The following is a 121896-nucleotide window of genomic DNA, read 5'->3' on the forward strand; positions in this document are numbered from 1 at the left end:
GTTTTTATTCTGTATTTTCTTTCCAGTGTTCAGATTCTGCAGTACATCATCTATGGCATTGCTTCTTTCTTCTTCCTGTACGGCATCATCCTGCTGGCTGAGGGCTTTTACACAACCAGCGCAGTCAAGGAGATGCACAGCGAGTTCAAGACCACTGTGTGTGGCCGCTGCATCAGTGCCATGGTGAGAATTGGGCACACACACATGCTTGTACACATACACACACACACACACACACACAAAACATCATACATTCTGTGCACATGCAGGTCAGGGACAACCCTGGAGCACCTGTAAAGCATGGTTTGTGCTTTATAGTATAGTTTTCCTATAGTATAACACTGATATTTAAAGCCTTCTAGGTATGTGAATATGAGTTTACATGTGCAGTAGCTCTAATCCCCATGGATCAGGCTTAACTAGGTCAGCATATTATTACATTGACTCCTGTATCTCTGGTTATGCCAAAATGACCTACTTCATGTTTCATGAAAATTATTTTGAACCCATATACTTGCCTCACAACATCAGTGAACAATGAAATTGAGGGTTTGTGTTTATTTAAAATACTACTGATCATATTACTGATATTTGAGGGAATGTTATGTACTGGCAATTTAAAAATCACCTTTACAATTTTATTGCTGTGAATAAAAATAGAAGTGAACATCAGAGTTAAGACAGAAAAATAGGATTATGATCTGTTATTAATTACTCATGTACTGGTGTATAATTGGCTCCTGAGATATACCTAAGAATTTACCCTGTAACTTCAAATGTTCATACATAAACAAAATGTATGGACTTATATATAAAGGTTTTTGCTAAAGAGCAGTTTTAGCTCCTGGTAGTTTAGCCACGCTTTATGAATATGACCTAAGGATGTAAAAGAGTCTCACATTCAGTGTATATCATACAAATGTAATTCAATTAAATGTTTTTAGCTTAAACATTCATTATGAATATTTTTCATTATGTTGTGCTACACTGTTATTATATGAAATTCATACAGATAGTGTCATTATGTTACACCTATACTATGCTCACACTAATATATGGCTTTATTCTATGTATTAAAATTACAAATACACTGTTTTACCTGCAGTTTGTGTTCCTGACCTACATCTTGGGCTTGGCTTGGCTGGGCATCTTTGGTTTCTCCGCTGTGCCAGTCTTCCTCTTCTACAACATGTGGACCACATGCGCTGCCATGAAGTCTCCCATTGCCAACCTCACCTCTATCGACAACATCTGTGTGGATGTGAGGCAGTACGGTGAGTAAAAGGATAAGAGGTGGAATGAAACAGAATGCAGCCGTACTGCTTTGTGCAATCTAATTTGAATTGATCAGCCATAAAGAGCCTGGCTTGTTGCCTGTTATAGAGAAAAAAGACAGGTACAATAAAGGTTTATCTCTGTTCCCTAAGGAACAGTTGGTATAAATGTGCCCTCAGGAATTCAGAATGTGATTATAAATAGTATTTTGTATGTAATATGTGGTCGGTCAGATTTAAGAAAAAGAATATAACATATTGTGTACATAAAAACATGATGTCTCTGATAAAACTGTTGTGTTCTGTTGTATCTTCAGGAGTCATTCCCTGGAATGCAGATCCTGGGAAAGCATGTGGACAAACCTTGGCTGACATTTGCAACACCAGCGAGGTAAAGTTCAACCCACTCTTCAAAATGTTCACGTGAGAGAACCCTATTAAAACTTTGAAAGTGAAACAAAGGCATTACAATTTTTAGAATTACCTAAAGTGACTTATACCACAATGAAACATATTGCCATATATTTGGTTTATATTCTCTAATAACCATGATTACATTACTTAAATAACAAGATGATAAAATCTTTTGGACTTAACAATACTAATGGAAAAAAAGTGCTTAGCTTGTTGTACTTAACTGAGAATATGGAAAGCTGTAATGGATATACAGTATAAGAAGAGATGCACTTGGTCAATGAGGCTAACATTACAATGTAATGAATAAAAAATTGTGTTAAAAGTGTTGTTTTATTTATACTTATATGAACAAACAGTATCTGTGAGTGAATTATTCTCACATATCTTTCCTTTCACTGCAGTTCTATTTGTCCTACCATCTCTACATTGTTGCGTGTGCTGGAGCTGGAGCCACTGTGATTGCACTGGTAATATATATAAAAACCGTATTATTTTTCCACATGTTCAACAAATGGCATGTATTTACATCTTACCATAACTTTTTTGCACCACCCAAGGAAACAAGTGAAGACTGTTGTCATGGTGATTCATGAATTTATTCATTGTAGCTATGGACTTCTAAATATTCATGTTTTGTTTATGACATATATGGAGGCTAGACATATCTTTAGATTTAGCATTAAAAATGACAGGATTTGTGATTTTACAACCCATGCAGAGAAGTGTGTGCTCTCTCACTCCCACAGATTCTAGGTTCACTTGGACCACTCCCATCCACTCCCACGAACATTCCAACCACTCCTACCTTGAAACTCTGACCAGTCCCACCCAATCCCACAGATACTCTGTCCTCTCCCACCTACAGTACTTCTTTAGGAACTAAAGAAGATCATTTCTACTTAATCCATCAGATATTCTGACCACTCCTACCCTCTCCAATAGATACTCTGACCACTGTCTCAAACTCCCACAGACACACTGACATTCCCACTGACATTCCCACACTCTGAACAATTCCAACACACTCTGAATTGATACTCTGACCACTCTTATCCAATCACACAGATACTTTTACCACTCCCACTACTCCCACAGATACTCTGACTTAAATTTAAAATTCATGCTCAGTCAATTTTAGCGCAAAAACAACACGAGGGTTAACCTCCAAATGCCAAAGTTTCATTGTCTAATGCTCAGTGTGCTTGTGCAAATGTGATTCCCATTTATAAAGGATTGAGGTCCACATCACCCACTTGCTCTCTTCTCCTCTGCTCTCTTCCTCCTAGCTCATCTACATGATGGCCACCACGTATAACTATGCCGTGCTGAAGTTTAAGAGCCACGACCACAGCCACACCACTAAGTTCTAAAACTTGCACTTTCGAGAGGGCAGGCACAAAGTGTAGACAATGTTTTGACAGAAAAGAAGAGGTAGAAGAGGGTTGAGGGATGTAGAAAGGGAGATAGAGCAAAGCAAGTGTGCTACTGACACTATGGACTATGCTGTAGCTTACTGAGGATTATATTGATCATCAAGAACATGTAGTGCAGTAAATTGTGTCTTGTTGTAGTCAAAAGATTTGGTCTGGTTTCTAGAGAATGTTTACTCAGTTCATCCATGTCAATGACAAGTTAGTCTTAAATCCATTGACGTCCATAAAACCTGTCATATTAACGTTAACCTAAGTCCACTAGAAACATCTCCAGTCATGTGTGTGCTATAGAATCTAATGAGTAAGAAGTCTCAGGCCCAGGATCAGTATTAATGGACTTGTTCTGTCCATTACTTTGTACCATAAATGCCCTGAGGCACCAGTCGTCAAAGCCACGGCAGTTCAAATACTACAGCCTGAAAGAGTTTATTTAGTGGATTAATGCAGTGAAGGAAAGGTCACTAGTAACATTTGGTGCAATGTTTGATCCCAATTCAACTCTGACATTCACTTTTCATCAATTGTACCTGTGAAGGGCATGAATTGTACTTTTACAGATCCTGAGAGTTTTCCGGCTTTGAGCTATGTAATGTTTCTTGTGGATTTTACTGACTTTTGGCCATCTTTGTACTTTTTATTCACTGTCAAGTTTGGTTATATAGAATTGCTTCCAAGTAGAGGCTCTTTTCTAAATCTTAATTGGAAATAAACAATTATTATACAGAACAAGTGCTCTCTGTCTTTTTACTTAGTGAAACAATGTTAGGTGTAGGTGCCTGCTGCTATCTAACAGAGAACATTATTACGAAGTTCAGTAAGTATTCGACAGGTTTTAAGTAGGTTAGATTGTAATATTTAAGAACTAACAATTTTGCAATGTTCTTAAAACATCTTCTGTAATACTAGTTATACAGTGTTATAAGAACATTGTTCACATTTTTTCCAGTTAGCCGATAAAAACTAACTATATAAAAATGTTTGTAGCAATTATTCCTAGAACAGTTCAGAAAATGTTCTGCTAACCAAAAATTGTTAGCTGGTTTACCTGATAGAAAAATTGTAGCTTAGCTTGACCTTTTAACTAACATACATCTTACCCTAAATTAACATCATAGCCATGTTTCACATTACCGTTCACTTACATCAACTAAAACACTGTGTACATTTAATTAAAATTTTTATTTTCTTTTTAAAATCGACTTATAGATGCTAACCGAATTGTAGCCTAACTCTTATAGCTAGTTTTATCTGACTAACCCACTCACTGCTAATCGCTCCCCCTTCTCTTTCTCTTCCTCCCTTTTTTCTTCCTCCCATTCTTCCTTGTCCTCATTCGTCTTCTTGCAGGTGCACTACCTGATGATCTTGTCGGCAAACTGGGCGTATCTGAAAGGCGCGTGCCAGCAGACTCATGCCTACCAGGACATCAAGACCAAGGACGACGGCGAGCTGCAGGATGTGCAGTCGCGCTCAAAGGAGGGCCTCAACTCATATTCGTAAACAACACATCAACTTCATTCCACAACTAAACACACACACACACACACACAGACACACACACACACACATACACACACACGCACACACACAAAACAGAACAGAGCTAACTAACATGGCCTAGTAGTGTGCTACAGCAACAGTGTGTTATAGAGCAGTTATGACCATGATACAAGGCCATTTATCGTTTTTACATGACGGTCATAAGATGTGTTTTACTCCACTTTGGTAAGTAAGATGGTATGGAAATGCATGCATGATATTCAGAATAATTTCAGATTATTTCTGTGCTTTTTGTTAAAGACCAGTGGTTAAAACTGAAGTAAAAATTCCAGGTTACGACTGTTGACACTGTTGACGTAACACACAACCTCACAGCACTTACTGTCTGCACTAACATGCTACAGACATTTTGCAGGAACTGAGTGAACTTGTATGAATGTTGTTGTTTTTTTAATACTTAATAACGTATGACTGGTTTAATATGAAACTTCTCTGATGTCTTTCTCTCTCGCTCTTGGTTAATGGTTTCCTAAACAGCTTTTTTTTTACTACTAACATTTTTTTTTTAATTTGGTTTCTTTTTTATACTGGTACTTGAGACCATGGATAGAAAAATGGTAGATGCCACATTAGCTGCTGCTGCTAGAGTTAGACGGAAGGTTTTTGAAAGGTCTGTAAAATACAATAAATGGAGTGAAACTGACAGCAAGACAGTGGTGCAGGTTGTTGCAGGTAGGACATAAACAAAAACCAGCATTCATGTTTTGATCAAATATTTAATTATATCACCACCAATAATTAAAATGGATAATAATAATAATAATAATAATAATAATAATAATAATAATAATAATAATAATTATTATTATTATTATTATTATTATTTATTTCTCAATTGGCAAAATATCAGTAATAAGATATTTTAAATTAATGTAAGTTAGAAATGTATTAAAACAAAATTGATATATATTAATGGAGAAAGAATCTACAACAATATGATATTCAATGCATTTTCATTAACTGAGCACAAACTGTTCAGATTGTTAGCCTGGTTGGACTTCAGATTAGACATATTCCACCTTGATCAGGCTTCTAAATATATGTCTTTTTTAGTCCACATCAACTCTAACATCTTGTATATGATAGAAAAAGTAAACATTTTTATCTACAATAAGATTAGGTCAAACCGATAACTGGTGCAAATGACAACAGTGTCAATAAGTCTTTAGTTTATTTAATTTCCACAAAACCACTGTTTTACAAATATTCTTTCTCTTAATTGTACAACATTCAAATCAAATCGGTGAATTAATCCTAAAAACATAGAAAGTGGAAGCTCTGCTTTCACATCTAGCTCAGCATTAAGCGTGAGGCATTTAGCGTTTTTATATCTGTGCTTGATATGTTGCACTATTATGAAATGAAATTCTCATATATTTATTCAGATTTATTTAGCCACAAAAAAAAGTGTGTTTTGTGGCTAAATGAAATGATTATTCATTGTAACCTAATTAACAAACAAATCAGTGACAGCAATTCTGAAAAAAAATTAAAAGTACAGAAAACTGGGTTTTAATTTTGGATTCATAATAAATGATTATTATTAGATTTAATCTAAGATTAAACATGAGGGAAGTGTATGAATTGAAATAGGAAAATTTAAAGATAGGAATTAAAAAATGAAGAAAATCAGCAAGAGGAAAAATAAATTAAAAAATAAGATTAACAGTAGAACGGAAATTCCATACATAATCAAACAGATTAAATAAAACACTGCATGTGAACATAAATAAATAAATAAAGAGCTCCTGGTGGTTGTGTTTTCCTCCCAATCTCCACAACTGTAAATGTTCATTCAGGATTGAAGATCATGTTTCCCTGCAACGACCAGCACAGAAACGAGTGTTAAATATTAAAATCATGTGACATCATGTGACATTTCTGGTAAAGAGTGAAAACAACATGTGTAAAATGTCTCATAGTGATAGTGTTCAAAATATAACAAAAATAATTATTTCACTTGCTGGTCCTCCCGCCTGTTTCCCCCTGATAATATTTAACTTTTTAAAATATGCTTTTGGTGGTTTTTGCTCTTTTCTTGTGGAATGTTTCATGGCTTAATATATATACCAAGTTTTGTGATTCAATCAGTGATTTCTTTTATTATGTGCATATAAACATCATCCCAAAAACTGCCATGTACAAGTACAGAATTTTCCATGATTTTCTGGTATTTTATAATTAAGCCTTGCTTTCATAGCATTTATATATATAAAGTAGTGTAAATCTTTTTATCGCTGGTTTCAATTTTCTCTCTTACAACACGACTCTTCTTTCAGACTTCTTTTTTGAAAGCATGTTAGTGTTGTCCACTCATACAGTGCTAAATATTAAAGTTTCTTGCTCCATGTTCTGTTCTGTTTAAAGGGGACGTAACTGCAGGGATGTGCCCACAAGTACTTTTTTTTGTATAAAAAGATGTGTGCCTGGATGTTTTTATCGTTCCCTCGTTATTGCATGATGGAAAGATGATTGTCTTCTTTTTTGCTTTCACTCTGTAGGTGATGTGTAGTCCACTGTTCTGATGAATTCTGATAGGCAGTGTTTTTCCCTCTTCTTCCACTCATCCCCTAAAAATAACTAGCCATTGTACGTTGATGGGATTGTAGTCCTAGATGTTTCATAGTCCATTTAATTTGAAAAGTTTTATGAATCCTGTAAAGTGATTTTTGTAACCTTCTCTAGTAAAAATGATATTTTCTATGATCAACAAATGCTGCGTTTGGTCTTTATTCACCAAACCCACTTTGGAAAAGGTGCTTATTTGTTGCTTCATATACAGAGTGCATTAAATACATTATGCTTTTAGATGTTTTATCTACTTACATTTACATTTACAGCATTTGGCAGACGCCCTTATCCAGAGCGACATACATAAGTGCTTAAATCTCTAACACTGGATACATTAATGCTGGTTCACTACAGTAAGTTACATACTTAAGAAACCATGAGTTTAAAACATTGTTCATTGTACTTAGACATGATTGCATGCTTATTGATAATCAGAATCATTTTCACATTTGAGCTAATGTATCTAAGATACGAGGGTATTAATGCCCTGTCAACAAATAGTAAAGTTTGAGAAGTCCTAGAGTCTAATAAGAAGCTTTTACTGGATTCTAATTAGACTTTCCATCATATCTCAGGACCATTCATATAAGATTCCTTTCTGTAAGAATATTCTTAAATATCTGCTAATAGAATTTTTAAACGGGATCCATTTGAGTCACACAATACAAGAGAATTAGATTTATAAAATGTGACCAAATTTGTTCATAATCTATAGATAAAATCTATTTTAAGGATCTGAGTTCTGGGCATATCACTTTGCTAGGTTATTTATACAGCAGTTTAAAAATGTAAATAGTTTTAATACACAAGTTGTCTGTTGTTGTTTTTTTCCAGTAATAATCAAATACTTAACAATAATAATTGAGTTATGATCGGTGCCTTTGAAATCAATTTCAACATAAATAATTAAATCTTTACTGACTATACATTCTGCCAAAGCTAACAGGGTCTAAGATTTTGAACAATAATATAAAAACACCACATACTACTACACCACACTTCATTTTGTGTCTAAAACTAAAAACAAAGAGCATTTCAGGTTTATGATGATGATGATGATGATGATGATGATGATGATGATGATGATGAAGAAGAAGAAGAAGAAGAAGAAGAAGAAGAAGAAGAAGCACAGTGCAAAAAGCTCAGGGTGCTCATGATAGCACCCTGGAGCATAAAGGGTTAAGGGCACAACAAAGGAGGTTTTTAAAATTCTACACACAGGGCAAAGGTGAGAATCGAACCCTCAACCATGAAAGTGTGTGGAGGTCCATAGAGGGGGGGATTTTTATGGAAGGTTAAAATCTATAGTTAAAAAATATAGATTCTATATACGTTAAAGCTTTCTGTATGGAGATGTTTATTGAACATTTTTGGAAGGAGCCTTCAGTGTCAGTACTTTGTAACAGCCGAATCTTTACCTATTGTTCCACAGAAAAGCCTTCAGTAGTAGACAAAAGACGAAGTGTTTAAGGTTTTTTTACATGTTGCTTTATTTAGTCTTTTATTATTGATTCACCATCTTATGTAAAAGAAGAAGAAGAAGAAGAAGAAGAAGAAGAAGAAGAAGAAGAGGTTTGGCAGTGCTGTGGCTTGAACCCAATGCTGGCTAATGTTGCTGGGCAAATGTGCTGAACTGATTTACATATTCTGGACATTATAGCACTCAGATTACATCTCTGCACACATACTTTTTAAATGCTGCTACAACACTTTTGCACTCCAAACAGACTGTATACTGCTTTAAATATCTGTCTTGTAGTTTACTGTATTGTCTGTAATTGTAATGTTAACAGGTTAATTCTTACTTTTTAGCAGTTAGTTCTGTGTTGTCTTATGTAGCTTTGTGTCTTTATGTAGCACCAGGGTCCTGGAGAAATGTTTCATTTCATTGTGTACTGCATCAGTATATATGTTTGAAATGATAATAAAAGCCTGTGGACTTACACACACGCAGACACAAACTCACACAAATCTGACAGACTTTTGATGCCATCTTGTGGGGATATGAAATATTAAACATAGCACCATTTTGGAAATGTCATTTTAACAGTTCATTGTATGAAATTATGAGTTTACTGCTAAGTACATAAATATGCCTTTTGTACAAAATGAAGAAGGCCAAAAAAGCAGGTCATTTAGGGCATTAACTGTGACAGGCTTTACAGATGGTTTTAATGACAATTCTAAAAAAATGTACAGAGAGGACATCATGGTAAATCTTACTTTTGGCTCTTTTGAAACTATTTTCTTGTCCTATAGTATTCATTGTTATCCTCATGCATTTTGATTTAAAATGACCTCTTCTGAGTGACCAAAATGATTATTTCACCTAGTGGTCCATCCATCCCTGAGCCAGATTATCCCTGGGGACTCAGGGAACAAGGCAGCCTGGAGGGGTGCAAATACATCTCATGGCACAATAATACACACACTTCATACAAATTAAAGAATGATTTATCAGATTGAAAAGAAATACCCAGAGAAAACCCCAGAAATTACAGGGGAAAACATGCAAATACTACATACAGGGCGTGGAGGTCCCCAGAGGGGGTGATATGAAGCTTTCTGTATGGAGATGTTTACTGAACATTTTTGGAAGGAGCCTTCAGTGTCAGTGCTTTGTAACAGCTGTATCTTTACCTATTGTTCCACAGAAAAGCCTTCAGATATAGACACCAGACAAAGTGCTTAAGGTTTTTTTACATGTTGCTTTACTTAGTCTTTTATTATTGATTCACCATCTTATGTAAATGCTATTTACTTTATAAAATACTTCACATATTAGTAATATATAGTGAGAAACTGTATGGAATCAATGTCATGGTGATCAATTAAAATCACAAATTCACCAAAACAATAGAGTTTACTTATATTTTAGACTTAAAGGACTTTAAGCACTCATATGACTGTGTGGCCACTTCCAACTCCACCACCATCATGAAGTTTGCTGACAACACCTTTGTGGTGGGCCTTATCTCCAACAACGACGAGACAGCCTACCTACAGGAGACTAAAAACCTGGAGAGATGGTGCCAGGAGAACAATCTTCTCCTGAACGTCAGCAAGACTAAGGAGTTGATAGTGGACTTCAGCACACAGCAGGAGCGGTCATACCAACCACTAAATATCAACGGGACCCCAGTGGACAGTTTCCGGTAACTGGGTGTTCACATCACATAGGACCTGTCTTGGTCCTGTCACATCAACACCCTGGTGAAGAAGGCCCAGCAGCATCTGTACCATCTGAGACGATTACAGTAAGGGACTTCAAACTACACTCTTAGGTGCTAAAGACTTTCTACACCTGCACCAACACAGAGAGAATGAGGAGAAGCTTCTTCCCGCAGGCCATTCGGAGTTTAAACCAGGAAACACCCAGGATCTAGATCTAGTACTGGACCTCTCCTCTTCACTGTTTTTCTGCACACCATTTTTGCACTGACACATTAACTCTGGACTTGCACAGCACAGCATCACTTTATACACACCATACTGCACATGGACACTTTAAGGACAATAATTAAAACCATACGCATTTATGTATCTTTATGTATATGTATATACATTATTTTTCACATTTTATATACTTTTTTTATTTATCTACCTCATTTGGTTATATTTTTTATCCCAAATTGCATTCCTTATGTTTGAATACCGGACAGATGCAAAAAGCATTTCACTGCATGCCGTACTCTGTATGTGTGTATGTGACAAATAAAATTTGATTTGATTAAATTAAAGGACTGCTATTCATTAAGGATTAAATTTGTGTTTCAATACTAAAAAGAAGTGAGTTTTTGTAGGGTAACTTGTGATGAACTGTAGGAGAAGTATGAACATTTATGAATAGCTTGATTTTTGGAAGCGTATTCCAAACCCTCATTTATTTATATCAGACCCATATTTATATGCTTTGGAAGCACTTTACAACCCCTTATTTATTTGCAACAAATTGACAGAGATGTGAAACAGATTACAGAGAAAACACAGCAGGTATTAAGTCAATATATACAAAACATTCTTAGTTATGAAGCTAAGAGGGAAAAAGAATCACACCAAATTTGCAATAAATTAAACTCTAAAATGGCAAACCATTAAATTAAAAGTGATTGCAGTTTCATTAGGACCAACATACTTAAAAAGATGATAATAGAAAAAAGTGTTACATTCTAGATGTAAATAAGGTAAGGCCTTTGTAATGTGTAGTTAAAATAAAATAGCTGGAAAATAAAATAGTACATGTACACAGTATAAGCTCTTAAGTGAAGGTCTGGCACCTCACTGCAACCGGGCAGTTATTATGGTGTGTTAGAGTTTGTTTATTTTTGTAATGTAGAAACACCAGGTAGATGATGCTTAAAACACAGGACAGGACTATTTCATTTGCCACTAGAGTGTTCTTTCAAGTGTTTCTGAAAGCTACCCAAATTAATATATATCGAATATTAATCAGAGGAGTAAAGGCACTGTGGAAAAACAAAAAAGATCCTCAAATAATATGTTCAGTCAAAATGTTTTTAGCACACATCCTGGAATACCTTTCCACCCCCATAATTATATTTATATCAACATGTTTATCTAAAACGTGAAAACATCCTCAAATTCTTTTAGTATTCTAATATAGCCATCCACTTGGCTAGTGTGTTTTCCCTAAACTATTAAATCAGCATGCACTTGAACGTAAACATCCATGTTTACTTACAACATTTAAAATGTCCTGTCAAAATGCAATTTATGTGTAAGGAACCTGATTAAATAAAAACACGTCACATAATGAGTGTAAGTGGTTATACACATTTAATAGTTTCAAAACTTTGTTTCACTTCAGTGTAGTCAAAACCCGGACTGGTTTGGTATACATTAAACTCTATTCTTCTTAAGCGCTTGGGGCCTGAAAAAGGCTCTCAATGCAAAAACTGCAGGACTTATTTTTGGAGCCACAGTTTCGTGCACACCAGTGCCAACTGCTTTGCAGAAACTCCAACAGACTCTGAAGGTTTTTGGTAATCTGGGTCATATTGAATGTGTTATAACAGTTAGTCAAATCCATGTGTGTAATAATGCTGAATGTGTTTCTGTACTCACGCAAAACCATGTGGTCTAATATTGTTAATTATTTTAACTCAAATCCAGTTTCTTTGACTTATTTACTTAGACAATCAATATATTCTGGATGACTAAAAACCTTGACAGACTTACTGGGGGCTGTACAAATGCTCTGTTAACTCCTTAAAAGTCACTTAGGCAGCTTTAAATGGTCTGACTGATTTAGCCAAAACCTCCAGCTGTTACAAACAACAGCGACTGCCAGAGCGTGGCTTCCTGCGCAAATCCACAACATCTGAGGGCATGACGTGTGCTTGACGATCCTCCAGTGCCAACACACGCCTTGCAGCCTCTTCAAAAGCCTTAGCGACATTTGTTGAATCCTTGGCACTAGTTTCAAAATACGGGTGGCCGCCATTTTCAAAACACCAACGCTGCGCCTCTTCAGTGGTCACCTGCCGTTCCACCACATCGATTTTATTGCCTAAAATGATGAAAGGGAAGCTCTCAGGCTCCTTAACGTCAGCGTAGTAGGCAAACTCCTTCCTCCAGTGCCCAAGGTTAAGAAAGCTTTGTGCGTCGTCCACACCAAACGTTAGAAGGCAGCAGTCAGAGCCCCGGTAGAATGGCGTGCGCAGGCTTCGAAAGCGCTCCTGACCAGCAGTGTCCCAAATCTGCAGGGTGACCCGATACCCATCAACCTCTAGCTCTTTGTTGAGAAATTCAACGCCGATGGTGTGGAAGAGGTGTGCATCAAACTTGTCCGAAACATAGCGGTTCATGAGGGAGGACTTGCCCACGCCGCCATCCCCAAGCAGGATCATCTTTAGTAGAGATGACTTGGCTGCCATGGTGAGGAAATTAATGTGAAACCTGACACACAAACACACACAAAAAAAAAACATTTAGGGAACCATTTGTTAGGAAGAAGTTACCTGGCTTAAAATTGGAAAAGCTCCTGCTGATATAGTGACCATCATCATCTACCAATTCAACAGCGCATCCTATGAATGATTCTTTTTTCCCCTCAGTTTGGACACATTCCAATTCCCACCCACTGTTCCACTTCATACACTGTACCAGTCCCACATACAGTACAATGTCAGCCTTGTTGTTTTTAAAAGAGAATTGTCGCCCACCAATCAAACAATAACGACACAGTAACTGGCACACTTTATAGATAGATGGAGTAGAGGAGAGCTGAAAACTGTACAGAGGCACATGAAACACAGTATATGTAAAGCTAAAAATTTACTTATATCGCAGGTGCAGGCTGAAAGGTGAACAAGATGACTATGTTTAGAAAAAACGCAAATCATTGGTTTGTCTCAAAGACAAACTAACCACAAAATACATCAAGATTATTTTGTGGTTAGTTTGTCTCAAAGACAAATTAACCACAAAATACATCAAGATTATTTTGTCTACTGAAGGACTTCAATGAGACAATGTGTGAGATTTTAGCTGCTTGGATGAATTTGTGTGACAGAGGGTCATTCGTTGCAAAAGTTAGCCTAGGATCATGTGAGGGGTAAACAAAAAAAAAAAAAAAAACAACGCACAGTCAATAATATTTCTCCTCCTTTCTTTTAAATGTCCATCTCAGTGACCTAAAAGATTAAACACTGCAGTAAGGAGTAAAAGTCAAAACTGGTTAGACGAGAAGGAAAAAAACCGCATACTGCAAATTGTTTTCTGTCAGTCACTGAACACAAATTGGTCAAACGAACAAATAAATAAAAGGTTGTTTTTATTCATGACAGACAACACCGAAGAGACGCCATGTAGGAGAGTTAGTAGTGACATTAAGCTAACTCTGTGATTACAGACTAGCTACTAAAATACACGCTAAGCTAAAAACAAAACACAAAACAAAACAACGATCTCACACCTTTATCCCGAATGTTTAAGGAGTAAAAGAGAAATATATAAATGATATAACAGCTGACCACAAGTCAGCATGAAAGCTTAAAATAATTTGTCCAAGCTTCCTGTATTGATTAGCATTCATGCTAGCTTTAAAGCAAAACTATCTGTACAACTTTTAGAAAACTTGTCATGCTCCCAAAACTCGATATCATATTTATAATAGTTGCTGCAAATGAAACAGCTATTTTTCAGGAAAGGGTTTGGTTACCTTTATAGTTCAGCGACGATTAGTGAAGAGCTGTGTGTGTGTGCCGCCATTTCTCCGGTCTTGTGGGGATTTTTCCGAGTCATGGCGCCCCGGGAATCTTCCCTGATATTCATATGAGCAGACAGACACTTTTACGCACAGATTAAGGCACTTTTTAACCCATTTAATCTGTTAAATTACTGTAAAAATCGGTTACATGTCTTAAAGCAGCCAGTCAGGTGCCGAGTGTATGAGGCAACACGTCTTTATCAGTTATTTATTGTTGATGTCAGCAAACATACAGCACTTTATCAATAACCAAGTCTCATTGACGCGCAATGGCGACACCACAATGTAAAGAAAATCCTTGCCTAATCATTAACACACTTGTTTATCCTCAGGGTGAGGTGGGTATCAACTGTTTTCAAATAAAAGTAATAACATTTAGGAACAAAAATAACTTTAGTTTAGAGCCGAGAGTCGATTGCAAAGAGTCGATTCTCCAAACTATTATAATGAATTACGAGATGACTCCAAATCTGTCAGTATTTTACTTAAAAAAAAAAAAAAACACGTATTTTTAAAAATGTCATAATAAAGCAATATCACCAAATATTAAATGAGACTAAAAATGATTTATTTAGCTTTAACTAGATAACTATATTTACCCTACCTAAAATGGCACCAAATGTCTAATAGTGACAAGTTATATTCATGCATATTGTTACATTTACATATTTATATTAACATGGATATTTGTTACATTTACATTTTCTGCCCTCTATTTTAATGTTTGCTAATGAGAAATTAGAATTTCCACAAAGTTAGAGGTTATAGATTCTATAGAACATATAGACTATAGGTTATCTCCTATTATTTAGTATATTTTCATCCCACCCAAACAGTTGCATAAGGTATTAAAGCTTGTCACAGACCTAAATAAAGTACAAATAATGCCAGTCTATTACTATAAGTATGTCATAATTTTATCTTCACTGCAATCACCAGTTTCACTTTCATAAAACTTGATTTATCTCTCAACAAACAGTACAACAAATAATAACTTGGGTCATAGTGCACTTAAAAGAAACTCAACAAATCAGATAACTGCAAAGCTACAAGCCTACAGTGTACAAAGTCTGTGCATTGATGCATGCAGCTTTCTCCAGCAAAGCATCTTGGGTAAACTGCCCCCAGACTGCAGATTACTAAGTCACATGCTTGCTGCACATGTGGCACTGTAGGGGTCACATGTCTGCAGGAAGGTGGTGGAGTTTAGGCCTGATTTAGTGCATTCTTTCTTTTCTCTGGTGATGACTGAGAATCTCTTAAATGAGAAAGCATTACACAACACAGGCATAGCATCTAATAATATTCATATCACATGCAAACGTTCAGATGATAGTCTTTGTTTTTGTGAAACATAAACATTAGAATCTACATTAACCAACATCTGTGCATATTGAACTGTCAATCAAGGTGTGGTTGCTTCCATTTAATTTTACATTTCTATTCTATTACATTTCTGTTATCAGTAAAACTGATAAAGTGACATTGTACATGTAGAGCAGAAGATCTGTGTTTCTGTAATTAGGGCAATGCAGAAAACTATCATTTTAGCATGCACAGATGAATTTTATACATAAGAAATGTTGCAATTAAAATAGTAGCCTTCCTGTTTAAACAAAAAATTTTATTACACTTGATATGTAAAGGGGGGGCACGGTGGCTTAGTGGTTAGCACGTTCGCCTCACACCTCCAGGGTCGGGGTTCGATTCCCGCCTCCACCTTTTGTGTGTGGAGTTTGCATGTTCTCCCCGTGCCTCGGGGGTTTCCTCCGGGTACTCCGGTTTCCTCCCCCGGTCCAAAGACATGCATGGTAGGTTGATTGGCATCTCTGGAAAATTGTCCCTAGTGTGTGATTGCGTGAGTGAATGAGAGTGTGTGTGTGCCCTGCGATGGGTTGGCACTCCGTCCAGGGTGTATCCTGCCTTGATGCCCAATGATGCCTGAGATAGGCACAGGCTCCCCGTGACCCGAGGTAGTTCGGATAAGCGGTAGAAGATGAATGAATGAATGATATGTAAAGGACAAAAGAAAATCTCTGTGTTAAGATTTGCAATAAATAAGTTTCATTCATTCAATTATTCATCTTCTGTGCCAGATTTATTCTGGTTAGGGTAGGCCATTTAAAAGGAGTTGAACAACAAAATAAATGAACTCCAGACATATTTTTAATCCTGGATTTATTCCAAGTTATAATGATTAACAGAAATGTTTATAATATACCTGTGTTCATATACAAAACAAAAAAAGTTTAAATTTATAATAGTGAGAGTAATGTAGTGATAAATGTAATAAATATTTTTAATAAATTAATATGGGCCTTGTAAGGGAGATCTGGAGCCTATCCTTGGTACACTGGACCTGAAACAGGAATATGCCCTCTGCAGAATGCCAGTCCATCTCCCAGTGAAAACATGCAAAACTTTATACTCAGTAATCAAACCAGAGGCCCTGGTCTTTTAAGGTGAATTCCCACTGCGCCTCCATACCAACCTTCCATAGTCTTAAAAACTCTGCATTCAATGTCTTCAGGGTCAAGTCAAAAGCACACCCACCGGTTATGGTACCACTGTGCCCCACAGTTAGCACAAGTCATAAAGGTCATTGCTTGTTCATCGTCACTACCTCTCTTCACCCAGGAGGGGAGGAAAAGTGTGCCACGGGAGATCTGCGTCACCCTGCAGTCCATCCCATCACAGTGCTGGCATCGCACCTTTGAAGTGGCAGTCCCCTCCAATCCTTGTGGCAGCTGGCGCTCGCTGATGCCCGCTGCCGTGTAGCCCTGTCTGAGCTGGCGCAACTCATCACCAGCCATCTCCTGGGCAGACATCTTTGCAAATACCTCTGGAGCCAATGTGCCACTCAGAAGACCCTGGCGCAGATGTGGGTTCTTTGGGTTCTTCAGGTTGGCCACCTTGCTTCTTATGCAGGATTTGTATTTGGGTAGATTGTGGCCATGGATGGTGTCTATGTGTGTTTCAATAGTGTGAGCTAGCTGACTCGTCAGATCAGGGTAAGTCTGATCTGGGTTTAGAGCCTGGATAAGGAGCTCTACACACTTGTTTCTCAAGACTGAGGAGTTTGTGGAGCTGTTGTTCAGAGACGGAACTGTTAAGGGTGTTCTCAAATCATCTTCTGGAGGGTGAACAGTCGTATTATTTAAAGAAGCATCTCTCACAGAAGATGATTCACCCGACTCTTGGTCATTCACTTTTTGATCTAGGTCCCTTTTGGATGCACCTGCTTTATCTTCAGTTGATTCACATTCTTTTGTATTACTTGTATCTTTGATATGTTTGTGTTCATGTGGTGAACCATACAAACACTTCCATTTTGAGAGCACACCCTTTCCTCTTTTCCGAACACTGGCTACAGGACATGACTTTATAAGTTGATAAATGCTTTTGCCAATATCAGTGGTCTGTAGCTGCGCTAATGTCACATGTGTGCTGTAAATGTCTGTTAATAAACATAAAATGTCTTCATAATTTCCATCTTTGTGAAATTTCTCTATTTGTATCGCCATTCGTGTAATTTCCTTTATCTCCATTTTCGCATCTAAATAAAGAGATAAACAATATTTGGTAAACTGTCATTACTAGAACAAATAACACATATTACAAATTTATATTTCCTTTCATTGGCAATAAGGCCACAAATAAGGCTGAACCCAAATTAATCGCTTTTAAAAATGAAGTACACTAAATAGGGCACACAAGATATTCAGACTTTCCTTATAAAGGGCACTCAAGTAGAAAGTGTGAAACTATTTGGCATTGAACCACAAAGTTTAGGCCTATTGTGCGAGCTGGACTAAAGTAAATAGTGTTTCAAACACATATTAACCACAGTGTTACCGACATATAAAAATGTTAAAAAATTTTTACATTCTTTGTTATGTTTTTTGACGAATACCGCAGACTGCTACTACCACAAAATCCTTACCGATTAATATCAAATCCAAGCCGCCATGTTTGTTTTGGTTCTCGGCAAAAAAATCCCACTGTCACCGCTAGATGGAGCATTAGAATAATTAAAACGCTAGAATATGGGTTTGATTTAATAACTAACCTTGTTGAGAAATTAGAATGAAATTAAACTAACGTTGGCACAGAGATCTACTTCAAGTTATGAATACAGTAAGACAGATAGTTAAATATAATCCTACAAACTAGAATGTTTTGGTAAATACGACAGATCTTAAATAGTTGATCCCATTTTACAGCCAAGAACAATTATACAATAAAATATACTCAACTATAATAAATAGGGTAATATGATATAAAATTAAAAAAAAGAATCAGACTACTATAGCTATTGATGATAACTATAATAATAAGTAATGTCCCAGTGTATGTATGCAGCTGTACTGCCTTAACCTATACTTAAGTTATGTTAGTTATGTTATTTATTTAATGTACACATGTTTTCAGAAATAACTGACATAAGATGGGATCCAGTCCAAAGAAAAAAGCAGTGATTCAGTGAAAGTTTTAACCATTAAACAGAAATGAGTTTATAGGGCATAGAAGGTAAGTAAAGTACAGAAAATGCAGAGATCAGTTTTGAGGTTGTTTCTCCTCAATGAATAGTGAGTGAGCGGAACATTCACCACCAGCCAAAGCTAAAGGATCTGGTGTGGCGGTCTAGTGGAATTTCCTGCTAATATGAAGCAAACCTCTACTGTATTCAAGCAGGGAGTGGGTAATATCCGGTAATGTGGGCACAAGAACTTTGACAAAAGAAGAAAACGAGCTTCTTACACACCTTCTTTCCAAATAGAGACATACAGAAACAGACAATGTGTGGGTTCTCTCCATAATGAAAGAAACCTGAGAACTCATAAAGACATACACACACATGAACAATTACACAGCCTTAGGAATGCACAGGCACACAAACACAGACAAAAGTGTAGAGACACACACTTGCACACAGGATTAAAAAACACACACATATGTGGGCTGGCAAACACACGAAAGGCTACAGACTGAGGAGCATAACACAAACACTGGCTTATAAACATGCAAATAAACATACAGGATGTTTATTAAAAAAACATTCAAACAGATACACTCAAAGGTGTAAACCACACAAGCATATAAATCACACAGACACAGGCTCATACACAGACATAAACACAGACACAAGCTTATAAACACATATAAAAACATGCATGCTAATGTATAAGTACAGACACAAACCTACAGAATATGTATAAAAACAGACACAAACACTGACATAAAAACATACATACACATAAACACATTTGAAAAACACAAACCTACAGAGTCACAAATGTACTTGAACAGTGCTATAGACATATACACAAAGGTGTATACACACACACACAGTCTCTTTCTCTCTCTTTGAAACACACAAACCCAGTCTTGTTGACACACAATTACATACACAGTGACAGGCACCGAGTTACAAACACACACATTCTTCAGCTCCCACCTCTTACTGTTCTACTAAGTGTATACGGGTGGAACCTTATGTGTGTTCATAAATCAGAGCTTTAGAAATCGAGGGCCTGAGTCCTTATCAGTTCCGGAGCCTTTCAATGAAGAGGCACAATCACCACCAAAAGCTCAAGGCCTACCGGTGGCTCTGACTAATGTGTCTGCAGTCTAATCTGAGATCAGTCGGGTGTGACTTCTGAAAGCAAGTGGAATTTTACTGAGGTCACTCTCCCTTCACTCCAGAAGAGGGCAATCAGAACTCATGGTTTTCTCTTCTGCACCATGAGGATGTGAGAAGCAGAGTCATTTCCTGCTTCACTGTGCTTGTGGGCTCTGTCCCATATGCTATAATTCATATCTACTTAGTGTTTTCTTCTATTTTTTTTACTAGGACTTCAGCCATTTTAAGAGAACATGTAGTTACAGCTTCTTAAAAACTGCTGTATTAGAGGTTCATGCAGTATAGACCTGGTGAGTAATTTACTGTAATGGTGAGAGAATGAGCAGGAGCAGTGGGGCAGGGTTACAGCTGTAACTGATTGTCTAACGAAACAAAGCACTACATCTTGTGAATCTCACTACAGTTATATGGGTTATAACACTGCAAGGTCTGCTATCACTTTTCTGTTAGCAACCTTTCTTCATATGCATTTAAATGCTGGTGGTTGTGGTGAGGGTGGGAGGAGTGGGGGGAAGGGTTTGCTGGAGGATAGCTGTCAGCCTTGAGACCAGCCTTGCCACTCAAATTATCTGTAAGGTCAAAAGTATTGTTGCCACTGTGAAGCCGGTAACATAAAGTCATCATTACGACTCATTTTGTACCAAAGAACAAACGTGAAACATTCTGGAAATAAAATTTTGCCCTTTAGATAAGCAGTTCAACACCTTGTTTTGACTTCTTGACCTGCCACTTTTCAAGTCGGCTATTTGTTTCCTGTCTTTCACTATTCAGTTTTGAAACCGAGCTATTGTTCAAGACGCATCAAAACTGATCCCTGCAACTACACCACGTAAGATAAGCTTTGACGACAGCAATATAGGAACCTTTTTTTTGTTTTTGGTAAAGGCATGTTAGCATAATGCTGGGTTGTTTCTGCTCCCTTGTGGTTTGCTTGCTTGTCTCTTTCATCACACAATGATGCTGTTTAAAGCAAGCAGACGATGAAGAACTGACTTGTTTGCTCATCTAGCTCGAGTGCACAGCAATTTTCAGTACCCTTATCTATTTCCTCCATTCACTTCACTTTAGTTTGGCAAACTAGGACGCTGAAATGTCAGGGAAACATAACTCTACATGGGGGTCGGCTGGTCCCATGTGCGAATAAATCATCTCAAGTGATGACAGGAGTGTGTGTTGTTTCTTTGAAGACACCAACTGAAAGCAAGTTAACTTATTAACTTATGGTTTCCTCTAGTTCCACTAGATGAGAATACATTCTTATTATGGTCTTATTTTTTGGAGAATGGGTGGTTACGTAGAAGGTTAGCGTGGCCTCCTGATTAGCCAAGGCAACACAGAACTTATAGCAAGAACAACATGATATATATATATATATATATATAAAACCACTGAATTGAGTGGAATGTTATCAGGTACAGCCGTATTTCAGTAGTTGGAGTGCAGACATGTTGCATGCTGCAAGTGCAAATCTGATGCAAGGAAGACAGAGAGAGAGAGAGAGAGAGAGAGAGAGAGAGAGAGAGAGAGAGAGAGAATCTTGTTCCTCAAAGTAAAGTGTAAAAACAGGGTGAGATAAAGTGAGGCGACTTGAGACAGACCTTGTGAGTCTGGCCTTGAGCTAGGAGCATAAGAGTAGAAATCTAAGCCTACAGTTGCTCTTCACTTCAACAATTTCACTGCAAGTGTACTACTGAATTGCCATAATATTTACTTATACAAAGAAAAAAAAAATCACACTCACTTTTTACTTTTAGTTGGCTAACACAAATCCTTTAAAGCATCACAAACTTTCCTAACCTTTTTGACCGGTTGTGATGTAGGGTAAATCTCTGAATGAAGTGTTCATGCTGTACACCTGATCTGCACATTTGATTTTCTGTAGATTTTCAGACATGACTCAAATTCAGTAATATTTAGTGTATTTGAACACATATATGCAATGCATATTAATAATAAAAAAAGGAAAGAATGGTTGCTTCCTCGTACAGCTTCAATCCTTTGCTCAGGTTAGTGTTCGTCTGGAGTCTTACACATTCTCCCCATTCGACTTGGGTTTCCTGTTTTGGCTAAATTGGCCTAAGGTGTTAATTATATGTGAATGTGTGTGTATGTGTGACTGTCATTCACAGTGTATTCCCATCTTATGCCCGGAATAGACTATCCACATCAACCCTTACCACTATGACTTGGTTACTGAAGATCAATGATATTTGTTTCACATCACTGGGGTCAGGTTTGATCCTGGCCTCTTCCCTAGGTGCATAGAGTTTACATGGTCTCCTCCTACTCCGATTTCCTTCCTCAATCCAAAGGCATGTGTTGTAGCCTGAAGGTATGTATGTGTGTGTGTGAGACATGATGGGTTGGCACCCAATCCAAGGTGTCTCCTGAGTCCACTGGAATAGACTCCAGGTTCCCTGTGACCCTGTGAAGGATAAATGCTACTGAAAATAGATGGAAGGATATATATATAAGTGTGAAAGTGTCTGAAAGTGTTTACAGATGCATCATGTGTTATTGTATATATTAGTTTTAAACTGTTTAAATTTCTTCAAGCAGTAAGATGATACCCAAAGTTCTAACATTTTCTATTTTAAATTATGGCAGGTTATATTATAGCAGGTATAAATTGATTTACTATAATAAACTTATTTATTCAGATTTATTTTTCTCAAGCATAATAAACACAGGTTTATTCTTAGTTTCAAAGGTCAAGGAAAATATCAGGCCAGCTACAGTATCTTGCTAATTTGAACTATGTGTTTGAATAAAAACATTACATAAGTACAGAGTACAATCAAACTTTAAGACACATTATATTTTAAATATTTTAAAGGAATGTGACAGCTCAAGTTTGCAGTCTTGCAGTCTTTGCTCTTCTCTGTAATGTTTATATGAAATCAAACATTATCCATAACCTGTAATCACTCATTTCCAATTCGTGTCTGAAATTGCTTTGACTAGGCTAAGTATTGTTTGGGCTTTGGATCGATAAGACCTTGTTAATTTCAAAATATTTGATAATATTATGTGTTGTGTTACTGGAGTATGATTAACTGTTATTGTGCTATTCTGTGATATGTGCTGCTTAGCTGCAGGATCAGTGCTCGTCTGTCTGTGATTCTGTAATGTTTGGGTGAAGACGGAATACACTAGAATTTCCTTTCCTACATTCTCTCTGCAGTTTTTTGTTTATGAATCTTTGACCTTGGTGGCTTAGTGGTTAGCACGTTCGCCTCACACCTCCAGGGTCGGGGTTCGATTCCCACCTCCACCTTGTGTGTGTGGAGTTTGCATGTTCTGCCCGTGCCTTGGGGGTTTCCTCCGGGTACTCCGGTTTCCTCCCCCGGTCCAAAGGCATGGTAGGTTGATTGGCATCTCTGGAAAATTGTCCCTAGTGTGTGATTGCGTGAGTATATGAGAGTGTGTGTGTGCCCTGCGATGGGTTGGCACTCCGTCCAGGGTGTATGCTGCCTTGATGCCCAATGACGCCTGAGATAGGCACAGGCTCCCTGTGACCCGAGGTAGTTCGGATAAGCGGTAGAAGATGAATGAATGAATGAATGAATCTTTGACCTCCTTGACTGTGTTGATTGTGAACAGCAGGGTGGGAGGGAGGTCTCTAGGCCAACATAGGATTTTGTGTGTGTGTGTGAGAGAGAGAGAGAGAGAGAGAGAGAGAGAAGCCGGCTGTGTTTATAATCAAATGACTCACATGTCTTTTTCTCCCCATGAATCTTTCTTCTTTTCTGGGAACACACTGAAGCGACAGAGAAGCGGCCACCTATTACATCCTGACAGCAAAGGCCAACATCATCATCACAGTGTTCAACATTCCCTTAATTTTTATTGTGCAGCAAAGTGGGAAAGCAGCAGTTTGTCTTTTTGTATTTTTCCCTCATTTTTTTTAGTCAAACATGATTTCATTTGATATTCTTGAATAGCAGTAGTTTTTAAAAAATAAATAAATCTGTTAGAAATTTAAGAATAGCTTCTATTTGATAACATTCCTTGATTTTCTTGTGTGGCTTATGAATATTTAGGTTTGTAATTCATGTTAAAACCTCAATCATGCCTATTTTTATATATTTTTTCAGACGCAGGCTCTTTGCTCCTGGATAATAACAGACATGTATATCATTCTATTTACACCAAGTTTGTTCATTACTAATTACCACATTGTAGCTTATCAGCTATCACAAGAAAACCAGTGAATTGAGAATTTGAGAACCGACTATGCTATGTCTGTTACACAAATTACCAGTTAGCCTAATATAGCTAGGTTGCTAGTACCACCTTCTAAACTACATGACACACTACCTAAATTACACAATAGTTCACCTAATGTTAGCTAGCAGGTAGTCTACTTTTATTTATTTTTTTTACTCTTTACACAAACTAATAGTTAGCTTGTAGCTAATTTAGTGATCTGACTAAATTGCATAATACACAAACAATGTCAGCAATCTTGGCACAACCTAATAAGTTCATAGAATTCGTTATAGATTATATATAAAATTTAACTCTTAGACTAACATTACCTATCTTGTTAACAAACCTGGGTGTCTTCTAGAGTCAAAAGTCTGCTCATATCATATGAAATGTTAGGGAATGTAAGGGTTAACACTTATTAGCAAATTAGCTTGCTAGTTTACAGAATAAAAAGTTAATTTTAATTTTATAATAGAGAAAGTTTTTTATCAACACCTGGCAAAATGACATTACATAATTGTTACATTAAAAAACAGCTAATTAGATAATAATTAACCTAATGTTAGCTAGAATACATTATTTAAATAAATTAAATTTAATATTTCTGTGTGTAATGTTGCATATTAAAATATCAAATTCATGAAAACACATACACTGTCAAAACCAGTACAACTAATCAAGGCCTTTAAGATAACAGCAATGCCATTATTATGACATCATGTTTATAAATGTTTAACTTACATTAATAATCCAGAATAACGTGACCTCATGCTGCACGAAATGAGATCACATTCAAAGCTTAGACACACAGAGTGACTGGTGTGGCATTTTATTCACATATGACATCATATAAAAGGGACAATCGCTGTGTAACTGTCCTAGTAAGTGCACTTTGTACCATAACAGCCCCTCCTAGACAGAATCTCACACAGCAGACAGTCATGAGAATGCTGTGGGCAAAAAGACAGGGACAAAGGAGGAACTGTCTGGAATTGGCTTTGGTTGCCATTAATTACAAGACAGCATGAACAGGTGCACAATCCCAGATAAGAAGTGATGAATTCAGATATAGTGAGCTTAAGGTAGTGTGGAATAATATGGATAGATACACACCAGGAAATGGATTGTAATTGTAATCATTTGAAGCAGATTAAATTTTTGCAATAACAAAAATATTGACAGTCAAAGTAAAGCCAGCATTTAATATTCAGTGCTCATAATTTTTGACATAATAACCGTTGACCAAGGAAACGAGGATGCAGCATAAGTCCCATGGTGAGGCTTCTTGAGCGTGCAAGTTGCAGTGTCCTCCCCCACCTCCATCAGATTTCACAACAGTTTGCACATTCCTTTTCTTTTTCTTCTCCTTCTATTCTCTCTCTCTCTTTCTGTCTCCCTCTTTCTGTCTCTTTGGCCCCTCCTTATGCCTGATGGGCAAGCAAGAACACAGACTGCTGCATTCAGGCACTTTATCAGAGTCTGGGAGGGAGAGAAAGAGAGAGAGAGAGAGAGAGAGAGAGAGAGAGAGAGAGAGACAGACAGACAAGGGGGTGAAATGAAGTGAATGCAATGAGAATAGAGAACAGGAGGAAGGCATGAAGCAGCAAGTCTTAAGGAGAGAGAGGGGGGCGGCTTCTGAAATTTCCTTTTTTTTAGCTGTCCTCTGACAAAAGACTCACAGCGAGCAGCGAAGGCTCTTTGTTCCTGGAGGCACGGGATCACTTTCTCAACTGGGAACGTGCAATGAGTGTTAACATTATAGCCTGCATGAGAATAAGTGTGCATCTGTAGGCTGCAATTGTCAACACTGTGTGTGTTAACACTGATTTTTATTTACTGTGTGTGATTTTATGTGTTTTGTTGGTGTTGATACTGAAACATTTTGGTACAGACAGGTCCAGGATTCAGAGGATACAGTATATGTATACAGTATTTGGTCTAGTATAGGTCTGGTATACACTTTATTAAATATCTACATAGAACCATTTTTGGGAGGCGGTTGTATTGGCTAAGTACGGAAGGTTCGATACTTGGCCAGAAGAACCTTTTCCCAAAAAACAGTTCTATAATTCAAAGAATGTGCAAGATGAAATCAGTGCGATTACTTTTTGGAGTAGATCTCTAAGTAGATAGCCCTGTAAGATGTATTGATAGGACATGTTTATAAATGACATATTTATATTATATAGTTTAAATGTGTGATATAATTCAAACTGAAATGATGAATGAAACTTATTAAAACTTAAAAATTTCTTTTTACAGTATACAGTTGTGCTCAAAAGTTTGCATACCCTGAAAGGAATTGTTAAACATTGACATTTATTTGAAAAATATGACTGATAATGCAAAATATTTTTTATTATTTAAGGATATGTGGTCACATGAAATCAGTAATTATCACATTTGTTGTTTGACTCCTTTTTAAAACCTAATGATAACTGAAATCACGTAAACAACCCTGATCAACAGTTTACACATCCTTGAATGTTTGGCCAAATTGTAAACACACAGGTTAACACACAGAGGTTTAAATGGCTATTAAAGTGAAGGTTCTACACCTGTGACTCATTGTAATTGTAATTAGTGTCTGTGCTTAAATAGACAGTGAGGTTCTCAGCTCATGAGGTGATGCTCTAACTTGGCTGAAGACAAAAAACTGCCAATGGATCTGTGTAATAAGGTAGTTGAACTTTACAGAGCAGGGAAAGGATATTAAAAGATATCTCAACACTTGAAAATGCCCGTCAGTACTGTTAAGGCTCTGATAAAGAGGTGGAAAATAATACATACTAAGCCATGGTCAGGTAGACCAAGAATGATCTCACCCACTACTGCCAGAAGAATTGCTTGGGACACAAAGAAAAACCCACAAACAACTTCAAGAGAAATACAGGCTGCTCTTGAAAAAGTGGTGTTGGTGTTCCAAGGAGCAAAATAAGGAGGTACTTGAACACAAATGACATGGTCGAGTTGCCTGGAGAAAACCATTTCTGCACCCATGCCACAAAAAGGCCCTCCTTCAGTACACAGACAGCACCTAGACAAGTCTCACAGCTTCTGGAGTCATGTGGAGCAATATGACCAAAATTAAACTTTATGGTCACAACCATAAACGTTATGTTTGGAGAGGGGTCAACAAGGCCTATGGTGAAAAGTACACCATCCCCACTGTAAAGCACTGTGGTGGATCTCTGTTTTGGAGCTGTGTGAGTTCCAGGGGCACAGAGACATTAGTAAAAATTGATGGCAAGATGAATGCAGCATGTTGTCAGAAAATACTTTGAAAGGAATTCTCATGCACAATTATTACAAAAGACTCCATGACATTATTGATGCTAAAGGGACAAAACATAATATTAAGAACTAAAGGTATGCAAACTTTTGAACAGGGAGTGTTTCCTTATTTTCTTTTTTGTTATGCTTTGTTTTATGATTGTGCCATTCTGTTGTGCCTTAAATATTAACTTGAGTCCTAAAAGAAATAAAATAAATTTGTTTTGTCATTGTAGCATCCACTGGACTCTAGAAGAACCCCCTTATTTATCCAACACAACTCTCCATAGCAATATTTCTACAGTAGTATGCGTCTCACTGTGTTGAAAGTTCCTCCCTACCTTTTGTTTCCTTCTTCCATGTATTTGTTCTTGTTTTGCTATTAAATTGTGTTTTGCTTTGTTGGTGAGCAACATGTTTGCATAAAATTCCTTTCTTCATTCATTCATTCATTCATTGCTCACTCTTTGTGTTCTTACCATCCCTTCTTAATAAAGATTTGCTTTAACCATTCTCAGACATTTTATGTATTGTAAAAATTAATATTTTCCTTTAAAGAGGAGGACAAAATACATCCTTCAAACTATTGACACTAACACAAAAACTCTGAAGATCAGATGGGTGACTGTGCTAAGAAAAATAGAACAAATAGCAGCGCAGATCAAAGCTAAAGAACTTGTGCTGTTGTTATGGTTCATCCTTCATCATAGTTGCGGTTAATTGTGCTAACATGCATTCGACCCTAAAGTCGCATATACATGCTCACACCCATACAGAGATATTTATAACCAGAAGCAAGAACACCATTTCATCCAGTCATGAAACCCAGCAACAGAGAAGCAGCCCACAAAAGCTGTTTTGGCTTGATAAGAATTGAAAAACAATGCAAGTGCATCTAACTTTAAAAAAGTTTTCTTAGTGACTTAGTTGGGGTTAAAGTAGCCCAGAGATTAGGACAGAGCATATCAACAGACTTTAGAAAGCAGGAAGGGGGCCGGGCAGTATTTCTTCCTCACTTGTGGTGAATGATTCACTATCACTCCAACCTGTCTAGCAAAGACAAACCCACCGAAAAAAAAAAGACCCAGGAAGCAAAAAGTCTGAAAAATAAAGAGGGGGAAACATGATGTCATCAGTTTTGATCCAACCCCCAAAACTCAGCTGAGTGCAAATGTAAACACACATTGATAGGATAGGCCTCACCTAAAAGCATCTTGTTTCAGCTGATGCGTTGAGAGCACGCCCATATTTGGCAGTACAGCAGAGCGGAGGGCGGAGGAATGAGCGATAAGTGGCCAAAATTCCACAGCATGTTTTTAACAGTTTGAGACTGCGGGCTATGTGAGAACACAAGCCATGACCTCCAGTACACTGTGTGTGTGTGTGTGTGTGTGTATGTGTGTGTATGTGTGTGCGCATATGCCTTTTTTTTGTTCGATCTCTAATTTCTTGCCAATTTGGTCACCTCTCTTATCATACAATGGCTATCAGCAGGGGCGGGAGAAGGTTTCTTCAAAGACACATCTCTGTGAACTGCGGCTTATGCTGCTGCACAGGCAGCGTTACACATTTTGAGGAAAAAGACTTTCTGCCTTCTCCATATATGAACCCACTATGCACACGATTGTCAGTGTCACTCCGATTGGGACGGAAAAAAGGGAATCTCTCCCACCCCGAAATTCAAATTTCAATGGCACAGCCTAGTTTTGTTAAAATTGTAGGTAGATTCAAGATATGCATTATTGGCATTACTTCAAATAAATGATTAGATTAGACACATATTAGCTTGTACTGAATAATCTGAAATCTATTCAGCTAAAGTGACCAGCCTATAAAGACTACTATATAGAAATAAGTTGTTATACTAAAATAGTAATTGATAGATATCTCTATCAGAGTCTATCACATTTATTGTAATTATTAAGTAAAAAATTATGGAACCCCTTGAGGTATATAATGGAGCCCACTTTCAGAAGCACTGATTGTACAGGCAATAGGCCTTATTTCCTTTGTTCAAAAATGACATACAGAAACACACTCACGGTGCACTGTTTTAATAAGCTTGTGTGTAGCACATACAATAGGTGCTGAACACTGACGTAGAATTAGCTTCTCTTATTCAGCCTCACCTTAACCTTCATCAGATTATACAAAACTGAGCTTAGATTCATATCAAAACCACCTTTACTAACGGCACAACATGAGCTTCAGCAATGACAGGAAACCATGCCTCCCACTTCCCCTTCATTGCAGCAAATGCAGAAGTGTGCTTTTCTGTCTCTCGCATCAGGTCTTGTGACCAGAGAGAACATCAGGGGTTACATAGGTTCTTCATGCTCTTGTTCTTCTTTTGCACCAGACCTCTCATTTAGGTACCTGCCACCTTCAACATATGCATGACAAGGTCTTTGTGCATAAAAAATATTTTTAGAAGTGTGCCTAAATGCATAAAGTAAACACAGAATGCATTTGCACTGGATTCATATCTAGAAATGTTTTTTGGTGAACTAAATAGAGTCAGTGGACAGGAAACAAGACCTAAATGTAGACCTTCACTTCCTTCTTGAGCAAGACCTGTCATTTGAAAGAGTCATTTTGAGAACAGCAGTTCCATTTTCATAATTATTTATTTTAGTGACAGTTCTCAGAAGGATTCTCCAAATTTTTTTTTCTGCTTGAATTCTGCAAAGTATATGTCTTACTGTTTAAAGGCAAAGGTTGTTGTTAGATCAAGTAAGAGCACAAGTCTTCACAGGCCAAAACAGCTTTTGCAGTGGCCTTGAGCCAAAGAAAACAAGGCCATTTTTCTTTATGTGAGTTATCCAAAGACATGACAACAATATGCTTCTAACCTGCTTCTATTATTATTCTCATTATTTGTAGCCAGAACGATGGTTAAAGAGTTGATTGTTTTTGACACCTAAGAGTCCTTCTCAGGAGAATAGAACCAGATGTACAGAATCTTTTCTTAAATGTGATATAATTTTCTTTCACAAATTGTCTGCAGTGTTTTGTAAATATTTTACAGTAATCTTACTTCACGGTAATCTATTTAAACTAAATTTTTGTTTAAACTCAAATGCTGCATTCAGGCTGCATGTAAAGTGACCCGAATCCGTTTTTCCTCATAAAGCCTAACCTTTTCTTCCAATAAAACTGCTTAAAACACCTCCAAAATGTCAGGAAATTACTTTGTAGGCCAAGATCAGACGCTGGTTTCAGAGATCGAAACCTGTGTTTGTGTGTTTGTGTTTGACTGATGTGTGAATCAATGTGTGGGTGAAGAAACCAGCTACGTATTACACTGTCACTACCTTAATTGCATTCAGACATCATTCATCCTGTTAATTCATCTCGTTGTTAGTGGAGCGTTGTTCAACCTGCTGTTTGTACATCTACAGTAAGTCACTTTCTAAGTTTCTGAGCCTTACCGTACAAACAATCTCGGGCTGTACTTACTGTAGGAATGGCCAGCTATTTAAAACGATCATGCAACTAGCTATATAGTATCATTCAGAAATATTCAAAGATACATGTAATACAGTGGCACAAGCACCTTTTCACACAAGTGTCATCAAAGACTAGCTGCCTATCTACCTGGTTAATGCAAGAAATAAACAGCTAACAATGGATTCAGGCAGTAATTGAAAATAATTGAGCACTTAAGCTTATTGAATGTATCGTCCATTTCTGTTAATTCCTGGAGTTTGTCATGGCTCTCACTATTGGAAATTAAGCCAAGATAAATCGTAAATCTGTGCAATTACACAAGAGTTTTATTAAGCATTACATATAATAAATGTATAAGTAGCCAATAAGCTATAAACGGACTTTATAGGTGCATGTGAAACTCTTTATAGTAATAAATAAAACTTTACTTGGTCCTTGCATTATAAGACAAACATAACAGTGTAATGAGGTTGTTATTATATATTGAATGCTGTCATGGCAGTTTATGTCTATCTGTATAGGTGTTATAGTGCTCAGTATTTTTTTTGCTAGGTTTACTTTAGAAAAGCATGCATTTAGAGTATTTCATGATTTGTAATTAAAGCTATGACATTGTCATAATAGATGAAATGAGAAATATGACGTCATTGCTTAGACAATGGCAACATCACAAAGAGCTTGTCATAACATTTGTCATAGCATACATGCCTATTATACTGATTTGTAGCATATGATATACATGACAAAAAACCTGACAGCTGCACACATTCAGAAATGACTCTTTCCCATCTCCATTGTATAAATGACCTTTTGTTTTAATGGCTTGTTTTAACGGTTTGTCTAAAGTACACATCATAAATCATAGTCTGACTTAATAATAATTAGCATGTGACATTGCTAAAAGTTGAACAAATGTTTCTTAGATAGGTGTCTTTGATATCCAAAGGGAATCATATTCAGGCCACATACTGTACGGATACTAATCTGTATTTTGCCCCACTCTACCCACTAGTCATTGGGTGTAATGTGGCCTCACCAATGTAAAGGGGATTCATGTGACTCAGAGATTAAATTGTGTTAGTGTTATTTTACTATTTTTACCAGAGGCTAAAAATTGGAATGTGTGCCTATTTTGTTGTGCAACTGTTCAGCATTTAATTTTTTGGTCATGTCATCCTCCACAGTGGTGGTTCATAACTCATATTAGTATTTCTGTTTTTAACTAGCCTATTGAGGGCAATATATTCACAGAAAAGTTCAAAAATTTTTTATATTTTTCATATAAATGTTTCTATCTGCATAGTAAATGGTGACATCAAACCTGTGTCTGCTGTCTGAGATGCTTTAAATGCTTGTGGATAAGAATCTAATAAAATTAAAGGTGTCTTCATCTTCAACCGCTATCAGAGGTATTTTTTATCCCAACGGAAGTAAAAAAAAGTTTCATCAGTATCCTTAAATAATTTTATATCTTCATAATATATATTCTGCTGGCATAATGGAACACCAGTGTACTGGTACAAAGTGTTAATTTAATGATTGACAGTTCTATTGACTAATTGTGACTTATTTTGACATTGGATTAATTTGCTTGATTTCAATCTCTGAAATCTGAGTATAGTTTAGGACAATGAGGAGGAAGTCTAAAACAATGGACAGTTATGATCAGTAATGAAGAGGTGCTGTGTCTCAAGGAAACTTCCTCTTCACACAGCTGAACAAATACAGCAGAACTCCTGCTGACTCTTATTTGAGGCAGGTGTCATTTATCATTTAAGAGCTAGATAGAGTCACATGGTTGACGTGTCACTGACAGCTTTCTCTCATGTTTATACCATTAGACACACAAAGACTCACACACAGATCACTTGTGGTTTTCAGGTCTGGTTTTTGACCATAAGCAGAAGGATCATGTTATCAGCAAAGTGAACAGACTGAATTCCTCCAGTGGAAGAAAGCACATGTTGCTTCATGCCCTAATATGGCACTTTTCTTGACTGTGAGTCTGTGTGTGTGTTTCTGAACTGTAGAGTTCTCATTTGTAACTTTTCACTCATTCACCTCCTGAATCTAGCAAAGCTGTGGTCAAGTAAGTGGCCTCAAACACACAGCTTTGTTGAAGGTTGTGAAGACTCTGAAAGAGCAGTGTGATGTTCAGTATGTTGTATGAACGCACAGGCCATCTGTTGCACTCTCTGCTCCTTTGTTTCTGCCTGGGTGGCACCAAAAAGGAGCTTAGTGATTTTTTTAACCACAATATTCACAGACATCTGCTCTCTTCCCTCCTGCTCTCCCAGTGTCCCTCGCCATCGCTCTCCCTCACTCTCAGTAAGAGATTTAGATGCCCTATAGTCAGGGCAGGATTGTTGTCGTGGCACGTTATTGGCTGCCCAGAATCTGTGGCTTTTGTAACGTCCAATCGGGGAAAGGGATCAGATTTCTTTCTATTGGTATTTTAATATGAAGCAGCAGAAAACAGTAAGAGTGGTGGTGGAGGGGTGGGTCATACTTTAATATTATATGTTATCAGTAACATTGGGACTGCAGTATCAATCCTCAAATAAATTACTTAAAAGATCTAAACAAATTTATATTGACTTACAATATCTCGATTTCAAATTAAAGTTATCTTTGCTTGCTGTTACAGTCCTAACACTTTTCCAAAAATATCAACGCTATATCAATTTCAATCAACGTTACTATACTTTCTTTCTTTCTTTCTTTCTTTCTTTCTTTCTTTCTTTCTTTCTTTCTTCGCCACAACAGGTCTAGTGAACCTCAACTTCAATGAATGAAGTTGTCTTCCATGTGTTCTGGTATTTTGTGCCACATCTCTTAAAGAGAATATAAATATTATAAATATATAAATATTAAATATTTAAAGCAATAATCATCATTTATAAATTGTGTTTACCTGAACGTCTATAGCTTGTTCATAACTAGCAACCCAATAATGCAAACACTTATCTGGGCCAGATCTAACAACATACAACAGCCTCAAAATCAACTAAGCAGTTGTTCAGAAAAACACCAGGATTTCATTACTTTTTATGGCAAAAAGGGATTATTGCATCATGATTCCACCCGTTACGTCAACAGATAGAGATTGGACAGGATGCCACTGCTGTACAGAGGCCAGTGCATACCCTATAGGTGGAAAAGGGAGAGAGAGGGTTAGAGAAAGAGAGGGGGAGAGGGAAAGAGAGAGGTGGAGAGGAAAACAGTAACGTCAGTGGAATGCTCCAATTTCAGGAATGCTAGCAGTTAAAGCCTGCTACAGTCCCGACCTCATGTCTGATTTTAGGATTTAATCTTTAGTGCCTGTTTTTCTGCATGCCTCTATTATGCAACCATCACTTTGACATCTGTTTTTTCACAGTACCTCGTCTGTATTACTTGTCAGATTTATACATTTGGCCAAACTGGTGCTGTTCCGGAAATGTAGCATTTTCTTGGTCTTTTTTTCCATGTTGTGGTTTAGTACTGAATATAAATGCATTTTTGAACCACATAATTATGTTTACGGCATTTGGCAGACATTTTATCCAGAGTTACTTACATTTATCTCATTTATACAGCCAAGCAGTGGCAGTTTGGTTGTCTTGGGACTCAAACTCACAACCTTCCAATCTGTAGTCCAATGCCGTAATCACTGATGTACCAATTATATATATAATAGGATACAAGTAAGTCTTTTTATTGCCCAATCAATATTTTCATCATTACATCATTAACACTTTCTTAAAACAGGACGTGGATTTCTTAAGGGCCATGTAAAAAAAATTGGCATTTACTGTTGATGTGGGAGGGAGTTTGTAATTATGTCACTAATCCCTGCAGTACAATTAAAAAAATTTTTTTTTTGAGGACTCTGGGAGACAAAGCAAAGAAAATGAGGTCTTTTTTTACCTTTTGTCACCTTTATATAACATCCTGGAAGTCATCTGTATAGGTGTTCTTGAGTAAAGCATAATTCAAATGGTGAGCATGTTGGCACATGCTGTGGTGTTTCTAAATGACAAGCCTGTGCTGAACCGCAGTCTGCGGATTCTAAAGAGAATTTAAACACTAAGCTATTTTTTCAGGTTTTGTGACAACTACTAAGCATCTCTAATATCCACACCTTTCTAATTTATATATAAGCATATATAAAATAACTTCCATATTTCAAACTTTGCCACAATTGTTCATCTTATGCTCCCAGCTGTCTGTGCACTTGATGTTTGTGTGTGTTACTATTGCATTTAGCAACACACACAAACATCAAGTGAGCTGTGTACTTGTGAGGTGCACACTTTATAAGCTTTTTGCAGATCATGGCTTCAGCAGTTGGATAAAACTGTCAAAAATCTCTGTTTGGGGTTGCGGCATGCTAATTACTTTTGAACATTAGATTAAACATGATTGGTTCATTCTGAACACAGCCACAACTCTGATTACATCAAGGGTTTATGCAACAAGGTTATTGTAACTTTTAAATTTTTAAAAATTTTCTGTAAAATATTTTATGAAAAGAATAATCTAATTTTTTTCTTATTAATTTTTTTATTTAACATTCAGGGTAGAAAAAGTTCTTACAAGATTTAATGTAATGTATCTTTGTTCTGATGTGGTCTTGAAATTTAATTACTATAACTGAATTAAAAAAGTAGATTTTTCTTTTTAAAAATATTATTATAAAATAATGAAACACACACACACACACACACACAAGTATATGTATATATATGTATATACATATATATATTTATTAGATTATTTTTCTTTTAGACCTCTTCTAATAATAAAATGTAAATCATTAATACATCCAAACAAATATACTACATAAATAGAAAGATGTGATAGTGGGGAGGATCAGGTTATACATTAATCTCTCAGTTTACAGACATTGATGTCATATACAGACATTAAGATAAGGAATGCATACAAATGATGTTATAGTCATGGATCTTTAAGACGTGACACTGACATGTGCAATAAACATGCCTTTGGGACATTTCTTTTCAGCAGGGAAAATTGAAGGGACTGTGTTAAAAATAACTAAAAATTCCTAAACAATTAATGCAATATTTTTGTGGAAAAACGTTGAATTAGAGCTGAAAGTCTACACTTCAATCAAGTGGATAGTTGAAGGTGTCATTATCTGCACAGTTTGGGTGTGTCCACAATAAAGTGTATTTTTTTTCTGACAACTTAGACCGATCTAGTGATTCTCCTCTAATCTTTTCTCATTAAACCATTTTCCACTTATGTCAATGTATTTAATTTTCTGCACCATTCTGTGTAAATTCTAGAGACTGTTGTTTGTGAAAATCCCAGAAGTCAGCAGTTACTCAATATTCAAATACTCAAGCCAGCTAACAGCCATGTCTGATACCAACAACTGTGCCATAATCCAAGTATCCACATGATATTTTTCTTTGTTCTGCTGCCAAATGATTGCCTGATTAGATAACTTCATAAATGTTGTGTAGGTGTATATATATATATATATATATATATATATATATATATATATATATATATATATATAGGTTCATGTAGACATTGTGTGATTATTTTTACTTATTGATGGAATGAATATTAGATAATACAATGAGTGATTACTTACCGTCTTTAAATGGTCATGAATCCTGATGTTTGTTCATGTTAACTGTGTTCAATAATGTCAGATAAGTGAACTTTCATGTAAAGCATTACATATAAATGCATGTAAACTGAAATATACTAAAGTATGCAGTAGGATTCCATGTAAAATTAAATAAAGATAAAAAATTTTTTAGTTTATTGGATTTTTTTCTTTTTTTGAGAATGTGATGAAGAACCTCAGCAATCATCTTCTTAGGCCTATTCTAAATCTTTTAAACAAGTTTAGGGAAAATTACCAGTTTCCTAATCAGCTGAACAACCCAACCCCCTTTGTGTGTATGTGTGTGTGTGTGTGTGTGTGTGTGTGTGTGTGTGTGTGTGTGTGTGTGTGTGTGTGTGTGTGTGTGTGTGTGTGTGTGAATGCACTTTTTGGGTTATTGCATAATCAGATAACGTCGACTTCAGTCAGACTCTACTGGACTGGAATGAGGGCCCTGCAGGCTGAGCTGTCTCAACATGTTACTGTAAACATACACACATGTACACACACATGCACAAACAAGTATACACAAGACACATGCAATCATACACACATAGCTGTCAAAACAACTAGAAAAAATAGTGAAAGGCTATTATTTTTACCCCACTGTGACTGGGAAGCTGTAGATTATCTGCAATAAAGGTGTAGTCAAGGTTTATTGTAGTAGGCTGATGAAACTAGGTTTTCTGAAAAGATTTTTGTTGACAACCATCATGTTATACAGGCAAAACAAGCTTTTTAAATCAGCTGCATATCATGCAATCGTGTTGGATGTTGGTGGATCACACCATGTGTTGTTTTATGGGTTTTTTCCTCTACACAGATATTTTATTGGCAGCAACTGAAATATGATGCATATAATTTATTATGTTAGAACAAATGAAAAAAGTGGTAAAAAAATCTTACAAAATGTTACAAAAAAACTTCATATTAATTCATAAACATGGTTTAATATTGCACAACTGTAATATTAAACATGGTTTAATATTGCACAACTGTAATGACACCAAATTCATACAATGACATGAAATAATTTTTAGATTAATTATAACACCTGGAGGGAAAAAGTATGATTCAATATACAGTACTGTTATTAATTTCCCTAACATTCCTCTGAGTAAAGACTTTTTATATGTACCTTAAAAAGCCAGAGAACACCCACAGATACACGGATATGTTGTGTTTCGCTATTGCATGTTAGTTTATTTGGCTCTTTTGGAATTTCCCACCTAAACAAACCTCATTTGCACCTTATTGTAAATGAAATCTATTCTGATGAATATGGAAGTGTGTGTGCGCAAGTTAGCAAGTAACCAATCACAGACAATAACCCTTCTCAGATATGTATCACATGATTTTTTATAAGTGTTTCATATGTGAGTCTTGGTCATATGCCAAATACTCAGATGCTTTCTACACACAGGTGTTTTTTTGTTTTTTTTTATACATTACAAACATCAATACAAAGTTGGTAATGGTACATCTACTTCCGCACAAGGAGCTGGCTTGTTTTGAAACTGAAGTACTCTGAATGTTAGGGATAGTCAGAAATAGCCTCTGTCTAATTATTACAACAGGAAATTGCTCATTGTTGGCAGACTTTCATAGGGCAATACAAGTAATTGCTACTATCTAGTAATGCTGTTCATATTGACCTGTATTCTGTGGGTTTATTACCTGAGAGAGAGAGGGAGAGAGAGAGATAGAGACAGAGAGAGACAGAGAGAGACTCTCTAGGCATTTTACAGAAGAGTGGATATTTAACAGTTTAATCATTATAATAAAACTGTCAATTATGTGTCATGTGTGATGTTACCTCTGTGGAAAAATGTCTGTTATTGTGACTGAGAGGTTGCAAATTTAAATCCCACGACTCCAAGGCAGATACTTATATGCTCTTGAATTAGGGTGTGACCTTGTGCATGGCACAAGTTGATACCCTTCAGCCTTGCCACCACAATTCTGACCTGAAATCACATCTCTCCTTACTCTTGCTCAATTACTGCAGACTCTTATGCCCCATTTTAATTTGCACCAATAAAACAATGTTATCTTAGATAACAATGTCTCAGATAAATACAATAAAAAATATGTTTTTAGAACAATAATTACTGTAGACATCTTGTATCTCCTGTTAATCTTTTCATACAGATTTTATACCATGTAGTGATGATATTTTTGCTGGTGGTAATGTTAATATTTAGATGTTGCAAATTCACATTCGTTAACCTGAGACTGATCCTGAAGAAGCACTTCACTTCACAAATAATCAGTCTTAATGTTTAAGTGAGCCTTGCAAGCATTTGATTACATGCTGCATTTTCAATGTCATAACCATGTCATATCAGCAGTGTTTACTATATTCTCATTGAGATATCACTTAAAAACTCTTTTTTATACTGTTGTTCTGTTTTAGGATATGTAGTCACTGTGTTGAGAATGCCATAGCCCTACAGTCAGAGGTTAATCATTACATCAGGTAAGTTATTAACAGACAGATTTGATAGGGCACCACACCCTTCAGTTACTTAAGGCTCATAGGTATACTTTCAGAAACTAGCACATACACACACACACAAGTTTTCAAAAGCTCTGCCCACTGTATCTAACTAATTCTCACTTTATCCAACCTCTTCCCGAAGGGTGAATTGTTTTTTCACTCTGCTATATGTGTTAAATTTAAGCTAATGTAATGTAGGTACTTTCTGAAAAGTATCTTCGAATCACTTTCACTTTTTACTGTATTAAAGAGCTTATGGGTTGCCTGTTAGGTTTGGTTTGCAATACACAAGCATTCAATACATCAGTATATGTTTTGCTTTTATCTCCACTGACCGAAATGATGATATTTTGATACTCTGCTCCAGTAGTGTAACTGAGTGAAAAAGGGCTGTAGAGAACAATGTTATAAGAGCTATCACATTGCTGTGGATTCATCATGTCCAAAAGAATGTTGTACTCCATGTAGCACTTTGGTGTAGGAGTGATGTTTTGGTAGTGTGAAAGTTTGGGTTTGAAAACTAACCCTAAATGTGGCCTTAAGAAGAAGGGACCTTACAGGGCCTTGAAATGATAGTTTTGGAGATGATCTACTTTTTAATTCCAACTCCCCCCTTTACTAGCTCAGTTTACTTTCATTCTTTCTTAATCCATTGGTATTTCCTGCCTGAGATCCTGTGGGAGTGAAGCCACTTTAGTAATATTCCACTCACAGTGCTCAATACAGTCTGTCCCAAAACATCCTTTTCCTTCAGTGGATGTAAAAAAAAAAGAAAAATTTTGCTAATGTTAATAATTTGCTTTTGCTGTTGAGGTTAAATAATCACTTTACCAAAGACTTTTTTCTCACCTAAATCATAACCACAGCAAGTTTTTTTTTAACAAGATTAACATGTTGAGCAATTTCTAATGTTGGCCTTGTTTTAAATAGCAAAGTGAGTCATTATTCAGTTGTAAAAGGCTAGATGTGAGTTAACTGTGAAATGTCAAAATCTTTCAGTCATTCATCTGATGCCTTAAGGCTAAGCTGTGAATACTCTTATATTATTTTGTATGATTCATATATCTCCCCATCATGCTGTCTCAAATATTTACAGTCCTAGGCTGTAAGGCATTTATCAATTAAAAAAAAAAACAGACAGGGTTACAGGAACATGGGTTAAAATGTTGGCATAGTATATAACAGGCTACTGTACAACTACAAACTGTGGTAAAAAAAAGGGACAATTTTTTTATTTAAGAATTTAGGATGTGCTTCCTAATTTTAACTGTTGATCCAGTTAAATGCAGTCAAATAGTTTTTGTAAGTAGCTAGTTCTGTTAATAAACCAATATTGTCGAAGATTATGTGGATTCTAGAAAAATCAGCTGTAGAAAATGTACAAATGCTGTACACATTTGTGTCTACAAAAAAAAAATTTTAGTCATGACACTGCTGGATTTCTATGTGAGCCATTTCTTCCTCTAATGGGGCATCTCAGAGAGCACAAATGGGTTTGATACCACCATTTATTTTGAAGATATAAAAATTTGTGTTTAAAATGTTTTTTTTTTTTTCAAACTTAATAATGCCCCTATTTTTTATAAAGAGAAGAACTACAAATTCATAAATCCCTTAGTGTCTGCTTTTTTATTAGCTATTAACCACTACTGTGGAGTGTGACATGAGAAAGCTCTGGACATGGACACACCAAAACAAGTGCAATTTCAATTTCTGGCCAACCAGTCCCTGCCAAAATGCCCTACAAGCAAGAGGGGATGAAACCTGATAAGTCATACAGAGAATTTGTGGGAAACCATGTTACAAACATCCAAAAATATGGCTGCTCTCCCAGCTTTCAAACTCCTGCCCTTACCACTCTTGCCTTCTTTTCAAGGCCAAAAGACCACCTTAGTGGTGACAGACAACTGTGCACTGTTCATTTAGCTCATTCCCCTTTGGACTAGCAGAATTTATTTGTAAAGTCTTACTACACCATTGCGTCTGGGACAATATTATGTCTTTGTTATCTGCTTATCTTTGTTAGTGTTTTGACCATATCCTATTTCACATTTACAATTCAATTTCCTCATTTCATTTCATTTTATTGTAAATTTGTAACAGATATCAACTGTCAAAGTATATCATAAATTCATTCATTCATTCATCTTCTACCGCTTATCCAAACTAACTCTCATTCACTCACGCAATCACACACTAGGGACAATTTTCGAGAGATGCCAATCAACCTACCATGCATGTCTTTGGACCGGGGAGGAAACCGGAGTACCCGGAGGAAACCCCCGAGGCACGGGGAGAACATGCAAACTCCACACACTGGAGGCGGGAATCGAACCCCGACCCTGGAGGTGTGAGGCGAAAGTGCTAACCACTAAGCCACCGTGCCCCCCTATATCATAAATTACTATAATTAAATATTTTTTACTATTTGGCTTTTTTGCTTATGCAAAAGAAAATAAACTCCTTTAATGAAGGCCATATCTATGAATATTTACAAATGCATTTATAAAAATGACATATGGTTGCATTTCATACCGATGTTTTCTATGCATTGTACAGTACCTTAAATTGTTAACGTTAATTATTAATTGTGATTGTATTATATGAAACAGAGCTTCAGTCTTAGTTTTTATAGCACTTTATGTTTAGTTTTAGATGCACTACCCTTATGATTTTCAAGTTATGAAATGTACTAGTGCCTCTATAAGGAAATTATTCTATATACAAACATTTTAATTTTACTGAGAGGTCTGACTTGACTTTGAAATAATCTGACATCATCAAACATGAAAATATGTACTTTTTCCTAATTTGGAAAGTGGTTGCTTTATTTTAGTTTTAGTTTTAGCTTTTTGCTTCCTTGTTTTTTTTTTTTGCGTGTGACTACTTTGGGCCCACGTACAATAGACTCTTGTCAGGTCAGCCCAGTCAGTGGACTCCAGTTCCCAGCATACAAGGCTTTGTTTATTACCTGACCTAAGCAGTCTTTTGACCTAGATCTTTCCAGCTGATTTGGATTTGTTTGCTTTTACAAAACACTCCCATTAAAAGTGTTCCACTGTATTTACATTCGTTTCAACACTGCGTTCATTATACTCAGACCATTTTAATTACTGCAGTGAAGTTTCAGTTAACCAAGGTTGACTGTAATCTGAAAAGAAATTCCACAAATATAGTAAGCATTCCCAAATTAAATTGCAAACTCTTCTGAGAAATGCACTGAAAACTTGTGTAGTGCAGCCCAGGATCCCTTTGACCATCCCTTTGACCTGAGTATCCCGTATTTATATGCTGCCCATCCATCTTTGTTATCAGATCACAGTATTGCAGTGCTTGTGTTCAAGTAACCCTTATTTTGCTATATTGTCTTTATAATCGATATAAACATTATATATCGTTCATTACTACCTTGTCATCACCTCAAATCTTTGAAATGTTTCTCACACCTTCCCTGAACATTTTTTGCAGGGTGGCAAGGCAGCATCCACCAGTTTGCCAGCAAGCTGTGATGCACTGTGTGTATACTCTGTGACACCTTTTAATCATTTCTATCATTAACTTTTTCAGCAGTTTCTGCTACAGTATTTATTTTCTTATATAGGAACGAAGACAGGCTTTCAAGCCTTTATATAAAGCCTAAAATAAAAGGCATAAGGTGTTATGAATGTATTATAAGATGCTGAGAATGTATTTATAGGTCATTATAGATAATGCATTTATTAAAATAATTAAATGAAATGCAAAGTTAATGAAATGTATTGATTGAGATGCAGTGGCAGATTTTAAGATAATGTTGCTTTTAATGGTGTAAATGTTGCAGGTTGTGGGAATAGGGGGCACCCTGCAGTAAGTAGGACAGTGTGTCAGCCTCAGAGACATCCATGATATACATTTAAGGGGGAGAAAATCTGGGCTCAGAGCCAGGCAGACTTTTGTCTTTTGCACTGCATGTATGAGTGAATCTTAATGTGTGTGTGTGTGTGTGTGTGTGTGTGTGTGTGTGTAGGCACACATCCCGTGAAGGAGGCATAGGTCAGGGGCATGCAGGACATAAGGCATGCACAAGGAGAAGGCTGTAAGCCTCTCGCCCACATCAAAAGCTCACTGACCAGCTCGCTTTCATGAGCATAGCAGCTGCTGATGGCCGTTGGATTAGCTTTGATTTGACTCCCATTGAAGGCCCAGCTGCAAAATGGCCGTTAAAGACCCTCTTTTTATGTCAGCTCAAACTGTATAGATGCAGTACATCACATCTAACTAGAATTGCTACTGTTAATGTATGTAGTTAAAATCCAGGTGTGACGTTTTAATTAAAACCTCTTATATGTTTTTTACAGCACACAGAGTTACTCTTTCATGTGCACTTTGTGTTTGATACACGGCTCTGCAGAGAGGAAATAAAGGGGTGCGTGCTGAAGAACACTCGTCTCTGTTCCACTGCCAAAGAATGCACCACCAAAACAGGAAGTGCAATCAGTCCCCTCCATACACACTTCCAGCAGAGTGAGTCGAGTCAACTTTTTTCAGAAAAAGGGAGTTTTAACAGGAGGGTCTTTTGTTATCTTTATGGTTTTGGTCCTTGGGTGGTATATCATTTACCACAATCCCACTTCTTAAACTTTACTTTCTTATCTACTTTCATTTACTACATGACAATTAACAGGAAGTATAGAGAATATATTAACTTTCACCTTAACAGGCTGCAAGGCTGATAAAACCAGTTCTTCTTCTCTAGATCGGAACATAATAACTGTCATTTGTTTCAAAGAACAACAGTCATTTATTTTGCATGCAATATATTATTGTTATAAGGTTTTTCATGAAATTGTAATGACGCTTTATAGTAGCTAAGCTGTTTACCAAAAACAGTGATAATCTTGAATTTGTTTATGCAGACATTCAAATTATCATCTCATATAATCTCAGCCAGGCCAGAGTTTCCAGTAAAATGATGTCATATGTCATTACATCAAATCACTGAGATGACAGAATAAATGTTTAGAGCCTGAATTTTAATGATTGTTTTTTCCATGATAAATAAGTAACCTATTAAATGTGTCATGTATTGTAACTTAAATGCGAATCTTGTCAAATTTATGTTATTAATCTCATATTCTTCAGTGTGAGCCATAAAATTGATTGCTTCATTGTATTTGCTGTACGTTGTTGAATTAACCTAGATTGTCCTTTGAGACAAATGTGAGTAATCCTTAGGTTCAAAGTTCTTTTAGTGATTCATTACGTATGATTTAATTTCATGAGTGACAGGCACTTTTCATTGTCTTTCTCCGAAGCTGTGAAATTGCTTTGATGCCAGTACAGTTGCTCCACTAAAGCCTATACTAACTATAGTATCTGTATATGTGAGGCAAAATTCAGCTGAACAGGAAGATTTCTCTTCTTTCTTGTCCTTTCTTTCTTGTTTTGCACTGCGGTTCAGAATTTTAGCCTAAAATCTTATATTTCTGTTTTGCTTGGGGTCATGGATTTAAAACACTTTGAATATCAGAAATAAACTGATAATAAAATCTCCTTGATGTGACTTTAATATTGCATCATCTTAGATTTTCTCATCTACACCAGTGATCATTTGTAATTTGATATAAAAAAAATGTTCACCTATTATGGGTGGTAGTTCTTTGACAGACTAGAATCAATACAGCTGCAAACTCTTTGCTGCTGGCTTCAAAACACCTGAGATCAGACACTGAGTTCAACATTTAGCCACATCACAGCTTGTGAGACCTTCAGATCAGTTGCCAGCCTAGTAGAAGTAACAGGGTCATGGTAACAGCACCAAGGCTGGACCAAGCCACTTCCAGATCCCTGGTTGGTTGAGGAAGTCAGAGAGACAGAAAGACAACAAAAAATGATTCTGCTTATACACCCCCAAACTTCCTGTTTCTCTTTGGCCTCATATGACAGAATGCTCTTTGATTGGCGACATCCTCGCCATAATTTTGCACTCGCTCACATACACACACTAGCAGCTGGTGTCACTGGAGGGGGTGCTGTGTGATTGTATAACCCAAGACAACGTCCCAGTTATACTGCAGACATTGTCACAATGGAGGAAGTGAAAGCATTACTTCTGCTTTAGTATTATATTCCTATTGTAGAGAGACTTATTCAAGCATGGGAAAAAATGAGCCACAATACATGGCACTTTGACCTCAACACAGGTTTTGTTTACAACATAACAATTAGATCCAATGAGCCAATGGAATTCCTATTACGCCATTATGTTTTTTCTTCAAGTCTGCTATAGCATGGGATTTTCCTTCTGTTTTCCAATATATACTATATGGTGTGTATTTAGGCAAACACTATATACAGTATAGTGTGTTATATAGTGTGTGTGTGTGTGTGTGTGTGTCTGTGTGTACAGGATAATACTGTATGCGGTGTTGTGGTATTTTAGAGCCCTGCCCTGTCCAAAAATTTACCTTGTTTTACATCCTTTTTAAAGCTTGTTCTCCTGACACTTCAAGATATGTTACTAGGGTCATACTGAGAAAAAGTGCAAACAAAATCCCCAAAAACTGCATTAGAATGTGATTGTGTGTGATTTCTTGCACTCAGTCAGATGCCACCTGGTATCAATAAGAAGATCCATTCTTAGCTCAGACAAAATAAAATCTGTTTTGCAATTCCTTGCATGCCTTGGCACTTCCAAATACAAGGTGGAGAGTGTATGAGCATGACTGCACATGCACTGAGATTCAGGAAAACAACCAGCTCCTGTTGTTGGTTTCACAAATCTGGAGGATTGTATATATATATATATATATATATATATATATATATATATATATATATATATATATATATATATATGTTATGTGAGATTTGGCTGAGCACTGGCTTAAGTATGATAGTGTAAAGAAAGACTGTAATATTGAACATATTTGCCTTTGGATATATGGTAACTTGTGGAATTTAGCTCTTGTTTCCTCATATACAATCCATATAGTTCTCTAAATATTCTATAAGATTCTTGAAATCAGTATACCAGTCACTTAGGTTTCTAAATATACTACCATATTTCATATGCTACTGGTTCTTAAATTAAGGTCTTCAATGTTTAAGAAAATTCTTGGCTTAATCTACAGTCTGGTTTCCCTAAAGTCTCTAGTTTAAGCTTCATGTACAGCACTGCACTCAAAAAAAGAAAAAAAACAAGCCTGTACCACATAGGGTAATGAATACAATCTGCCAAATTTGGAGCAGTGCCACTTCCTGAGTTTGTGTGTCCTTAAAAAAAGGCTTAAAAGTGAAAGAATCAAGCAGCACAGTGGTCTATCTGCTGCCTTAACAAAATTCCAAATTATAGCTTTAAAGGATATGTTCATGTTAAGCAGTGTGATTCTACTGGATTAGTAACAGATTAAAAATAGCCTTTTACTTTTCCTGTAGCTCTCTGAGACAGTCTAATTCTTCACCAATTACGCTACCAGCTATAATGTTTTATTTCTTTAGTGTCTGAAGATACTGTGATAAGTCCTGTGATACAAAACGAAACTGAGCCACATCATAGGCAACAAGTTTTTTTTTTTTTTTTTTAATTTTAAAGGAACTGGGTTTAGTTCTAGTGCTTTGTAATTTATGTCCATCACAGAGAGTTGCTTTTTGAGGAGATTAAGTTGTGCCAGTGGAATGTGGTTGATGTTGGCAGTACTAGCACAGTTAACCTTGATTGCTAGATGCCAGCAAGATAAGCTCCATGACCAAAGCACATACAAAAATAAGTTAATCATTAACAAGTTATAAAATAAATCAACAATCATCCCTTAACTGAGTCAATCCTATGATTTCATATGCTAGCATTTGTTTGATAAACTCAAGTATTCTTTGCACAAGTAAGCATATATTGTTTTGTTTCTTCAACTCCCAGAAATTGCTATAGTACAATTTAGAGTATATGCTGTAAGGTATACACTGTAAAACATGATAACTCCTTTAAATTAAGTTCAAGTTTTAAAAAATAAATCTTAATGAATTGTCTTGACTACTTGTAAGTTGAAACAAGTTTCAATTTTGATCTGTTAAGGCTGCAGGGTGAACCTTCATTTCTAATTTTATCCATTGCGAAATGTCTTACAATGTAGTTGTTCATTTGGTACAAGCGTCTATCTGTAGCAACCTAAATAACCTACCACTGAAAGATTAATAGTAGCCCTCTGACAGTTAAGTCATTTAAAACCACAACCTTCCATTCACTATATGTGTTTATAGGAGTTACTGAATAATTTGCTTTAATTTGAATAACCGAAGAAACCAGCTAGGTTTAATTTCATTACCTTTTTAGGTCAGCTTTGCCTTGGCGGTCATTGATATATGATCCTCTACAGGACCCGGAAAGTTTTCTAACAAGGGAGACAATAAACTCGAATTATGTAACAGTCGCAATATTACATTAATCTTAAATACTATAAGCAAACATATCTTTTGTAATTCCTTAAAGCTTAGTGGCATACCTGAATCATTTGCTGTTGATTAGCACAGAGGCTGTAAGTCATATTGAAAAGCTTTAGCCTACATATTAAATGAAACCACAACTAAGCCAGTTTAGCCTTACTTGCACCCATTACACAGCATCTTCTGATTCCTGGAATGAGATATAGTGTGTGTTGCAGATCTGAGAATCTGAACAGAGACTAACTGGAATGCTACTCACATTAACAGACTACAAAATATAAACCAAAGCAAAGCATAGCAATGGTGCTTTTCGGGTGTTGGTGTCGGTATCTAAGAGCACACATACTGAAGAGTTAATGCCAAGTGATAAATAACAAATGAAATCTTGTCCCAGCCAAGCCACCCAGAGTTATTACAAACACATTTGTCTCCTGGAGTTGTGAATTAAATGACCTAAGGCATGGTGTTGGGTCCAATAGCTTGTTGAACCACAGAATGAAAAGATAAAGAACATCTTAGTTTAAGTGACCATCTTAAAATATGTATCCCACAATAAAATAATCATAAATGGAAATAGGATAAAAAATAGGCAGATATTATTTGCACCGATGAGAAAATAAAAATGTATTAGTCACTGACAAGACATTAATTCGTTGCCCAATGCCAACTAAGGAATTAATGAAATATCATGATTTACTGCATGATTACATAAAATTCTGTATACTGACATGTTTTCTTATGAAATAGGAAGTCAGTGTGTGTTTTATTAACAAACAATAGCCTTTACACCACAAGCAAATCTGAGAATAGCTTAGCATGCAGACTAAATACCAACAACAGATTACAGATTAATGATTGCAGAGAAGGTTCACTTATTATTACTAACGGAGTTTTCCTGATTCGAGGAAGGGACATATTCCAGCATTGAAGAGCACCAAAAGAAAATTTATATAATTTTGATTTTTAGTGATTGCATTTTAACCCAGTGTTATATATCTAACATTAGCTAGTTTGGTACTTTGGCTGCTGCTTTTAATTTAGCATAATAGTTAGTTCTGTGTTAGCTATCTTGTAGCTGGTCAGACTGAGGTGGATTTTTCAACAGAAAATCATTAAGATGACTAGCAGGCTAGTTAACATTAGGTATAGAAACCAGGCTGTTGTCAAACAATACTTTGCATATGTGATTATGAGCTTTAAATATGAAAATGTTTGTGTGTGTGTGTGTGTTTAAGCAAATAACTTAAACACTATTTGCACATAACTGAGTGGTCATGCTATTTTTACCTGGGTGCAATAAATCTTATTTCTGTTTTTTATTTCTTTACATTTTGAACAGCTATGAAACACTGAAAGTGGTTACTAAACAGATTCATTAGGCCTGGGTGTGGCTGTAGTTGCTACGCTCCAAAACACATCCACCTTCCTGAGAGTGCTGATCAAAGGCTATGCATCAGATGACACAAAGTGCACTTGCTGCCTTTTGCGCTGTTCTAATTATAGTCTAAGGCCTGATTCTAGCATTGCTATTAAAACAGCTTGTGGGTAATTAAGCCCACAGTTTCTCTCTCTCTCTCTCTCTTTCTCTCTCTCTCTCTCTCTCTCTCTCTCTCTCTCTCTCTCTCACACACACACACACACACACTCTCTCTCTCTCTCTCTCTCTCTCTCTCTCTCTCTCTCTCTCTCTCTCTCTCTCTCTCTCACACACACACACTCTCTCTCTCTCTCTCTCTCTCTCTCTCTCTCTCTCTCAGACACAGGATTTTAATGTGATTAAAGCCGATATGGCACTCGCCAGAGATGCCTTTGTCTTTTTGTCTCTAGTTTCCGAATGCTTAACAGCTTCAGGTTCTATAATGATTAATGCTTGAATCCTGCATTTTTTCTTACTTACCTCAGCAAATATGTATTTTTAACACTGGAGTGATGCCAGCTAGGTTTAATACACAAATTCTTATATGGTAAATAAAATCTATGATGCAGGATTAAGATACATGAACACAGTAAAGGAAATGAGGCAATGTGACACCTTCATTTTGAAAACCATGACCAAGAGATGTATGTTGCTGTGTAGAGGAAACTGGAATAAATGAGTAAATGTAGACTGACATGAACCTAGGTATAATTTTATTTAGATATGGTTCAAAAAATGAACACTGAATACGGAAGCTGATAGTGTAAGTTAGTAAACAGTCTGGTGAAAAAGCTGATACACAACCAACAATGATTTCCAGCTAAAATACATCCTGACTATGGGACCACAGAGCATTACAGCTCTTGATCTAAAAGTCCAAATCAACACTATTGATTGCTATTTCCTGCCACTGATGCATTAACTCAACGGACCTATGTCCATCCCACAACTGCTCCGTTGTTCAGCTCGGTCAGGACTAATGGGAAAGAGATAGCATGCAGAGTACTTCCCATGAACCATCAGCAGCTTTCTCTCTACTGTAATACAGTTTCAGTCCCAACAACGCCCCAAGACAGGGACCATGTAGAGTTAAGAGCATGCTGAACCCTGGAGAGACAACAGAACAAACACAGCCAACCACAATGATGTCTCAGTAGTCAAGAAGTTCTTCCAAACTCCAAATCCTAATTTCTGCTTGTTATTTTTGGCATCTTGAAAAACTTTTAATAAACAAATGTTTGTCAAAAACCTATCAACCCACTGTTGTATGTTCTTCAAAATAAAGGTGCATGAAAAGGTTCTTTAGTCCAAAACCATATAATACCAGCTCTTATGATTCAAAAACTGCTTTTACTGCATGGGGCTGGTACCACAGTGAACTTCTATATGGTGTAAACACCTATGGCATGAAATGAGTCAGCTGTTCATTATGAAACCATCAGAAAATGTCTTTCTGTCAGTAAGCTCTTTGAGGAACCCAAAATGGTTGTTCTACTAAGTCATTTTTCTGACATTTTTTTTTTTTTTTTGGGTGTAAGCTTATTTTTTTTTTCAACATAGCCCACAATCTCAGTAAGATTTACTATAAGCCAGTCTTGGAAATGTTTTTTGATTATTTCATTAATAGGCATTTGGAAAATATTTTATGTTAATAGCGTGTTCATATGTTTCTTTTATTATTTTTATACCATTGTCTTTTAAGTCTTTTTTACTTTATTATTTTACATGATTGCACTTTTAATGTTAGCAAAGTTTCTTAACGATGAGGAACAAAACAAGGTTGCTGTGGTTGTAATCATTGCAAATAACTCAGGAGGTGTCTGTTGTGTAACAAGCCCAAGATGAAACGTAAGACAAAACCGCCAGAGGAATGTAAATCAGGAAGATTGTGGAAGGAAGCCATCATGAAAACCTTCAAATCTTTAGCTGATTAGAGTTGGTTAAGTTACAAAGGATTTGTCAGGATATTTACCTCCATGTGTGTTCTATATGAATAAAAGCAGCATGTTGAGCAGAGAGCATATGATACTACTCAAATACCAAAATGCATGCATCCTAATCCAATGAAGAACTGCCGTGTACATTATTATTTAAGAAACTGAAAATGTCACCTTTGTAATCAGAGCCAAAGATCATTCTGGTATACAGTTCAGTTTTCCAACAGCAGCACTTCCTGTTATAACATTAGCATGTGCAGGCACAGGAGTGGCTGTTCTGCTGAAACTCACTTCAACAACGATGCTTTCTGCCCCGAGTCTCCATGGAAACAAGAGCTGGGCTGTCTGTTTACTGTGGCTAATTCAGTGTGCCATCCTGATCAACAGATGGAATGATGTTCAGCAGAGGATGATGGGATTAATATTTTAGAAGAGACTAGTCAGCAGCTATGGGAATGATAATGAGAGTCTGTCCATTTCTGAATGGATTTTTTTCAATAGTTTAATTTGAACTGCCAATGCTTCATAGATGCTTTATTGTTGTTCTTATTAATAATATGGTATCATCTCATATCGTGATGATAATAGCCCTATACTTAATATTACTCAATTTTTTAAATAGGCAATATCTTAAGAGGAATCATTCCTGTGATTAGTTTGCAGTATATACAATCATACTGTAATAACAGTGACAAAAGTAAATCATTACACCATGGCACCTAAGCTACTGTAGAAAGCATCACAAAAACATGGATGTTCTTGGCAGTTTGCACTTAAATATTAGTCATGAAATGGCACTGAGCCAGAATCCTGTGTGCAATGGCATGTGATGGCATGCTAAATGGTCCCCCACTGGCTTTGCTTGAGACAGGGCAGAAAGATCAGTGGGCAAATAACAATAGAACTAGCTTGTAACTAGTATTCCCTTTATATCGCAATCCTCATGGACAGGATTTATTGAGGGTTTTAGCTAAAATAAAACTCTCAATGTTTGAGATTGAGCTGGAGGTCAGCAAGCAGCTACAGTCTTTCAAAGACACTAATTCAAACATCACATACACAATACTCAGTATCAGTAATGTTTCAGTAACATTGATCTAAATGTGAATTGGTTGTTGCTCAATTATTGAGCTGAGGGAAGCATACATTTATTTTATAACTGAGAAATATTACTCTGCAGTAAAGAGTAAAATACTCTATTGCACCATTATAAGACTACTACTGAATTCTCAAATCTCTGGGTTCATTTTCTACAACAGACAATAGTTTCAGCTATAATATTAATGATAGTTTAAAACTAATAAGCTTTCTTATATGTTAGTCATTTCTATTCATTCACTTGTAAGGTACATACACCAAATTAGCTACTGCTTAACTACTACAAATGAGCTTAGATATTGAACATTAAGGAAGGAATCTCCAGTATCAGCACTTTTCCAACTCATGAAAATGAAGCTGCATTTTTTTTCTGAAGCTGATTATTTTATTAGGTACTTACAGGTTTCCACATGGTGTCATGATTGCAAATATGTAAGACTTTATATTATGAAATAAGAAAATTTTAGTGTGAAAGGCAGGCCTATAAACTGTAGCTTGGTAAAAAAAAAAAAAAAAAAAAAAACTGTTTAAATAAAGCTTTGTTAATTCGGATTCAAATTCCTGATTTTTAGCAGTCTGTAAAGTTATGTGTAGGCTCAGAAAGATACTGTGCTTTCTGCATGATCTTGTCTATAGCTTTTGCTAAATTCCTAAGGCAAGTCTGGATCTGTTTACCTTTGGGCTAGGTGCATCTTTACTACTTCTTGTCTGCATGGCTGCAACACATCTGCAAAGGGTGTGTAATGTACTATTATAGGTGATTTCTACATATGAGAAGCTCCCCACAGGCAAGGAAACTTTAATTAACAGTCTTCTTTTTTGGAAGGAGGAGGTGTGGAAAGAAGCGCCAGAGAGAAAACAGAGAGTTGCTTACTTGAAGGTGCAGAAGGTGTTTTTCAAGTTTTTGTCTATGATACTGTTGTGTGTAAGGTATACATACACACTCAAGAACTTTCCAAGCTCTGTCTATCCACACACAGCTCCACTTGTGAGACAGATTAAGAGTAACTAACTTAAGACCAATCCACTTACACTGGCATATGAGATTATCTGTGTGCTAAGTGTGTCAGATTGTGTTACAGAGCAGAAAAGCTTATTACGTCATAAGCTGAACAGACCACCAAGTAAAGTGCATGCATAAATTATATTGGTCAATATGTAGGCTACAGGTTATAGGTTATAGTTTAGTTGAATTATAAATATAGTCACTTAGATAGATCTTCTTGAGATGATTCTGTGGCTAGATCACAGAAAAACAAAACATGAAACAAATTTACAGACATTAAGTAACTTCTTTATGGATAAACATTAGCAGCTAGCTGGCTAGTTAATATTTGTCTATGATGTTGGATTACTATTAAGTTAACCTCTCATGTCTTAAAGCAAATTACATTTCTTTTCAGTAGTTAGCTAGCCCTTGGATTCTAGCCTTAGGCCTGTGGGTTTGATAGTGTCGTGGTCTGGCTAAACTCGCTAAACAACGAGTTGGTGGAAGCTTATTGTTTCCTTACAAATTTTACAAATTAGTTGACTAATTAGATCCTGTAGGCAAAGAGCTAATGTTGCTAAAGACTAGGCCACTGTTTGAACAAAGATCGAAAAAGAAAAAACTGAACCAGACAGATTAAATGCCAGATATTTTAACCATTTCCATGAACAAATGAACAATAAATAATTATATGAATGTGATTGCCAGTGAATTAATATCTCATGCAATACATTCAATGTGTTGAAGTCTCATTTAAATGTAATATTAGATACTGTACTAACAGTACAGACTTAGTTATTTAGTAAGTTAAGCTGTTTAGAGTTGTCAGTTTAGTACTTTACTAAATTTAAAAAAGAAATCTAAAAATAACATTGCAATCAACATTGGTATAGCATCAAGAAACAGATTATTAGGCTAGACAGTTGCCAGTGCATGTCTGCGATCATCTGCTAAATATTCATATTTTCATGAATCAGCAATATGGGTAAAGCTTAGAATAGAATTAGAACAATATAAACCTTTTGATATGCAGTTTTAGAAAATATTAAAGAACACTAACTCAGGTAATGTTATAAGGCTTTGCAGGTAAACACTGATCTTAGGCAAAGGAAGTAGGCTTTGAAACGCAGCATGGACCGCACAGAGTTGCACACTAATTCGATGGCCTGAGTGCCAATTCACCACCTGCTAGTCAGGACACCTTGCTGCCAGCCAGGCTACTCAGATTTAGGTTCACACACTACATAAATTTTCACCAAACTGACAAATTGATTTGAAATCTTTTCACTTATGTAAAGAACAAGATTGTTGGATCTCCTGTTCAATTAGCAGTTCACATTTATGTGCACACATTTTAATGCTAAAGGAAAAATGTTGACTTAAAATGTAGTTCAGACTAGTGGATTAAACACTACATGTGATGCATCATAAAGTCACTATAGAGTCCTGGACAATACTCAACTTAAAGTGAAAGCAAACAATGAGTCAAAAAAACATTTTGATAACAAAGGCTTTATTACAACACGTTCCTTTTTTCCATTTGAGAATGGGTTTGTGGCAAATTAACATGGTTTGCTGAATTTTACAGAAACCCAAGGAAAAAAAAAAAAAAAAAAAAAATTTGTCAACACTTGAAAGCAATATGGATTTTTTCCAGAATTGACAGTTTCCATACAATAGGACAATTGAAATTGGGTGCAACACAAAAAAGCAACCCCCCAAAAAAACCCACATGTACAAAAAAAAAAAAAAAAAAAAAAAGGGTACAATCAGTTTTAAAAAACCCTCTTGTGCCTTAGGAATGTTTCCCCATCTAGTTGGCTTCCACCATTTCCTCTTTTGTGTCAATCAAAAAGCATTTGCTTGAAGCAGTGCTAACAAGAAGGTATTTAATCATTGAGGATGTACAAAAACCAAATATTGTGCATTTTACTGTAAAACTCAATTTCTTAATAAAAAAGGAAAAAAGAAATGCAACGCCACAAATTGGTGAGCTGGTCACACATTGACATAAAGCCATACCCCAATTGGTTAATGAATTTTGGGAATGTCCACATTCCAAAGCCACGCCCCCTTTGTCCTTTGCCCTTCTTCAGTTTTTACACCACTAGCCGAAGCCATGGAGTCCAGATGGATCCAAGCTAAATGCGCCAAGGTTTAGACGCGCTGTTCACTGCTAGTTTGGAAAAGGGGGTGGGTGGATGGTTTTCGTCTTCTGGCTGTTGGTGGAGGATGATTTCAGGTCCACCCAACGTTGATGGCAGCTTTAGGTTTTTCATTTTAGCATTATTTTCCTTTTTTGTTTTTTTGACATTTTGGTTACGGAGTTATACAGCTAAAAGAAGTGAACAAAAAGAAGGCAATGTGTGGGAAAGGGGGTGTGCACAGTGCATGATGGCAGCTTGGGGTCTTCATGATGACGCCTGCTTCTCCTGTTCGATGGCTGCAGAAGCAGGAGGGGGAGAAGAAAAAAAAAAAAACCCAGAACAATTAGATGTCATCATAGCTTTAGTCCACACCCTTTTTTTTCTTAGCAGGTTCTCTGTGCAACATGCAACACAAGGTCTTGCACAATCCTGTTAGAAAATCACTTCCTCTCTTTCAGCACCCTCATCCATTAAAAAAAAAAAAAAAAAAAATCCTTACTTTCTTTAGATGGGAGCGGGTTCTTCTCCTGAGTCTCAGTCTTCTTCAGCTTGCTCTTGTCGAAGCTGGTGACCTCCTCAAGATTGGGTTTGTCAGACATGGTTGCTGGGTGTCTGTCAGGAAACAAAAAAGGAGGAAAAAAAAAAAATAATAAAGTCAATAATTTCAAAAAAAAAAATTCACATTTTTTAATGTTACCCCCTTCTGAGTAACCATTTAAACTCCCTACAGCGTCCTGTTCATTAAACCACCTTGTGCATTGCACATTGTGAGAGCTTTAGTCCAGCCAGAATGACTGCACTGACCACACAAGAGAGAACAAAACCGCACCCTTTTTGAATGGCGTCTGAAAAACCCCCCGAAAAAACGCCAGACCATTTACACGCTAATGCAATCAGGCACAGTGAGTGCGAGGAGAAGTATGCATTCAAAAATATACAAATATGACAAGAGAAATGAACTAACATTTTTACAATCCGACATTTTTGCGCACCCCCACGTGCGCGCACAAAGATTTCAGCGCTTCTGCTTAGGAACCACCGCCCATATAGGTTTAATCACGAAAATGAACAAACCTAACGTTTTACTCACACCCCAACCTTACCGTCTCAGCCATACACATCCGTTTTATTATCTTATTCATGCATTTATGTCTACAAAGCGCCCGAGTGACTAATCAACACGCATTAATAGCCTGCAGCACAAAGGCGCTCATGCAACAAAGGAAAGATGTCAGCAGATCTGATTTCCGCATTTACACACCTACACGCACACATGCATTAATTATAAAAAATAAAGAAAGAAATAAATAAATAAATCCATTTTTCGATTGTTAATTCTTGCACTCAATGCAAGAGTGTATCAGATGCGTCAAAATAAACCGAAAAACAGCAAAACATCAATATACATCACCATCGGCAATCATGAATACGAACATAAAATTAAAAATAAATCACAATGCATACCTTGATAGACCAGTAAGCGTTTATGATCTCTGATATCTCTGGGTTGCAGCAATGTATCGCGCCACTGCGCAGAGTCGTATATATGCAGACTGGTATGCAAATGAACCGGTGACGTCACGCCAAAGCCCCGCCCGTAACGGGATCAACTGACTTTATGTGATGTTCGCTCAACACCAAGAATCTTCTTCGTTTATCCACATATATACACACTGACGCAAGTGTAAACACACAGTTTGTGTTTTAAGTATTACAAATTATCCGTCGGTTGTTTAGTGTCTTGATTTTGAACGGGCTAAAAAAAAAAAGAAAAGAAAGAAAAAAGGCGTCTCGGCGCCACCTGGTGGCCACAGAGGAGTATAACTATAAACAACCATTTTAGACTTTTTTCCCCACTTATCGCCCACTTAAAAAAATATTTTCAGCTATTTCCTTAAGTACCTTCTATCTACAAAACTATTTTATTATGTTCGGCCATTATATGTGACTTTGTACACATGTTTGCTGTGCACAATTCAAATAGTAGTCACTCCACGTGTTGGTGACCACTGGTGACCTCATCATAGGTTTGTAAAAGTCTTCATTGTCATCTTTAGGTAGCTAACAGGTTCATGGTGATATAAAGTAAATACCTCACGAATGCACACTTGTTCATAGTTATAAGCACAAAGAGAAAACATGATGTGTGGAAATCTGAAGTCTATATATGCACTTTAAGAACATATAATAAAATAACAAATATAACAAAACCATATTCCTTCTTACTTCATATAAAGTGCCCAAGACATATCCTACAACATTACTGAGTTATTATTACACATTATCATTAACATTATCAACATTTTCACTTAATTTTGGATTATGATGTCATTTTATTTTGAAAAGTCTGACCCGGAAGTAGAACTCGACAACATACCCGTATAGATACACACGTGTTTGTGTTGGAAGAAGCAGGCGTCTGTATATAACATACACCAGGCTTTCTACTTATGTCTGCAGATGAATGATAGAAATATTTGAACGCCTTTTTAGACCAAGATGAAGTTTGCATACAAGGTATGTTTTGACACATAACGTTGTTAACATTGTAATAGTGAACCTTTCATTGTCCAGTAGGAGAGAGAGAGAGAGAGAGAGAGAGAGAGAGAGAGAGAGAGAGAGCGCTAATGAAGCTAGCAGGCTAACATAAGGTTAGTTTTAGGTAAATTTCAGATGAACGTCAAAATGTTAGAAACAAGGGCATCTGTTTGGGTCAATTACAGATCAACTCAACCTGAGCTGTTTGAATTTTATTTAGTTTGGTACATAATGTTTAGTATAAGCTTTTAATGCCACATTTGCTATCTATCTATCTATCTATCTATCTATCTATCTATCTATATATCTATATATATATATATATAATGTGTGTGTATGTGTATATATTATATAATATGAACAATTTATTTATGATATCTATGATGTATGATATATAAACAATTTATTTATTAAACAAATTAAGTCTTCAGTTTTGTTGATCTTAAAAAGCTTTGCTCTTATATAAATATTTCTTTTTAGTTACTTGGACATCTCAGGTTGTCAGGTTCTGTGAGCTGCTATAAATGTCTCCAGTATGTTTTAAGTCTGTATCTATAATAAATTAAATAAAGTGCTCAGAAAAGGCCCACATTTTAGACAATAACATCTCTCTGAAAATTATCCCAGCTCAGACCACATTTTACTACTGCACATCTTTGATGGATTATTGAAATAAAAAAGTGAAGAAAGTTTAATTAGTACAAGAAATCTGATCTCCAATTTTATACCAGCTATAATCACTAAAATTTATAACAAAGGTTTTTCAAATTTACAGGACTTTCATTAATACTTGGTTATTTATTTATTTATTTATTATTTTATAAGATGGTACAAAAGATTTACAAATAAATTCATTTACTTCCAGCTTAATGAAAGAACTTTTTGGAACTGGGTAATTTTGACACAGAATAATCTCTTTATTTACTTCCTGCTTGCAGTTTTCCAACTTACTGGGGGCTGTTTATCGCCAAGGGAATCTGTCGTTCTCGAAAGATGGTAATTCGGTCATCAGTCCAGTTGGAAACCGTGTCTCTGTGTTTGACCTGAAGAAGTAAGTGGCACACATTTTATGGTTCCTTTTCAACACTGTCAACATTTTAATCACCCAACCATCAAAATATGTCTTCAAAGTAGAAGAAGAAAAATGAAATTCTGTTTGTACCACAGCACCAATGAATCTGGTGAGCAAAGCTATCAGAGAAACTCATTATGGATGCGTTCTCACTGGTCAAAGAATCCTGTTTCACCGATTCAAATGAAAAAAGGACAAAAAATTAAGAAAAATCAAACATTTCTGGCTGCGACAGTCACCAAAAAAAAAAAACTATACAAAATCATGATGGGACTGAATAATGTAAAAGAAAATAGTTACTATGGTGATGCTATGGCTATTTAAATTATTATTTAATTATATAATATGTAATTATTATTATTATTGTAATTGTTATTTAAATAAATACAGATTAGTTTTACTTTACAAAAGAGGTTTTACGACGGAAGGCTTTTTATTTACTTTATAACGTCATGAAAGAGAAAAACGAGATGATGATGATGAGGGATGGACTGTTTAAAGCTGCTGTAACAGAGGTGAAAGCAGTAACGTGCGCATATTCACAGATTGGAGTTTCCCGAGTCAGTAACTCCTGAGCTAAACTCTGTTACTAGCAAAACGTGGTTGTAGCTGCGTCTCTACATTACTACGATAGAAAAGAGGTGTTATTTGTGTAGTAACAGCGTTTAGCTCAGGAGTTATTGACTCGGGAAAACTCCAATCTGTGAATATGCGCCAACTTCCTGCTCCTTCATTTCTCTCCAGCGCTGGAAAGCTGATCCTATATTAACACGTCCTACTTCTTGCCTTATCGTAAGCCTTTCTTCGCTTTCTTTCTTTGTTTTTATCCTCCATTTCAATGTTAAAATTGCTTTCTGCTGATGTCACACATGCGCACTGAACACCGCACTCTCTCCACCGCATATTGACAAGACCCGCCCCTTTCTGCTCATTGGCCACACGTTTGTTTTGATTTTTGTTTTGTTTGTCGTCCCGACTCAGTTTTCTGAAGCATTTCTCAAACATCGGAGAGCCCACCTTTAAGTCCCTTGTTCTTGTTGTCTCTATAGTAACAGAGAATTCTACCGTGGCCAAGAAGTGCAAAACACGTTAACAAATCCGAAAACAAATGAACAAATCTGAAGACAAATTAACAAATCCGAAAACACATTAACAAATCCGAAAACACATTAACAATATGTGTCAAAGTCAACAATCAAGAGAAGACTTCACCAGCGTGAATACGTAGGGTTCACCACAAGATGGAAACCATTGGTGAGCCTCAAAAACAGGAAGGCCAGATTAGAGTTTGCCAAACAACATCTAAAAAAGCCTCCACAGTTCTGGAACAACATCCTATGGACAGATGAGACCAAGATCAACTTGTACCAGAGCGATGGGAAGAGAAGAGTATGGAGAAGGAAAGGAACTGCTCATGATCCTAAGCATGCCACCTCATCAGTGAAGCATGGTGGTGGTAGTGTCATGGCGTGGGCATGTATGGCTGCCAATGGAACTGGTTCTCTGGTATTGATGATGTGACTGCTGACTTTTGTCAGCAGAATGAATTCTGAAGTGTTTCGGACAATATTATCTACTCATATTCAGCCAAATGCTTCAGAACTCATTGGACGGCGCTTCACAGTGCAGATGGACAATGACCCAAAGCATACTGCAAAAGCAACCAAAGAGTTTTTTAAGGGAAAATAGTGGAATGTTATGCAATGGCCAAGTCAATCACCTGACCTGAATCTGATTGAGCATGCATTTTCACCCAAGAACAAGCAGAAACTGAACACAGTTGCAGTAGAGGCCTGGCAGAGCATCACCAGGGATGAAACCCAGCGTCTGGTGATGTCCAATATTTATGGACCTGACTGTGCGTATGTGTATATGTATATATGTGTGTGTGTGTGTGTATGTGTATGTGTATATATATATACGTATATATGTAATATCTATATATATATATAATGTGTGTATATAGCATCTTATAGAAGTGCCTTAAATTATATCCTTACACCAGTTTAAATAAAGTACAGTCTATGAATTGAATTCAGTTCTGTTTTATTTGTATAGCACTTTGTATAATGGACGTTGTCACTTTGCGATTTATGAAAATTGTTTTGGGGAAAAAAAAAATAAATAAACTGCTTGTTTACTTCAAGATCATTTTTCAGCTACAACCCAAATCAACGGCGTAGATGGAAAATTTTTTAGCACTGTTATATGTGCGTTGTTTCAGCGTGCATGATTGATTAGTGTCATTACCCAAAGCATTAACACCAGCCCTGTCCCCTAGTAACAAGTCTGAGACGTTACCAGTGAGCACCAATAAGAACATCACCTGTGTGGGGCTCTCGCCTGATGGAAATACAGCCATACTTGTCGACGAAGGTATCCCCGTTTCTTGTTTGTCTTTTTCTGACTTTTGTGATGAATGAAGTGGTCACTGGTGTTTGTTGATATGTTGCAGATGGAGCAGCCGTGTTGGTCAGTTTGCTGACTCGAGCTGTACTTCACCATCATCACTTTCACAAGCCGGTCAACAGCATCCGCTTTTCTCCCGATGGGAAGTAAGTCACTCCCCACACACACACACACACACACACACACACACACACATAATTAAGATAAATAAATCCATAGTCTTATTTATCTTAATTCTCATTAATTCTGTTCGTGACTTGTCCTCTGTTTCTAGAAAGTTTGTGGTTACTAAAGAAAACGTCGCTCTGATGTATCATGCCCCCGGAAAGAACCGAGCCTTTAACGCATTCGTTCTGGATAAAAGTTATTACGGGCCCTTCGACGAGACGACCTGCATCGACTGGACCGACGACTCCAAGTACAACACAGCAACTAAGCACCTCACTCCTTCTGCTAGCACATACTGTAATGATCACGCTCATGTACTGAGAATCACAAGAAGCTGTTTATAAAAGACAATCTGTTAGTCATTAAGTAGTAACTTCACCAGCATATGATATTGTTCCAGTCCCAGAGAGCATGGTGTTAAAGATATAGTGAGTCGGTAGGGATGATCTGCATTATCAGCGAATCTAGTTCTACTTGCTAATAATTTGTATTCCTTAAATATCTTTAAAATATAATTCATATTGGCTCCTGAGTGGTGCAGCAGAAAATTGTCTGGAGATTGACACTGCTACAGTCATCCATGCTCTCTGAGTGTGAGGGCTTTCTCTCTCTCTCTCTCTCTCTCTCTCTCTCTCTCTCTCTGTAGAAGCGTTTATACTGGCCGCGTGTCTGCTGTATCTGGCGTATATTGAATTGAATTAGCCTTGTGACTAGAGAGAATAAAGCCCCACCACATGTCCTGTACACAGTGGAAACTGTTTATTTATCTATTTTTCTTGCATTTCCTGTGACCACACTATCATATTAACTCTACAAACTCACCAAATAAAAGCAAAAGGTGTTTTTGCTTTGAATAATCTGCTGTTTGTTGTCCCAGGTGCTTTGCAGTGGGGAGTAAAGACATGACCACGTGGATATTTGGAGCAGAACGATGGGCGAATCTGATCTACTACTCTATAGGTGGCCATAAGGACATCATCATGGGGTGCTTCTTCGAGAGAGACAGTCTGGACGTAAGTTTTTAGTGTTTCCTGATCACTGGTCTGATTTTGCTGAACATCCTGAGATCAGTAAAATAGTGTCTGTGAATCAAAGACCTTAACAGACAGAAAAAAAATGAAAACTGGTCTGTTCTAAAAAGAGAAATATTAATCATGTGATGTTTTATGTTCTGTAATCATTCAGTGTCAAACCTTTAATGGAGACTTTAGTGTATTGTTGATCTAACAGATGCCACAACTGGCTTATCTGTTGTTGTGCAGTTGTACACTGTGAGTCAGGACGGTACTCTGTGTGTGTGGGAGAGCGACACCGAGCTAGACGGTTTACGCAAAGGACCCAAATACTCTGAGAGGAAGAAGACAGAGGAGGAAGTAAAGAGAAGACAAGAGGAACAAAACAAAGGGGATGAGCAGGATGAGGTCGAGGAACTGATGGGAGAAGACGGACAGCCCCTGGGAGAGGTGATAAAAGGGAGCGTGGACGCGCCAAAAGAAGTTGAAGGCATCAAAAACGTCCGTTACAAGCAGAAAAGCAAGTATGTGCGACATTTTAGAGTTTGGCTCGTTTTTGGTTATTAGAATGTTTTAGGAAATTAACGTCTTTTTCAACATCATTACTGTTTGTTTTGTACTCGGTTGTAAAATGTTAAGCTGTAGTGTTGATGTCTGGACAGTTGTCTTGGTGGTCTTGGTCTTTTCTTGACCACAAATGATTTTTTTAAAATTATTATACCGCAGACACTTTTTCAACAAAGAAGGCGACTTTAACAACCTGACAGCAGCAGCTTTCCACAAGGACACACACATCCTGGTGACGGGTTTTGCCTCGGGAGCTTTCCACCTCCATGAGCTGCCTGACTTCAACCTTATTCACTCACTCAGGTTTGGACAAAACACCATGATGCCAGACTTCCTGACCTCAGCAACGTGCGCCTGTGTGCACGGGTGTATGTCTGCGTGCATTAATCAATCTCTCTCTCTCTCTCTCTCTCTCTCTCTCTCTCTCTCTCTCTCTCTTTCTCTGTGTGTGTAAACACTTGTCCATGTGCACTTGTATAAAGACTTCTGCATGTTATATAATTGGAATTAAAGTGCTAGATTTAAACAGTGTATGTTTGTGTATATTATGGTGCAATTTCATGTTGATGTTTTCTTTTGCTTTAAACCACCAGTATTTCAGATCAGAGGATTTCAGCTATAGCCATGAACCCCACTGGAGACTGGATTGGTTTTGGCTGTTCAGGTACAGACTCTATGGCTTTTTATTTGTCACAGATGTGCTGAAATGTAAACCTGGGCTCTCCTCTGAGTCTGTGCAAATAAATAAACTGCATTTAAGACAAAATATAGACTAGAAATAAGAAGAAATAACAGAATGTGATGTGCAGTTATGTTGTATGTAGTAATGGTTCAATATGTGCGAATATTGCAGAATAGAAAGTTGTAGTAGTGTATGTAATGGTGCTTAATGTTGTATGTGTTTAGTGTGTGGTGTTATTGTAAATCTGGGCAATGATGAGATATTAGGAGCAGATTTTAGGATTCAGAAATGTCCCAATGATCTAATGGCATTACTAAGCCTCTTCAGGTAAAACTAATCCAGGTGGAATAATGCCGTAATGGTCAGATTAGGATTATTGAAGTGAAATGGTTTCCTGTGTGGAAATCTTTACCATTTCCTGTTGGTTTTAAAGGTCTTGGACAGTTGCTGGTTTGGGAGTGGCAGAGTGAATCCTATGTGTTCAAGCAGCAAGGTCACTTCAACAACATGGCCTCTCTGGCGTACTCTCCAGACGGACAGTATCTGGCCACCGGAGGAGATGATGGCAAGGCAAGTCCCACTACTGTAGGTGTTCGATGACTGAATCATGAGTTCTATCTAATTTTCCATCATTTTCAGGTGAAAGTCTGGAACACCACGAGCGGCCTGTGTTTCGTCACGTTCACCGAGCACACGAGCGGCATAACAGGCGTCACCTTTACTTCCAGTGGCTTCGTGGTGGTTAGTGCATCTCTGGACGGCACTGTACGAGCTTTTGATCTACACAGGTAACAAAATGAACAAAGAAATCTTTCTCCTTTTTTTTTTCACACCCAATTCAATCCAATCCAGGAATATCGATTGATTTTGCATATACAAGCCAAAGCACAAAGTAGTCATAGGTCTATAATTTTTCACCCCTTGTTTTCTCTTGACCATTTTAGTGTGAAGGTCTGATGTCAACTTCACAAGAGAATATCAGTCAACATTTTTTGTCTCTTTTTAGGTACCGTAACTTCCGAACACTAACTTCTCCACGACCGAAGCAGTTCTCCTCATTGGCGGTGGATGTGAGCGGGGAACTTGTGTGTGCTGGAGCTCAGGACTCCTTTGAAATCTTTCTGTGGTCCATGCAGACCGGACGACTTCTGGAGGTCAGCCTGAACCTATTTATCAATATAATCATGGCTAAAAGCTTGTGGAATGGCTTCATATAATTATATGTAAGTGGATTTTAGCTCCACTTAAGCCTTAGGTGTAGTAGGAGTGAAATGTGTGTGTGGGTGTGTGTAACAGGTGCTGAGTGGACATGAGGGGCCGGTGAGCAGCCTGTGCTTTAGTCCCGTACAGTCATTCTTGGCCAGCGTGTCCTGGGACAAAACGGTCCGACTGTGGGACATGAGAGACAGCTGGCAAACCAGAGAAATCCTGCGTCTCACTTCTGATGGTAAATTCTAGTAATAGGACACGTTACCCTGTCTGTAGAACCTGATGTTTGAGGGTACAGAGTAAAGACTCAAGGCTAAAACTTAATGCTGTTATCGTGTGTACATATTTTTACAAACAGACTTTTCTTTGTTTAATGGTCCATACAGATACTATTGTAAATATCTGTTCTGTAGTGTGTTGTGATGTCTGTGTAGTCCTTAGCTCTGTGTTGTTTTATGTAGCACCATGGTCTTAGAATAACACTGTTTCATGATGTACTGCATCAGCTACATATGGTTGAAATGACAATAACAGCTACGTGATTAAGAGCACTTTTAAAAGCTCAACAGAAAAAGATCCATCAAATACTAGTGGCTTTCACGCTGCCAAATTGTCCTTGCCGTGTGTGTGTATACGTGTGTTTGGTCAGGTCTTGTGAGCACTGCCAGCTGTGTCACTGTCTGTCTTGCCAAACAGACACTGGGAGGATCTGAAGTAAAGAATTGTTGAAGTTTGTAAGAAAATATTTTCTGCATATAGGTTTCTTTCATACAGGTTTCTTTCTTCTGCCCAGGTCTGGCAGTGACGTATCGACCGGACGGTCAGGAGTTGGCCGTGGCCTCTCTGGATGGTGAAATCACATTGTGGAATCCTCAGGCAGCGACTCAGACGGGGTCCATAGCCGGCCGCCATGACCTGCAGATGGGTCGCAAAGAGACTGACAAGATCACAGCAAAGCAATCAGCAAAGGGCAAGTGAGTATTTCAGAGGTTAACATGAACAGCAGGGTAGAGACCAGTTCCTTGCCAACACACTAAAGGCCTTCATTAAAAAGATCAGCCACTGATATAATGTCTGCAAGCCAGATAATTCTCAGGAGCACAGATGAACTACCATACTGTAGATCAGGGTGAAGAACTTTGATCACAAAGAGGTACTTTTCTTTATGTAATCTAATGTATGCTGCACTCTTCAGGACTAGAATGACTGATTGTTGCTCTAGATGGCAAGCTGTAGTCCATCGTCTCCAGTAGCCTTTATTTATTTTCTTCATTCATGGGCATCTTTATTCTAAGAGGTTGGCAATCTTTCCGCGATTCAGTACGCATGGATTAAGGTTTAGGGTTATGTGAATTTACTGAATTATAAATGCTGTCTGAACTAGGGTGCAGCCCAAGGAACTGTTCTTTGCTCCTTTTATAACCCATGGTATGGGGTTAGATCTGTTTCTGGACCTGGCCATTAAATAATGTGATTTTAATAAATGCTTTTAAAAACCACAAATTGTCAGTATTAATCTCCTTCACATGCAGCTATAGGGGCATAAACGAGCCTATATATGCTTTTTTTTAATCCTTTATTAATAAATCAAGATTCTATGAACTACAAATGTTCATAATTAATTGATTATCAAGTTTTTCTCAGGGAGCCTCAGAAAAGCCATGTTTATTTTTATGATCAGTAAAGTATCTGAATAATACAATGCCTCATCTGTCCTTCTAGTGCTGAAAGTTTTTTTTTAACATCTTTTAAGATGAGAGCAAATTTGAACTCTTAATTCCTTCAGGGCCTTCACTTCGCTGTGTTACTCGGCCGATGGCGAGTCCATGTTGGCCGGTGGCCACTCGAAGTTCGTTTGCATTTACAATATCAAGGAGCAGATCCTCATGAAGAAGTTTGAAATCTCCTGCAATATGTCTCTAGATGCCATGGAGGTACAGTCTCATCTGCTCATAATGAATCCTGAATTAGACACTCTTGTGTCTGAGGCGTCCTGCAATCTGGACTATTTTATTTTATTATTGCTCTCCTGTCTCCGTGTACTGTTAGGAGTTCCTGGACAGACGTAAGATGACGGAGTTCGGTAGCTTGGCACTAGTGGATGAAGGCACAGGGGATGGGGACGGAGTTCATCTCAGCCTGCCTGGTGTCAGAAGAGGTGAGAGAATTTGTGTTGTCATGATATTGAGCTCAACGAAGACTCATTCAGTGTGATAGTGAATTTTTTTTAACACTTAATCCAGCTCCGTAAAGATTGTACTTTGAAGAGTCTTTAGGTCAGAGGACTTTATGCTTAACATGGACACACACAATTATCTCAGAGACCGCAATCATAGAAATAGGCAATGTAATTGAAGAACAGTGTACAGGAATGGTGTATTGAAATAAAAGATACAAAATGTTCTGTCAATAGACAACCATCCATTAGTAACCCCAACATTTTTCAGGTGACATGAGCTCACGACACTTCAAGCCGGAGATTCGCGTCACCTCTCTCCGCTTCTCCCCCACTGGTAAGTAAACACTTTATTCTTTTTTTTTAGGTTTTTAGAAATAAACCATATAACAACTTTAGAGGGGGGCACGGTGGCTTAGTGGTTAGCACATTCGCCTCACACCTCCAGGGTCGGGGTTCAATTCCTGCCTCCACCTTGTGTGTGTGGAGTTTGCATGTTCTCCCCGTGCCTCGGGGGTTTCCTCCGGGTACTCCGGTTTCCTCCCCCGGTCCAAAGACATGCATGGTAGGTTAATTGGCATCTCTGGAAAATTGTCCCTCGTGTGTGATTGCGTGAGTGAATGAGTGTGTGTGCCCTGCGATGGGTTGGCACTCCTTCCAGGGTGTATCCTGCCTTGATGCCCAATGACGCCTGAGATAGGCACAGGCTCCCCGTGACCCGAGGTAGTTCGGATAAGCGGTAGAAGATGAATGAATGAACAACTTTAGAGTTTAAGAGAACTGATTGAATTTGCATTATGCATTAGTGTGTATGTTTTAGTATTTATAGTGTGCAGCTTTTTTTCCTCTCTCGTTCTTTTAATTGCATTTAAAATCGCACATGTGCTGGTGAGATAAAACATTAACCATAATCCTTAAAGAAAATACCAGCATTCAGATGTTTCTGCGGTAACAGCACATTGCAGTTCCTCTTCCTCTCTTTCTCTGAGTCAGTGTTTAGCAGTGAGCAGGATGGAGGAATAAACAGGAAGACGAGTCATATAATATATATAATATAAAACACAATGTTGCTTATACAACTACCAATGTATACCATTTTAATCAGTCAATAAAATCCACAAAAGCTAAAAAAATTGCAAATAAAGATTACAGAGTCATTTCCTCCAATGTTTTATGGGATCAGGCATATAGTCCTGCAAAAAAAAAGGCAGTACAATTCTTACAAAGGAATGATTTATTATTTAAAATGTAGCTCTTTAGCTGGATTTAAAGCTTCGAACCCTTGATTTAATCTTTCTTATACAGTAAGTGGAGAAAATGAAGTGAAATTTACCTCTGGAATAGAAGGTTGAAAAAAATGTTTTTGTTTAGTCTGATCACCTCAGGATTTTCTGTCTCAGTTAGAAACAATAACACCAGCATTCAGGACACAGCTAAGTTAGACTTCATCAATTTCTGTTCTCCAAATAGGACACAGTTTTGTTATATAAACACAAAAAGAAATCATTTCTTATTGTCACTGTGCTTTGTTCAGGACGCAGCTGGGCGGCAGCCTCCACAGAAGGGTTGCTTATTTACTCCCTCGATGCCTCGCTGGTTTTTGACCCCTATGATCTGGACATGGACGTCACACCGACCAGCATCCGACGTCAGCTAAGGAAGAAGGAATGGACATCAGCAATCGTGCTCGCTTTCCGCCTGAACGAGACGTCTCTCATTAGTGAAGTGCTGGAATCTGTGCCTTATAACCAAAGTATGTACAGATGATGATCTTAATATATTTCAGTATATATTTGATTTCAGGATTGGAAGAAAGTTTTCAGAGAAGAATGGTGCATTAGGATAGAAGGCATAGACCTCTAGTCCTTGCCTTGACATACTCAAGGCTTCGAGTGTTATAGACCTGTGAATTATCTGTATGTCACATCAACATTCACTATAATATAATAGCATAATAATAAAAAAACAGCTGTTGAGTAAAGTGATCGACACAGAGCTCAAGTTTGACATGAATGAACAGCAGGGTAAAAAGACGGGTCCCAGAGCCGATCTCTATCACAGCAATTTAAAATGTGTTTTAAGCACAGTGTCCAAAAAAAAAAGTCACTCTACCTTTACAAGTAAAATGAAGTAAAGTGTTATGAAATCTAAACTTGGCTGTTGTGTTATTCCTTCACACATATCCTGTTGTGCCAGAGCCTTGTGGGTAATTCCGGAGCAGTCAGATGATTGAGGGTCTTGCATAAGGGCAGCTTGATTTAAAATAAATAAATAAAATCATCTGTAATTCATTAATTCTTCATTAATTGTGCTTCTCTCTTGCTCTTTAAGTTGAAGTGGTGTCCAGCTCCCTGCCAGACGTGTATGTGGAAAAGCTGCTGGATTTCGTGGCCTCGGCTCTGGAGAGGTCCAGGCACCTGCATTTCTACCTTACATGGGTGCAGAACCTTCTCACCTTACACGGTCAGAAGCTCAAGAACAGGTAAGATGGACCAACAGATCACTTTTGTGCAGATCACAGTTTTCATTTGTGTTTTTTGGTTAGCACAATCAGAAATTTCTTTTTCTAAATGTACTGGGTACAAATATACCGTATTTTCCGCACTATAAAGCGCACCGAATTATAAGGCGCAGTCTCAATTACGGGGTCTATTTCTGTACTTAACCCATACATAAGGCGCACCGTATTATAAGGCGCATGCTAAAACATACGGTCTACAAAGGAGCTAATGGAAGCAAAACAGTGAGTTTAGTTCAACTTTATTCTACTATTTAACAATACACACACTTTTTTAATCAATCTTCTCCCACAAATCCATCAAAGTCCTCATCTACTGTGTCTTCTTAACTTGGCGCAGTTCATTTTCTTGCTTCCTCCAATTCCGAACCATAGATTCATTGATGTTGAAATCTTTTGCAGCTGCTCTATTCCCATTTACAACCGCGTAACTGATAGCCTGTAGGTCTTTAGACAAATGTTGTCGTCGTCTTCTGATTTTTATTGGCGGATGGCAAACCAACTTAAGGTGCATTTACCGCCACCTACTGGACTGGAGTGTGGAGCGCATAATGGTTAGGAAGAAACAAATGTTGTTTTGCAACATACCGGTAGTATACCTACATAGGCGTGGCGGAGGTAAGCGTACGTACTGCACGTATTATGTAATGTTCTCTGATTGGTTTATTGCTGCCAGCGTACATAGTGTACGTATTACATCCCTGTGTCAGCGGGAAATGGTCTGACAGTCAAAGTCTTACCAAAGTCTTACCAAAGTCTTACCAAAGTCTTACCAAAGGCTTAACGAAGGCTTACCAAAGGCTTACCAAAGGCTTACCAAAGTCGCACAATAACATTTTTACAGATTTTTGGAACTCAGTGCACACATAAGGCGCACCGGATTATTAGGCGCACGGCCGATTTTTGAGAAAATTTAAGGCTTTTAGGTGTGCCTTATAGTGCGGAAAATACGGTACTTATCATCTTAAGTAAACAAACCAAGAGTCCAAACCAACCAGGAAGTGGATGAATTGTTAACACTTAAAAGCATCTCTATTTCATTTTCATGTGCCTTATTTTTAGTCTTAATTTCACTTTCACAGGTCAGCAGCAATACTACCGACTATACAGCAGCTGATGAAGAGCAGCCAGAAACACCATAATGACCTCTCTAAACTGTGAGTCGACACTCCACTGACACACAAACATGAAAATATACTCTAGCTCTTTAAAGTTAAAGAGTATTAGATTAACACATTACTTGGCAAATATTTAACCTCTAACCAATGGCATATTTCCCCAGCTGTGACTGGAACATTTACACTATTCGCTACGCCATGGCTCTGTCCAAACAGAGAGGGATGAAGAGGGCGGCGACCGATTCCCTTCATGAGGAAGATGAGGCTTCTTCAGAGGTCATGGGTTCAGAAGATGAAGAGCAGGACATGATGGCTGAGTCACTCCTAGTGGAGAACTGACTGGAATAATAGACTCCTATTTGAAAATAATTTGAAACAAGAACTGTAAAAAGAACACACATACAGTCTGAACCTATTTTTCATCTTTTATACAATACATTCTTGTGTGTGAAACATGATTTTTTAAAAACATAAATATCTTTTTACATGTCTGTCTGTTAATGTTTCCTTGTCTGTACAGAATTTTGAGGAAGCTTTACCTTTTAGTTTCTTATCAGCTGGTGGCAGAATTTGAATTTGACTGACAGAAGAATCAGTCTGTGCTCGAAGGAGATTAAATGTTTATGCTGCTGAAAACAATACAAATCCTGATTCATTTCATGTTTCCAGTTAGGAAATGCCAGAAAAAAAGCATGCTTTTTTTTTTTATTTTTAATAAAAACTGCATCGGCAATGTTGTGCTAGTTTACCAAAACTATATAAAATTATAACAATGGACAATAGAAAGCTATTTTTTTCTCACTGACCTTTTATGCTAATATTTGGTATAGTTTATACTATAGTTAGTACTTTTAATCACATAAAGTGGGCCTCGTTTGACAAGCCGTCTGTAAACATTTTTGTAGGCCAAACTAAAGCAAAGCATTCTCATATGTCGATCATTACAATTTTTGCTGAATGGTTTTGTATATAAGCACGTGCTGCTGAATCTCATTTACTGACACCTACAAGCGAGCCAATATATGCTTTTTTTAATCCTTTATTAATAAATCAAGATTCTATGAAGTACAAATGTTCATAATTAATTGATTATTTTTAATCAATTATTGGCCTCCAGAAAAGGTCAGTCTGAAAGCTGAAAGTACAAAATGAGAACAAGAAAAGACTTTTTTTTTGAGGCATAATATTTTATTTATTTATTTATTTTATTTGTGATTACACATATTTAAAAAATATTTTCCACCACATTGACATTTAAATTCTCAAGAGAAATTACAGAAAATATGAAGGTCTAAAATAATTAAGGCAAAAAAGAAAATGTTATTTTTGCTTCCATGCATCCATAAACACTCAACATTGAACTGGCACTTTGATTCGTTTTTGGACTGAATGATCCTGTAAGTGCATGAACGTGCAGCCAGGTCCATAAATATTTGGACCATCAGAAGGTTATTATTATTATTATCTCAGTATAGTAGTATATTTTCCCAAAGAACTTTTCAGAAAATAAAAGTAAGGTTAAAATAACCATATTTATGCAATTTTTCTTGTTTACAAAGAACCTTTTTTCAATGGAAACTTTCCATAGATATTAAAAGTAAAACCTCTTCTTTTCTCCCATGAATCTCTCATTTACATTAAATGTGCTGATTACCTGTTCCTTCTCAGAATTTTGTCTTGTTCAAGGTTGTATCATGGTGCTGATTTCTGTCTAGCCCTTATTGTAGTTCCAATCAGACAGTCATGTCATGTGATTACACCTGCATTTTGGGTGATATGTTTCAGCATGTGTCACTGAAACCTCTAGAAAATACCTCGAGCACATACGAAGGCACACATGAAATAAAATCCCCAGTGTAATAAACATGAACAAGGCTTATTTTCTGTATCATCCTTTTTTGCCTTTGGAGTAGAAAGTAAATGTAAACAGACTAAGTACAAAGTTCACAAAAGGACAGCTGACAGATCTGTAGTTTAACAATTTTTGGTATAAAATAGTATCAGACAAACTCTTTTTGGTATTCAGTGGAATTTCAGTATTAACCCAGTACAGCTTTATAGACTCGTGTGTGTGTGTGTGTGTGTGTGTGTGTGTGTGTGTGTGAGAGAGAGAGAGAGAGAGAGAGAGAGTGAGAGAGAAATAGTTTGCCCCAAATCATTCTTATTATACCATCAAATTGTGTTTTTGTATTGATATATTTTAATCCTCGAATCTAATATTACAACCAGCCATCACTGCTGGAAAGAACTTCCAAAATGAACTTTATCCTCCTGTAAAGATTTATAAATCAGATAATTTTGCAATTCTGTAACCATCAGAAATGTTCAATCTAAGCCTGGACGATTTTATTTACAAAGTCTTCATGCTTACATCCCATTCAACAACGCAGTATATTATAACCAGCAAACCATTTGTCACATCCCTAAATTGTCTTGATAGACTTCAGAGCAACAATAAAGAAGAAAGCTTCAAAATCAGAAACTTTGTTGTTCTCTCGATCCTGTGCTGGAAAAATGTTGAATTCCTGCACAGTGAAGCCGAGCTTGCAGAGAACATCTTCGACATTTTCTTTGCTCAACTGGAGACAGGAAAAACGGGTTTTATCAACATAGTAGAAGGTTTCTCCTAAAACCCCAACCATCACCAGAACTCCACCTGGATGAAGCAACTTAGCTACTCCACAAAGCGCATCTCTGTATGACTGCAAGTCTTTACATGCCGCCTCGAGACACAGGGACGTTATCACACAATCTGCTGGCTCAACGACCTCTGGATGGAAAGGGTTTTCTAAGAGGACGTTACATTTCAGCACTTGTTTCACCCGCTGTCTCAGTTTCACTTCCACATCAGATGAGCTGGAGGAACAGGGTAAAAACTGTTAAATCTGTAACCATCATAATCTTTCTCTTCTTTTATTATTACTAGTTTACACTCACAGAGCATTTTATTTAATCTTATTATTTTTAGGTTCTTATATTCATTTACGAATATTCGTTTCCGAATGTTGGATTACTTTCTCCGGAAAAAAGACATACTGAAATCTGTTGTGGTTTCTAGAAGCCATTGATAGGCCCTGGTAAATAAAAACATACAGATGAAGCAGTGTACTTCCTTTTACCCATGAAGTTAGGAGAGTCTTCTCAAAACCGTTGACACGTAATTGTTTGGATATGTCAATACAGTTTCCCTTCACTGGAACTTACAGCCACAAATCTGTTCCAGCTGGATACAAACAGAGCCTCTATGCATAAAGCGAGCACTGTGAAAATACTTTAGCAGGATGGATGTAAAAGAACTTGAATAACCTGCACCAAGTCCTGCCCTTAACCCCACTGAACACCTGAACATCGCGCCACAGGCTCTGATGTTCAGAGATGTTTAAAGAGCGCATATGGATGTGGACATAAAGAGATGTATGATGCTTTTACAGTCTATCTTGGCACACCAATGCAAAACCCGGTGCTGTTTTTAAAGGGCTGCTTTCTATTTAAAAATTGAACCACCACTAAAGAACAAGGAATACACTTTACATGGTGTATTTATGCATTTTGAGACATGCAAAATATTTGAATGAATAAATGCACTTGTTTTAAACTGTTTCCACTGTGATATTTTATATCAGTGCATTATTAGTATTAGTTCATTTACATTTATCTCACCTTTTACCATCCATTTCACACACGTATTCAATGATGGGCATCCAGTCAAAGCACCCTTCCTCGTTCTTCACCCATTTCGTGACCTCTTCCCGATTCTTGTCCACGAAATCAGACAGCACGAGCTCGTCGAAATGCTCGCACGCGCTGATCACGGTGTGAATCGTCGGTCCGCTTCCAACATCAATCAGCTTACGTCCTTTGAACTTGCCTGCGACGTGCGCGCGCGAGACACAAGTACAGTCAGAAAAACAGGAAAACCTGTGACACTAGATGTAAAACATGACACGACTGACAACACGAGTCGCTAATTTAGCAAAACTCTATGTGCAAAAACTCTCAAATACACCGAATATTACCTATTATACATGCAATAATATTCTCTTGTCACACTGATAACGCATTAATGTAGTTTGTTAACTATCTTACCAGTAGAAAAAATCCTGCGTAGGCATCCTAAAACAAAAATAAGATAATTCTTCTCATCAGAGTGTCCTTCTGGACGGGAATAAAAATTACTTATGTAGGCTCTCGGATCAAAACGCGTCTGATAATAATCCCCCTCTGTAAAACAAGAGCTCTGCGCCATTATTGTTTAGTAAATGAATCACTATGTAGTAAAGGAGAAGAAATGAATCGATGATGAATCATTCGGTTTGTTTTTTTTTAAATGACTCTTCAGAGTGAATCAGATTCACCGACTCGTGAACTCTGAAGAGTCATTTAAAAAAATAAACCGAACGATTCATCATCGATGAACGCAAACATGGACCAGAATCTCAACGAAATGAGGAATCCATGCCACTAAGAAATCAGGTTGGTTTCTACTAGTAATAGTACAATGTAATAATAAAGCACTTATTCAGTGCTTATGACTCGGTGAATCTGATTCACTCCGAAGAGTCATTTAAAAAAATAAACCGAACGATTCATCATCGATGAACGCAAACATGGACCAGAATGTCAAAGAAATGTGGAATGTATGCCACTAAGAATTCAGGCTGGTTTCAGAGCAAAGTGAGGATTTACCAGTATTAGTAATAATAATGCAATAATAAACCACTTAGTGAGTGCTTACGAGTCGGTGAATCTGATTCACTCTGAAGAGTCATTTAAAAAAAGAAACTGAACGATTCATAATGAAATATCATCAAGAACATCAAGATACTAAAATGTACATTTTTACTTTTAGCCATGTGGTTTTAACATATTTATTAAATGTTTATTAATTATGACTCATTAAAAGCAAGTTAGACAAAATATTAAGTATATAAAAGAGCAAAAGTGTATGTCTACAATCTGCATTTATTTTCTACCACTTCACTACTTACTCAATATAAAATCTCTCTATGAAATAAATATATTCCTAAGCAACTGGTACGAAACTAATTCTGGCAGGATATAAAACCCAAAAAGCTGGATATAAAGACACCAAAACAACGGAATATTTACCACAGTTTTAATGTGCAGCCAAATCTAATGTTTACATTTGAGGGAATTTCAAGCAAAATGTATAATGGAGAAAATAAAATAAATGTACATACATACAACAAAAACTATTGCAAAGGAAAAAAAAACCTTAAAAAAGTCACTCAAGTCCTGCACTTTGCACTTCTATGTAGAATGTTTTTGAAGGTTAATGTCTTAAATCTTGTTTATTTTTATGAATTGAATTTATTTATGCAGATTTTATTATTTATTACCTTTTTTGTTTGCATTTTGGTCTATAGTGATGACACTCACTCAACGGATCATTAATTTCAGAAATTTGAAATAGCCTCACCTGTGTCTCCTGTGTAGAGCAGGTTGTAATAGCTAGTACATTGTGTTCATAGTCCACTTTGTTTAATATCAAAGTGCATGATTTGAGACTAAATACATCAGTAACACTGTGCTATAACATTTTATGGGTCAATTCAAGTACACACACAAAAAAAAAAAAAACAAAGAAACAAACAAAAAAAAACAATAAATAAAAATTCACATTAATATATTATACATTTCTGTTAAACACACAAATGTCTAAAAAGTCCCTTTTAAAAATCTACAAAAAAAAGCATGTTGGGGACACAAACTGTTTGGTTCTGTATAAAAGATGTGCAAAGCATTATGAATTCTAATATACTTGTATTAAGTTCATTGGCTTTTGACTTCAATAATGCCGAATCAAAACATATTAATTAAAATGACCTTAAGCACTATCACTTAACTCCATTCTCCAAAAATTAACTAGCAGTGATCTGAAAATTTAATGGCACAATTAATACAGTCACCATAATTACTAAATACAAAAGAAAAAAAAAAAAAATTATGCTTACACTTTACTTAAGAACAGTCCTCATAAATTAAAGGAAATCTATATGAGCACTTTATGACCACTGACATAACCCTACTTTATAAAAGACTTTTGTCAATTTTATGTCGATTTGACACAATGAAATTACACAAAACACACATAAGATTGTGTTATTTCACTTTCTTTGCGAAGTCTCTCCCACAACAGCTACCAGAAAAGGAGTGTGAACACATGCTTTCTCTGAGATAACTGATAGCAGCAAACCTTTTCAAACTGCTGCCCCACACACACACACACACACACACACACACACACACACACACACACACACACACACACACACACACACACACACACACACACACACACACACACACACACACACACACACTTTCTACTCTCTTCTGCATACATATGACTTCAAACACACTCACGATTGCCCAGCGATTGACAGAAAAGTGAGTACATCATCTTTCCCATGGACGGCTGTAACGTCATCAGAATTCAAAATTTTTCTTTGTACAAATTTAATTCTTCTTCCACTCTGAAGGTGTGCTGTAGTATCTGGCACCTTAATGTTAGCATCAGATCCTTTAAGTGCTATAAGTTATTTTAAGTGGACGCTCTGTATATCAGACTTGTTTGTCCAGCCCGTGCAATAGATGCTCAATGAGATTGAGGGAATTTGGATGACAAGTCAACACACTGAACTCTTCAGTCATGTTTCTCAAACCATTCCTGAACAATTTCTTCAGGGTAGCAGTTTATCCAGATGGTACATGTTAAAGTAACAGCCCTGTGAATGCCAGGACTCAAGGTTTCCCAGAAGAACATTACCCAGAGCATCACTCTGCCTTAACTGGGCTTGCCTTCTTCACATAGTGCATCCTGGTGCCATCTCTTCCTCCCTGTTGCTGATACTTCCTTGGATCACTTTTGTTTTGTACTAAATCACTGCATACTGAGAACACTACAAAATTTGCTGTTCTGAAGCAGCTCTGACTGGCCATCTTAATTTTTCTTGCTTTCAACAAATGAACTTTTAGGAAACTAACTGTTCGTATGCTGCCTAATATATCCCACTATTTCAGAGGCGGCATTGCAACAAGCTAATCATTGTTATTCACTTCACCTGTCAGTAGTTTTAACATTATGACTGATTGGTGAATATTGATCCATTTTTGCCAGTCTGTTTTATTTCCTGTTACTTTTGGCAAACAAAAGTATGTCTGAAATACTTCAGTTGTCCGAAACAGTTGTCTATAATCCTTTATAAAAGTCGATGTAGGTTTCTATCAGTTTTCACAAAGAGCTTAAGAAATCCTATGAACATAAATAACTGAATTTAGTTGAGGCACAAATGGCATTCATTTTGGAAGGAGCTTTGAATTTTTGTCACATACTTCATCACAAAAATGATAACGTTATGATTTTTTTTTTTTAAATTAATGGAAGTCAAGTTCATAGTGAGCGAACAACCCAAGAGATAATTGGTTATGTAATTATTAAAAAAAAAAAGAACATGACCTTTAACAATATGGTACAGATGATGTAACTAATGTTAGATTATTTTATTACACAATGTTTCAAATTTTATTTCTGGAAAAAAATCCCTGCTGAGTCAATATTCTCAGCGCTAAAAGTGATGTATGTGCACAGTGCATTATGGGAAAGCACAGTCTCTAGGTCAGAGACATCTCTGTATTACAAAAATGAAAATATAATCATCATAAATGTAATATATATATATAAAATATAATCACCATAAAGAAGTCTTTCTACATTCTAGTGTTTTCAAAAAGTTTGAAGGAACTTGAAAAAGAGTCTCAGTTTTTATAACCACAGGGTCCAGGGTATTTTGGGTTGGGCATTTTACAGTAACGATAAAGTAATGCACAGTTTTGTTCAACAGCCATAAGGAACCCTATGAAGGTAAAATCGTTCACAGTACTGATACAGTGCATGCCATTATTTGTACCCAAGTGCTCTTGTATCTTGCACCGTTCGTCAGAGATATTCAGGAAAACTATTGGCACCTTCTAAAGCATGATATGACAATGAAATTTAGACTAAAATGTTAATAAATACAACATGAAAATTACAAATTGTTCAAATTTACAACACATTCCAGCAAACACACAGAGGTACATGTGGTAACTGTAATCATCTCCATAAAGATCATCAGCGAGTTATAAGCCAACATCTTGTGTAAGATTAAGGTGTAAACGCAGCCAGCTGTACAACAGTGCTGTGCAATTTCAGAAAATCATAGAGTTTTGTTTATAGAAATAGTTTCATTCGCCAGCTTTCAACTCAAGCTACAGCAACCAGGTACCAAAAGTTAAAAACTGCCTTCATCATTTTCAAGTCAGAAAGATAAATCAGTTATCTGACATTCACTGAAGATGCAATCATATAGTAGCAGCTGTAGCTGGAATGTCCAGTGGGGAACGACATTATAATGACTGGACACCAGACGACGTACCTTGAATCCTGCTTTATTTTCCCTCGTTACTAAACATCGAAGAGGAGGCATGAAGTCTACTTGAATCCTGTTTAAAGAAATAATGAAAAAATAATGTTTGTTCCAAAAGTAAATAAAATACAAGTTGTATGCAAGACCTTTTAAATAAGAACAACAGCTTTTCAAGAGGAAGCCAATAAAAACAAACATTCAAGTCAAAGAATGAGAAAGCAGTGCTTTAGAGGAATGATGTGTGAAGGAAAGCAGTCAAGAGGTGTATAAAAAAAGCAAGGTAGATATTTTAAAACAAATATTAGGAGAAGCAGTATTATGTAAGATTCAAGGAATTACAAGCCACACAGTGTTACAGACTTTACTTGAGATGATGGAGGATTTACATACAATTTTTTTTTTTTTGCGCCATGGCAAATTCAACTGACAAATCCATTGGATTCTAAAATATAATTGGTAAAGTATTTTGTAACGATGCTTGATGAGTTTTGGTTACACTTTTAATAAGAATAGTGTTTATAAGGCTACATGACATTTACACCATTCATGACAACTGGGAATATAAACCATGGCTTCCGTAACAGATCCTCTGTTCTGGTTAGACCAATCACATGCTAATAAAAGTCAATTATTTAGCTGAATGTAGCTCATCAGGACACTTAGGAGGCTCTAATGCACAATGAGTACAATTCAATAGAGGTACATCCTGCTAAAAAGTCACTGAAAGCTCTCATGAAGGGCTTGAGTAGGTCTCATGTAGCCTTATGTAGATTATCCTTGAGTTTATGCTTCACAAAGGTTTGTAACAGTAAATCTCTGAATTGTAATTTCTGTCATCAGAAATTGATAAAACATTTAAATCTCAGTAAACACAGTACACATTTAATGCTGCGTTGACTCAAGTCGGAATTGAGACATCAGAACTCGGAATTATGCCTTTATCCGACCTCCGTCTGCTTAAGAGTAAGCTACAGAGTAAATTACTGATGTGTCAGTGTTCATCTTTAATTATCAACGAGCTAGCTAGCAGCTTACAGTATCATGTAAACACATCAGCTATAACATTAACTCCACCAGCCTAATAGCAACTTGGACCCTTCAAAACATGCACCTGTGACGGTGTGCTGTGGCATCTGGCAACGTCATTATCCACAGATCCTGCAACTCCTGATGTGTTTGTCCCACAGATGCTTGATCGGATTGAGATTTTCAATTTGGAGGCCAAGTGCACACCTTTGAGGAACTCTATCATGTTCCTCCAACCATTCCTGAACAGTGTAGCAGGGAACCTTATCCTGCTGAAAGATTCCTCTGCCATTAGGGAATAGCATTAGTATGAAGGACAGCTTTTGGTCTTTAGAAATATCGAGGTAAAACACCCCACACGACCTGCTGTGTCTTGACAAAGCCACTCAGATCCTTACGCTTGCCCATTTTTCCTGCTTCCAACACATCAACTAAGTGAAAGTGACTGTTCGCTTGCTGCTTAATATACACCATTCCTTGACAGGTGGTTTTAATGTTATAGCTGATTATTTTTAAATTAGTTGTTCTGTACATGCAACTATTTAATTTACAAAGTAAGCTACGCCATGTGCTGAAATTTGGATTAAGGAGATAGTCGGAGGTTTAGAAATTCCGAGTTATGGCTCCAGTCCAGTGCAGCATAAGGGCACATGCATGCATAAAGTGTTCATTCTCAGTGTTAAAAAGACACTGACCTGTAATGTATTTTGCTCCAATCAACATAAACATACTACCCAGAATGTAAAAGCCCAGGGGAACACTACTGAAGATATTAGATTCCTCTGGAGATGGTCCATTTCATGCAATATCAGAGAAAGGGAAAGGAGACATGTAAGCAGCGACTGATCTGATTGGATCAAGCAACATGGCTGGAATTTTCTAAAGGATATTTCATTCTAAAAACTTTTGAAGTTGAAATTTTACTGAAAATTAGGTGGTGTTTCTAAAATATATAGCTGACTTATGAATTATATAATAATAAATGTTTCACTGTCGATACGATTTACCAGAAACATTTACCACGTTACTGGAATTAATAAGAAATTAATGAGATGCGTGATTTTAAAGGACTCCCATGCAGGTTATCTAAAGTCAGTCCCTCCAGGATATTTTGAATTTGCAACACAAAAATGACAGCATAATAAAGCAAACTTTGCCATATTTGGTGAAGTTGCTATTTTTCAAAATAACTGCAGATTTGGCCCAAGACACATTGTGTGGCATCACAACACACATTCAGCCAAAGCACTCATGTGTGTTGAACAGGAGTAAAGCGATCATAGAAAAAAATAAACAATATTTTTTTTAAAAGGGAGAGGAAAATCAAGCCGTAACAGCCACAAAAAACTCGGAGAAATCCTGGAGAGACTGTAAAGTGCCTGTTACTGTTTAGATCCTGTTATGAATCAGTTTAGCCCAGAACATTTTTTCTGTCGGTGACAAATTCCTCCTCTTGTTTTTTTTTTTGTTGGATTTTGAATAAAAATTGAGCACAAATTTTGAGGCACGAACCGTTTCCGTTGTTGACTGGCTCTGTAGTCTCCCAGTTCATGGCTCTTTGGACTGCTTTCTTCCAGCGAGCATAACGGAACTCGCTCTCTATTTGAAAAAGAGGAAAAAACACCAGAGATTTCTAAACTATAATCTATCTATCTTTCTATAAGAAAGGCTTTTGTCAAAGGACAAACATTTTAACAAACACTAAAGTAACTAGTTATAACTATACAAGTATGAACCATAATAAATGTATTGATATAATAAACAGCTGAACTGTTCGTGCTGTTATCATGGCTGAAGCAATTTTACCCTCTGGATTGATCTGAGGTTCAAATTTCTCAGAAGTGACATCAGTGAAGTCTTCGGGATTCAAACTCCACACACCGACGCCCTCTGCTGCTCCTGCTGCCATAGCTGCTCCGAGTGCGGTGGTCTCCGGCATGGACGGCTTTACTGAGAACACACACAGATGCGGTTAGAAAATTCATATATATATATACATATTTTCTATCAGGGAAAATTATATGCAAAAGGAAATTTTTTTCATGAAAACAGCATCAAGTGGTTATCTTATCTCTCACTATTAGACAGCCTGAGGCCATTTTTTTCCTTTTACTGTTATTATGGATTAATAATAAGCTCATTCATCTGGAATTTACCCCCGACACAGAGGCTTTTACACAGTTTCAAAGTCTACTGTGAAACAGAAACTCACCAAGGAGCCTTGAGTTACATAACTTACCTACTGGAATGCAGAGAATATCAGCCTGGAGCTGCATGAGCAGTTGGTTCGAGGTCATGCCTCCATCCACCTGCAGCTGAGTCAGAGGAATCCCACTGTCCTGATTCATCGCATCCAGGATCTGAACCATGGATATAAATCACGAGTCATTTTACTGGTTCGTAGCACAGGGTTTTCTCTTTAGTGATATTTGTGACTAAATTACTGAAGGACTCATGATCACAAAGACAACAGGATATTTTTACACTCATGGACGATACCTCACGTGTCTGAAAGCAGACTGCTTCAAGAGCAGCAAAGGCCAAATGACTCTTGTTCGTGAACTGAGTTAAACCGCAGATGATTCTGTTTGGAGAAAGAAAACCAAAAACAAGTGTTAACATTTATTAAAATAAAAAAATTAATTTAAAAAACACATTTAAATATATGTAATATTAATCTTGAATTTTCTGTATTATATTAATCTTTATATTAAACTTTTGTTTTATGTTTTGTAAAGCTGCTTTGAGACGGTCAATTGTTAAAACCGTTATACAAATAAATTTGAATTTAATTGAATGAATATATATAAAGATTTAATATAAAGATTAATATAATACAGAAAATTCAAGATTAATATTATATATATATATACACACATACATACACACACACACATATATACACACACACACACAAGCTCTAATTGTTTTTCATGCTTAAACGATGCAGGATTATATTAGGATTTTGATTCTATTAGCTAATGATTCTGTGATTAAGTCTTTAAACTACTTTAAAACTAGTGTCAAAAACCACAAAAAATTTTTTTTTTTTTTAAAAAATCATCAAACTTGCCCTCTAGCACTTGGCTCCCAGTAGGGGGCGTAGAGACCCGAAAATGCAGGGACAAAGTAGCAGCCATACGATGTGCCGACACTGGCGGCCAGGTTCTCTGTTGAGAAGGAAACTTTGTTAACACTAATGACAGGGCTTGTGTTAATCCTGTGCAACACTTGTGTGCACAAATCTCTCACAATATGCATTCCTCAGGCAGACTGGAACACCAGTGTACTAATAAAAAGAGTTGTACTACTGGACTACCTAGTGTGGCCAGTTTCTATTTAACCATTTTGCTTTCACCTGCTGCGGAACTCACCGAGCTCTGTGGAACTTTCTATAATCCCGAGGTTGTCTTTCAACCAGCGCACCACTGCACCTGCTATAGCCACTGAACCCTGAAGAGAGGATTTACAGGTCAGCAATCATGTACTGTATGTATGATGATGAATGAAGTATACTGTTGAATTCATGCATCAAGGATGCATTAAAGATGTAATAAGAGACGTGCATCGATGAAGATTGTTACCTCTAACGCATAGCAGGCTGGCTTGTCTCGCCCCAGTTTATACGCTACTGTTGTTAAGAGGCCATGATCTGACATCACCGGCTATGGAACAATGTAAGAATAAGAGCTTAGACAAAACACACACATACATATACATACATATTAAATATCACAGGTATTACATATATACATATGTATAATATACACATACATATAATAATCTAAAGATAGCAATGAATGAGGAATGAAGAATACCTTTGTTCCTGTGTTTCTGAGCAAGAAGCAGCCAGTCCCGTAACTGAAAGAAGAGAGATACGAGTCAGGGTGGAGGAGATACTGTAATTTTGTTATATATGCTCAAACAAAACATCACTGTTAATCTCAGGCTCAGAATAATTTGTCTTATCCCTCCATGGTTTGATACCATACAAGCAAGGTGTAATATATCTATGAAAATAAGGACAAAGTTTTTTATTTCCTTTAAAAATGTATTTTATTTAAATAAATATATAAATAAATGATCCCTATTTTTCTCCATAATTTAGGGTTTTGAAATAATAATAATAATAATAACAACCTTGAAATAAGTGGAAAATAATGACCTATTGGCAACATACAGGTTATATATACACACAATGTATTTTTCCATTTTCTATATTCTATATATTTATGTACATGAACCTGGGGTTCTGCAGGTAATACGTTTAGTTTCCTCATAGCACATGTTTCAATATTTAAATTTAAATATCTCTAGTAAAACCAGTACCACATTTTACTAACACCTGTTATAAACAACTAACTAATGACACAGTAGTGATCAGTGCAAAGTAACTGCTGATTATTTCCCTGTAGCAGTATGTCCCTATGTGATCTATTCCTCTTACACCATCCATCCATTCATCCATCCGTCCATCTTCTGCCTCTTATCCGGGGCCAGGTCGCAGGGGCAGCAGTCTAAGCAGGGACGCCCAGACTTCCCTCTCCCCAGACACTTCCTCCAGCTCTTCCGGGGGAATACCGAGGGGTTCCCAGGCCAGCCGAGAGACATAGTCCCTCCAGCGTGTCCTAGGTCTTCCCCGGGGCCTCCTCCCAGTTGGACATGCCCGGAACACCTCCCCAGGGTGGCGTCCAGGAGGTATTCGAAACAGATGCCCGAGCCACCTCAGGTGACTCCTCTCGATGTGGAGGAGCAGCGGCTCTACTCTGAGCTCTTCCCGAGTGACCGAGCTCCTCACCCTATCTCTAAGGGAGCACCCAGCCACCCTACGGAGGAAATTTGTCCCCTTACACCTCAACAATTAACCTACTTTTAATCCAATTACTGTTATGTTGAGGAATGTCCATGAAGCAAGCCTCATGGATAGTCCACAAGAATAACTGTAAATAAAAATGGATGTGGTATAAGAGGAATAAAACACAACAGGACCTGCAGCTGTAGGAAAACAATCAGTTCTGGGGATGTAACAAGATGACCACACTCCGTCGTTAATGTTTCCATATAGTGAACAGCATGTAGTGAAGTTATTCTCAGGTTTTTCTAAACCTCCTATCCACACCTACACTGCTCTTAAAAAGCATACGATTCGATAATATATGCTGATCGTCACATGGTCTATCTCTGATACGAGCGACTATGCTCTCACCAATGATATTTACGCCATTTTAGTCGACGCCCCTTATCCACATAAACATACATTTATCTTTTTTACACATCTGAGCAGTTGATGGTAAAGGGCTTAACTGTAACTACCCGAGCTACCACTTCCTAAAGCAGCAATGTGTTAAAGACGAAAAATGAGACGTACGTGTTTTTGGCCTGGCCGTCCTGAAAGCACATCTGTCCCACGAGAGCGGCAGATTGGTCCCCTAAACACTTCAATTTGAGGACACACGCACTTCAGTTTGATGTTACATATTATTCACATTAAATCTACAGTAAAATAAGTTCTGTATAATAAGAAATAAGAATTTGCAAGAGGTTACCCCTGATATTGGAACACCAGTCAGTGGACCAGATTTCTGTGAAGACCAAAAGAAAAAAAAATGATTAAGAGACAAATGACATGATGAGTAAACTTTCAGGCTCATCTCAAAGTGACTCCACTGTCAATCAATTTAACATCAGTGATTAAAACATGGGGGCACAGTGGCTTAGTGGTTAGCATGTTCGCCTCACACCTCCAGGGTTGGGAGTTCGATTCCCGCCTCCGCCTTGTGTGTGTGGAGTTTGCATGTTCTCCCCGTGCCTCGGGGGTTTCCTCCGGGTACTCCGGTTTCCTCCCCCGGTCCAAAGACATGCATGGTAGGTTGATTGGCATCTCTGGAAAATTGTCCGTAGTGTGTGATTGTGTGAGTGAATGTGTGTGTGTGCCCTGTGATGGGTTGGCACTCCGTCCAGGGTGTATCCTGCCTTGATGTCCGATGAAGCCTGAGATAGGAACAGGCTCCCCGTGACCCAAGGTAGTTCGGATAAGTGTTAGAAAATGAGTGAGTGAGTGATTAAAGCATGCCATATCAGCCAGCTCCCTGTTTACTTTTCTATTTAAAATGAAGTGAGCATGCAAAAACATGAAGGAGAAATCCACAGCATGGTCACCGGGTCAGAAAGTGCCCTTGAAGAAGCAACAAAATCCTCAAGTGCTGTTTGGAAAGAAAACTCTCAATTTAGTGGCTAACAGCAGGTGAGGTCAGCTCATGGCATCCAGCCAGTGTGCCGTGTAACGAAGAAATTTCACCCAGTACATTTCCAACAACCAGTCAAAGAAATAAAATAAAATCACCTGAGCCTGCTAGCAGTGAGGAGTTGTACCGGTACCTTTAAGCTCGTAAGCTTTTACACATCTTGGAGCATCTGCAAAATCTTAATATTTAAAAAAATAAAAGGGGTTGGATTTTTACCCCCCCAAAGATCTTATTTTCTCATTAATACTGTCTTTCTGTAGATATTTATACGTTTTCTAGAAGACGAAATGAAGTTACACCGATCATCCAAAAGTTAGTATTTTATATAAGAATTGATATTGTAATTCTCCTCATTGCTTACAAACAGGGAACGTGTGCGACTGTAAGCTTTAAGACCACCATGTTATGTCACGGATGGAAATTTCACTTGAGTTTTGTTGTGTTGACGTGATTATATTTTTTTAATTCATACAAATAAATGTACACAGGTACACACACCTTGGTAGTTCTACTGAAAATATTATCGCAAGGAACCAACCACTTTGACCAGAACTGTACCAGTATTATTTTTAATGGGATAAAGAAAGTGATGTGTTTAGTATAGTCAGATTATTAGAACTACTGTAATTGAGTTTTGCTTAGAAAATCAACTCTATGTAGGTTTCATGTTGGAAATGCACCGCTAGATGGAATGGGCTAAAAATGGACGCCAAAGCCAACCAGGGGAAGGGAAAAGAGACTTGTTTTTTCCCCAGAAATGACAGTCAATAATATCAGTCAAGACCTACTCACCAGACTAGAACTGATTTTCTATCAGAAAGCCCAAAGAGACGAAGACAGAAAGGTTGGATTGTGACGTATAAAATATAAATAAATAAATAAAATAATAATAATAAAGAAAAAAATAGTAAGTTCATTAAAAAAATAAATAAATAAATAAAATAAATTTAATTAAAGCCCCTATTTTCTAATTTTCTTTGTTTCTGTAAAACAAAAACACAACAAAAACACTAAAAGAAACCCACACAAATGAATACAAATTAATTATATACAGTTGCTTAAGTATTCACCTCCTTTGATCTATAACCTGTAAGAAACTAAAAATGGATTTCATTGTGATTTGATGTCATGAATCTAGCCACCAGGACTAATTTAGAGGTTTCACAGGGGTAAGGGTGAATACATATAAAATGCTATAACTTTTCAATGGTTTGGAAAACTGTATTGACTCATCCATCATATCTAATGTGACCCCAGAGAAGTTGATTTCAGTTCCTGGTTGTAACACCACACAAAGTGGGAATGTAAATGTTGTAAGGGGCAAATACTTATGCACAACATAAAATGTCACCAAGCTTACCATTAAACCGTAGATCTCTGAAGAACTCCTCACTTTTGGCAGAATTTCCATTGGGACCCCAAAATAGCTGGACCAAAACACGTTTCAGTTTAACGAACCATTAAGATGTGAAAATGCTTCACATTGTTGTGAAGCAGAAGTACAAGCTGTGTGTGTGTGTGTGTGTCTTACGTGCAGAGATCTGGATCCCAGTCCATAGTGTGTATGTTGAAGAGCATGGTCCTGCTTGCATTGGTTACATCTGTAACATGGACACCTCCCTTCTTTCCACCAGTTAGGCACTGAAACATAGCGAGCATTGTGACTGTGACGGACAGCTAGAGACCTACTGATATAATGAAAGACATAAAACAAGTGTTTCAGGCCAAAGGTTTGCATTATTTATAATGCGAGCAAAATTTAAGTGATTTTAATACTGAGACAAAAAAACAGAAGCTATGGCACAGAATCGACTCAGGAGACTTTCACGCTACAGTTTATTCTGAAACAGAGAAAAACTGCATGAGGCGCCAGAGTGGTACCAAACCCGAGACTACCTGTAGGAGGTGGTACGAGTTCGGCTGCACTGAAACTGTCCCGCGATTCCCATGAGTATGGGCTCAACTCGTACTCAGGTCTAACCTTGTTCAGGAAGTACAGTGACCTGCATGTGTTTTTTTAGCTGATGATGACATCATTAGTTTCCACGACACACACGAGCACGAGTGGCCGGAGAACATTTATGGTTAAAGAAGAGGTGAGATGTCATACTGTGCATAATAGCAGCAAAATAACAAAGAAAAAAATGGAGATCTGGTATTCATGTGTGTTTGAGATGATGTAAGATGAACGAAATGCACTGGGGACTGATCAAATCAATGGCGTCTGAAAGCAGCCCAAAATGCTGCACAAATACACTCAGATTCAGGCCACAACAAACAAATCCAATGTAAAAAAAAACATCCAAGAATCCTGAAAAAAAAAGCTTGAAACCTGTAAATGTAATTTAGCATGATAGAATTTTTTTAATATTATTTAGATAACTGGTTTTATTAATTGATCATCGATTCTATTGCATCAACATCTAGATCACTCACCCATATTAACCAGGAGTCGACAGTCCCGAACATAGCTGTGTGTGAAAGCACGGCCTTGTGCACCTCCTCTACATTGTCCATTAACCAGCGCAGCTTCACCGCGCTGAAGTACGTGCTGATGGGAAGACCAGTCTTGTGCTGTAGAAAAGTGAAGAGGAAACAATATGCACTTTTCTGTGGTTCGACTAGGAGTTATAGTGTACAGTAACGTGCAGAAATCTTAGACATGTGTAAAGAAACTGCTGAAAAAACGATACTTCAAAAGGTTTAGAGATTACTGACTATATAATAAATAAATCAAATCAAATTGTATTTGTCACATACACGTGCTTTTTACGTCTGTCTGGTATTCAAGCATAAAAGGAATGGAATTAAGGATAAAAAATAAAACCAAAATGAGGTAGATAAATAAAAAGGATAAACTATATAAAATATGTGAAAATATGTAAAAAATATATGTATATACATATAAATGCGTATGGTTTTTGTGATTGTCCTTAAAGTGTCCATGTGCAGTATGGTGTGGTTTAAAGCGGCACTGTGCAAGTCCAGAGTTAAAGTGTCATAGTGCAAAAAAAAAGTTTGTGAAGAAAAAAAGTGAAGATGGAGGGAGAGGTCCAGTACTAGATCCTGGTTGTTTCCTGGTTTAAACTCCGAATGCCCTGCGGGAAATGTATAATATAATATTTATAAACATATAAAATGAATAATCTACTAGAAGGAGCAGTAAAGAGGTAAACAGAAACTGAAAAATAATTCGTATAAAATATTATGTATTTATTTTTTTATTTAAAAAAAAAAAAAAAAAAAAAGTCAGTAGTCTCAGGTTCTCATTTTGTGCAATCTTATAAGGAAATATTTTTTTTAAAGATTTAAGTAAAACTGTATGATTTGATTCCCAATTTAAGACGTTTTCAGTGCTTCATGAAAGCTGCAATGGATTACAATAACGCATGCTGTTATAGGAAAGTAATCCATCATTAAATAGCGTGCTGATGGTTTCCGACAATAACACGTTGCAGACTGTTTTATTCCCTCTATGTGATAATATTTTCATTAATCACTCCTTTTCTTCTCCGCCTTAACAAACCTCTGCTCATCATGTGATCCAGAACATGGAAGGTGAAAATGTGGAAGACACTATGGTGGAAAACTAGACACCGAAAACTCCTTCCATAAACGTTCAACTCTGTAAGTTTCAGCAATTCGATGTTTTGCATTGTGTGTATTAGTGGATGTAGTAGACAAATGTATCAGAACAAGCGCATTATTGTAAACCTGCAATGTGTCGTGTAGCAGAACATCAAACTCTTCTGACCAATCAGAAGACATGGAATAAAGATATTATAGAACACAAAGACATTCTTAATCATCTCAATTATCATTTTATTAAAATGAAATAAATGTATCTAACTAGTCTTCTAACACGTTACAATCCTTCACGCTCTCTGAGATCACAAAACTCAGGACTCCTGGTAGTCCCCAGAATATCTAAATCTACTAAAGGCGGAAGAGCGTTCTCTTATTTAGCTCCCAAACTTTGGAATAGTCTTCCTGATAGTGTTCGGGGCTCAGACACACTTTCACAGTTTAAATGTAGATTGAAAACTCATCTCTTTAGTCAGGCGTACACATAATACATCCCATAAATATTGTGCACTATCACACTAGACTTGCACATTCTTATGAACAGCAGATATGTTAATCCCTATGCACTGCTCTTCTCTTCTCTTTTTCTACCCATGCTGAGACACCCATGCTAAGATCGTCTTCCGTGCGTTGAAATTTTTGGACCTCCACTGAGACAAGGCTGACTCTGTGAGAACCCTGAGACATCTACAGATCTACCGGCTACAGTTGGACTCTGTGATACTTGTATATTTGTAACCACACCATCTAGTGTCACCCATATGAGGATGGGTTCCCCTTGAGTCTGGTTCCTCTCAAGGTTTCTTCCTTTACCAATCTAAGGGAGTTTTTCCTTGCCACTGTTGCCTGAGTCACCTCAGACTTGCTCATTGGGGACAAATACACATACACACACACATACATACATACATACATACACACACACACACTGTGAACTGTATATATCTTGAATTTTTATTATATTAATTCTTTATACTTCTCCTTATGTTTATCTTTTGTTTTATGTTTATGTTCTGTAAAGCTGCTTTGTGACAATGTCCATTGTAAAAAGCGCTATACAAATAAACTTGAATTGAATTGAATTGAATTGAATCTGCTGACTGTTGGATGATGAACTAAGAAGTCAATGATTCAGACTGGTGGTTTGTGTGCATTTATGCTTTGTGTTGTAAAGGTGTGATCTTTCCAGCTTGACTGGTCACATACTTGTCAACAATAGACAATGTCTCTTATTAAACCCTGAGATAAATATGCTGTTTTAATGTATTCTTAATCGTTTCCTTTATTTGTTTAACATAGTTCAGTTTATTTACATGGTGTATTTTTGTTTCTCTAAACACGCAACTTCCTTAATCGCATTAAAATTATTCGAGATCATACGGATCTTTGTCAAAAGCTAAGCAAATAAACCACACCCTGTTCCACACATTCCAAGATGCTTAATAAAAGAAAGGACGCCTTTGACTGAAAGGGCTGCTACTGAATCCACTACTGATCGGAAGTTCATGAGTTTGAATCTTAGGGCCAGTGAGCAAGACACTTAACCCTCAATTGCTCAGCTGTATAAATGAGAAATGCAAGCAGCTCTGGATAAAAGCAACGGCCAAATGTCATAAATGTAAATGAATCAGTAATCAGATTCACAAAATGATTTCATATCGATATGGGGAAAGTTTTTTTTGCGCTTCCTCGAATATTGTACTGATTTAATCTATAACTTTACGGTTTCCTATATTAGACCGTCCGTTCTAGCAACGTGAGTAATATTAACAGCACCTAATTAGTAGCACAGAATAGCAATCATTTTTGAAAACATGGATCTTATTAAAGCAAGGACTTGTGTATCAAATGTTCAGAATTAGCATACAGTCTTCAGTTCTGACTTTTCTGGTTAAAACTAATTTTAACATTCTGGTTGAATTTTACCAAGTACTATATTACCCACAATTCCTAGTGAGACTTCATCTCTAATCAAAAGAACGAACGGTGCTTTACTCCTTAGATCTGTCCAGCTCTTTCATCTATTCACTCAGCTCATACCGATGAGGGTTCAGTGTGTCACACTGATGTCTCCATCACTCCTGAGGTGTTCTTACCTTCAGGTGATTTTTGTTCCTGCCTGGTGTGTCTTTGATGAGTCTCTCTACGGTGGACTGTGTGCGCAGGTCCAGCCACACTGCACAAATACAACATCTGGATTAAATCAGTGTACAATATACAGCTTCAAATCAAAAACTGCTATTTTTTTTTTAAAATAAAATGATGGCTCTTGTTGCACAAGCGCACTTACCGACCGCATTGTAGAGTGGCTCGCCTGTTTCCTTATTCCAGACCAGCGTGGTTTCTCGCTGATTGGTTACACCGACGGCTAAACGGATATGACAAGAGATCGTTAATGAATGTAAATAAAAACAAGAGGATAAAAATAAATAAATAAATAAATAATAACTAGGGCAAAACTAATTAATATTCCAATAAGAAATACATTTTCAAATATTATTTAAAACATTTTTTATGTAACTATCAGTAACTTTTTTCTTAATTGCAAAATATTACTTAAAGCATTTCAATCATCTAACACAGAACTAACACAGGAAGCTTGACTAACAGTTCACTAACAACAATACAGTATTACTGACATTTATCAGACATGGTATGAGAAATTCTAGCCAACAAAGAACATGATATTTCTTGTTAGCTGGAACTAAAAGAATTCTACAATAAAATAAATAAGGACTCTTTACAAACGTGCTGAGCAGAACAGCATCTCAGACCACGCAATACAGCCGACTTTACTGAGCAGCTTAACTACATGTAAAGCTCAAGACTGGAAAAACAGCTTATTTGTTTTTTCATTTATTAATTTTCATATGACAACTTCAGTCAGATTTTATTATTTATTTATAATACAACATAAAATCTGACTGAAGTTGACGTACCAAAATAAACAAATAAAAATAAATAAATAAAACAAACAAACAAACAAATGAATAAATAATCCTATGATGGAATTGAGTAGAACCCCAAATCTGTGATAGTTAGACAACCTGATGGATTGGGATGCTTTTTATTTGCACTTTTAGTACTTTCTGTTGCAACACGGTATAATATTGATATAAAACAGTCCAATAACTTTAAGTATTTCTACAAACTATTTAAAATTTTCTAAGAAATGTAAAGCCACACAGTATAACTGTATCGTGTTGTTTTCTTTTCCTGTATTTTTTAATATTTTGTCTATTTATTTTTGCTTTGTTCTATATAGCTAAATCCATTTTTATTTATTTTAAAATTCCACTTTTGACTCTGTTCTAATTTTGACTCTTCTTTTAGTCATAAAAAGCATTTCTCTGCATGTTGTATTGTGTATGATTGTGTATGTGACCAAAAACATTTGGTGGAGAAAAATTCAATTAATTAAAAATGCATATAATATGCCTTTTTATTATTAATAAATTATAATAGATAAAAATATATGCCCAAAGAGGATCCACATTCAGACAGCTGTGGCTAAACAACAAGAATAACAGTAATACCTTTGATGTTGGAGATATCGATGTTAAGCTGCGTCAGTTTCTCACAGGTTCGGTCCATGCACTCGTAAACAGACCGCAAAATCTCTTTGGGGTCCTCCTCCACCCAGCTACAGAGAGGAAATCAACATGTGATATTGAATAAACGTACTCGCTGATGTAACTGCGGCTTCTGAAATGAGCTAAAATTTCATTCAACCAGCAGGTGGATTATTTATTTCAACATGCATTTAGATTATTATTAATAGCTGAGGAGGAGGAGTCATCAGTAGGCATGATTAAAACAAATTTACATTCATTCATTTGCAGACACCATTATCCAGAGCGATCTACATTTATTTTATTTATACAGCTAAGCAACTAAGGGTTAAGGGCTTTGCTCAGGGGCACAGGAGAGGCAGCATGGTTGCCTTGGGATTTAAACTCACGGCCTTCCGATCAATAGTCCAACACCTTAACCACTGAGCTGCCACAAAGACATTATTAACTGCATCAATCCAGCTGTGTTTTCCATCTGCATTGACACTGTACATAGTGATCGTTGGTGTGCGAGTACTCACCCTTCTTTAGGGAAACTTTGCTGAATCTCGACTTGATGGTGACTAAGCAGCTCTGCAGTTTTTGCATTGAACACCTGCATGGACAAAATTAGGTCTGTTTTCCCATTTCTTCATGTAGAATAAACATTGGAGATTCGACATAAAATAAAAACCTAAATACATACATACAAAACAATAACAAATTTTGTAACAAAAGAGTTTACTCTATAAATATTAAGGTGTTAAAGATTGGTTTGTTTGCAAAATTTTATGCAAACTCCACCTTCAGAATGTGGCTGCATGAAGGCATTCAAGTTCCCCCCATTACGCAATATCAATGAGCCATAACCTTACATTCATTTATCATCACCTCCATCCTAGTACATCCCAGCATTATACTCTATTCCATTCTATCATCTATAGCACAACTGTACATACAATTTATTTATTTTTCCATTTTTCTTGTCTGTTTGTATTTACATATGTGTATTTTATCTTTATTGTCTGTGTTCTTGGTGTCTCTCTGTACTGGAAATGTAGGCACAAGGATTCTTGGCAAAAAAGCTCTATCTGATTCTGATTCAGAGTTTGATATTTGTAATATTCCGTTTGTAATATAAATTAACTTAGGAGATTGTGGGTTTCTATGATGACCTCATTTGTTAATCCTGCTAACCCACATGAGGTCATGACCTCTATAGTCTAAGAGCTTCTGCTTTACACACAGCTCTTACATGCAGACACCAATTTCATTTCAGGCAAAATATTTTTAATAACGGACGGTGTTTAAACTCACCATGTGAATGGTTTTCTCAGATCATCACATGAATAAGAATTTATTTTGCTATTGCAGTGCTTTCAGAAAAATATTCACACTTCATGTGTCTATACAGTGCGTATACACACTGATCTGCAATAATATCCAGGGCATGAAGCTTCTCAGGAAAACACTGCCCAGAGATCACATTGCCTCCAACAGCTTCCTGGTGCCATCTTTAAAAACAGGCCGCCTCTAACCGCTGCATACCAGGAACACCTCACAAGACCTGCTGTTATGGAGAAGCACTGACTCGGTCGTCTAGCCATCACAATTTAGCCTTTATCAAAAGCTTTCAGGTCCTTACGCTTGTCCACTTTCCTTGCTTCCAGAATTCACTGTTCACTTGCTGGTGCCTTCTGCGACACTTTAATCGATGTTATTCACGTCGTCGGTCAGTGATTTTAATGTTATACCAGTCTCTCCTTACCAACCACTTTACAGAGTTCCATCACCCTCACTTTAACTCCCCTTCTATACTAATTATACACAACACAGGCCTAAAACTGCAGACATGGTGAGGAGCCTCAGACTTGGCAGTTTGAGATGCTAAAGGACCTCAGGAGCAGTGGGCGGTTCAGTGCGAGTGCTCCGTTCAGTATGAATGCCTTCATTGACATGTAAAGCACGTCCTGATGTCCATGTGTCATTGCGTAACTGAATATATCCCCAATGTTTAAACGAGATAACGTTTATCTCACAGACAGAGAAGGATTTATACTGCTGCATAACATTTTTATAGGATCTTCTTTTAATATCTACCTATATTAAACCCTGGAAAGGTTCTGAGCTGTGCTGCATCCTAAACAGCACCCAAAGTTCATTGAATCAGAATCAGAATCAGGTTTATTGGCCAAGTGTGTTGACACACACAGGAAGAATTTGGTTCCAGCTGTTTGTTCCACTTAAGAGTTGTCAATAGATCAGAAAATAATTCATACAATAATTCAACAAATGAATGAATAAAAAAAAAATTAGTATGGACACCTATTCAGACCCTAAAAGAGGTGCGTTATGTAAACCATTAGCTGCAGGATGTAATACACTTTCTGAACCCTAAGTGATTTAGGAACAGAGGTGAAGTTAACCACGTTATTCACTCATATGTGATTATAAAGAGATCTTGATCTTATGGGTTTTATCTACTCCATTTCCAAGCCACAATTCCATACACGTGTGTTGTTTGACAGTAGAGGAATGAGCTGGACTTTAGATCCCACCGCATTTCCGGGACTTACACTATGCTAACAAGGACACACAGGACTCTCGGTTTAAAAGAAAAAACACAGCTTAACTTTAATAAACCACGACTATATCGGACTGCAACTTACCAAGAACCGAGTAGAGCTAGTTCCCTGGTCAATTGCTGCTACAAGAGGGCCGAGCATGATCCTATTAGACGAAGCAGCCATCGTACCATTCATTAGAGAATCCTGGCAAAGAATGCGCGCTTCAGCTCCGGCACTGCACTGCGCATGCTCGCCGGGCCTGTTGATGACGCACGTGGGGCGTGAAAAATGTGGGCGGTGCTATTCAAACGCTGTTTTCGCTCTATTAACGCAGCGCTGTGGAATTCTCCAACGTGATTGGTCAGAAGGTGTCGCTTCAATATGGCAGCCGTGAAGCGCTTGTTTCTATAGCAACAGAATATTCTCTTTTTCTTTACGTTTTCTAACTTTCTATGTTGTTTACAGCTGCTATAAAGCTGCTGTTAGTGGAAACAGATGTTTCACAGACATTCCACAAAACGGCTATAAAGAGTGTTGTTCTTTAAATAAATATTCATTTATTTAATAAAATAAAAACATTGTAGTGATATAAGGTATAAAACACATAAACATCCGCTTTGGTGTGGTAATTGTCACATCTCACCATACTATCACTCATTATTTTAACTGTAATAGCTTGCCAAATATTGTTTTTATTCCATATATAACTACAGAAATTAAATTTAGATTCAAATGCAAAATATTATGCTAGAAATTGTAGAATTTAGATGTAGAGAGTGGGTGAAAAGCGTACATCAAAAAATGACAAAAATAATTTTTTTTAACATTTTTTTTTTATTATTTATTTATCTAATTTATGAAGGACCACATTTTCATATATTCATACAATTTATAAATACAAATTATATGTCTGTAAAAAGAAATGAGTAAACCCATGTAACTGGATTTCTCCTCTTGATGGTGCTGCAGGTCTGCGTTTGTGTTCATACACATGTTGAACTTGGACTCAGGTGTCGTGCCATCTTGTTTCCAGAAGTGACCAAGGCATGTGACGAGCTCACAGCACCATATGACATACACACACACACACACACACACACACTCTACTAGGACAGTCACACTGAGTTTTGTGGTTCTCTGGTCTACAAATAAGAGTCAAATAACTAAATGTCTTTAGTCCCAACAACTCAGATGACGGTTTGGCATTTTTTAGTTTTTCCACATTCTTGCCCCAAAGTCTCACAAGAAGACAAGGTACATTTAAAAGTTACATATACTGTATATTTTACTGTATTGGTTTACAGAGCAACACTGAACAGTGTGGAATTAAACACGAGGGTGAAAATGAACTGAAGGACTGATGTGCAAAAATATTTAGCACATGATGTGTAATGTATGTTTGTTTGGAAGCAACCAGTTTATCTTTCAGCTTAAATCCTGCAAATACATCTCCCATCAGAAGAGCCAGCACTCTTCATTTGTGAGCATGTTTTTATCTATAACTTCAGTCAGTCACGATAATCAGATCTGTTAAGACTCCTTAGTCGATTCTTTGTTCCTTGGTTGACTAAGGAGCTCATGGATCCGCTGAAGGTCACCTTCTGTGTCTTGGTCCTGGCCACTAAATTCTCCAATTATCTGGTCAGTAAGCTGCAGACGTGCGTTCCTAAAAAAGAACAATTGCAGGATAAACATTTGCAGGATAAACCGACTTGCAGGATAACATTTCTGATATAATAGCATTAAAACATACCATTCAGCCACCCTGAGCTCATACAGTTCTCTTCGTTCCCGTCGTCGTTTTTCACGCATGGTCTCTCCTCCCAGCTTCTGTAGCCCAACAATTAACGCCCCAGCAGGCACACTGCAAAAACATGAGTCTGTCAGCAAAAACTCTGTCGAACCATTAATAGGGCTTTAAAATACTCCAGGAAATGTTTGTTATATTGTGAAAGATTCTGCAGAGAGCAATCGATAAATTTATAAATAATAAATTTTATATATATTCATGTCATTATGCTTCATATAAAAATTCAGAAATCAACCATTCAGAAACAAGCATATTCTATGGCTATAGTGTATTCCAGTGTAGTTGTCTTAAGTAAGCTGAAGTTAAGAAGACAGGAAGTGAGGACATTTAATGTGTATTCTCAATATTTTTTTGCTATTATTGCAAACCATGATATAAAATTAGGAAATATCATGATATCCTGAAACCATACTGATTCAAATGTCAAACCATCTTAACCATCATTGTTCAGGTCTACACTCCCCATTTCCTAGCTTGGTGCTATTTAGAGCGTGATGTGCCGATTTGATTAGCTGCCTGGTTTGAATTTTGCGCCCCGCCTCGCTGCACCTTGCCGGGCACTGGGGATGTTTACATACACAGCGAGCGGCGCTCCAGGTGCCAGTCAGCATGCCAAAGTCAGCTCTGCCAGCATACTGAGAGAGAGAAAGGGGGGGTGGGGGACGAGTGCCGTCTGAGGTGCTAATCCTGATAGCACTGCTGGATGGAAAGGACGACTGGAAAGGTCTCAACACAAAATATGAAAAACTGAGCCAAATGAATGGAGGATGATGGAGCTTGTCCTCAGGAACAACCCAGAGATGAGATCAACAGTGCCAGAAGGAGGAGAAATTGAGATCAAGGGATGGATGGGATTGGAATACAAAGCTGACAGGGAAATTTAAAAAAAGCAGTGCAGCTGTTGGATTAGGCACTCAAGCCGTTCTGCCCTAAAGATCTGGGCCTTCTGCATGGCACATGGGTTCCTCTGGCACTGGGTGTGTGTATGTGTGTGTGTGTGTGTTGGGGGGTTGCTAGGAGGGAGCAGCTGGTCAACAGAAACCCCAAATAAAGTGGGGTGAGGGGAGGACGTGTCACTGCGTCGAGAGTGACAGAGAGATTGACAGAGAAAGAGAAAAAGAGAGAGAGAGCACGAGAGAGAATGGAGAATTCCCAAAGAAGAAACATCCGTGTAGAATGATTGGCAACACACCATCCACAATATCACTGTTTCAGTCCTGAGAAGTAGAATCCATTTGGTCAGACAGCACATACAGATTCTACAGCTGGAACTACGAGATGTTCAGACATGAGTTATTAGCCTTCAGAAGAACATAAAGAGACATGTCCTTGTCTCCGGAAGAGAGAAAAAGGCTCTAGCTTGTTGGAGACAGACGGCACAGAGACAGTCATGAAGGATGCTTTCCTTACTGTCTGGTGCCACCAGACCCCTGGTGTGAGATCAACCAGGTGGAATGGACTGTTCAGAGAGACCTCGGCGTGTTTCGGTCCGCTCGAACAACATCGTGACACATGTATCAATCATCAGGAGGACACAAGGTTCGAGCTCCTCAGGTGGGCCCAGCTATGGTTTGCCTCTTTGAGAGAAAATTTACAGGAGCTATACATGGTGCAGAGAACAAGCTGTCAAAACAAAATCTACGCCATGGAAAGTGGCATCTGCACCAGAAGTGGCACAATGCACTTAGACCCTTCTCTTAGTTAATGCCAAGTAAACAAACCGCTGATTGTACTTGTCTGTGGTAGAGCTGGGAAACCTGCAGGGACATGATGCGCTGGTGACTGCCATGAGTGACTGGCATGAGTGACTGGACCACCCGCTATACACCTTTCCACAGTGATGTTTCACATAAATCACTGACAACAAGATGACAGCAATCACTTGGATACTAAAACCTACTGTGGCTTGTTTACTGGCACTTAGCAAGTTCACTTTGCTAAATAACTGATATTAGAATTTTAGGTATTGCACCATGCTGCCATTTTTATCCAGTACAATTGTGTTCCATGACTTATCTGACCTTTTCAATCAGCATAAATAAATGAATTGTTTTATAGATGCAAGTCAGATATAAAAAGAGTCAGGACTCTGTTGGCTTTCAGTATCAGAGGTTTTTACCTCTGTTGGGATAAACCTATACAGAATGTTAGTGGTTGAATGTAAACAAGCTCTTGGGGAACCTAAAACAACAGAAATGAGATTCATACAACCATTTACTTTAAAGATCAAAACATTCGTGTGGAAAAAACTATTTTGTTTTTTTTTTCTGTGAAAATATTGCCCCTAGTAGGGTAGGTAAAAAAACATGAAAAAACTAAAAGTTCTTACATCTCAGAATGTTAGCTTGTAGAGTGTGACATGGCAACACTCAAGAAGTTCAAGAAGCCTGAAACTCTTCTAAGCTCCCTGGGAAAGTATTATAATAATAGGAAGTTTTTGAAGAACTCAACACTGTGCACGGTCAATTAATAATCATTTATTCATACATTGTGCATGAAACTGCTAGACTGCAAGCCTAACTTTAATTTATCAGCTACATCTGCCTCATAGCTTTAGTGCAAAACAAAAGACACACATCATGGTTTGGCTGATCAACTCCATTAAAACTGAGTGTTCGGGATACTCTCTATTCAACTCACCCTAACGCAGCACCAATAGCAGATCCTGCCACCAATCCCCTGAGGCCCAGATTCATTCGGAACACACCTCCGGTCACAGCTACACAAAGAGCAGGTTTAAACATCAAGGAAACATTTTCTAACAGAGTGTTTTTTTTTAATACGGAGATACAAGTGCCGCTTGGGTAACTTACAGGTACATAGAATAAAATACAGAATCAGCTTTAAAAACAACAACAACAACAAAAAAACAAGCCTAAAACTACAAAATGCCACCATTTGGACAAATCTAAAAAAATAACCAGATTTATAATCAAACTAACTCTCTAGTCCTAAATTAAATACATATTTCTGACATTAAAGTAATGCATTAAGGTCCTTTCCCTAAAGAACTGTTCTTTAAATATTAATTTCTAATCCAATGTGAACTCGACTAATCCCTGAAAAGTAGGAGAATCACAGGTGTTTCATTGTGAATGATGTTAAGGAGATGTTACTTACCCCCCGCCACAGCGAAATGGCTCAAGGCGTTACTGTCTCTGTACACAGAAATGCCTGTACTGACAGTGCTGTTAGAAACAGACACAGACAGCAGGTCAGATCTGCTTCATAGCTGTGAAGCTACAAGTGCTACATTTTCTTGTTGTATCAGATGTGTGTGCGTTTACTTAAAGAACTTACTTAAAAAGTGTCACAAAAGCGGCGATTCTCCAGCTCCACCTCCAGCCGTATCTCACAAAGCCTCGGATAGCTGCGTTATGAGCCGAACGCTAAAAACACACAAGAAGCAAGAAAGGTTCTCTGTTTATAAAGGACTACCACGGTTCATGGTTTAAATACCGTCATATAATCATTGTCATTTTATATAATTCACGAGTCAAGAAATGAATATTGGGAGACTAAAATTTTCCTTAGATATAATGAATCTTTAAATAAATAAAAAATAAATAAAAAAAGGAAAAACATTAGTAAGATCATTGATCATTCCGTTAACTTAACTTGTATTATGTAAATAATTTTCCTCAGTTCCATATCTGATCACATGCATTCAACTGTGATGCAGATGAAGGGAAAACAATATATACAGTATTTAGAAAAGGTAAATACTGAAATTTTGACCCTATGTCTATTCGATTCTTCTTTCTACAGATCAGAGATGTGTCACGGTCCGGATCTCAGAGATCACATCCTTTAACAAGCGTGAGTGATATGTAAATATGCAAGTTTGGTGTCACTTAAAACGGTATGCTAATCAACATGAAATCTTTTCTTGCACTTTTTGCTGTTCTCTTACCACTGCCTCCACTCTGCTGCGATAGATCTCAGCCTGGCTCAGCTGGATGAACCTCTCACGGGCATGTCGGGCTCCAGGCAGGCCTCCGTACAACAGTCCCACCAAGGCAGCCGTCAGAGCACTCTTAGACACATTCTTCACCTCTTCCGAGTACGCCTGTCCATCTCTAGAGGAAAAATAAACATCAGAAATATTATATATGTATATATATATATATATATATATATATATATATATATATATATATATATATATATATATATATTTTTTTTTTTTTACGACAAAGGTTTTTAAACTGTATGCAGTAAAATAACTATAAAAGTATTTCCATGGCTTTCTCTGTACAGTTTTATAATAATAGTTTACATACATAATCCATACACAAATATAAAGCTCATGATTTAATGTGTACTATATCATTTATTCTGGAAACTTTACATTAGGGCCAAGCTGGCATTATTTACAGGCTGATTTGTTTTAAATGATTGAGGGGTTCAGAATAAAATAATAATCCAATCAGGTTAATACTTATATTGACTCTGGTCATTTTAATTTCTACCAGTGTAATAATATTTAAGAACATTATCAGACACTTGCGTAATGCTTAACTGACCCCGATTTGAGAGCTGTAGCGTTTCTCAATAAACCATGACGTGTTTATTTGTATTCACTGCATAGCAAGCTGTTGGTGTTAATATTAGTTAGTAAATTTATCTTAGGTAAATGTTGCAAGCTTTTAATATAGCTAAAGTAAGTTACTGTTAATTACACTTCAGATCAGAATTCAAACATGGATATATTCTCCCTAAAATCAGGAGTTTCTTAGGGGTCGAGATGACAGAACATCCCTATGCTAATGCATCGGGACAGATAGATAGATAGACATAGATACAGACATAGATAACAGACCGTCGGTCGAATATGTCTTTAACGCGGTCCCATCCTGTGTCTGGGAACTCCGGCTTGCCCACATGTTTTGGTAAAGAATCAACAATGTCAGCTGCATGCACTCGAGGAATGGTGAACATATAAACTGCCCTTAGCAGTCCTGTATGCAAGGCTCTGGGGCTGGCTGTATCTGTGTCTTTCTCTCCACATGTGAATGTGTGTGAACGCTGGCCCACAGGGTGCATCACACATCCGCAAACTGTTCAATCACTGCAGGGAAACACATGGCAAGGAGTTAGGACGTGTTTCATATACTCTGAAAACTCATGCGTACATGCACAGCCTTTAGGGATGTAAACATGTAATAAATGCTAAATGAATTGCAGTGCTGAATTGTGCAGATGATATATTACAGGGTGCTGTGTAAAGAAAAGATTCCTCCTGTACTGAAAATCTATCAATAACACTTCAGATCTAATGCAGAAATGTGATGTAGGAAAGAAGTGAATCTCTGAGAGCTGCTTTATTTTGATACTATTCACTTCAACATGAATAGATTATTGACACAAAATATATCTAAACAGTGACAGTTTATAGTTTTTAGGTTCAGAACAAAAACGAGGCACCTTCTGCCTTCCTGATTTTTATTGTCTGTTGTTTATTTTACTCACTAATGCCTTGTATCTATTCTATAGTATTAAACAGAATCGAACTAAATAGAATCGAATTAAATAGAATTGAATAGGAAAAGTAGTAGAACTCTTACCAGGATGTACATTTTATATATAATAATTTTTTTAAATAATGTTATTATTATGATTATGATGATGATTAAGCTCTTATATGAGTTTTGTTAGAGCAATAAAAGTAAATATTAGAGCTTCAGCTGTGAGTCTCTGAGGTCAGGACCTGCTGTGTTTACTGTTCACGTGCGCTTAACCCTCACGTGCGCTGTTCACAACGGCTTTAAAGGACGTTCAGTCGGAAATCTGACGCAAAGCCTGTTTACATTTTATTTATTTCTTTTTTTTTTTTAAGGACCCAAAGCATTCGTGTAACATCGGACGTTAACTGACACGCTGTGCTTACCTCCTGAATGAGATTGCTCCTGTAGCCGGTTCAATGTCAGCGCGTCTATCTACTAAAAGCGCAGAAATCACAGCGCCACCCAGCGGCCGGGGGACCTCACTGCAGTCCACTCAATGAGCAAGACTCGTAAATTTGCTCCATTAGAACTTTCATTCATTCATTCATTCATCTTCTACCGCTTATCCGAACTACCTCGGGTCACGGGGAGCCTGTGCCTATCTCAGGTGTCATCGGGCATCAACCCTGGACGGAGCGCCAACCCATCACAGGGCACACACACACACTCATTCACTCACACAATCGGGACAATTTTCCAGAGATGCCAATCAACCTACCATGCATGTCTTTGGACCGGGGGAGGAAACCGGAGTACCCGGAGGAAACCCCCGAGGCACGGGGAGAACATGCAAACTCCACACACACAAGGTGGAGGCGGGAATTGAACCCCGACCCTGGAGGTGTGAGGCAAGCGTGCTAACCACTAAGCCACCGTGCCCCCAAAAGACTTTGATAAGACTATTTTTATTCACAATATTTTCAATTCAATTCAATTCAATTAAAGTTTATTTCTGTGCCGCTTTTTACAATTGAAAATGTCTCGACGCAGCTTTACAGAACATACACATAGAACAAAAGGTTAATATAAAGTTGAATATAAAGATGAATATAATACAAATATTCAAGATTAATATTAGATATGTTTAAATGTGTTTGTATTTATCCCCAATGAGCAAGTCTGAGGTGAGTGAGGTGACTGTGGGGAGGAAAAACTCCCTTAGATGGAAGAGGAAGAAACCTTGAGAGGAACCAGACTCAAAGTGGAACCTCATCGTCATTTGGGTGACACTGGAGATGTTTTAGCAAATCAGCATTGGTCTTCATTTCAAAAGGTTAAAACTGAACCATTCATGCCCCAAAGAGAACCTTTGCATTTAAGATTTAAAAACTTTGCAAAATGTACAGTTTGCATTTAAATTCTGTTTGCACACTGCGAATACGAAGGCAAAAGTAAAATTAAAGAGTGATAGATACCCTAATTTAACTGAAAAATCTACAGTTCATTTCGTTTAAACCCAAACTGAAATATTCTTATCTTATTCTCATACTTTTGCTTCTTTCAAAGCTCATATATTTCCATTAAATTTAGTAAACAAAGTTTAGTGGTTAGCATATTTGCCCCACGTCTGCCCCGTGTGCGTAGAATTTGTATTTTCTCCCTGCACTTCGGGGTATCCTTTGTTTGTGCTGCTTTCCTCCCCCAGTCCAAAAATGTGTGTTGTAATTTTATTTATAATCACAGTCTGTGGTGTAATTATTTCAAATAATAAACATATCACATGAAAAATATCATTTATTTGGTCTTAAAATTAAATGGATGAACATTCAAATGAATAAATGAATGTAAATTAGTCTGTAAAAAAAACACTTCACATTATGAGGCTGTCATTGTTTACAGACAAACTGCAGCACAATGTAAACCCCACACATTGCTGATGTAATTGAAGAATACTAGAACATATTCAACACTGTCGTGCCAATGTGGCTCTAGATCATATCATCTAAATGAAAGGATGTAGATATGATTTTCAAGATGTCACGAATGGCAAAATAATGTTCCCACTGACATAAGAGTGGCACTTTCCTTATGACTGTAAATACTTATATGTCCCAAGTGAGTCACTAGAGCTCATTTTTCTGGTGGTTGCACTGACACATACAATGAAAAGTGATAAATTTTGGCTAAGATGAAATGGTTAAGATTAAGGTTTGTATGAATCATGCTCTAAAGCAACTTAACCTGATGAACTGATGTTTTAAACAGTGAGATTATAAAGGGATTTAACTCTAAGTGCATGTGTGTGTTGGCCTTATTTATTCACCCAGAAGGGGGCAGTAGGTGTCTTCAGTGGGGAGGAAATGGAAAAAAAACAAAAAAAAAAATGCAGTGATACACACCTGATCTGTTTCGAATCAAAGTCGAGTCAGAAACAATCAGTAACTCGTTTTCTGGACATTCATGTCACATGCGTGTGCAGGTCAGAGTTCAGACCGGTCGGGTTTGCGAGTGATCTGGTTGTAGCTGGATTTGCGTTTAGGTTTGTACTTGAGCAGTTTACTGTAGTCAGTCAGAAGTGTCTCCCAGTAGCAAGACACGTCCTCCATACGGAGGTGATCCTCGATAAACTTCTGGCCCCTGAAGACACACAGTACAGTGACACTGTTCATGACAAACAGATTTTAATCTGTAATCAATCTGGGATTAACAGGAATAATTAATACCTTAGTGCGATGGCTTCTGCAGTTTTGTCATTTTCCTTCACAAACTGCAGCAGCTCCCTGCAGATATATCAACAATTTGTAACATTTACTAACAAAATTTCATGCAGTTTTCAGCCAAAAAAAAAAATCACCTACCGTGTCATCAACTGTAATTCTTTCTGAACCACAGTGATTTAAAATGATTGATTATTTTCCTCTAACCACCTGGGAGTTCCCTTACAACCATAACAAGTCTTGAGAGCTACTGTTATAGAAACAGAGCTGCTGTTGTAGAAAATTAATCAATACCTTTGGACTAATCAAATTTGAAGATTCAACAAAGCTGTGAGATAAAATTAAATGAAACACTGCAGGTGGTTTTCCAACCTCTCACCCCATTTCCCCTCTATAATAACAGCTAGAATTGCAAATCTTTCCACATTTAAAAGTCGTATCGATTTGTTTTTGTTCTGAGGCAAATTACACAAAGGTAACACATTTCATACTGCTATTCAGCATGCAGGAAGTTTCTGGGACTAAAGGGTTCACCTGAGGTCAGAGAGGTCCTGTTTCACTGGGATGTAGTGAACCCAGGGCTCGAGCTGAGGATAGAAAAACTCAAGCCACTCCGCTCCTACATGGAAGACCAGAGAGCCACAAAGAAACAGGTGCTTGAAGCGAAAGCTGGCTGCCACGCCTCGGAAATTAAAGAGGTACCTAACGTAGGGAGAGAGAGAGCGAGAGAGAAAGATCTTTCGATACAGGCACTGAGTTACAACACAGACTCGGTGTGTAGTTACTATTTCTGCCTTCATTTCTTCTTCCGTACACACTAAACAATTCACTCAGGTCTAAGCACTTACTTATATTCGCAGTGATCAACCAGGGGAACCTCTGTAGCTGGGGTTCTACCCAGAGTGTCCTGAAGAAGATAAGAAATACAGAGGAAATAAAAATTAAAAGACCATAGATCAGATTCCATCATCTGTGAATAGTAATCAGACCTTTTCAGATTTCCACGCCTGATTCTTAGTGTATTCAGCATCCACCAGACTCGGCTCCTCTCTGGACAGCAGAATTAACGGGTCTCTCTCCGGACTGGTCCTGCAGAAAAAAACAAAAGAATAAGTAAAATGCATGTGTAAAGCATTGCCATACACTGGTGGTGAGCTGACATCAGCCCTGCCAGGACTATGTCTCTCACCTAGAGCCTCTGAAGAAACCTTTGGAGCTTTTTTTCTCCCATGGCCACCGAGCTGCCGATCTGAAGAGAAAAAAAGAGAAAGAAACTTTTAAAGTGATTAATGCCTTAGTTTAAAGCAACTGCATTTCTTTATTGTTTTTTCCTTCAATTCCCTTCAAATTATTGATAGCAGCTGGCATATATTTTGATATGCGTATGTAAATGTACAGCTTTTTTTCACCCATATACCCATCTTTCATCCATTCATCCATCCATCTCCGTTCTTATTCATTCATCCAACTATCTACAACTATGCTCGCCAATCCATCCATCCAAATCTATGCCCATTCATTCATCCATCCAAATATATATCCGTTCCTCCATCCATCCATCCACCAATTCGTCCTTATACCTATCCATCTATTACGAGACCATCTTCATCCATGTCTTTTTTCATCCACGTTTCCATACTTGCTTTTATCCATCCATCTACCCACAATAATTCATCCTCCCACCTTCGCTAATGTATTTACCCATCCATATTCATTCATATACATCCATTCACCATGCATCATTCATTTTATCTTCATCCATCCAACTTTTCACATCCATATTTGCCATTCTTCATTCTTCCTCGTACCCACTTATTACTCCATTTTATTTGTCCTAATCCATCCATCCGATTAAATTCAACCTCTTTCCTGCATCAATTCTCCTCAATATATTTCTTCATATCTACATATGTCCTCATCCATTTATCTTTATCTCCATCTATCTATACATCCATAAATATTATCCCTCTGTATCTACATCCATCAATTATTTATCTCCATCTCCATCAATCTGCCTTTAGGTGGTGTAAGAGAATGAAACAATTCCCTTTGCCATACTAACTACTAACTTTTTCAGATCTTCTCTCATCAGGTCCCAGCGACCAAGTCCAGTTGGGTAAATGGGCCAAACTGCAGGTCCTCCTTCCCAAAATGTCCAGGCAGGATACATGATGTCCTGATAGTCTGGCGTCTAAAAGTATACAGCAATAAGTCTTAACTCACTTCAAGTGTTTCACTATAATATCGTCAGTTCAGTGATTTGCTTGATGGTTGTTGGCTCTGTTCTAGGCATATCAGAGTTACAGATCACACTGATGGTCTTTAGATCATTTCTGGTTTTTCTCATATTTCGTCCCTGCTTCCACATGCTCTTTAAGAGCATCCTCTTGTAGGTCAAACAAATCACAATGTAAATAAACAAATCTGTATCCCAGAGACATACCTTGCTAAAGGATAGAACGGGCAGAACGGGCTGAACCCATGACGGCACCTGAGGATAGTCACGCACGTTGATTATCATCTCCATATCTGGCAACCTGTTAATCATTTCCAGCATAAAATGCTCGACTCCACTGCACCTGCATTAAAAAGACCAGGACTCTAGGCTTGTTTACAAAATTTTCAAATAGTTAGCCATAGAAAATTACAACAAGGGGTGTGATGGTACAAAGCTACAAGAAGATCTGTATAGAAACTACTTTTAGAAGAACAGAGCATCTCTTAAAATGCTACAATGTTTATTTAAAGAGTGTTGACGTTTTTCAAGAACATCATACAAAAAGAAAATGAAACCAATCATCATCATCATCATCATCATCATCATTAAAGGCAAGCACAAAGAAACTTCTATTCTGCTGACCTTGCTGGGAACATACATTCTGGTTCCCTGTATAGTTTATGCTTGATGATCTGGTAATGTGTGCCCACACCACGTCGCACCGTGTCCATCACTAGCTCCTTTGTGATGCCGCTGCTGAACGGCTTTAGGTCCTTCTTCAGGACGCTGGGACATAACAGAAAAAAATGTGAATTCTAGGCATTGGTCCATATTCAATGTAAATCCCTAATGAGGAAGTCAGAGGTGGCAGTGATGAGGAAAACTACCCGAGATAACATCCTCTTGAAGGTGGCACCCAATACTGGGATTAAAAAATATTAAATCAGAATGATGTGAATAAGAGTCCTGGGTTGAGCACAGGACCGTCTTTATGATCACACAAACAGTTCTTAGCTTCAAAGCTACAAATGAGAAATGATGAGGCTCAGGATTGATCTGAAAGATCCACAGGACGAGATAACCTCAGAGCTAGAAGTGTGCCAGGATCATGTGAAAGATTGTATATCCAACCTTTCTACACAGTTCAGAATACTGCAGCAATATATGGCCAAAGGTATACGGACACCCAATCTTCACATCCATATATAGTTCTTCCCCAACCTCCTTCCACAAATTGTGAATTCAAGAATTGTAGAGAAAGTTGTTGTGTGCTAAACTAAGAGGTCCAAACCTGTTCCAGTACGACAATGCAACATCTATGAAGACATGGTGTGTCAAAGTTTTGAGTGGAAGAACTCGAGTGTCCTGCACAAAGCCCTGCAATTAACCCCACTGAACATACCACAGACCTTCTCACCCAACATCTAGTGGAAAACAGTTCCCTCAAGAGTGAAGCTTATTAAAACAGCAAAAGGGAACTACATCAGGAATGGGATCTTCAACAATCACTGTGGCTGTTGAACATTTGGGTATGTAGTGTATGTTACTTAAAATGAATTCCTCAATCTCAAAGACTGTCATAAACCTTTAAACTGGTGAGCAGAATTATAGTATTGCTTTTACTAAGGATGCTACATGTGATGAATAAGTGTGCAGGAACCCAATACTGAGCTCTGGTCACACCTTTTCTGGGAGGAAGTGTACACTTTCAGGTACTTAGTCGAAGTAATCCAACAAAGAAAAGAAAAAAAGACATCAACCTGCTACACTGGCTTTAGCTAAAAAAGGAAACCAGGGTTTTTTTTAATACCTGATGTGGCAGCTGCAGTTCTCCTGACTGCATGACTGGTAGGTTTTGGTGGCCTCAGAAACCTGGGTGAGATATTTCTGCCATCGTGCTCCTGTGAGAAATGTTAACACATTACACCTTTGTCACAGCACAGACTTTCGATGTAAATCACACCAGTCACATCAATTTCTGCCACTGTTATATAACGCATGGCGTAAATCTTCATCCATCCAGCTTTTCACATCCATGCTTCCATATTTTCCATTCTTCCTCGTTCAAACTTATTAATCCATCTTATTTGTCCTAATCCGTCCATCCGATTCGATTCAACTCATCCTCTTTCACCCGTCAATCCTCCTCTATATATTTCTTCATATCTACATATGTCCTCATCCATCTCCATCTATCTATCTATACATCCATAACTATTATCCCTCCATATCTACATGCATCAATTATTTATCTCCATCTCTATCAATCTGCCTTTGGGGGGGTCTAAGAGAAAGAAACAATTTCCTTTGCCATAATAACTACTAATCTTTTTCAGATCTTCTCTCATCAGGTCCCAGTCCAGTTGTGTAAATAATGCCAATCACATCAGTCACATCAATTTCTGCCACTGTTTCTATAATGCATGTTGTAAATAGAACTAAAACTCTTAACTAATGTTAATGTTTATATTGACAGACAAATGTAACAGAGACTGAAACCTAAACAACATGCTATTAGACACAAAATGCACTACAGGACATGTTATCAGCCTTTATTTTATACCTAATGGAGGTCATTTATATAGCAAACATAAAGGCAATTGGAAGCCATTGTATTGATACCTGACTCCAAAATGCAGCTCTGTTTGAATTTTCCACCCTAAATGATATCTATAAAGATTGTATTTAAAAAAAAAATACCTTTATCAGCCAGGCAAGTCTCGGATTCACTCAAAAGGAACAGAAAAAGCAGTATGTACAAACAGCGAGGCTCCATGTTTTTCTTTTTGGTATAGATTAGTTATGGCTGAGACACTCGATGATCTGCTAGTCTGGTCTGTTCGCGTTAAAAGTCTATGGGCTGCATTTAAAGTCACACTTTTGTACTGTACATTAAATGCTACAGTTCCAAATATCACTTTATATTTCACATGTAAACATCAATTATAATTCTAGTCAGTTAAGGGTTGAATATTTTTTATTAATGTTTTATTAAAATTGTATTAAAAAATGTACATTTTATGTTCCATTTTTATTAAAGTTGTTTATGTTAAACATGCACTTGGGTTTTTGAGACAGATCATTTACCCACATTTTTAAAATGTATTTTACATCATACTTGGAAATGTGGGACACAAATAACCCAGCAATCCTGGAATGACACATGACCTATATACAGTAGCTCAGAAATGATACAGATGAGAAAAAAACAAATGCTAGATTATTAAACAAGACATACAAATGCTAGATTATTTATAAAAGTGATATAATGTTTTCCAAATGTATTGATTAGTTGTTAGTTTAAACGTTGAAACGTTTAAAACTAAAATATCAATTCAACATTTCAGTTTCTATTAATTATGAGCTTTGCTGCTTGTCTATGAGGTAGATGTTGCCCTAATTTATTATTATATCCCTTTAGATAAATCAGTTGTAATTAAATCATTATCTAAAAACTTAAAATAATTGTAAATTAATTCTAAAAAAAAATAGTAAAAATTATAAACAAGACAAACGATAATGTCAAAAGCAGACCTGACCGTTCGTTTTTATTTAACCTTGAGATGAGTTAGCCTTAACACTGCACAAAGGAAGATTGGTAAGACATATGAAATCCCATTTGTATACGATTTGTAGCCAAATGACATTTTTGAGACTCAGAAATGAATATGGCTTCGTCCAATGAGACATAACTGGCCCTCAGACAAAGCCCTGCATTGCTCATAATCATTGAAGCATGGTGGTGGAAGCATCATGTTACGTGTTAATCCTTAGTGTTAATCTTGGTTGCTTCTCTGACTAACATCCTCCTTACAAACAACACACAACGCTGTCTTTGAATTCCCATGGCAATGTATTTGAGTACATCAAGATATCAGAAAAGATGCAGTTTATAATATATTTGTGTGTTAATTTTAGTGAAGAACATCTCTAATTCTTGCTTCAAGCTATAATCTCTTCTCATGTCTGAAGTGCCAATGATTCCCAGCGGTGCTTCCAACTGTCCTCATTTTCATCAGCACGTCATCTATATTTATCCTTGAAACAAGGGGCTGTCTAAAATGGCTTTGAGTCCCAGGAGAATGGACATACTTGTGTAGGATCTGTCGAGTTATCTGATAAAGCAGAGACATTCCCAGATTCTTATTTTACTGTAGGTGAAAGTCAGTAGATCAGACTCAATGCTAATGCTTCACTACAGCTGTTTGTGTCTGAGATTTTTTTATTTAAATCTCTCTTTTTTTCCATTAGGTTAAGGACTTGACCTCTCTCAGCCTTAACTTTCCCAGAAGGATTTGCAATCTAATTCCAGTCCCTCTTCTTCTCCATCTGCTTGGACCCTCTTTTCTTTGGATCATGTTGTCTCTCTGGCTTCTCCTTATCTCCTACTTGTCTCTTTTTTCCAGAAGTTCTACAGAAGAAGGCCTAGAATTCCCAAGCTTTGATGGAAAGGACAGAGTGCTGAACATCAACGAGAGGAACTATAAGAAGGCGCTGAAGAAGTATGACATGCTGTGTCTGCTTTACCATGAACCGCTGCCCTCAGACAGGGAGCTGCAGCAGCAGTTCCACATGAGGGAGATGGTGCTGGAGGTAAGAAGTGATGGAGTGATGTATTGATGAATATGGTTGGAGATTTGGGTGAATTAAGTGTATTTAGAGGTAAGTCAAGCTGCACATTAGAAGCTAGTGTGTCAATCTAGATCGTATTTGTAGCATCACTATTTGTTCTATTTGTTTTATTTATTTTTTTAAATAATATGTTGATAGTTTGTTCTTTACTGCACACTGCATTATAAAAAAATTATATAATGGTATGTTTACAGTGCTTGAATTAAAGCCAAACTGACCTCAGATCAGCATAATATTAGACTCTTCTCTCTCTGTGCAGCTTATCTGAATATACTTGTTCTTCTGTAACAGTTGGAGATGAAATGCAAACATTTGCACACAGCATCCTTCTAGGTCTTGGATAATTGGTGTGTAACTTTGAGGTACTGACCTGATTCTGAGCCTGAAAAGAGAGTGAAAACCTCCCTAGGGGTCTGATTTTGGTCACCTCTCATATCATATCTAAGCCACATAATTTGGTAAAGCATCACTGATCCAGTAAGCGATTCAATCTTAGAGTCAGTCAGATATGACACAGGACTGACACTCTACTAATCCTGAGGCTTATAAATAACCTTCTGTTGGCTATAACATATGGCATGTATTTCCAAGTGTGTACTTTGCATAGTGTAAATGTTTCCTGCTTGCCGTCTCTTTTGTTGTCTCTAATTATAGCTGGCTGCCCAAATCTTGGAAGACCGAGACATAGGGTTCGGACTGGTAGATTCCAATAAGGATGCCAAAGTGGCTAAGAATCTTGGTAAGGTTGAGTCCTTGTGACTCACATAATATGTGCTATAGCTCTCACAACATTTTTTATATACAGTACATGTCTTTTGTTTTTCTTGATAGGATTGGAGGAAGAGGGCAGCATTTATGTCTTTAAGGATGAACATGTGATTGAGTTTGATGGAGAGCTCTCTGCAGACACATTGGTCGAGTTCCTGTTAGATGTGAGTATAACAAATCGGATGAGATCATTTATATCATGGCTTCACCATTAGGGGTGGAGGTGGACACAGTTTCCTCAGATAGTATGAGTGATTTATTACTGCTCAGCTTTTTGTATATACTTTAAATCATATAGCATAACTTTTATCCAATAGATCCAATAGATAACAGTGAAGATATGTGTACAGGACAGATCCTCAGTAAGGAAATGCCTTACAATGAAGCAAAGGCATATATCATACATCAATAACCAACCATGAATAGCTATTATCTACAACAATTCAACATGATCAACCAATACACATCACACAGCAAGCCAGAAGCCTTATTCTGTGTATAAAACATTATCATAATGTGTGCCGCTAGGTTATTCCTGATTTACCCCATTTTTTTCAATGAACCCAGAGAAGCAACAAGCCTTTATTTGTGTCATATAAAGTGTTGCTTGAAAGTTTGTGAAACCTTTGGAAATTTCTATATTTCTACATCAGTATGACCCAAAACCCAGATTTTCACTCAATTAAACAAATTAGGCAAATATATTATATTTGGTCATTTTTTTACTCAGGCAAATGTTTTCAATATTATATATCTGTGAGTGGCAAAAGTATATAACCTCTAGGTTTAGTATTTAATTTAAAGATCACTGTGACTGTGGGTGCCCTATTTTATTTGAAGAATAGAGATATATTAAAGTCTGACATTCACATCGTGTGTTTGTGGAAGTGGATCATGGCAAAAACAAGGGAGATTTCTGAGGATTTCAGAAAAAGATTTATCATTGTTCATCGGGCTTGAAAAAAAACATCTGGAGTTTGGTCTCCATAAATTTATAGTCAGAAAGATTCTGTACAAATGGAGGAAATTTACAACCATTGCTCCCCTCACCAGAAGTGGTCAACCAACAAAGATCGCTCCAAAAGCAAGACATGTAATAGTTTGTTGGGTCAGAGAGAAACCCAGGGTAACTAAGCAACTAAAGCAACTAAAACAACTAAAGGCCCTGCATACTTTTACTAATGTTAATGTTCCTGATTCTGCCATCAGGTGAACACTGAACAGCCTTGTTGTGCAATGCAAATTTGCAAGGAGAAATCCACTACTCTCTAAAAAGACGTGGACATGTCAGAGGACTATTTTTTATTTTTCTCATTAATTAAATGAAGTATAATATTTTTGGCTTATTTGTTTGATTGCATTCACTTTGTTTACTTTTAGGACAAATCTAATATAGGGATTTATATAGGGATTTCTAAATGGTTCACAAACTTTCAAGTGACACTGTACATTACAGCATAGTGAAATTGTTTTCTTCACATAGCTCAGCTTGTTTGAGCTGAGATCAGAGCATAGGGTCAGCTATAATACAGCACCTCTGGAGCAGAGAGGATTAAGGGCCTTGCTCAAAAGCCCAAAAGAGGCAGATTTGGGGTTTGAACCTCTGAGGCAAGATAATAAAGAGGCCACATAATTCTTGCCAACGAATTATAATGCTGTTGTAACATCATACATAATGTGTGGACTCCACTTAATGACTTTTTGGGCACGAGAGAAAAAGTAATTTTTTTTTATAAGGTGTGCCATAGCTTCAGTTGATCTTCTAGGAAGAGAAGAAAAAGACAAAAAAAAGACACTTTTTTTTTTTAATAACAATCCAAGATCGCTTAGCTTTCTTTGGCCGTAATTCTCATAAGTCCTAATTGAATTGCTCATGAATTTCAAAATCCATGTGGAATTTATAATACAATACCTGACAATAGTTGAATCATTTTTTGGCCATTGAATAATTCTTGAGATGCTTGACTCCTGGCTTTAATGTATTCATTTATTTCCACAGCTTATTAAAAAAACCAACATGCTACCACAGGGTGTCTATAGAGAAAACTAAAGTTTCACAGATCCAGTTTCTGTTTTAATAGACACATTTAAACATTGCTGAATCAGATTTTTCTTCTGTTTGAATCTCAGTGCTACGTTCTCTAAACAAATAAAATGTTCTGAAAATCAATGCCAGCTCATGTTTAGGACTCATGTTACCCAATCATCATCAAAATGTGATACAATGATGATAGTGCTGAAGTCCTAGAAAGCAAGAAGCTTATAAGTTAGAGTACTGAGTTGTTGGCTGTAACAGCACAGACACCACAAACAAAAGTCTGACTGGATATCTTTGTCATTGTTTTTTTCATTCTGCATTTCTCCTTTATGTTAAGGAGAATCTGAAGGCTGTAATATGCAAACAAACCCTTAAATAAATCACCAGATCTATTGTTTCATGTCCAAGCCTCAGACAATCCAAATTAGTGTTTTATCAAGCAAACAGACATACCTATGGTCTCTCTCTCTCTCTCTCTCTCTCTCTCTCTCTCTCTCTCTCTCTCTCTCTCTCTCTCTCTTCTGTGTGTCTATGTGTGAACTGTAGCTTCTGGAGGATGCAGTGGAGCTCATCAGTAACCCTATGGAGCAGCGGGCTTTTGAGAGGATGGACGAAGACATCCGTCTCATTGGTTACTTCAAAGGCAAAGATTCAGAACGTGAGCCTTAGAAATTCTACTTGCTCTTACTGATGTGTAATAAAGATTATTCTTAAAACCACCCATTTTACGGGGCAAGTTTGTATACAACACTGTATACAGTTTTGTTCCGAATGGTTTCATTGTAGATCACTATGTGATGAGAGAAATGGTTTAATGGAAAAATTGGAATAACACTGGAGGCTTTGTCTTAATTTTTCTTGTAACACGACGCCACAGAAGTGCAGGCATTCTGTTGTTACAGCCAATGTAGCTATTCTTGTTGGTATTAGGGTTACAAAGGGGTGGAAAGTTTCCGGTAAATTTCCGGAAACTTTCCACAGGAATTTATGGAAATTTACGGGAATATATGGGAATTTACAGGAATTTATGGGAATTATTTGGAAATATAGGGAAATGCATATAAACTATATCATATACAAAATAACATTATACATAAATAAACATTTTGTTTGGTCATAAGCAGACATGCATGCAAGGTAATACAAATTTTAAAAATAATCTCTTGACTGATTTAATTGTAAGTAGAACTTTAATTGATTCTTTCATTGAGTAACATGCATAATACACATTATTATGCTTGTAATAAACTTAATAATTGTAATAAACATATTTCCCTATAATTGCTGTAAAATGAAAGCATCCCCCACCCTTGCCCTTCTAAAAAAGTCCCAATCAAAATGTAAAATGAAACATTTTTTCTCAAGCTTATTAGGTCTCTGCTTCTGTGGTAGTCAAGGCCTGGAAAATGGAGGTGAATCCCCCCCTTAAGTGATATATAGAGGGTTTTTTTTTATTTCAGGGGGAGTGTGTGTGTGAGGGGGGGAGGGTCATCAAATTATCTGTGTATGTGTAACAATCCTAATTTTCTAATCCTAATCCTAACTCTTATTAAGAGTTAGTAAGGTAGTTATTAAGTTTAGGTATTGGGTACAATTAAGAATGTAGCATAAGGTAATGCAGAATAAGGCATTAATATGTGCTTAGTAAGTACTAATAAATAGCAAATATTCTATTAATATTCATGCTAGGGGGACATGGTGGCTTAGTGGTTAGCACGTTCGCCTCACACCTCCAGGGTCGGGGTTCGATTCCCGCCTCCACCTTGTGTGTGTGGAGTTTGAATGTTCTCCCCGTGCCTCGGGGGTTTCCTCCGGGTACTCCGGTTTCCTCCCCCGGTCCAAAGACATGCATGGTAGGTTGATTGGCATCTCTGGAAAATTGTCCCTAGTGTGTGATTGCGTGAGTGAATGAGTGTGTGTGCCCTGCGATGGGTTGGCACTCCGTCCAGGGTGAATCCTGCCTTGATGCCCGATGACGCCTGAGGCACAGGCTCCCCGTGACCCGAGGTAGTTCGGATAAGCGGTAGAAGATGAATGAATGAATGAATGAATGAATATTCATGCTAATAAGCAACTAGTTAAATGACCCTAAAATAAAGTGTTACTGTGCAAGTGCATGCAGTGGGTGTGGCCTCAATGGCCCTCCAGTAAGCAGTGTGCTGTGTGCAAGTGACCGAGGAATGTAGGGTACAAATTCAACTTAAATTGCATTAAATCTTGTTGTTTTAAACACAATTATGCTGCAAGATTTTTTTTAACCTTGTTATAGGCAACTCTGCATTTTTTTAAAATTCCCAGTTTATTTCCATATATTCCCGTTAATTCCCATATATTCCTGTTACTTCCCATATATTCCCGTTAATTCCCATGGAAAGTTTCCAGCCTTGAAAATTCCCGGAATTTTGCAACCCCAGTTGGTATGAATGGCTTGAGATTAGAAAAGTGACAGACAAGGAACAAGAAATGCTGATTTGAAATGGTTTCAGTGACACCTCAGGCTCTGTAAATGAGAGAAAAAACAACCTGTCTCTCTCTCTCTCTCTCTCTCTCTCTCTCTCTCTCTCTCTCTCTCTCTCTCTCTCTCTCTCTCTCTGTATATCTGTCTGTTTATCGTTCTGTCTGTCTGTCTGTGTGCCTGTGTGTCTGTCCCTCTGTGTGTCTGTTTGTCTTTGTGTCTGTCTGTCTGGCTGTGTCTGTCACACTGTCTGTCTGTCTCTCTGTGTCTGTCTATCTGGGTGCCTGTCTGTCTGTCTCACTTGCACTTCACCATATAGTTTAAGAGCAATTACAGGTCTTTCCCGCTGTAAGGCGTGAGGAGAAAAGTAATCTTCTCGTATATGACTGCACCCCAGCCTTTATTAAAAATCCCATTTCAAGAGGAGGAGATTGAAGAGGCCTCTGCTGTGACCTTCAGCTGTATTGTTATGGCAGTCTTACACACATGGGCTTGTGGTGCCATTTTACTGCGCACAATTTTCCACATTATCACTTTCTGATGGATTGGAAAATGAGGGTGCATTGACCTCTCTTGTTCTCCAGCTGTCACGTTTTTCCTGCCTTTCTCATTCAAAGCTTCCTTCTTTTTTCAGACTACAAGGCTTTTCAGGCGGCTGCAGAACGATTTCAGCCTTACGTGAAGTTTTTCGCCACGTTTGACAAAGGGGTGAGTGCCACCTCCTTGTGAAGCGCTAATGAAACAGATGGATATTCATTTTCTCAAAGGCAAGATCTCTTTTTTGTGTGTCCTGAAATCAAGCCTATTCAACTGTTGAGGTGAGCTCATCTCCCGAATTGAATTGAACTGATGCATTTGAAGTGAATTGACTCCAAACTGGCTGAGACCACTTCATTAAGAATAAAGGCTGCAGTTTGTGTGGAAGTGCTGAGTGATGATGTTTTCCTACAGGTGGCCAAGCAGCTGACTCTTAAGATAAATGAAGTGGATTTCTATGAGCCATTCATGGACGAGCCAGTCACCATTCCTGGAAAACCCAACTCGGAAAATGAGATAGTGGATTTTGTCAATCGACACCGAAGGTGAGACTCTGTTTGAACATTTTTAATCCATGAATATAAAATATCTATTATAACAGTTTTTTTTCCATTATTTTGGCTCAGACCAACTCTAAGGAAGCTACGTGCCGAGGACATGTTTGAAACCTGGGTGAGTAGAATATTAATATTAATATTGCTGTCTTGTTGTCTAATGTTGGCTTCACTCAAAATTCATATTACCAACAAATACACTGTTTCACAGGAGGATGATATGGATGGGATTCACATTGTGGCTTTTGCTGAGGAAGAGGATCCAGGTTTGTCTTCACTGGTTCAGTGTTTGTCTTGAATTAATGTTACATCTAAACACAGAGGTAATGAACAATATAATTATACTGTATACATCAGAGAAACTACAATTTCATACTCTACCAGGAAAAGATTTTTTAATCGTATGTTTAAGTGCTACATTCAAATATAAAAAAAAACAACAATTTGCATTCACACAGGTTTGGCTGGCAGTGTATCTCAAAATGTTTTAATATCCCTTTATTTTAGATGGGTATGAATTCTTGGAGATACTGAAGGAGGTGGCAAGAGACAACACCAAGAACCCGGATCTGAGCATCTTGTGGATTGACCCTGATGACTTTCCCCTGGTGAGATGTCTAACAGTGTTTGTATTTATCAGATCCAGCAGCAGTCTAAGCTCTCTTATGCCAGAGATTGACTGTTTCCCTTCTTCACACAGCTGACTGCCTACTGGGAAAAGACCTTTAAAGTGGACCTGTTCAGACCTCAGATCGGTGTGGTCAATGTGACAGATGTGAGTTGGCTTCAGAACTGCTCACACATCACTTATCAGGATCAGAACACAAATGGGGCTGATGTTCCTAAAGAAGGAGGAGCGTTTTGCACAGGCTCGTTCCTTAATATCACCTGGAAATCATAGCTAACATCCACCTGAACATCTAATCAATTTGTCCTGTAGATGTCTCCAGATACACAGAGTTTTTTACTCTGTGTCTTAGCAACTTTATGTTTGTTAATATGCTATTAACATGATATTAACAGTCACTACTAATTCTGTCCACAAGCCTGTTCATTAAATATTATTAATATCATAGGAATACTTGAGGCTGACCTTAAATGCATGAACATTTTCCCACCTAATCAGTATTTAATTAATCTGTATCTTATTTACCGCAAAGAATAATTATAGCATGTATCCCTGGACTAAAAATGACTGTTTCCTAAAAACCTGTTTTTAATATATGAGAGATCAGTTTCCAACGCCAGAGGAGTATCCATCCGTTCATCCATCCGTTCATGCATCCATTTTCTGTACTGCTTATATTACAGAGGGTCATGGGGAACCTGGAGTAGTTTCAGACAATGAAAAGTAAAAAACTTTTTGAGAAAAAAAAAAAAATTGTCATGATTAACTTTCATGTCTCATTGATCCAGGCCATCAATTATCTTTTAGTAGTACAAGATATGAATGTGATGTTATTTGAAGTTACCCATTATATTTGTGTGTGTGTGGCATTCGACAGGCAGACAGCGTGTGGCTGATAGCCAACGATGAGGCTTTGCCCACAGCTGAGGAGCTGGAGGACTGGATCGAGGACGTCCTCTCAGGGAAGGTCAACACAGAAGATGATGACCTTGATGAGGATGATTTGAATGATGATGATGACAGTGAGATCCATGGTGATGACTTCAGCGATGATGATGACGATGATGACCAGGATGATGATGATGATGATTGATTAATAGATATGTCGCTAATGATTAGTACGTTTTATATGTCTGCTTTAGTGTTTATAGAATCCAAGTAGAATAAAATTGAAGGCAATAATAATAATAATAATAATAATAATAATAATAATAATAATACAGTTCCATTGGTGCTGAAATGACTTATGAAGTGAAAACCACTACGTGTAGATTGTTTTATAAGATTGCTAAGTTTGTGTTGTAAGGTGGATGTAAGGTGTGTAGTATGTTTCAGTATGTTTCAGTAGAACTGCAAAAATTTCTGTATGAAACTCATATGAAATTCATTTAGAGCCAAAAGTGCAAGATACATCAAATCTACTTCTTCTTACAAAATGCTTCATATAATCAGGAATTAAACAACTCTGTGGTGAAGAAAGATTTTTTAATCTATTTTTTTATATTCCTGCGAGGAACTTCAATTTCCACTTGCAAATAATAATAATAATAATAATAATAATAATAATAATAATAATAATAATAATAATAATAATAATAATTATTATTATTATTATTATTTAATAATAATTCAATATTTCTGTTTTTATTTTATTTATTTACAAATTTTTTTATGGACACAGACACATACACACACACTTCCAGTAAGTCTCTGTCTCTAATATACAGTGTGTAATGTGTGTGTGTGTGTGTGTGTGTGTGTGTGTGCTTGCCTTTCAACATTTCTACAAGGCATTCAAGCATAATTAGGTATCTGCTAGTGATTAGATGCTCCCTGCACTCTCTCCTCTAAAGCTTCATGTTAATTTGATATTAAAGCTGTGAGCTGAATGATATTAAAGTTTATCTCTGTAATGAGAAGCTCATCCTCCATTGTTACTGTAGAAACCTTTAAACTGTGGGGATAATGATGATTCATACAAGTATGTTCTGGATTATTCAGCATTACCTCCCCAGAAAAA

The 121896-nt window shown here is 37.2% G+C and overlaps 10 protein-coding genes across 14 annotated transcripts in view; 3 read left to right on the top strand and 7 right to left on the bottom strand.

Moving 5' to 3' along the window:
• gpm6ba (glycoprotein M6Ba) overlaps window positions 1–7398 on the top strand; it is a 36379-nt gene extending 28981 nt beyond the window's left edge. For 2 of the 3 annotated variants that reach the window (XM_060860202.1, XM_060860201.1), the window contains exons 3-7: window positions 27–183; window positions 1106–1274; window positions 1592–1665; window positions 2093–2158; window positions 4472–7398. In XM_060860202.1, coding sequence (XP_060716185.1) covers window positions 27–183; window positions 1106–1274; window positions 1592–1665; window positions 2093–2158; window positions 4472–4624 — 619 coding nt within the window. In that variant the 3' untranslated portion in view covers window positions 4625–7398. Of the gene's footprint in view, window positions 1–26; window positions 184–1105; window positions 1275–1591; window positions 1666–2092; window positions 2159–2977; window positions 3855–4471 lie in introns of those variants that run through there. The other variant, XM_060860203.1, reaches the window with a different exon arrangement.
• A 4631-nt stretch (window positions 7399–12029) lies between these two features.
• On the bottom strand, window positions 12030–14715 carry rab9a (RAB9A, member RAS oncogene family). Its single transcript, XM_060860200.1, has 2 exons — window positions 14439–14715; window positions 12030–13174 (listed from the first exon to the last, which is right to left on the bottom strand). The coding sequence occupies exon 2, from the start codon at window positions 13150–13152 to the stop codon at window positions 12544–12546; it is 609 nt and encodes a 202-aa protein (XP_060716183.1). The 5' UTR covers window positions 13153–13174; window positions 14439–14715; the 3' UTR covers window positions 12030–12543.
• A 2287-nt stretch (window positions 14716–17002) lies between these two features.
• LOC132839296 (transcription elongation factor A N-terminal and central domain-containing protein) lies at window positions 17003–18482 on the bottom strand. The gene is made up of 2 exons (XM_060860199.1): window positions 18430–18482; window positions 17003–18042 (listed from the first exon to the last, which is right to left on the bottom strand). The coding sequence occupies exon 2, from the start codon at window positions 18032–18034 to the stop codon at window positions 17024–17026; it is 1011 nt and encodes a 336-aa protein (XP_060716182.1). The 5' UTR covers window positions 18035–18042; window positions 18430–18482; the 3' UTR covers window positions 17003–17023.
• Window positions 18483–54548: 36066 nt separating this feature from the next.
• tmsb4x (thymosin beta 4 X-linked) lies at window positions 54549–56813 on the bottom strand. The gene is made up of 3 exons (XM_060860243.1): window positions 56664–56813; window positions 55699–55811; window positions 54549–55495 (listed from the first exon to the last, which is right to left on the bottom strand). The coding sequence occupies exons 2-3, from the start codon at window positions 55796–55798 to the stop codon at window positions 55464–55466; spliced, it is 132 nt and encodes a 43-aa protein (XP_060716226.1). The 5' UTR covers window positions 55799–55811; window positions 56664–56813; the 3' UTR covers window positions 54549–55463.
• Window positions 56814–57579: 766 nt separating this feature from the next.
• pwp2h (PWP2 small subunit processome component) lies at window positions 57580–71314 on the top strand. The gene is made up of 21 exons (XM_060859998.1): window positions 57580–57716; window positions 58676–58788; window positions 61091–61185; window positions 61265–61364; window positions 61493–61636; window positions 62264–62399; window positions 62649–62923; window positions 63126–63269; window positions 63560–63630; window positions 64082–64218; window positions 64288–64436; window positions 64655–64802; window positions 64945–65095; window positions 65651–65831; window positions 66644–66791; window positions 66907–67015; window positions 67305–67370; window positions 68568–68786; window positions 69365–69515; window positions 70634–70708; window positions 70834–71314. Exons 1-21 carry the CDS (start codon window positions 57699–57701, stop codon window positions 71006–71008), a joined length of 2805 nt encoding a protein of 934 aa, XP_060715981.1. The 5' UTR covers window positions 57580–57698; the 3' UTR covers window positions 71009–71314.
• A 953-nt stretch (window positions 71315–72267) lies between these two features.
• Window positions 72268–74966, bottom strand: zgc:64002 (uncharacterized protein LOC393330 homolog). The gene is made up of 3 exons (XM_060859999.1): window positions 74756–74966; window positions 74330–74537; window positions 72268–73525 (listed from the first exon to the last, which is right to left on the bottom strand). The coding sequence occupies exons 1-3, from the start codon at window positions 74913–74915 to the stop codon at window positions 73093–73095; spliced, it is 801 nt and encodes a 266-aa protein (XP_060715982.1). The 5' UTR covers window positions 74916–74966; the 3' UTR covers window positions 72268–73092.
• Window positions 74967–78438: 3472 nt separating this feature from the next.
• On the bottom strand, window positions 78439–96296 carry gk (glycerol kinase). 3 transcript variants are annotated; one of them, XM_060860643.1, is made up of 21 exons: window positions 96175–96296; window positions 94048–94121; window positions 93491–93597; window positions 92245–92322; window positions 92051–92130; window positions 88806–88943; window positions 87901–88010; window positions 87730–87796; window positions 87162–87179; window positions 85671–85706; window positions 85493–85560; window positions 83943–83985; window positions 83709–83789; window positions 83499–83577; window positions 83198–83294; window positions 82624–82708; window positions 82364–82484; window positions 81931–82074; window positions 81637–81723; window positions 80820–80906; window positions 78439–79174 (listed from the first exon to the last, which is right to left on the bottom strand). In XM_060860643.1, the coding sequence occupies exons 1-21, from the start codon at window positions 96265–96267 to the stop codon at window positions 79164–79166; spliced, it is 1704 nt and encodes a 567-aa protein (XP_060716626.1). In that variant the 5' UTR covers window positions 96268–96296; the 3' UTR covers window positions 78439–79163. The 3 variants fall into 3 exon arrangements, with proteins under 3 accessions (XP_060716626.1, XP_060716627.1, XP_060716628.1); XM_060860644.1 differs by lacking the exon at window positions 87162–87179; XM_060860645.1 differs by lacking the exon at window positions 80820–80906.
• A 642-nt stretch (window positions 96297–96938) lies between these two features.
• timmdc1 (translocase of inner mitochondrial membrane domain containing 1) lies at window positions 96939–103903 on the bottom strand. Its single transcript, XM_060860209.1, has 8 exons — window positions 103773–103903; window positions 102705–102953; window positions 101796–101961; window positions 101183–101271; window positions 101003–101070; window positions 100523–100601; window positions 97826–97936; window positions 96939–97738 (listed from the first exon to the last, which is right to left on the bottom strand). The coding sequence occupies exons 2-8, from the start codon at window positions 102926–102928 to the stop codon at window positions 97603–97605; spliced, it is 873 nt and encodes a 290-aa protein (XP_060716192.1). The 5' UTR covers window positions 102929–102953; window positions 103773–103903; the 3' UTR covers window positions 96939–97602.
• A 1202-nt stretch (window positions 103904–105105) lies between these two features.
• Window positions 105106–111101, bottom strand: poglut1 (protein O-glucosyltransferase 1). Its single transcript, XM_060860757.1, has 11 exons — window positions 110965–111101; window positions 110075–110165; window positions 108907–109050; window positions 108490–108625; window positions 108116–108237; window positions 107236–107295; window positions 107036–107135; window positions 106895–106953; window positions 106581–106748; window positions 106053–106109; window positions 105106–105966 (listed from the first exon to the last, which is right to left on the bottom strand). Exons 1-11 carry the CDS (start codon window positions 111038–111040, stop codon window positions 105810–105812), a joined length of 1170 nt encoding a protein of 389 aa, XP_060716740.1. The 5' UTR covers window positions 111041–111101; the 3' UTR covers window positions 105106–105809.
• A 1336-nt stretch (window positions 111102–112437) lies between these two features.
• LOC132839658 (calsequestrin-2-like) lies at window positions 112438–121275 on the top strand. Its single transcript, XM_060860756.1, has 11 exons — window positions 112438–112857; window positions 113551–113635; window positions 113728–113828; window positions 116249–116360; window positions 118792–118865; window positions 119109–119239; window positions 119321–119366; window positions 119460–119514; window positions 119756–119856; window positions 119949–120023; window positions 120754–121275. The coding sequence occupies exons 1-11, from the start codon at window positions 112621–112623 to the stop codon at window positions 120967–120969; spliced, it is 1233 nt and encodes a 410-aa protein (XP_060716739.1). The 5' UTR covers window positions 112438–112620; the 3' UTR covers window positions 120970–121275.
• The last annotated feature ends 621 nt before the right edge of the window (window positions 121276–121896 follow it).

Source organism: Tachysurus vachellii, chromosome 24 (genome assembly GCF_030014155.1).
Source record: "Tachysurus vachellii isolate PV-2020 chromosome 24, HZAU_Pvac_v1, whole genome shotgun sequence".
Taxonomy (NCBI): domain Eukaryota; kingdom Metazoa; phylum Chordata; class Actinopteri; order Siluriformes; family Bagridae; genus Tachysurus; species Tachysurus vachellii.

Bases quoted from the DNA above. Each gene is read 5' to 3' on its own strand.
- rab9a (XM_060860200.1), bottom strand. From the start codon at position 13,152: ATGGCAGCCAAGTCATCTCTACTAAAGATGATCCTGCTTGGGGATGGC.
- LOC132839296 (XM_060860199.1), bottom strand. From the start codon at position 18,034: ATGGAGATAAAGGAAATTACACGAATGGCGATACAAATAGAGAAATTT.
- tmsb4x (XM_060860243.1), bottom strand. From the start codon at position 55,798: ATGTCTGACAAACCCAATCTTGAGGAGGTCACCAGCTTCGACAAGAGC. The intron at 55,496-55,698 runs GTAAGGATTTTT...CTGCTTCTGCAG, and splicing joins CCCGCTCCCATCTAAAGAAA to CCATCGAACAGGAGAAGCAG.
- pwp2h (XM_060859998.1), top strand. The intron at 62,400-62,648 runs GTAAGTTTTTAG...GTTGTTGTGCAG, and splicing joins TCGAGAGAGACAGTCTGGAC to TTGTACACTGTGAGTCAGGA. The intron at 67,371-68,567 runs GTAAGTAAACAC...TGCTTTGTTCAG, and splicing joins TCTCCGCTTCTCCCCCACTG to GACGCAGCTGGGCGGCAGCC.
- zgc:64002 (XM_060859999.1), bottom strand. From the start codon at position 74,915: ATGGCGCAGAGCTCTTGTTTTACAGAGGGGGATTATTATCAGACGCGT. The intron at 74,538-74,755 runs GTAAGATAGTTA...CGCACGTCGCAG, and splicing joins ACGCAGGATTTTTTCTACTG to GCAAGTTCAAAGGACGTAAG. The intron at 73,526-74,329 runs GTGAGATAAATG...CTGTTCCTCCAG, and splicing joins TGTGAAATGGATGGTAAAAG to CTCATCTGATGTGGAAGTGA.
- gk (XM_060860643.1), bottom strand. From the start codon at position 96,267: ATGAATGGTACGATGGCTGCTTCGTCTAATAGGATCATGCTCGGCCCT. The intron at 83,578-83,708 runs GTAACAATCTTC...TCCTCTCTTCAG, and splicing joins CAGCCTGCTATGCGTTAGAG to GGTTCAGTGGCTATAGCAGG. The intron at 82,485-82,623 runs GTATCGTCCATG...TCCATGGTTCAG, and splicing joins TCTGCTTTCAGACACGTGAG to ATCCTGGATGCGATGAATCA.
- timmdc1 (XM_060860209.1), bottom strand. From the start codon at position 102,928: ATGCACCCTGTGGGCCAGCGTTCACACACATTCACATGTGGAGAGAAA. The intron at 101,071-101,182 runs GTAAGTTCTTTA...TGTTTCTAACAG, and splicing joins GCTTTTGTGACACTTTTTAA to CACTGTCAGTACAGGCATTT. The intron at 97,937-100,522 runs GTGAGTTGAATA...ATGTTTTTGCAG, and splicing joins GCTATTGGTGCTGCGTTAGG to TGTGCCTGCTGGGGCGTTAA.
- poglut1 (XM_060860757.1), bottom strand. From the start codon at position 111,040: ATGGAGCCTCGCTGTTTGTACATACTGCTTTTTCTGTTCCTTTTGAGT. The intron at 106,749-106,894 runs GTAAGTGCTTAG...TCCCTACGTTAG, and splicing joins GTTGATCACTGCGAATATAA to GTACCTCTTTAATTTCCGAG. The intron at 106,110-106,580 runs GTGAACCCTTTA...ATATATCTGCAG, and splicing joins CAGGACCTCTCTGACCTCAG to GGAGCTGCTGCAGTTTGTGA.
- LOC132839658 (XM_060860756.1), top strand. From the start codon at position 112,621: ATGTTGTCTCTCTGGCTTCTCCTTATCTCCTACTTGTCTCTTTTTTCC. The intron at 119,515-119,755 runs GTTTGTCTTCAC...CCTTTATTTTAG, and splicing joins TGCTGAGGAAGAGGATCCAG to ATGGGTATGAATTCTTGGAG. The intron at 120,024-120,753 runs GTGAGTTGGCTT...GGCATTCGACAG, and splicing joins GTGTGGTCAATGTGACAGAT to GCAGACAGCGTGTGGCTGAT.